This window comes from Lepidochelys olivacea, assembly GCF_965140295.1.
Source record: "Lepidochelys olivacea isolate rLepOli2 genome assembly, chromosome: 4".
NCBI lineage: Eukaryota > Metazoa > Chordata > Testudines > Cheloniidae > Lepidochelys > Lepidochelys olivacea.
The window spans coordinates 124,928,903-125,052,259 of record NC_140414.1 but is presented as its reverse complement, the minus strand read 5'-3'; the positions used below and the strand labels follow the sequence as shown (position 1 = coordinate 125,052,259).

Below are 123,357 nucleotides of genomic sequence, written 5' to 3'. Positions count from 1 at the left end.
GTAGACCTTTTAAAAGCAAAAGAACCACCCACACCTTTCCCCCCAAAGCTACCTATGAGGTTGGTATGTCACATTTTCAGTGAAATATCACATGATTTGTACTGAAGTAGACCAAGAAGCAAATTAAGATTTTTTGCTGCCATTTGCAATAAATTTGTCTCAATGTATTTTAAGCAAAATAAGTGCAACAGGCAACATGTAATGGTTTGATTTCGTTTCATATTTTTAATGAGCAAGGAACTTTAGCTGCAAGTCTGAAGTAGCTCCCATGTTTTTACAACATCAGGGGTTTGTACCTCAGTATTAGATGAAAATGTACAGACAACTGACCAGATTCAGAAGAACATTACACTTCCCTGGACCAGGTAAGTCCCCTGTGCCCAGAATAGGGGCAGGGAACTTTGTTGCTACTGAATTATCTGTCTACCACAGGAGTTTCCTAAAGGGTCTATGCCAGCACAGATCCTGGAGTAATCTGCCTAAGAAGCAATTCAGTGTGAAAATAAGTCTAAGAATCTGCTCCATGAGGGACGTGACTGGAAGCAACTTATCCACCATATTCCATGTCCTTGTCCCATTCTATTAACTCACCTCCTCTTGCATTTTCTGTATGTGCTCACATCACTCTACCATAATACAGGTCCTTGTTACTGAGTGAAGAGTGCTGGAAGCTAAGCTCTATTCACAAAAATGCTCACTTCAAGTGTTCTGTACTTCAAAGCTCAGGATTTTTGTAAGTTTCATTTGGCTACCAGCACCATGAAGAGAGAGTGATACAAGGCAATCTCCCACCCCAAAACAAGCAAGTGTTGCACTAATAACCCTTTTGTCCAACAGCAGAGAGTATAACAACTAGCCTTGGGCTACTGGATTTATAAATCCAGTAAATAAATCAAAGTAAGAACATATCCATTCCAATAATGTTCCAAAAAAGATGAAATCTGATCCACCTCATCTGCAATGAATATTTAGCGGCAAATCCTTTATCTTAAAGTACTTAACTTTAAGATCACACAAGAAGTTACAGTTTGGTATTTTCCATGATCCAATGTAAGAGTGTCCTTTTGGACAGAGGATTGTAAATATTCATATTTTACAGGAAAAATCCTATCTTTGGGGAGGGAGCGAAAGTAACAGAGTCATTTGGCCCATGATGAGCCATTTATTCACATTGACTCAGCTTTCAAATCAGATAAGTTTCATGAAGCATCCCTAGATATCCAACCACTTTCTGTTAGGAAGTTTAAAATCCTTTTCTTTAGTACCTTGTCCAAATAACTGGGAAGGCGACTTTTTGAGGGAATACCTTGTCTTTTTTGGAGATGGTCTTTAATAATTATAGTTTTCACGGTCACATAACGTGCCGGACTCAGATTTAGAGAGCTACAGAGCACCTTTTCTCTGTCTGATAAGAGTTCAAAGCCAGGCAGATTCTCAATTGCAGCAAATTCCCCATCCTTACCATCTTCCTTTCCTCTCTTGGAACTGGCTATATTTTTATTCTCCTTCCTCTTCTCCCGTTTATGTCTAGCTGCCTCATATTCTGCCGACTCTTCCATTTTGGTGATTCCATTTCGACGGTACCGCTGCAGTTCTCGAATCTTTGCTCGAAGTATCCTCTCCTTGTGCATGTTCTCAAAGAAGTCTTCAAACTCCTTACAAGACATGAATTGATAGAGAGGCCTCAGTTTTAGCCTCAACTCCTTTTCTTCTTTTGTGATCTTCCGTTTTGGAGCTTTTTCCTTGTCCTTTTTATCCTTCCCAAGAAAGGCAGGTACCAGATTATAATCTCGTGCAATGTTTTTCCGCCGTTGCCTCTCCTTAAGTTTTCTTACATACATATCAACATGAGCTCTTTTTAATTCTATTTCCACATCATCATCATCATAGTTCACTGAAAGGCCACTGATGAGAGTCTCAGCATCTTGGTCATACTCAATCTCATAGTCATCTCGAAGTGGCATATACCCCAACTGCTGCTGTTCTGCCACTGATATGTCCAAAGGAGGGAGAGGTGTGGTCAGGCTAGGAGAAAGTGGGCCACCACTGGGACAAGTGTGATCTGTCACTCTGTTAGGGATAGTGTCAGGGATGCAGGCTTTTCCAAGGTTGCCATGGATATACATGCTTACATAGTGTTCCATCACTTCCTGGGGAGTTCGGGATGCTCCAACATGAGCAGCCATATCCTCCTAGGAGGAGAAAGTTAAGGAAATTAGTGATGGCTTGACTTATTAGCTCAGTTCTAAAAATACACCCAATTATTAGGGATAACCTCTCATGTTTTCCCCACACATCAACCTGAAATATGTTTTTCTAGCACTATTTAGGTCAACCACTCTAGTGTGCGTTCACTCTCTCTTCTTCGAGTCCAGTATAAAGTTCACCCCACCTATAATATTCCACCAAGACGTTTCCTCAATCTAGCTAGATTTCTAGAAGGTATACAGATGCCAATAGCACCTCGGTGACTAAGCTCTAAAACAGATGCTACTAATAGTATTCCATGAAGCTGACACTATGAGTATTACCCAGCAAGCTACATCAATTTCTCAGTGAATCCCTAGACACCACCAGGATCTACATGAGCACCCTCTGGAAGTGACATCCTCAGGGCCACTACCAAATATAGGCCTCCCATGTCTCAATATCAAGTGCACCTTGACAGTATTGTAGTGTCCCTGAAATCTAGCAAAAGGTAGAGTAATTCCACTGGTTGAATTTTATGTCAAAATTCTCTGGGGAACAAAAGTTAATACATTTCTTTGCAGAATATAAGAGAGGATCAAACAATCCTATTTATTCAACAGCTTGCTTGGCACACCGTGTAGGAAAAATAAGTGGCAATCATTCAACTCATAAAAGTTGTTTCCGTGACTCAGGTCCTCCCTCCCAACAGAGTTTCATGCCCTCTTCACTCCAACATTTTACAGAAGGGGAACAAGATTACAACTCGAGACATTTAAACAAATGAGAGGCTTAAGTCTAGTACACTAGTCATGCGTGCATGTGGTTGTTCTTAATGCAGCTAAAATGTAGTTAAAACTGATCCCTCCATATCTAATTTTGCTCATTTGGAAGTGGAAGTTCAATATTTGGATCATATCTCCCCTCCCCCACCCCACCCCCTTTTTTTTTTTTTTTTTTTTTTTAAGAACAGTACACAGGTGAGAAAGACTAGTTCTTGCAGGTCTCTACAAGAGTAGTTTGTTAGGTAACAAAAAGCCACAGCCATCATAATAAGTAGTGTATTTAATAAGTATTTAATAAGCTTAGGTTTTTATTAAGCAGTAAGAATTTCAAAAAGAAAAAAAAAAAGACTTGCCCTCATATTTATGAAAAAAAAATGGGATGCGGAGTAGGGCACTAAACAGTACGAGCTTGGAAGAGTTGAGGTATCTTGCTGTCTTTCTGAAGAAAAGTCTTTTTCAGACAATCATCACTATAAATGGTGATTGAGTCAGCTTCCTATGTTGTAGTAAAACAAAGAAAATTTTGTTAGTGTAGATTAAAAAGGATGTGTGTGTGTGTGACCTGACAGTTGTGACATACTGGAGTGAAAAACTCACACAATGAAGACAGGTGTGATGAGAATAGGGAACAAAAGAGTAAACAGAGTCAAATCTGCAATGAAACAGGGATGGGAGGTTGTGTAAAAAGGGAAATCTTTGCTGTTCCTGTTTAGATGACAGATTCTGTTGTAAGTCTTTGGGGAAGCACTTCCTTTACTAGAATCCCCAATGCACATACTAAATTATTATGCAATCTGTGGGGTTCTTTGGTTTTTCCTCTTCATACACACACACAAAAAGCTACGGACTATGAAACAGGTACAGAAAAAAAAAAGAGCAGACTGTCAGACATAAAACTTGATTGATCCTTTCTGAAAGCCATGTTGCTGACGGCTCAATGTTAGATTAAAAACAAAAACAAAGCCCCATGGTTTCACAAAAAAGCTTTTATTAAAAAAGTATTCTTAATTTAGCTATTTAATAGAGCCTTTGACTTTAGACACTCAACTGCAGTGTTTGTATCTCAAATACTGTACACAATGTCACAAGGCACAAGAATATTTCAAAAATGATGTTATTCATACCCTGTATACTATCCTAAAATAAACAATGTTTGTGTCAACATGATTAACAATTAATGCTAACTTTGAAAGTGTCATAACATTTCAATGTTATATTCTTGAGAAAAAGGAAGAAGTTAACACCTCCATTTATTGTTTTGGCTTCTGCAGATTCAGTAAGACAGCTCAGCATCATTTTGTTCAGGTTTTCTTCACAGCTGTAATAACCAGAAATTGAACATTCCTCACCAGACACTCCCTTAAGTAGAAACCTTAACTTAAGGTTAACTTAACCAAGACTGTGTTTCGTGACCAGAAAGTTGCTGTATGGGCCATCACTAGCCAGAGACTCAATGTAACACCAATGCATGAGACCCAGAAAGCGACTGGCTATATACACCACACACAGAAGCGAAGCTTGTCTAGCAGCAGCATAAACAGTACCAGCAAGTCTGATAGCGTGGGAAGTGTTGAGGTTTTAGTGATCGCAGGTATAATGAGCAACAACAGAACAGAGTCCGAATTTTAAAGACTTGTGAATTTTACCCAGACCATGGAGCGTGGCTAAGCGGAAGGGAGCAGTTGGGGGGGCTGGCTGGCTGTCAGCACCTGGATGCCGTACAGCCGACACACGCCGTACAGGAGGTGAATGGGCAAAAGGCGGGGGGGGGGGCACGGCTGGATCAGCCCCCTGGGGAGCAGTAGGCCCGCAATGCGGAGCGGGGGACGATAGAAACGGCATATCACAGCCAGAGGAGCCCCACTGAGGAGGGTCCCAGGCCCAGACGCATCGTTAACCCCCCTGACACACCGACCGGCTCCCTGACAAGCCCACGGCCTGACAGGCCAGCCGGGGAGAGGGGCTCTGAGCTCCACGGCCCCCTGCGCTGCCCGGCAGCCGCTCGCTTACCCAGTTGCCGAAGCCGAACTGCTCGATCGCGTCCAGCAGCAGCTGCTCCTCCCGGCTGCTCCAGCCGCCCTCGGCCTCGGCCCCCCAGAGGGTGAAGCGGCCGCCGTCCACCAGCTGGTAGCCGTGCCATCGGCGGTGCGGCCCGATCTCGGCGCCTGCCGAAAAGCAGTCTGGGCAGAGCTCGATGTCGGCACACTCGGTGCAACGGAAACGGAGCGAGCTCACCTCAGCTAGACAGTACACGCAGTACTTCTTCCCCAGTTCCGCCATCTTACCCCGCCCGCCGCGCCGCACTGCGCACGCGCGGCACCGCCCACACCCAGGGACGACCAATGGCAGCGCGCCCAAGGGGCGGGGATCCGTAGTGGGAACCCAATAGAGCCAAACAATCTGACACGCCCCTCGCAATTGAACCAATAGGATGAGGGCGATGAGGCGTGGCGAAAACCCAACGACCAATAGAATTCGAGGCTCAGGTTCCATCCGCCTCCACTACAACAAATCAGGTAAGCGACCCTAGGCAGCCCCTTCGCGGAGTGGTCGACGGACACATTGGGGCGTCGGCGCAGTGCCTCCGTAAGGAGCGGGCTGCTCCTCCCATTGGCTGAACGAGTCCAGCGTTGTTGCCTGGGCAACGGGAGAGACAGGTAAACAACGAAGCGTGTGGCGCTGAGACTGACGCGTCCCCATCGAGCCGCGGACGGGCCCGGGAGAGGGCCCAGCTGAGGGGATGGAGGGGGAGGGGGAGGGGGAGGAAATGGGGAAGGGGGACGAGGCTCCGGCTCACCCCGAGGAGTCCCCTGTGGAGGCAGAGGGCCCGGGGCCCGTCGCGGAGGAGCAGGCGGCCGGAGAGGAGAGGCCGGAGGAGGCCGAGGGCGATCGTCCCCTTGAGAAGCCGGCGGGGGAAGAGGCTGCCGCGGAGGAGGGGGAGGCAGAGTCGGAACACAGAGCGGGCACGGGGCCTCCTTCGCCGGCGGCTGAGGGAACCCCCGAGGCGGAGGCGGCAGCCGCCCCAGAGGCGCCCACCAGCGCCAGCTTCACGGAGGGCGAGGCCGAGGAGCCGCCCCCGCTGCAGGTGGGGGAAGTGCTCAGCCCCCCGGAGAGCTGGGGGGAGGAGCGGCTCAGCCTGCCCCTGCTGGAGCTGGGCAGCCCGGAGGAGGAGGAGGAGGAGGCGGCGGCGGCGGCGGAGGAGGAGCAGCGGCGGCAGCGCGCGGAGCTGACCGAGCAGTACCGCCTCCTGCTGGCCGAGCGCGAGCGCACGCGCCAGTACAACGGGCACCTGCAGTTCAAGCTGTACGAGCTCTTCCGCAAGAAGGGCGAGGAGCCGCCCCGCGCGGAGCTGGAGGAGCTCGTCTCCGACAAGGAGCACCGCTACACCCGCTACCTGGCCATGCTGGGGGAGCTGAGGGGCCAGCTGGCCCAGCAGAGGGCATGGTACCAGCTCCAGGTAGACGACCTGGAGCAGCGCTGCACGGAAAAGCTGGAGCAGGTGAACGCCGACTGGCTCGCCTTCCAGGCCTGCAAGAAGGAAGTGACCCTCTTCACCATAGGGCGCCAGCTGGGGGGGAAGGAAGCTGCCATGAAGGAGGTGGAGCATATACAAGCCAAGGAGCAGCGTAAAGAGAAGGAGATGAGTGAGGTGAGCCCACCCCTAACCTGGGACATGAGCTTCCAGAGCAGCGTCCATGACACCTAGGGGAGGTGGTCCACAGCTAGCATCACCGTAGAGTACCTCCCCCTCTAATGCATATATTTTCAACTTTGGGCCAGATTTATAAAAGCAGTTAGGCACCTATAAATGAAGGAGCCACTTGTGAAAATCCTACTAGGTATCTAGCACCTGCTAAAATTCAGAAGAAGATGCTTCATGGATTAGGTCATTTATACTTAGACTTGACAAAGCACAAAGAAGGCCTGTCTTGATAGAGAGGTGGATTAGAAAAGTTAATAAATCTTTCCTGCTCTCTCATTTCTACCATTCTAGGGCCGGTTGGAAAACATCAAGCTGCAGCATAAGGTTGAAAAGCTTGAAGCCAGCCTGAAAGCTCAAGAGGAGCTGGCAGAAGGACTGCACCTGATAGACTATGAGCAGCTGAAGATAGAGAACCAGACCTACAATGAGAAAATTGAGGAGCGCAATGAAGAGCTTCTGAAGCTCCGGAAGAAGATCACTAACACAGTGCAAGTCCTGACCCAGCTCAAAGAAAAATTGCAGTTTGTAGAAGCTCAGAATCAAGACCGAAGGGCCCAGCTGATGGAGATTGAGGCACTGGTGGCCCAGAAAAGAGAGATTCTGACCAGAACAAAACAGGCTAGGGATAGTTTACGGGTACAGAACCTGAAGTTGCGACAGAAGTGTGGGCTTCTCGGAAGTGAGATACTGCTGCGGGATTTCGAGAACAAGGTGGATACTGCTGAAGTGCTAAGTCAGCAGCTGGAGATGCTGAAACGTCACCATGCTGGACTCACCCTTACTTGCAAAGCTGTAAAGAAAAAAATCAAGGAAGCAAAATCCTTTCTACCAGAATGAGGATTTTGGAGAAGAAAGTGAGGTTAAGACAGAAAAACAAAAATTGAGCACTTAAATTGGTTTATTTATCTCTGAAAGTGTTTTTCATGTACAGGCTTGGTATGTAGTAAAAGGGTGAAATATTCTCAATTTCACATCTAATGAAAACTTTGTTTCCCAAGTTTTAATAGTATACATTCCATCAGGAGACTGCCATCAAGTTATACCTTTTTCAATGGCTCATGAAAAAACCAAGAGTAATTAGCCAAATATGCTATCAGATAGATATTTTAAGTCTGCTTTTAAAAAACACACACACTGGCACTATTCTAATCACTGGCAGCATCACCTTCTGGTGTAAGCAAAAAACTGCAAGTCAAATGCCCTCAGATTCCAGTCCTGGTTCTGCCACTAACTCACTGTGTGGCTTTGGGAGTCTGTTCCCCACCCACAATGCTGAAGTAGGTGTACTTACCTACCTGTGTCTCAGACATGTTTTGAGGATTATTTTTTGTAAAGCTCTCTGAAGATATAAAGTGATATAGATTGTAAATAATACAGTTTCCTAGGAGCTTGTTTTAGTATTAATACATAGCAGTTGTCTTATATTTATATGCACAATACACTATATAGGTGTTAACTAACCTAGTTATCCTCAAGCTACGGTTGGTGAAGCACCTGTGATCTGCAGCATCTTCTCTATTGGTCTACAGAATTAAACAGTTTGGCAGCCAAGCAGCAGAGAGTTGAAAGGGAGATCCATGAAAAGTTCTCTTATGAAGATGTTCACAGAATGAAAGAGCTGCAGAATTATGCATGCTAATTAATCCTTAAATCATCCTTGTGATGGAGTTAATTTATTGGCCACTGGTGGATGAAAAATTCTTGCAGAGGGCAGGATTGCATGCACTGGTCTAGTAAGTAATGAGTGGCTAGGGCCTGACCTTTTTCTGGTTTCTAATGTTAAAAGAAATGTCTCTACAGCAGTGAAATAATGTGGGTCAGAACAGTGGCAGGGGGTTATAACTTCAGTACTTAGTGAGCAAGATGATCAGCAGTAGTTTTAACATTGGCATTTATTTACTAAGGCAATAGACACCTTAGACATACTTTACCTGGAGATCCAAATCTCTCCTAACCCCAGTAAATCATGCTGGTTCATTGTGGACTTAGTACAGATCCTAAACTACACAAGTTCATGCAATAAGCATAATTAGACATATCAGTCTCAAAGTCTGCACACGTTCAACATACATCTGAGAAATGACAGCATCGTGAGGTTCTAATTACAAAATGAACAAAAAATATTCTTGCCTTTTCAGTAACAGTCCAGTGCACTAGATCTTGGCAAACAAGAATCAGCCAACTTATTCTGAGTTTTCTTAGCTAAGATATATAAAAGAGTAGATTAAAAAGGATTAAGAAGTTTCTAAAAATGTTTACAACTTTTTTTTTCTAGTTGATCTCTGAAGTAGCTTTTCTGAGTCACCTTAACATTGGAAAAAAATTGATACCACACCTAAAAAATTCTCAGTTGGGAGGGAGGAATTGGGATCATGATGGAAAGCTGGTCATTTTATTACTGAGAGCATAAAAGGTTGGTCTTCTATCCTGGAGAGATTACAGTCTCTGAAAACAATCCTGCATGGTCTTGGAACAGATTAGATGCCACAGTATATGTTTTTCATCTTCTCTAATTAGTTTGATTTGATGATGTCCCTTAAAGTCTTTTTTTTTTTTGCAAAATGGTTTGAGTCACAGCAAAACAATTCAACTGTACTAAATACCTCATTTTTATGTCTATTGATTTTTAGTGCTCTACTAAATCTCCAGTAGTGATGAGAGACTACAAAATAAGTTGACTAATAGGGGCAAAACACCACTACCCAGTTTAATCTTTTCTCTCTTGCAGACACTAGCCAGCATAAGGAGACATATCAATAAATATAGTGGCCAACATCTTAAATGAAAAAGGGAAATAAATTTATAAAACCCTGTTTCTTTCCAGGTTAAGCCCAGTTACTCAGGCAAATAGGTAAGCTCTTCATCAGCTAAAATTTTAAGTTAAAGATGTCCTGTTGTGCAGTAGAGCATCTATTTGGTTTCCTATTCAATTGTTTTGGTAAAGATATAAGGACATAGGAGTAATGGACTCCCTGTAACAGAATTACACTATCTACTTCAGCCTCAGTATGATGATCAAGTTACAGTTCTCTTTCACCATAGCATTTATGAAGCTTGCTCTATTTTCTGTTGTACTTACTCTCCCACTACTCCGGAGGAGCAATATGTATTATTCCTACTTTTTGATGTATGTTCCAAAGCCCTACTAGTGTAGTTGGATTTCCTTTAAATAGTCTTCTTACACTTTGTTCCTTTTGTCTCAAGTGAAAAAATAAAATGGCTTATGTGACACTTTTTAAGACTATAAGCAGCAAGGGCTAACATGCCTTTCACTTTCAGGTACATATGGCCCAAGGAGGAGAGGCTAGTAGGCACGGAAAAGAAGCTCCTCAGGGTGGAGGTTTGACTGAGCTGGGGAAGAATGTAGGGAGCAAATGCACTCTTCAGCTGTTAAAAACAAATGAACATTCACTTAATCTTATGCAACTTCCTTGGAAATTTCTTCTCTCATTGTATCCCAATGTTGTGAGAACAAACAGCTACAACTTTGGTCTTCCAAAGCCCTTCCTCCTGAGGAAATTGATTAGAATTTCAAACTGTAACCAGAAGTCGGCAACATGTCTGTACACTGACACCAGTGTCCATAGTAAAAATTTTGAGGTCCTTGGGGGTGCTCACCTCCGGCAGCTCCCCACCAGTGTCTTTCTCCCCACCCCCATGCTGTTGCTGGCAGAGGCGTGGCCAGGCGCCTCTGTAGGCGTACTGCCTCTGTGCCCCCTAGGAGCTTCAGGGGCACTACCTGCGGAGAGGGCAGTGCGCAGAGCTGTCTGGCTGCGCCTCCGTGTAGGAGGCGGGCGGGGGAGGGGAAGACGGACATGATACTGCTTCTGGGAGCTGCTTGAGGTAGGCGCTGCCCAGAGCATGCACCACTGACCCCCTCATGCACCCCAACCCCCTGCCCCAGCTCTGATCCCCCTCCTGCCCTCTAAACCCCTCATCCCCAGCCCCACCCCAGAGCATGCACCCCCAGCTGGAGCCCTCACACCCCCCCCAAGCCCCCTGCTCCAGCCCAGAGCCCCTCCTGTCCCCCAAACACCTCATTTTTGGCCCCACCCTGGAACCTGCACCCCCAGCCCAGAGCCCATACACCCCATCCCACACCCCAACCCCCTACCTCAGCCCCGAGCCCCCTCATACCCCCACCAATGTCCATCACTAAGTCCAGTAATTTTGTCAAGTGTCTGTCGCGCAACATGGTGGTGCTGACCCCCTAACTATAACATGAAACTCAGGAGATCCATGGACCTTCCTATGGGAGAGTACAATATGGCACCATACAGGAACTGTTAAACCTGAAAATCCCTTTCTTTGTAAACCTTATTGCCAGTATGTGCTAGCTGGAAAAAAGGAAGCAATTCGAAGTATTTTCAAGCAGACTGGGATTATAGCCGTCAGAACAGGGAAGGGAAAATAAATAGTTTAAAAAAAACCAAACACTATAAAACTGGAGCATATGCAAAGTTGGAGTTTCTGTTTCATTCAGTGAATGGAGTCAGGAAGAGAAATTGATTCCTTATCAACAGGTTGGGTATTTGTATATAAACTCAGGAACTTCAGCATGGATTACACTGTAATTGACACCATGTGATCTAGATAAATTTACATGACTTTAGTTAATAAAACCATATTTACAGTTCAAAAAAGTTCCAGTTTGATACATGTACTTCAACAAAAATTGATAATTGTACATAAAAACAAACATGATATACAGAGTGTCAATAGTTCTTTACATATTCTAGTATTTAAAACATTCAAAAATAGAAGCCATTATAAAGTACCTTTCAAAATGAAATTCTTTACTAAATGATACATTTTGACTATTACTGATTGAAGATGTAAAATATTTTGTTTTATGTAAAGTGCAGGTTGCACAAAATCCCAAACCAGGTTGCAGTCTTCCTAGTTTCTCTTGTTTGCTGCATGTAAAGTGAAAGTTGCATACTTCTAAATTATTGCAGCATTTTCATTTTTTTAAACCTCTGGGGGGAAAAATATCAACTCTCTGCTTTGATGGAGAACAGGGGAATCTCAATGCATCATGTTACACATACCCTTGAACACCTGAACAATAAAATCAAGTTGTCAAAAAATCTGGTATGCAATCCCTGAATTTAATTATGAAAACCTTCCTTAATAGCTAATTATGATATTTGGTATGCTGTCAGAAAATTAAAAAGCTACAGTGGCAAATAATCCTATTCCATTATTACACATCTCAACAGCATTATCAAAATTCAAGCATATTTTCAAATCAAGTATACTGAAAAGTTTAAACAACTATCTTTAAGCAGGTGAAAATTTTTCCCAAATACAAGGTTTTTGGGGGGAAAGGGGGTTTAAACAAACTGTGCAAAGCTCCTTATTGCATTGCTTTTTTCATTACTTAAAGAACATACCTTTATGTACACAAATAAATCAATTAGAAAATATATACATCTTCTAAGAAAAAAATCAACCACAGAACAAAATAATTACATCTGCAAGTAACAAACAGTGTACAAGTGCTGCAGCAGGCCTTTTTCCACAACCAAGTCCATTTTCAGTATTAACATTAAACATCCGATTAGATGGGGAGCAAAATGAGACCAGATTGGGGATGGCTGCTAAATATCCAGTAGCTAAACATTGCATTCCAATAAGGTAGGTGAACCATGTTCTGACTCACTTGGTTTAAAAGGACCTAAAAATTAAGTTGCAATGAAGACTAAGTTACAGTTTCGAAGCCAGCTACAGTACCATCTAACTGGATGTATACTGAGGATAAAGTTGGTCTGCATAAATACGTAATGTATAGTACGTAAATGTATAGTGCAAATGTTCTTGATGTTAGGCCTCTATACACCTTCACAAAAAAGGCATATCTGTGATATTAAAAAGGTAATGTAGATCAAAAGGTACTGACTTTCCAATTTTCTATTGCACTTCATTGCATCTACAATGCCAATATCAGTCACGAAAGGACCAAAGCTAAGCAATTTCTGAGGAGAGAATGGAAATGCCATTCTGATGCCTGGACATTTACCTTCACAAGAATTTTTACTATGCTGCTAGTTACTGAAGAAATTAATGGCCAGCACCAGAAATAAACTAAGTAGCTAATTATGGTAGGTATACAAAGTGCGGAAGGGGAAGAGGAGCCAAAGAGGTAACAGACTTGCGAGCTGCATTTGCATTACATACTCTTTGAAGTGATAGAATCCTGAAGCACTTTTATTTGGAAAAATCATTGTTGCATTTGAGTCTAAGATTACAGTCAAAATACCACTTATTGAAAATATACTACTTCACTAATGGACAGTATTTTGCAAGTATCCTATAGACATTTTACATTATACGCTGTATGTACTTGGAATTTAATAGTGTGTGCAAGTATACTTCCACTTTTAATCCAGTTCTCTCTCCTCTATACTTGTGTTTCAGACATCATCAGAGCAGCCAGCATAAAGACAGACTGAAGGGTGATGGTGAACATAAGATCCAAAGCTAGAGAGGATCCAGAAATTCCCATTTACAGCTATCAAATACATATTGTTTCAGTTATTTTCCCTTTTCAGTGTTGAAATTCATATTTATAAAGCAATTTATCCCATGAAGTTTTTTGTATAGTGTACAATGTAAATCATGGACACGTATGATTTACAATCAAACAGCTGATGAAGGCAGAGAAAATTTTAGCTGTATAATGGAAATATGCAACTGCAGTTTGCCATCTGCGTAACTTGCTCAAGCATAGTACCGTGTGGTACAGGCTGGTCTTAAAGAACACCGTTATCCTCAAAAAGAACTAGATCAATGGATGAATTTTACTCATCCCATTAGCGAATTACCAGTTCTTGACACTTTCCCCAGCAAACCTCACTTGCTAATTACCATTTACTAGCATCTTACTTCTGTTCAATAGGTGCATGGGAGTGAGCCAATGGGAAATAATGCTATAATACTACAGATCAGCCCTTGGAGAGCTTAGTACCCTGTGGGATTAATGTGGCACTTTCCCAATGCATCCATATGGGTGGGAAACACTGTTGCAAGGCAGGCTGAAAATGGACTCTGCTGCTGTACTGCTAGTCTGACTCCTCCCTCCCTATTTTTAAGTGTATTTTCTACTTACCATGGTGTTTGTGTTTGGTCTTGGTTTTCAGTTAATGGGATGGAATGTAGTTCTATTTTAACAGTTTCTTTGGTAAATGAGGCCTATAGATTTTTTAAAAAGAGGACATTTCTAAGAAAGTGGTCCTTACCTCACTTAACTATGAACTCCAGTACCAGTTATGGAACAGGTTCTCCAAATCCACCTATACTTATGTATGTATATTCTGGTTAAGAATCAAACTGGGGAGTAACTTTCAAAGCAACTCACGTTGTTACCAATTACCAGTATTTAAAAATATTTATACTGAAATAAAAAAGGCAAGCTTAAAATTGCCTGGTTTCATTGCCTTTGTTAAAAGTGCAGAATGTATAAAGCTGTCCACAGCAAACACACATTATATTAAGCTTCTTAAGGCTAAGCCTTGGTTTTGTTACTTAAAAAGTTTTTCTTTTCCATTTTTTTCTTTAAGGCCAATTCCAGTGCTAAACAAAAAACTCAAAACAACACACTTGTAGCTCTACATATTGAGTTCATCTTGACATACAATTGCCACTTCATATTCTTTTCCCTTGGATCTCAATTTGAGGCAACCATAGTTTCAGTGTTTGAGTGAAGGGCTTCCTCTTTCCACTTCCCGGTTGTCTTTCTGCAGGGCAGCCAGTACCTAGACATTTCAAAAAGGGAGTTGAGAGAAAGAAAAAACACACAATGAAGTTAAAAACAGACTTTAACGTATTTGGTTACAGTGTACCAACAAGCTATTGCACGATTTTCCCATTCCGTTACCTCAGAGCATGAATATTTAAAGAAATTATTTTCAAAAAAATTTCAAACTTTGAAAGATCCTCTGCAGTAAACGGGAGGTCTGAGAAACAGCTAACATCATAAGACTTTGGGGCACTTTGCCACGTGGGCACTGTGTCACTTCTCCATCCCATTTGACCAGGTACAAAATCTAAGGTGAAGAGAAAAAAACCAAAACCAGGCACCACGAAGCCTAGGGGTTGGTTCACGACTCTTTGACATGCTTATAGTAGAACATCTCTTTCTGCCACCAGAAATTGCCTGAGAAAAAACGTATTTCCAAATGAATCTTAACTGCTTGAAACTGTAGTGAATAAATGTTATGTTAGATGATGACAGTGGTAGCAATAACAATTAGAGAAGAGGACTGAGTGACTGGATTTCAAACGAAGATCTCAAATGGTACTGCACTGATTTGCTTGTCTAGGTCAAGGCACTGAAGTAAACACATTTATACGTTGTACCCCGGACACTCGAAACAAACATTTGTTGCAGGACACAACTATTTGTGGTCTACCCTAGGGCTCAGCCAAGGTGGTCTCTACAGTTTCTCATTTCAGCACAAAGAAATGCAGCTATCGACAAGTAGCTTCTTTCTCTGCAGAGGTATGAGCAGAAAGCCAAATTTGCGTTGCCATATTTGACCACTATTTGGCTGAGGTTATGACCGGGGATCCTAGTTTTCAATGATAAAACAAAATTCTCTGATAAAAACCAAACATACATACAAATATGTGTTTTTCCGCGATTAAAATGAAATGCTGAACTTTATTTTCCCTACACACCATATTTTTATATATATATATATATATATATATATCAGTTGAACATGTTTTATTGATACATTTACAATTTTAAGCAAGTTGGAAGCCTATCAGGGCCCATCACTATGATAAAATAGAATAGTCCAGTCACAGTGCCTTGTTTCTTTACTGTTGTCGATGGTCCTGCTGTTTTAGCCTAGTTCTAGTTTCTTTTCTTTCAGTTTATGTTTAGCACTTTCCATATGTTTTACAATTGTCTGCCTTTTAATGTAAACAGCCCTGCTGCATACACAGTATAGAACAGCATATTACCAGCAGCATGAAATTTGTCCTTGCCAAACTCAATGGGGGGAGCGATAGCTCAGTGGTTTGAGCATTGGCCTGCTAAACCCAGGGTTGTGAGTTCATTCCTTGAGGGGGCCATTTAGGAATCTGGGACAAAATTTGGGATTGGTCCTGCTTTGAACAGAGGGGTGGACTAGATGACCTCCTGAGGGCCCTTCCAACCCTGATATTCTATGATTCAATGACATGGTCTTTACGGGTGACAAAAGTTTTCAGCATCTTTTCATAATTTAATTACTCACATCTAGAGGCTGAAGTGGAATTTGAGATGTGTTAAAACACAACCCCCATATGCTGTTGAATAATTTCTATATGCCGAAGCAGTTTATTGAAGTATGTATAGTTATGTAAATTTAAAGCACATTCAAAAATCAACCACAAGAGGGGGAGGAGGTTGCATGTATTGAATAAGTGACATTGGTACTTTCAGTAAAATTTAGTTAATAGTAAATGTTATTTTTTCACAAAATGTAAAAACTAAAGATTCTCTGTAAAAAAAATGCAAATTCTAGGTTTTCTGGGGCAATTGGATTTCTAGGATCCCTGTTAAGGACAGTTTGGCAACAGAGTGCTGATGGAGAGGAGAAAATTCATAGAGGATTCAGTTGTCTCATCTTTTCCCACAAACCAAACCAATTTTTGTTTTTGTTTAAATATGAAGTTGTAATAGTGAACATCTACGTCTCAGTTTTCTTTAACCTCTTTTCCCATTAATAGGAGAAAAAGGAGAAAAACGCTCCACACTGCCACTATTCAAGCTTGGATCCACCACAATTTTATTGCAATGAGTACTGATCCAGCTCCTGATTTCCAGAGGGGAGACGTTCAGGACAACCAGCCTTTTCACTAAATGTTCACCTACCAACATTATAAAGTTATCTACACGCCTACCAAACCGTAAAATATACTCTGTTCTGCATTGTCGCAGGCACTGCCAAATACACCTTCATTTGTTATTAAAAAAATGAGACTAATACGTTCTCTTTACCTGAGCCCACTTTTTGTTTCTACTTTGCATCTGAATTGCAGCAATAGATGTGAAGAATTCTTCTGAAGGCAAGTCCTCTGGTAACTTTGTTAGGAACTGGGCTATGTGAATAAAGTCCATTTTGGTCAAAATATCTTCAAAAAGTCTTAATATTCCCAAGGCTGTACGGAATAGGAACTCCTCTCCATCCCGGCAGAACACATCCCAGACACGACATGCAAGGTCGAGTGGCAAAGACTTGCTGTACAATGTGAATATCCTGAAAACAGAGGAAAATCTTTAGGGTTAGGGTATAAAAAAAATTTAAGCGGCAGAACAGAAGCACACAAGTCTTTAATAACAGCTGAACAACAGTTTGTTTGTGATCAGGTACTGGAAAGTTCTTTTATATTTGGTATTTTACACTGTTTCACAGAAAGTATAATTTAGATTTCAAAGCTATTCAAAATGTGCTAGGTGACGTACATACTTATAGGAAGACCCAGTTCCTTTCGCTAATGGACATAAAATCCATAAAGAGAAAGAATGGGGGTGGGAAAGGGATGTAATATACAGTGTAGGCTGAGTGACATTAGGCATGTCTTATAAATTAAGTTTCCTCACCGCACTCCCCCGCCCCAACTCCTTTTGTCTTCTCACATGCTAATTTCCAGCTTAAAATTCCAGGGATCTTATGCCATGCCTCTTCCAGCGTTTGACCCTGCTCCCCTACCTATAGATGAGTAGTTCTCTCAGGATATATAAGTGAAATAGGTGGCTTATTCGGTTTGTTCCAACTGCCATGGAAGAAGTAGGTCTTCAGGTAGGATTTGTGTAAGGAGAGGGTAGTAGGGCTTTGATATCCAGCTCAGAGGAAGATGATGAAGGTGTGGAAATGGTTGCAGGAGAAACAGACAAATTGAGCAAGATGACTGACATAGTTGGTGGAACACAAGAGTGGAAAAGTTCTGGTGATGAGATAAGAAGGTAGGGGAACAGTGGTTAATCTTGAGGGTGGTCACAGGAAACTTGAACTTAATGCAACAGAGAAGGGGAAGCAGCTGGTAGGATTTAAAAAAAAGAGAGAGACAGACATATGGGCCAGGAAGATTACTTTAGAGACTGTATTTTGAAGAGGGCCTGGAGGGGGCAACATGGATATTGAGGTGGCCAGAGAGGAAGCAGTTCTAATAATCATGATGGGAGATGAGGGTTTCAACAACAGCTTTAGCAGTGTGGCCACAGCGAAGAATGAATCTTACTAACATTGCATAGGAAGAATCCGCAAGATGTGGACACAGCCAGGGTGCATGCCAAAGGGAGAAAGAGGAATTGAAGATTACCCCCAGAGTCCAGGCCTGACTGACCAGGAGAATAGTTGTATTCAACAGTGACAGAGAAAACGGGAGTGGGGAGAATTTTGGTGGAAAGGTCAGTTCAGGCAACCCTGAATTTAAAGGGATGGCAAGATACCCAGTGGGGAATTGATGAAGGGAGAGACAAATGTGTCAATCACAGGCAAAAGATGGCATAGTTCAAACTGCATGAGTAGCTGAATGTGCCAGAGAAAGGCTACAGAAACAATAGCCTAAGAGAGAACCTTCTCTTGGTACTGAAACCACATCCTCACTAGCCTCCAAGGGCCCACAGGTCCTCCGAATTGCCCAAAATATTGACTGTATTGCAGTATGAAATGGAGTGATACTCCAACTCCTTCGTTCACTCATCTTCGTTCTGGAAGACAAATCTGTTTTCATTCACACTAGTAGCATCATAGTAGTGACCAAATGTCAGTAGAGTGTCACTGGCATCCCACTCTACCCTATTAGACTATAGATAACTAAACAAGTAATTCATATTGTATCATTACTAATTCCAGCTTCTAACTATACCTCTGCACTGAGAGTGTGGCTATGGCCATACTGCAAGTATATTTTCTAACATTCTGAATGATCACAGTTAGTGTTCCTATGAACAAACTGTTGCACAGAATTTTTCTCCAGCAGAGGTCAGCAAATCACCTAAATCAAACTTTAAACCCTCTTCCATCAATTCCCTTAAGTTTTATAAAAGAAGCTGAACTTCTATGTATAGTAAATAAATAGTAGTTACTGCTTGAATACTAACTGATGTAGTATTTACCATAGGAGGCCTATCCTTTACTTAAAATGGAGTTGTTATAACAGCAAGAATTAGCACAATAGAATAAATCAGAAGACAAAATGCAATTCTTTGCATATAGTTTTGATGCCATTTGCTTTGAATTAAAAAGGAGTAACTTTGCAGGCCTTCACGGACGACTTCTGCTTGCTTTATCAGATTATTTGAATAATAATACCTAAACACCACATATCATGCTCTTCCCTCGGGAAGAAAGTAGTTTACAAAAATGGGCAAACATTTTCCCCATTTTACAGATAGGCAGATGTGATTAAGTAATTTTCCCAAATTCATACAGCAAATAAATAAATTTGGAAACAGAACCAAAAGACATGAAAATTCAATACTAAAATTTGCCTGTTTTATTTATATATGATCATGGTGGTTTGTAAAAAAGAAAAGTAGAAAACATAAAATAAGAACAATGCATTCCACACAGACCTTAATTTCTAAATATAAAAATAGACAAGCCAGAGAAGGGGCAAATAATGGAGAATACCACACTCTTCCAGAGGCATAAAGTTTTGTTTTTGTTTAAATCCTCTCTGACTGGTGACTGGCTTTGTTGCTGTGTAGTCTACATGCACTTCTAAGAGATTTATGGAAATCATGCCCCATGTAAAAAGCCCTTTCATTTGAATCAATATAACATAATTGTTAAGCCCTGTAGTCAAATGTATGTAAAAGGATACCCAAGTTTCCTAAGCAACAAGCTGTACAGTGAACAGTGCAGCGTGACTGTGGAGTGATTAAAATGGCCCTGAAACACTATGTCAGGCAACCTATGGCATGCATATCAAAGACGGCACGCGACCAGATTTTTAATGGCATGGTGCTGCCTGCTGGGTTCTAGCTGCCGGCCCCGCTCAGCCCGCTGCCGAACCCAGGCCGGCAGTGAGCTGAGCAGGGCCGGGACCCCGGCAGGCAACAGCGTGTCATTAAAAATCCTGCCCGCCCCAGCTCACTCTTCTTCGCCCCCCAGCTGGGGCAGAGTGAAGAAATTTGGTCCTGCTGGCTGCTGCTGCAGAGCAGACAAGCTCCCCCTCCCCCACCTCTTCCCCCAGCATGCTGGGTTCCTGCCCCTCCTCCTTTCCCTCCCTGGCGCTGATCAGCTGATGGCCCTTGCAAGGGAGGGGGAGAAGCGGAGCCGCAGTGCGCTTGCTGCTCCTGGGAGGAGGCGGAGATGAGGTGGGGATGGGGCAGTGAAATCAGGGCATATCCCCTCCAGACCCCTGCTGTGAGCCGCTCTGGGAGCGCCCCATGACCCCTGTACCCCCTCCCAAACCCCCAGCCCTCTGCCCTGACCCCTGCACCCCCCCGCACACTCCCAGCCCCCCCACACCCCCTGCCCTGACTCCTGCACCCTCCTCACATGCCCCCAGCCCCCCCACCCCATGCCCTGACTCTTGCACCCCCCCCATTCCCATCCCCACCCCTCACACCGAACAGGAGCTCCTGCACCCCCCCCCATTCCCACCTGCACCCTTCGCACCAAATGGGAGCTGCTCAGGTAAGCACCCCACACCCAAATTTCCTGTCCCAACCCTGAGCCCCCTCCCCTCATTCTAGCTCCTGGCCAGACCCTGCACCCCAACCTGCTCCTTCATCCCCAGCCCTGTGCTCAGTGCAGGGCGGGGGGAGAGAATGGGCTAGAACCAGGGAGAAGGTAGGTACCCACTCTATGTGGGCAGGGCCAGGATCCCAGACCGGCAGCGGGCTAAGGAGGGCCAGCAATCGGGACCCTGGCTGGCAGGAGCCGGCGGATGGAACCCCAGACTGGCAGCGGGCTGAGTGGCAGTGGGCTGAGCTGTGCAGCTCACTGCCAGTCTGGGGTCCAGGCCGCTGGTCCCGATAAGCCCACTGCCAGTCTGGGGTCCAGGCCGCTGGCCCCGATAAGCCCACTGCCAGTCTGGTGTTCCGGCTGCCGGGCCCCTTGCTAGCCAGGGTCCCGGCCACAGGACCTGTGCAGCCTGCTGCCGGCCTAGGTGAATGGAACCGCAGGCTGGCGGCGTAAGATCAGCATTTTAATTTAATTTTAAATGAAGCTTCTCAAACTTTTGAAAACCTTGTTTACTTCATATACGACAATAGTTTAGTTATATAATATATAGATTTATAGAGAGAGACCTTCTAAAAAACGTTAAAATGTATTACTGGCAGGCAAAACCTTAAATTAAAGTGAATAAATGAAGAGTCAGCACACCACTTCTGAAAGGTTGCCGACCCCTGCACTACGTGGTCATCAGGGCACATGGCAAATAGATAGTCTCTAGAGCTGACTGTGTATCATTAAAATTGGATGATAATGTGTTCATTTGCTCTGTCTTTATCCATAAAAGCTGTTCTGTTGTCATGACTTCAGTCCTGACCTAAATTACCCATGTGCATAAAAATGACAGCTATGCAGAAAGTTACAGAAATTTTCAGCTCCATGCACTAGAATAACCTCTCCTTTACTGAAAAAATGTACTTGTAGGATAAAAAGAATCACTCTGAAAGCACTAATCATACTCTATTCTCTTCAGAAATGGAAAGGAATTGGGATAATTAACTCATTAATGCTAGTAAGGAGTTTATGTATAAATCCCTGGGGTTTGTCATCAGACTCTGTGGATTAGTGAACAAAACAGTGCACTGTAAAACAGTGCTTAAAACAATGATTAAAAATTGATATTGCACATACTCTAACAGAAGTTCAAACTGAAATATTTGTAACTATCAGAAATCTCAGCTACTGCTCTGAAGCTGAATTTATTACAAGTTAAAGTAATAGAGCAGTACTGATAGGGAGGCAACTATGCCACTAGCTCTTAGAACATTTCTGTCCCTATCATGCATGTGCCTTCTCTTCGTGGGAAAATCTGTACTATGGATAGGAGGGGTTTATTAACAAATAAAGGGATGTCAGATATTAGAGTAATTTAAACACAGCCATGGATGCTGTTAGGTGGAATCGGGGGAGGAGAAAGTATAGAATCATAGAATATCAGGGTTGGAAGGGACCCCAGAAGGTCATCTAGTCCACCCTCCTGCTCAAAGCAGGACCAATTCCCAGTTAAATCATCCCAGCCAGGGCTTTGTCAAGCCTGACCTTAAAAACCTCTAAGGAAGGAGATTCTACCACCTCCCTAGGTAACGCATTCCAGTGTTTCACCACCCTCATAGTGAAAAAGTTTTTCCTAATATCCAATCTAAACTTCCCCCACTGCAACTTGAGACCATTACTCCTCGTTCTCTCATCTGCTACCATTGAGAACAGTCTAGAGCCATCCTCTTTGGAACCCCCTTTCAGGTAGTTGAAAGCAGCTATCAAATCCCCCCTCATTCTTCTCTTCTGCAGGCTAAACAATCCCAGCTCCCTCAGCCTCTCCTCATAACTCATGTGTTCCAGTCCCCTAATCATTTTTGTTGCCCTTCGCTGGACTCTCTCCAATTTATCCACATCCTTCTTGTAGTGTGGGGCCCAAAACTGGACACAGTACTCCAGATGAGGCCTCACCAATGTCGAATAGAGGGGAACGATCACGTCCCTCGATCTGCTCGCTACTTATACATCCCAAAATGCCATTGGCCTTCTTGGCAACAAGGGCACACTGCTGACTCATATCCAGCTTCTCGTCCACTGTCACCCCTAGGTCCTTTTCCGCAGAACTGCCGCCTAGCCATTCGGTCCCTAGTCTGTAGCTGTGCATTGGGTTCTTCCGTCCGAAGTGCAGGACCCTGCACTTATCCTTATTGAACCTCATCAGATTCCTTTTGGCCCAATCCTCCAATTTGTCTACAGGTCCCTGCTCCTTTCAGCTCCGTTATGATGAAAATGTGCATATACAAGTATCATAAGCAACAGCCTATGAGTTTTTATTTAATCAAAATAACTTTATACAGAATTTTGTATCAGGGTATGTCACATTTTGGCTTGACATAATTGAAGCACATCAGTTAAACCCAATCAGACTTTATAATAGAAATGCCATCTACTTTATCCTTTTAACACATCTGTTTAGTTGCACAAAATCTTTTCTAAAAACTAATTTCTTAGAATCCAGTTATACGCACTGTTGAACCATTCAGCTGCATACCCTGGTCCTCCCTCTCTTTCCTTGTACTGTTACCTATCCTCACTTGCTGAATCTTTATTAACGTACACTGCAATCTTCAGGGCAGGGCCTGTGTCTTTAACATTCATACAATACCTACTACAATAGTGATCCCATTCTGATTAGGTCCGTTAGTGATTACAAATACAAATAAATTTGTTGGATGGCAGAGATTTTTCTACTTCAGCATTAACCAAATTGTTACAGTTGAAAACAATGCTGTCTTCTTTCATCTACTCCTGGGAAGGAAAAGACCTGTCCAAAAGGTACTCTGTACACAGGCTCCGCACAAACGTACTATGCTACACATATCGATTGCTCGATAGCAAGCCTTGAGTCTCTAAAATCCACCAGTGGAACTCTTGTTATTAAAATAGTTATGACTTAAATACACTGGCTCTTCGAGTAGATGCAGCCATGTATTCCACTTAGGAGCGTGTGCGCCCAGTGCATCAGAGCCAGAGAGTTTTGCTTAGCAGCTCCTGTAGAGGGGCGGCACTTGCACCTCATGGCCATAGCCTCTCCCTTGGCTATATGAGGCAGTGCTGTCCTGACCCCCTTCAGTTCCTTCTCACTGCCCATGGCTGAAGTCAGAGCTCTGTGTGGTCTTAACCTCACAACCTCTGATTTTAGTGGTATAGAGTTAGTAGTACCCTTAGTGTTAGTTATATTTAGTTAAGTATTCCCCTGTGATGCCCTCACTAGAGTTTAAACATTGTCCATTGTGTGGGGGGGAATGACCCCAAACAATGATCCCCACATGCAGTGCTTGCTGTACTTGGGAGAGGCCCATGTCAAGGAGTCGTGATCGATCTTTAGATCATTCATGAAATAGACTCAAACAGCACCGGGCTGAACAGGCCATGTGGCCTGCTTTGACCCTTAGGCCCTCCTTGGATTGAAGGTCGCCCTCAGGTTCAGAAAGTTCTGCTGCTTCACAGTCTGGAGCAGGAGCCTCTCCAAAGAGACGGCGGAGCCATTCCCCATAGAGTGCACAGGGGAAAAGGTTGCATAAGACTGATCGACTCTTCCGCCTCCCCCAGGAAGAGTGTGGATCTGCACATGGCTCCTACTGGCATGGGGGATGGTGCCTATAACTGCTCACTGTTACAGACACTGTACTATCAACTCTGGTTCTGGCCCCAGGGCGTCCGTTGAATCCTGTACCAATGGGGCCGAAGCTGGCAGAGTTTTCATGTCAGTGGCGTACCAGGTGGCTACCGACCTCCTCTACCTTTCCATCCTGACCTTCTTTGGCCCAGCACTTTGCCACGTCAGCATCGTTTATAGCTCTGTTGGCTGGATGGGCCACTGAATCCCTTGGGTCCCTCAGCACCGCACCCCAATGTTCCCCTTCCACAGTCTGTGGAACAAGGGCAGGTACCAGACTTGATGCAAAGGACCTCAGTGCCAGGACACTCCTCAGCACCGCTGCAGTGAGCCCTGCAGATGTTACCTTGGCAGCTTTCACCGCCCTCCACTGCTGCTGGTGACTTGGGGGCTGATGCTGCCTCAGTCACTGGTATACTTGGTGCCAGTGGTACCGCTTCCATCATTGGCACCAGGTCCGGCCTCATTCCGGTCTGACAGATGAGTCAGACTGATTACTCACTCCCTCAGGACCGGGCCCACCTTTATCCCAGAAACCCGCGGCTCCTCAACATCAAGGTCGGGGTCTTCCTCCTCCTGCTCGCCATCATCAGCTCCACATCGGGGACCATTTACGGAGCACTACGGGCACCAGCACTCATCTCGCAGTCGGGCTGGGGCCCCCTTTGGCCACTCATGCCCTATCCTTACCAGTGACCTCAGGGAACCCATGGGATGCTGCTGAGTCACAGAGATTGCACTCCTCAGCTTGCTCTAAGGCGAGGTTGCTGGGCAGATCGGTGATGGGAACTGTGGACCCACTGCATGTTCCGGCACCAGTGAGCCTTTCCTGTGTGGAGCCCATGGAGCTGCCTCTTCCAGCTCCGCTGGTCCAGGAATGGGAGCCAGCCTTGGCAGAGTTAACCACCCCTTCTTCATACCACACAATAAAGCAGTGCCTAGTTCTTCCTCTTCTCCAGTGCTGAAGGATTTCAAGGCCCATAAGGACATTTTGCAGCACATGGCTGTTTCACTGGGCATTCAAGCAGAGATCTTGCAGGAGAATACCCATAAGTTAGTGGATATCCTGCAGCTGTCTGCTCCTGGGAAGCAGTCATGCACTTCTAGAGCCTGAAAAAGGTCCTCTGGAGCATGTTGTGTTTGGTATCACATACTGTAAAGCATACAGAGAAACGTTATTTCATCCTGGTGCAAGATCTTTTACTTCCATCTGGTCCCAAACTCCCTACCTATAACCACAGTGAATGACAGGGCGTGGCAGGGCAGGTTTAAATCCACTCCTAAGAAGGTGTGACACTACACCCCATATTCATCATGGGGGTATGATTATGACATAATTAAATAATCTGGCCCCATGCCAAAGGGCCCCCCCACAAAGCTACATTGCTCAGGTGTAAGCTTCAGCCCTTCAGGTAGCGGGACTCAGGGCCTTGGGCTTCAGCCCCATGCAGTGGGGCTTCAACGTTTTACTCTGGGCCCCAGTGAGTCAAATGCTGGCTGTACTTGGCAGCCCCCCTAAAACTTGCTTGCGGCCCACCAGGGGACCCTGGACCCCTGGCTGAGAATCGCTGCTGTATCTGACATCTTTGACTCCTCTCCACTGGCTTCCCCACTTGCCCCTTGCCAAAGCTTTTCAAGGTTGCTTCCAAGGCTTTGTGCACCTCCTACTCCCACTCTCATGCCTTCTTTCATGCTATCCCTGTGCATGAAACAGCATCCCAGCCACAACTCAACATGTCCTCATCCTTCCATTACTGCAATCCCTCGCAAAGGTTCATCTCTCCCTGCTCCCCCACCATACACATACACACACTACCTACACCACAGCTTTTCCATTCCAATTTTACATTAAAGAAGTGAACAAAATCCGAATACCCTAAATTTGCACTCTCCTTTGGATCTCCTGGTATGTCTTGTGCTATGTATCCGTCTCAGACTGCAAGCACCTTGGACCAGAGATGCAACAAATCTTAAAGTCAGTGAACACTGTGTAAGCACAATGTTGGTGCATTAACAGATAAATAGCTCTTGAAGATCATTAACATATCAAACCTAGATTTCAATACAAACTCTCTATTATATTCATGCTATTTGTGTAGTTTTGTGTTCAAGGTCTTCAAAAGTGATTGACTGATCTGTAAAATCGGAATAATACTTCCCTACCTCACAGGGGTGTGGTGAGAACAAACATATGCAAGCCTGAAGTGTTTTGAGATCTACTGATCAAAAGCGCTATATAAGAGGTATTATTTTTATTTTAGGAGCCTCAGTTTTGGAGTATTTAAAATTAAACATCTCAAAGTGCCTGATTTTCAGAGGACATATACGCAACACTTTCTGAAAATCAGATCCCTTCTAGGGGTCTCCAGTTGACCACACCAAAATAGAGGCACCCAAATTCATTTCCCATTTTAGACACTGAGCCATTAAACACCAAGGCATTTTCCAACCAAGTATAATATTTAAAAAATGTTAACTGTGCACAACAAACCAACTGAAAGGAATGTATGGTTAAGGCTGAAATGTAAAACAGGTTCAACCATTAGCAGAGATTTCTGGATGTAATCTGACCATATTTGAATGGTAATGTGGTTTTCCAGTCTCAAACAGTGAGTTTATCCAACCTAGCCACAGCACAAAAAACTGACAATACAAACCTATTTAAGTTACTTAGCAGTACTTAGAATTTGAGGAAGTCTCCTGCACTGATGCATGTATGGATATACTGTGGCTGGTGTGCCAAACCCCAAAACTCTGGGGCTGCACAGGTAGTTTAGGAAGGAGAAACACCTTTGTAGTAAGATGAGGCCCTGAAACAAACTCTTGTATCAGAGGCCCAGTCTGAGGCCTGAAGCCTGAACCAAAGTACTTCCAGGCATTGCTAAGCAAAGGCTGGGCTGTGAGCCAGAGGCAGGCCCCACACACAGAAGTTGGCAAGAAGAGGGCTGCTAGAAGCAGGTGCATCCACACATAAGTGCTAATAAGAGGAACTTGTGCCAAGATGGCATCAGAACACTCTACAGAGATAAGGAACAGGCAGGTGCATCTTAAAGACAGGGTCAAAAGGACAACATGATGGACAGATTTGTTTGAACCAACATGTAACAGGGGAGAAGCAGCACCGTAATGCGTAAAGGGGCTGCACCTCAATACATCAGGAGGGATGAGTAATCTGTTCTGCACTTGTATAAGAATAGGTCTGGAACGGCACAGTCTTCCAGCCTAAGGGGCAGTGGAGTGTCCCACCACTGACTGAGCTGTGTCCATTGCCAGGGGGCACATATTCGTAGTATGTCCGGTAGAGTCTATAGGAAACTATTACTGTCCTTCGTTTGACAATAAACCTGGCTGGGTGCCTTTGTACCTTACTAGAAAGTCTGTGGTCTTTGGGGGTTCTCTCAGGTCTGCTGTGTCAGCTATCTGTGCAGAGCTGGGGCAGCACACAGAGGGAACACGCACGCAGCCGACTGTTATCATTGAAGAAGAGCAGAGCACCACACCGGTAGCTATTGACAACAAACTTTACAATAGCGTGTCTCCACTTATATTAAAGGAGCTTACGCAAAGGATACATTAAATGTGAGAAGTTGTGATAGCACACACTGATTAACCACTTTTAAACTGAATGCATCCGATGAAGTGAGCTGTAGCTCACGAAAGCTTATGCTCAAATAAATCTGTTAGTCTCTAAGGTGCCACAAGTATTCCTTTTCTTTTCACTTTTAAACTGTTAAGCCAATTTAACATGGAAATCTCAGGATCAGAATACAACATTTTAATCAAGACAAATGGTTGAAATCTTGCTTGATCAGCCGTTAATGAAGTTTCAGCTGCATACAAACCTAAACTTGCAAACAGTCCCCTTGGAGTTCTGAAGCCAACATGCTACCAAAACACCAATAGCAGCCTCATATTCAGAGATTCAAATCCAACTCCTTTCCTCACCCTGAAACTTTAAGGGGTTCAGATTTGTGGTTCCATTTCTAGTCAAAAGGCACTAGCTCTGATTAAGGACTAACTGAAGGCAATTTCATATTTCAAAACACTTTCAACTGCCAACAGATACTCTCTTGTTCTCTCCTAATCAAAACTTTATGTCCCTGTCTATACTTTAACTTTTAACTGGTCTGTACCAACTAGTGGCACAGTTGGCTATAAACTTGATTTGTGTCCACACACCCCACAGTTAATACTGTGTTAACTCTGAAAACTAACCATAATTCATCCAACTAGATAGAGGCCTTAGACAACACATTTGTCCTCCTTATACCACTGATATATTGTTGTGTGGCCAAAAACTGTATCGTCATGCCTGTGCAACCTGTTTTTCTGGTTCTCCTTCCTCCCACCTCTGTGCAGAAAATCTCATGCTGCGCCTACCCATGTGCTGTTCTATATGCATGTCTCCCAGGCACTTTATCGCCTACTCATGCAGTATGGGATAGCTACCAGATTTTCCCAGAATGCAGATTCAAATGTGTGGCAGACAGGGAGGTGCAAACTCTGACATACAGCTGTTCTGTGAAATAAGCTGATGCATGGACACAACTCAGCCATGGAGTATGATAAAAAGGTTAGAGGAATGTCACAAACTGCTTATAGAAATAAGTTTCTACTTATAGCGTGGATAGGAGTTTGTTTCAATTTTAACATAAAAACTACATTTTAACAGTATACAGTTTTGAAACAAAGTTCTTTGCTGAAAGAAAGTACTTAAATAGAAATGCTGACCTAATCTCTACAATTTTTGTAAACTCATTGTTATCTATTATATAAACATATATATGACGCTAAAAGCTAGTATGTACACATTTAAAATTATACAATACTTTGACAGTCTTACCAATCAATAAGATAGATGTCAGGAGTCAAGTTATTTTTTTTGAAGTGAGCAAATAACTTTGGCAGATTTTCTTCAAAGAATACCTCAAATGCTGCAAAATAGGTCAACATCTGGGAAAAACGAAAGAAAAATCATTAGGTATTAGTGAACGGTTTTTTCCCCGATTAAAGTTCTAAGGAACTTAATTTCAGGACCGCTTCTTGAAGCGGGCACAAAACCCCAACAATATGAATTATACACTGTAAAATACATAGCCAAATGTTTACACAAAGGATTTAAGTGCCTGAATGTGCATGTATGTTTGAGTTCCATTCCTTCTATCCTCCTAAATCTGTTCAATGGAAGAAATTATTGGTTTTGGATCTAGGTCAGTTTCCTTTCAGAAAGAAAAACACCAGCAGGTGAAATAAGCAATTTACTGGCTACTACACTTAAATGCAATGGAAGTTTATTATGATTATGATAACTTAAGGGTGCTTTCCATTTATGCAGTAATAATCTTAGACTGAATGAATTCCAGTCCAAAGAGTTTACAGGCAATAAAGTAAGGTTGGAAGCTAAGAAGTTTATGAACCCTTATTAGAGAATTAATAATGACAAGTTATACTCTTACACACAATTTTCACTCATAGTATCCAAAGTGATTTATGAAGGAGGGTGAGCATCATTTGCATTTTACAGGAGGGGAAACAGAGAAGGCTGAAGCTCACTCTTCAAATCAGTACCAAAGACGGAAACAGAAACCAGTTGGACTCCCAGTCCAATGCCCTACTAGACCTTTAATAAAAAGGACAGAAATGGATTGTGAAATCTGATGATTAAATATCCAGATAAAATACAAAACACAATATGATGTGTCACACATGTGGAGAGGTAAACTGTTAAAGAGTTAACAAAATATTTGCTCTTTTCTTGCTCCTCCCCCATCATGCCTTCTCTCAATCCCACTGGCTCAGCAAGGTTCTTCCTTCTCCTCCCCCATTAATATATTTTTGGTTACAATATGCACCAAAACTAAAATGGCAGGAAAAGACTGAGATTCTCCCAACACAAATACAACAGTTGTGGTGGGAACAAGCATCCTGCTGGTATGACACAAGGGAAAGTGAAGTGGATGGAAGGAAGAATGGAAGCGAGTCCAATTTTTTTTTTTAAAGTCCCCTTTAACAAACCCATTTTCTTTGCTTTTTAATATTTTTCTTCTTTTCCATGTACATTCTGGAGCTTTTCTGTTTCAGCTGACTGGAGTGTTAAGCAAACGGCTGGAAAACTGAGCCAAGGAGCACAATAAGAACTTAGAGCAACCAAAGAGTGATTACATGGCACAGAAATTATACAATAATTGTGCAAAATCCCTGCATTCAATGCGTCATTGAGAAAAAGCTGTACAGTGAACATGCAAATCAGAACTAGAGCGCAGGGAACTGGAGAAAAAAAATTGTCCAGTTATGCATTATTAACAGTACAGAATTCCTGCAGCTGGCTGTGAATTCTATTGCTCTATAATGTAATTTAAAAAATCTAAATGTAGGTAGGTAATGCAACATCCAGTCCTAGCTTCTAAACTATCTTAATATTTAGATGTTAATGCCAGTACATACTAAAGCCTTGCAATTGCACAGCATTCCAGACACTGTATTTTATGCAATACTCTTAAAATGGTCTGAAAAATTTGGTGCTATATTGCTTTCATTCGACAGTCTTACTAGAATTGAAATAGTTGAAGGGGTATTTTATCTTGATCCTGACGGATTAATTGGTAGGTATGTTTACTCAAGATTGTGTGTGACATTATAGTGTCTTCTACCATTTTCTTAAATATATGGCATGTTTCAAATATTGTGAACACCACAAGAGCATGGATATATAATTTTTATTTATAAGTGGAATAAAGTGAAGTTCTGAAATGAATATGTAACTATAGAGTCATGAAGTAACATGAATTTAATATAGCAAATTACTCAGCAAGATACGAAAAAAAAATCATTAAATTACTAGAACTACTAGTAGTTCTAAGAGTGCTATAGCCATAAATTGAACATTTCCAGAATGGTTTCGGAAACGTTAAGAATGCATGAATAGTACATGTTGATTTCTCATTCTGGCAATCAAGATTTATTGAATTTACCTCTTGGATCAATAAATCTCATTTACCTTCAGAGAAGTTTAGTGTCGGATTATCGTATCTGTTCCACAGATGGTTGAACAGGCACAGGAAGATTAAGTTACACAGCAGATCAGCGTTGGATCTGGAAAGACATCCCATCTCAAGCTCCCCTTACTAACCATCAGAAAACTCATCCTCACTTTAAATCATCCTATCAAGTCTGTTGCTTTTTCCTTACTACATCTTACTACATAAGGGTGGCAAGATTTTCCCTAGGATTTTAATCTAGGATAGGCAGTTGGGGAATACTGTAGTATTATTTCCACAATTTCTCACTGCCACCACTTTCCTAAAAGCATTTGTTTACTATACCTCCCATTTAGTTAATAGGGGCTAAAACTGATTTGTAGGCAATAGTCCTGTGGGCTACCAAGGCACTAACTTTCCACTGGAAAAAAAAGTTGTTCTAGCAAGTATCACTCTGCTGCCAGCCTCCTGGGTAATGTATTTGTGCGCGTGAGCATAACAGTGCTCCCTCTCTATTGCTGAGTGCAGCCAACTGGAGTCAGAACAAGATTGATCTTGCTGCTGCCAATGTGAATTGAGTTGCAACACGCCACCTTAAAGGCTTCTACTGCTGATAAGTTTCAGGAATTGCAACAGAGTAGTCACATGTATCAGTCTCCTATTATACAAGGGCTAGGAAGGAAATGCTGACAGTAACTCCCACAGTGATCACTCTGTTCCCGCTACCAGTTTTCCCCACTTGAACTTTTAAGGAACTAATATCCTATTTTTATGCATATACTTCTAGTTTAAAAAAGAAAAATAGGGAAGATGTACAGAACATCACATATTTCTTTGTCAAACAAAGCGATTTTCAAAAAAAAAAGTCATAAGGCAGCTACAGCAGATCTGTAAGAGCTAATATAACTGGAATGAAGTTTGGAAATTTTGGTATGTTCCCCATGTAGTCTGTTATACATGCCAGCTGGGAATTTCAAAGAAGCCTAAGGAAGTAAGGATTTGGTTGCCCAATTCCCTTAGCTAACTCTCAAATCCCAGCTGACACAGCAGAACTATGAGAGAGAGAGAAAAATGGGAAACCTGATTCAAATTGTAGAGCATCAACAGTTTATTTTTAGCAACCTATTAGTTTGGGATAAAAAGTGGTCCAATCCATTTTTGTAAGGCTGTTAAGCCGAGTTGGGCTCCCATATACAATGCATGCATTAAATTGCACTTAGAATAATCATGCTCATAATAATCTCTGAGCATCACACAGTACTGGGCAGCTATTTCATTCAGTTTTCCCCTTTCAGTAACTTTTATTTTTTAACTGTTGCTTTAAAAATAGATGTTAGATAGAACTTTGAAAAACAGACTATGAACCCTTGCTGAAGTTCTGTCTTGTACCTGAACAGATCTTCAACATAAGCATAAAGGGATTAGTGTTTCCTGTGTACTTACAAGGCCATGGTCCACTCGAAAAAATGCCATCTGACAGGGTTTATTCAGAAGGTTAGAAAAAGCAATGAAGGCGTCTGCAGTATCCAAATTCAAGATCAATACTGCAGCTATGAATGACATGCCCTGAACCTAAAGAAAGAAGATACAGTGACTGGTGAGTAACCTATTTCTACAAAAATGTTGCCTTTTCACAATCATACTTGTGCGATGCACCAGTGAGTTTTGTAAACCTTCCAGGAGGATGTGCTTATTGTGGCCACACAAGCATCCTCTCTCAAGGCATCAAATTTTCACAGCAGAGGTTCTAACAAGGCCACAACCATCTCAGTTCTTTTCAGTAAACCAAAGAGCTCTCAGGAAAAGGAAAGGATGACAGAAGTGTGAGTATGCAGAGGCAAGGCTTTCAAATAACCAGTTACTTCTCCTTCTGAGGTGGCCTGTGCCTGGGTCCCACTTGCAGAAAGCTGGGTTGTGGCATTAAACAAGGACTGCTCTCCTGAAATATCAGAGCTAAACACTATGTTGATAGACAGAAGTACTGAATAAAGGCATAAATAGTACTACAAATAGCAGCCCTACAGATCTCTGATGGAAATAGTAAAGGCATGCCACCACTACTACTTTAGATCTGGGAGAGTGAGCCCTTAGTAAGGCCTTCAGGTATTAAGACTTACCCCAGCTAATGTGCCTCACTACTCTGCCACAACCGCTTAGTTGACTACTGCTATTGCATGGACATTTGCAGCAGTTCTGATCGCAGCACCAGATATTTCTGAAACTATAAACTTTGGCTCCAATTGTCTGGCCTTTTATCAGACACACACACACACACACCTCTATGGAAGACCTCCCATTTGAAGGGAAGAATCTTTTCTGCCTGAAGATGGAGGAAACACTTGAGAAAGAGACCACCACCAAGTCCACTGCCAGCTTTTGGGGTTCCTGAAACTTGACCAGAGGATGAGGACCTACACTTCAGCCTCCTACCAGTGCCACAGTCATCTTAAGTCCAGTGGTTTCTACCACCTTTAGTACCAGAAAGGGCAGCCTCTTCAACAAATGAAGTAGGACAATGGGAAGCGCCTCATATCTGCTTTACCACTGACTATTCGTATGTTTTCCCTGTCTGCAAGACCTCAGATGTGGCATGTTTCCTGAGAGTCCAGAGACAGTTTAACATCTATTTCCCTCCCTTCCTCTCTTCCCTTTGTAGATTCTTTCATTCATTTCTTTGCAGCATGGAGTATTATTTCTATTCACTGCTAGTTGCTGGAGGTGATTTGGTTAACATATGTAAAACTAATCCACTCTATGAGCTTGTCTACACAGTGACTTTGTCCACACCAGCTGGGCTGTAAACTCCAGTGCAAACCAGCATGCTGTGCACTAACTAGCCTATGTGGATCCTGCTGGCACATGCTACAAGTCCCCAAATGAGCATTCGTGTAGTCCTGTTTCAGACTGTACTATGTTAATGTGCACTAGGGAACTTATAGTGGACCAGCAGGGTCCACCGCCATTAGGATTTACACCCCAGCTAGCATGGACTAAGGCACCATGTATTTGAACGCTATGTTGCCTACTTAACCATCTATTTCCATTCCTTTTAGGGACCTAAGGTTTCTAATCTGTCCAACTGAGATTTCTTATCCTGATTTGCTTGACAATGAAGCCAAAAATGGTCTCTGCTATCCCTTTTCAGAGGTATAAACAGATCTGATGCTGGATCCAGGGACCTGGCCTCCTCAGTGAGGAAAGCTTGGAGCCTCTGCTGCCAATCCAAGTAGGCCTGAATTGTGAAAATGCAGATGTTTAGAACAGTGGGTGTACATACTGTCCTCCACGAACAGAGAACCATGAACTCTATCATATATATCTGCCCTTCTCCCGTTCCTCAGGAACCAAATCAACCAAAAATCACAGAAACAACTACTGAAACATGGTAAATATACTACTGAAACATCGTAAATATACTAACTGACAAAAGAGGAAAAGGAAATTCTGGTTTGGGGTATTACCACCTCCTCCACTCCCACCCTGCCAAAAATAACTGATCCAGAGCCAGACTGAATAACTTTATGTCCACAGCTGGCCATGGAAAAACAACTGAATGAACCAGCTGCGGCCATATAGTCCTTTTATAACCTGCACTCCGACTGTTCAGTGGTATGAGGGAGCTTACGCAGTCCCAATGGGTACTGCTTTGCAGAATGTTCCAGAAGCTTTGCAGTGCTGGGGCACACATCCCAGAAGTGTGAACACAGAGGCCATCTTGGAGAAGAGATACAATTTTAACAAGCTGTCACCTCAATAAGACTGCAGTGAAATACAGTATATGGTTCAGAAGAGTGACTTAACCAGATGGCTTATATTTCAATTTTCATTCAGCACATATGTGCGCCCTAGATTTTGTTAAAGTCTTATCTCTACTTCATTAAAACATTCAAATCTAGCAGTGTAACAGCAAAACATAACAGTGCACATATCCCTTGACACAACATTTTGTATAAAATATACCACAAGGTAACCAAAGATGTACAGCAAAACCAAAAATCCTCACAAAATCATTTTAGAACAGCCTAGCAAGTGAACAGAAACTCTCACATAATTGCACCATATAACTTCACTTACATAGCCAACATCAGGTCTGTAACACGTATAGGCTCCTAAAATACTGTGCAACGTGTCATGGTAAGGACCACCCTATAACGAAAAATAAAAAATGAATCGTACAACTTCTGTAAATATCCACAATGAGAGAGGATCCAAAGCTGTGTAGAGGATTTAGTGTATGACTCAGGCTCAGGCTGTGGGGCTGCTTCATTCCTGTGCTCGCAAGATCCTAGAGCCCAGAAGTCCACATAGCAATGAAACAGCCCTGCAGCCCAAGCCCCGTGAGCCTGAATCAGCTGGCATGGGCCAGCTGTGGGTTTTTCTTTGCTGTGTAGACATACCCTTAGACACATAGGCTAGTAATTTGAATAAAAGATGTGCCCAAATCTCCAGCGGTTCTCAAATTGAGGGTCAGGACCCTAAAGTGGGTCGCTACCCCATTTTAATGGGGTCACCAGGGCTGGCCTTAGACTGGCTGGGACCTGGGGCTAAAGCTGCAATCCGAGCTCCACCACCCTGGACTTGGGCTTCAGCTTCATCCCTTGGTGGGGGGCGGGGGGGGGGTCAGGTTACAGGCCCCCCTGCCCAGGGTGGTGGGGTTTGGATTTTGTTCTCCCCGCCCGGCGGGGGCTCAGGCTTCATTCCCCCTCTTGGGATCATGTAGTAATATTTGTTGTCAGAAGGAGGTCACAATGTGATGAAGTTTGAGAACCCTGCCCTAGACTTCTTTGAAAAAAATCAGAAACTTTCAACTTTTATGTGGAATGCATCACTGTAATGTGACTAAGGAACACCTCCCCATGCCTATTTATTCCAAACACATTCAGTTTGTCCAACAGGTTAATGACCAAAGTGCAGAAGGACATAAGCATTAGGAACACACTACGGCTTTATGCATTGTTACATATTAGTACCAAGGAAGCTGAACACTAATCAAGTTGGTTTAGCTCTATCTATTAGACTAGCAGTAGGGTTGAGCCATGAAGAAAGGGAGAGCAAGAACAGTCGCAGCATATTAAGGAGGATTCCCATAAAAGCTATGTTAATTTCAAGCCCTGAGAAGTCTTACATGTTGCCATACATTACACTGAGCAGTCTTAGGCTCTGCTGAAATCTTTTCTACTTATCATTCAGGAACACCAGACATGAATTTTACCACAAACTACTCATATATATTAATCACTTTAGTACAAACTTGCATGTTGGTATTTAAGACTTCTACACTGAGAACACAAAATAAACCTACAGTAACTCCTCGCTTAACATTGTAGTTATGTTCCTGAAAAATGTGACTTTAAGCGAAACAATGTTAAGCGAATCCCATTTCCCCATAGGAATTCATGTAAATGGGGGAGGGGGAAGGTAGGTTCTAGGGAAAATTTTTTCACCAGACAAAAAAGACTGTGCATGTGCGCACACTCTAAGTTTAAAAAAAACCAATTTAATACTAGTACACAACGATGATTGTGCAGCTTGGTTGAGGTGTTGAAGTCAGAGAGTGGGATATTTCCCAGGGAATGCCCTACTGCTAAATGATGAACTAGCAATCAGCTGAGCCCTCAGGGGTTAACCCATTGCTGTTAATGTAGCCTCACACTCTACAAGGCACCACAAATGGAGGGAGGGGAGACAGCATAGCAGACAGAAACACAGTGTGAGTGAGAGAGAGAGCGCGCGCGAGCTGCACAAGGCCCCTTTAAGTATGTTGACCCCACCCTAAGTTTACTGCCTTTTTAAATAGATCAGCAAGTTGAGACAGAAGCTGCTGCCAGGGAAGCTCCCTCGGTCCTGAACCCTGTTATGTCCCCTCCGCACTATGGAAGATGGGGTAAGCGGGGTGCAGGAGCTGGGGAGGGGGACACCCTGACATTAACGCCGCCCCCCCGCACAGCAAGTAGGAGGCTCCCAGGCAGAGGGCAGGAGCAACACATGGCAGTCAGGGGAGGGACAGCTGAACTGTTGACAATTGATAGCCTGCTGGGCACCTGCTGCACAGGGAACTTAGGGGAACGGGGAGCTGCCTCTGGTTCCAAGCCCCCACCAGCTAGCTCTAATGGGCTGCTCTTCCTGCAAGCAGTGGACAAAGCAGGCGGCTGCCAAACGACATTAGAAGGGAGCACTGCACAACTTTAAAGGAGCCTGTTCCCTAATTGATCAGCAATGTAACAATGAAACGACGTTAACCGGGATGACTTTAAGTGAGGAGTTACTGTATTTCAGTGCAGATTTTTCAAAAATTTGTTTTTACTACTTAAGTGTACACTGAAAAATATTGTGTGATTAAAAATTAAATCGCTTACTTGCTGAAAAATACAGAGATTGGGAAACGTTCTAGAAATATCCAGTTTTATTAATTCCAGACTTGCTTCCCTGTCTGCTGCAGAAAATCCAGCATCTGCAGAAATCAAAATACAATTTTGTGTTTAATACCTTTTAATATACACACACAGGCTTGAAGCCATCCCATAGTGCAGGTTATTCCTGAATAAGTCTGAATGCAGTGATATCAGAGAGAAGAAGGCACTACTGCCAAGTCAGGGGGCATACACAAACCCGTGTACCATACCCTAGGATGCCGAGGGCCTGCAGAGCAAGTAACCGCTCTGAAAAAGATTGGTTTTGCATAAGGGTAACTGAAATATAGAGACTGACAGCTTCTGCCCTACACCTCTAACTTCTAGCTAAAGGTTTTTTGGAAGGCACCTATGTAAATTTTCTGCAAAAGACATAACTAAAGTGATCCCATGTCTCATACACCGAGTAAATTTGGTATTTTGCACATTTAATTTGGCATTGCATTTACATTTACAGATGATGCAGAATTGTAACATTTCCCCAGCAACTTCTTAAATGAATTTTAATCAAAGAAAACATGCACCTACAACATGAACTTTTCCCCCCACAGTGTCCAAACATTCCTATCTATTCATGTTTTGTCTGTCCTGCTAAGTATCATCAACTCTACCTGCTTGGGTTTTTGAAGAGAAGGCAACGTACAAGTTGCTGCTACCTAGCACTTACTCTAACCACATGTTGATATAAACTCTGGACAATGAATAGTCAAAGAAGCTAAAAACCCCCAACTATATTAGATACCATCCCTATAGCCTAAATAAGATGTTTTAGTAGAACAGGACTTCCTTGGGAAATGCCCTTGTATAATGCATTCATGGTTCTGCTCATCATCACTCAGAGAGGTGGTCGTCCTCGCAGATTAAAGTATCTTATTTCAAGCACCCAGATTTTTTTTTCTCATCTCTTCTCTCCACACCCAACCAACTGGAAAAATCTCAACAAGCTGAGTCTGTAACAATAGGCTTGCAGCTCTCTCATGGGAACTCAATGTTACACTGAGCTATTAAGAAAGCAATTTGCTACTACTAAAGTTTCAAAGAATTTAGATCTCCTGAACTAGAGGAAGAGAAAGCAACACATCTTAAGGTATTACAACACAAACAGCAAGCTTAAAATATTTATATAAACCATTCATCCAAAAATCTTTAAGCTATTGGTAAAGGAAAGTTTTGCAAAAAACAGTTTTTAAAAATTATATACAACTGAATTTAAAGATACGTTGAAGAGGAAAATAATGCAGTAAACTACCGCATGCAAGAGATTAACACTTCATTTTTTACCTTCCTGCAGAAGTGTTTTTAATACCCCTTTACCAACCACATATCCCACACCTACTGTGATAATATTTCTTCCAGCTTTTTTAAACTATATTATTTTAGTTTAACATTTAGGAATGATTTTAAAACCACCACCTCTTCATTTTGTAATGAAGAGGAAGTTATCACACAATACGGAATAATATTTTGCCAAATAAAACATATACCTTCACATTCTCCTTCAGAGACTCCTATGCTAAGTGATCGCCACCTCTCTTTGGCACGAGCCAAGCAAATATCATAGAGTTCTGAAAAACAAGTACTTTTTAAAATCCATCTTCAATTACTGATTACGTCAGCATGCTAACAACCCCTGCCCCCCATAACAAACAAACAAAGTAAGTATCCATAAAGTAAAAAACTAATTGAATTTTAGGTAAGCTAGGGTGCTGGAAGATTTGTTTCATCAGGATATAATTTAGATGCAGTGAGCAGAAGTAACTGTCTGGGTGGAACAGATTATATAAATATTTCTTAGCATCTGTTTGGGTAACAGACCTCTGGCACTCAAAATTCCACCCAGAACTGTGACAACTAGCACACACATTCTTCCAGTTCCATCCTATAGCAATTTCTGAGGTACACTGAACAGCCACAGAAAAAGCATATGCAGTAGAAGGAAACCACAAGAGTATCGGCAAATCCACAGCATTTCCCTTTTGTTGTCATTTTGGAATGGTTAAAAATAAAAGGACTGAAAGAATAACATAGTACAAAATCAAGGAAACAGACTAATGTATTACTGAGATCATCATTAATGAACATGTGGGAAGGAGGACTAATTCCACAGCAGGTTTTGTTCCAAGTTAGTCTCTCCTTCACTCACAGACCAAGTGTCTCACTTCAGAATAAAACCAGTATGTGCACACCCACAGGCACTACATAATTAACAGTAATCATATGAAATATCTTATTTTTTATTGACTCTGAAATGGGGTTGTTAACTCTGAACATCTTTACTTATCAAAGCAATGCGCAGCAATATTCCAGAACTATGACTCAGACTGAGCAGTGGAAAAAAAATCCCTAGAACACCCCCAAAATTAAACACCCCATACGGAATAAGACGACCATACGCAGCGTGGAGCAAAAACACATGGTATCCTTAAACGAAAGCAAAGTACAACTGATTATGACTTCATCATTCCCCCAAATTCTAACACATTCTAACTAAATGGAAGTCTCTCTGCTAAAGCATGATTTATCTGAGTGTCTCAATATGCAGACAGAATACATGTCAATCTCACCATGGGTGATATTTAACTCATTGCTGATTGCCAAGCTCCAGACTTTGCCTCTCACGCTTGGAGGAATACCTTGCCACCACAATTCTCGAACTTTACGGGAGCAGCACCTGTTTAAAATAAAATGTGTTCTACTGAACTATAGGTAGTAGAAGGTGTTGTTACTGCATTGGAGGATTCAGGCCCAGGTGTATGTCAGCTTGCTATGGGCCGCCTGAGAAATCAAACAGGGATTGTGCAGCACTCATTCATGCTTTTGTACTATCTAGACTTCGAACTTTGTTTTAACATTACCTTCTTCCTCAAACTGAAGGCTTTCGACTGGAACCCTGCAACCAAGACTGCTAGAAATCTGCCACTCTGTATGGGCCAACGTGAGAGAGACAGAGAGAGAAAGTGCGCAAGCAGGGAGAGTGGAGGGAGGATTAGGAGAAGGGAAAGAAAAAAAACTTTCCATTGCATGAACTAGAGACTGGACAAACCCAGGTCTGCAGTATAAAATATATTTCCATTCCAGTGATAAAAGATTATATTCTCCCCCATTCAAAACCCTGCCCATGAGATGAAAATTTTCCAACCGTTAAGCTGTGTGTACTCTCTGGGAGCAGAAAGCACGGTACATGGCTGCAGCACGTGAAGTAGCAAATTTGGAGATGGAGACAGCAAGAGTCAAAAACATTTCAGTGAAACAGTTCTAAACCATATTAAATTGATGGCCAATAATTCTAAGGCTGCTGTGAGGAAGATTGTGAAAGCATTTGAACACCAGTGGTAAGTGTGTTTAAGGGGAAGGCAAAGCCATGAAAACATATCCACCTACCATACTGCTGTATTAACCACTGAATCAAGTGGATTTATTTTGACCACAATATTCTATTTTTCACATTTCTAAGGATCAGTAAATCAACAAGAAAGGCACTAACCGAAAGTCTGTGTTATGCTTTTGTATAAACTAGAAATGGTAAGCTTTCAAGGCCCTTGTTTGTGGGATTGACTACTTTCTTTTACAAATGTCAGTCGAAAAGAGTTTTAGGGACAACTAATAAAGTAAAATTAGGACTCTTTCAACTATTAAAATAGAGATTTAAATTTTTAATTGGTTTTTAATTTCTTCTTTCTGTTCTCTAGAAATTCCTTCATCAAGTACCCGACACATTCCAATACACAGCTGGCCAGGATGTTTTTAATCTTTTATTTGCTTTTTAATCTTTTATTTATATCACATTTGATCATTATGGTATGATCATGCAAAGTTGACTTGTGGGGGAATTCTGCACCACTGTGCACATGCAGAATTCATGTCCCTAGCAGACTTTTTTTTCCTCTGCAGAAAATACATTTTGCTGGAGAGGTGCTACAGTTACGCATTTTGCCCACCAAAGGCTACAGTGACACCAGAGCAGCCAGCTCACTGGCAATAGCAGCTGGCAGCTTTTCTCACAGCACCCTGCCCACTGGGCCAGGTTAGGAGGCATGGGGGGAGGAGAGGTGGGAGAAAGACAGAATGGGGCACATGGGCTTGCTATGGGTGGTCACAGAGACCACGATTCAGAAAGGCTAGTGGAGGGGACAGACTGGGCTGGGGATGAATGGGAATGGGGTGCAGGGCAACATGGAGTCAGGGAAAGATGTGCCTGACTGATTGGGAGAGGCTAGGGGGTCAGGCAGGCTCTGCATGGGGAAGGTTCCCCAACTCACTAACAATCCCTCCATTCCCCTTCCTCCCGTGCCTTCTCCCCCCCCAACCCTGTTCCATACTTCTCCCACCCACACCCAGCAACCCTCTAAGTTGACATGCAGGCGCTTTCCCCAGAAACTACTTCCTTCTCCCTCAGCTCCTCCATTACCCCTGACTTCCCAAGCCTTTGCACTGTTTAAGGGATGTGGGAAATAAGTTTCTGTATTGTCGTTCAAATGAATTATTATTCAAAATTCTGTATTAATATGCCTAATAAGGAATCTATTTGTCAAAAAAACATGTCCTGAATCTTTTTTGTCCTCTGTATTGTTACAGACATACTCACTGACAGGCATTTTGAAATAAATTACCAAATAATTGAAACTGGCATAATTATATTGTGTTATTTTGACAAATAAAATATGCAGAATTTTGTAGAATTTTAAAACATTGTGTATAGAATTTTTAATTTTTTTGCCACAGAATTCCCCCAGGAGTAAAAGTTCCATTCAGGAATCACTGTCTAAGTCAAATAAGCAGAAATGAAACAAATAAAACCCTTAAAAAACGTGAACAGCCGAATGTTACAGTAGGCAACACACTGATGTTTTTAGGCATGCTAACTGCCTGCACTATGTCTTTTAAAAAGTGTTAGCTGTGAAAAGAGGGGTTTGGGTTTTTTTTTTGTTTTGTTTTTTTTAAACTATGGTTTTCCCTATTTCTTTTTTTCCAACCACTTGGTTTGGCATACATGGTGTATCCCAATGTAAATTAAGAGGATTAGTAATGTCATACCTGTGCTTAAATCTACAGACACATCTGGGAGTACATAAATCAAAAGCCCAAGCAGTCATGGAGAATCAAGTCCTGACAAATAGATGGCTGTAAGTGTTATTTTTTCTAGTAGCTTTCTAACAGAGGTCCCAGACACCAACCACTCCCTGATCTTAGATTATTTTTGAACATCATTGCTGTATACCACATGCTGAAAAGGTTATTAGAAATGGACACAAATTAAACTCCCACACCAAGAACTAAAGCAAGATTCAGAAACTCACTACTTTTCATTAACAGCAGTTACAGAGAAGTGGCCATTGTGATGAAGCACATCTCTGAAACATGGGTTTTATTCCACGTGCAAGGGAGACCATAAATTAACATGCTCAAACCAGTTTAAATTATATGGCTGTATAGTCAAGGACTCCTTGTTGTTTTTGTAGTCAGGAAACAGAGGGCTACATGGCTCTATGTAATAACTATGTGTATAATATACTATGTTCAGTCTGATTGTCTAATTTCTGAGACTCTATTAAAGGTAATAAGGAAACGGAATTAACAAAATTCCATCATCATTGGCAGAACCACCTGAATGTCTTCCTTAAACACGCCAATTCCTTTTGCAAGTCACCTTTGACTGATATACACACTAGCTTCTGGAACCTCTAAAAATAAAGTAATCTTGACTAATCCTTTACTATATATCAGGATATAGAAAGTTACCATTAAGCACAATGTAAAACATACTGTGTCTTACATAGTTTCCCAGTTGGGCAAGATTTCATTGTTCCAAATTAAAACTGCATTGCCAATGCTTTCTTCCAGTCTACATCGTTCTTCCAGTAGTTTCTTTCTCCTCTGGGCTTCTTTAAGCTCTGAAAAAAGAAAGTCAATAAAGATAATACAAAAGGTAAGAGACATTAAGGGCTTCACAGCCATAAAAATTCAACTTATTATATGCCTGAAATCACATTCACCTGCTCAAGCAATGCTAAAGAACATCCTAGACACACTACAATTTTCTATATGCCATCAGTAATCAGCAATGTCAAATGTGAACACAGTTCACAACTGAACTACACACAAGGATGATCTTGGATGGACTAGATGAAACACGAGAGAATTTATGGGATATGGAGTCTTTCACTCTCAGTGACCAGTTCAAATCTAACCAAGTTGGGTAGCAACTGAAAGCTATCATCTGGTAGCCTCTGTGGATCAAACTGATGAACTCAATCTAGTTCCTGGTAGATGGGTATCCAGATCACTCACACACACACACACACACACACACACACACACACACACAGAGTAACCCACCTTTCCTAGCAATCTCAGAGGCAAGGACTGTACAAGTAAGAATATTTGATTACTCTCTCATTCCTACAGGTGGTCCTCCAAGAATATAATTTAGGCCTATTGCTAGGGGAGCACACAAATCTTTCCATTGCTGCATCCTATCCTAAACTTATTCCATGGTTAACTAGAAACTGTCAGTCTGTAAGACTGCCACTCTAGCATCTTTGAGGAGCACTAAAATTTACTTCACTTACAAAAATTAAGACCTAGTGCTCTTGTTCATGTAACACTTTCCACATACTGTAATACACATTTTTCCAGATGCATCCTGATCCTTCATTTTTTATGCACACAAAACTATTATTGGATTGAAACTTTTAATAGACTAAAGTGCTTGGGGAACAGGCTCCATCTTTCCTTTATATAAAGGTAACAAAAGGACACGATTGCTACATGGGAAACAATTGGGAGTTGTCCTTTGTGAAACTGATACACAACCTTGAGTAGTTCAAAGGTTTTTTTGTTTGGTTAAGTACAGTGGGAGCTCTGCCTGAGTAGGAACCTCAGGACGGTATCTACTGTCTTGCAATGTTTATTTTGCAATAATTATTTTGTGAGCCTATCTATACTCATATTATACTTTCCTATTAAACAGGAAAATAGTAAGTTTTTATCTTCCCCCAATATCATTGTTTTCTTACTAGGGCTGTCCAGCGATGATAAAAAATTAATCTTGATTAATTGCGCAATAAAAAAATTAATCTTAATTGTGCTGTTAAATAATAGAAAACCATTTAAATATTTTTGGGTGTTTCTACATTTTCAGATATTGATTTTAATACAAAGTGTACAGTGCTCAGATTACATTTTTTATTTCAAATATTGGCATTGTAAAAAACAATAGTATTTTTCAGTTCACCTAATACAAGTACTATAGTGCAATCTCTATCATGAAAGTTGATCTTACAAATGTAGAATGATGTACCAAAAAAACCTGCATTCAATAACAAAACGTTAAACTTTAGAGCCTAGAAAGTCCACTCAGTCCTACTTCTTGTACAGCCAATTGCTCAGACAAACAAGTTTGTTTACATTTGCAGGAGATAATCCTGCCCACTTCTTGTTTACAATTTCAGCCCAGTGTGGGAACGGGCGTTCGCATAGCACTGTTATAGCTGGCGTCGCAAGATATTTACTTGCCAGATGCACTAAAGATTCATATGTCCCTTCATGCTTCAACCACCATTCCAGAGGACATGCGTCCATGCTGATGACTGGTTCTGCTAGAGAATGATCCAAAGCAGTGTGGACCGATGTATGTTCATTTTCGATATCTGAGTCAGATACCAACAGCAGAAGGTTGATTTTCCCTTTTGGTGGTTCTGTAGTTTCTACATCGGAGTGCTACTCTTTTAAGACTTCTGAAAGCACGCTCCACACTTCGTCCCTCTCAGATTTTGGAAGGCACTTCAGATACTTAAATACTGGGTCGAGTACTATAGCTATCTTTAGAAATTTCACATTGGTACATTCTTCACATTTTGTCAAATCTGCAATGAAAGTTGTCTTAAAACGAACAATATGTGCTGGGTCATCATCCGAGACTGCTATAACATGAAATATATGGCAGAATTTGGGTAAGACAGCAGGAAACATTCAATTCTCCCCAAATGAGTTTAGTCATAAATTTAACGAATGCATTTTTTTTTTTTTTTAAAATAAGCGTAGTCAGGATGGAAGCATGTCCTCTGGAATGGTGGCAGAAGCATGAAGAGGCATACAAATGTTTCGCAGATCTGGCATATAAATACCTTGCAATGTCAGCTGCAAAAGTGCCATGCGAACACCTGTTCTCACTTTCAGGTGACACTGTAAATAAGAATTGCACAGCATTATCTCCCGTAAATGTAAACAAACATTTTTCTTAGTGATTGGCTGAACAAGAAGTAGGATTGAGTGGACTTGCAGGCTCAAAGTTTTATATGGTTTTGTTTTTGAATGCAGTTATTGTATCAAAAAACAAACAAAAAATCTACATTTGTACATTGCACTTCCATGATAGAGATTTCACTGCAGTACTTGTATGAGGTGAATTGAAAAATACTATTTCTTTTATCATTTTTACAATGAAAATATTTGTAATAAAATATAAAGTGAGCACTGCACACTTGGTATTCTGTGTTGTAATTGAAATATATTTGAAAATGTAGAAAAACATCCAAAAATATTTAATACATGTCAATTGGTATTCTATTGTTCAACAGTGCGATTAAAACTGCAATTAATTGCGAATAAATTTTTTTTAGTTAATCGCATGAGTTAACTGCGATTAATTGACAGCCCTATTTCTTACACATTGTACTATTTCAGGTCTCACAGAACAGATGTGATTAATGAATAGTAAGTCACTTTAAAGAACAACGTATTACTCCTGAAGGAATTCTGCACCACTGTACACATGCAGAATTGATGACTCCCCATAGATACCCTTCTGCCCCACAGAAAACGTTGTGCCAGGAAGGTGCTGTAGTTACATGTTTCATCCACTAAGGGCTGCTGTGATGCCAGAAGAGAGGGCAGCCAGTTCAGCCAACCACAGAGAGGGAGGAGGAGAGGCTGCATTCCTCACAGCACCTTACTCGCAGGGCCAAATGAGGAGGCACAGAATATGGGGGGCGATGGACAGAATGGGTCAGACTGGGGTGGAGGCACAGGAGGTAGTGGGGTGACCGCACTGAGTCAGGGGCTGAATGGGAGTGGGTGTGTAGGGCCCCCAGGGGTGGGGGAGTGCAAGGACACATGTGGACAGCGATGGCTGAGTTGGGGTGCAGGGCCACACGGGGACAGGACAGATGTGCCTGACTGAATGGGGGAGACTAGGGGTCAGCCAGGGTCTACATGGGAGAGGCTCCGCAACACTCCCTCCCCTGCCGTTAAAAAAACCTGTTCCACACTTCTCCCACCCACACCTGACAACCCTCCAAGTTTACACCCAGGCTCTTTCCCAGAAACTACTTCCTTGTCCCTCAGGTCCTCCATTACCCCTGACCCCCCAAGCCTTTGCACTGCTTCTAAGGGATGTGAGAAATAAGTTTCTGCATTGTCGTTTAAATGGATTATTCAATGTTGTGTATGAACATATCTATTAAGGAATCTGTGTGTCAAAAAATATTTTTGAATCTTTTTTTGTCATCTGTATTGTTACAGACATACTTGCTGACAGGTATTTTGAAATAAAATTACCAAAATAATTGAAACTGGCATGATTATATTGTGTTTGACAAATAAAATATGCAGAATTTTGTAGAATTTTAAAATATTGTGTGCAGAATTTTTAATATTTGGTAAAGAACCCCCCCCCCCCGAAGTAATATATTACCAGGGCTGCAGAGAAGAAATGGAGTTGGAATAGCTGTATAGAGAAATGAAGGTGAGCCTCAATCTTTAGCTGGAGATGAACATGCATTTCTTTAGCCCTATACACAGTGTAGGAGTGCTTGTCCAATAAGCATAACCTGGATGGCGTACTTGTGCTCAAGGGGCAAGAACTGCCTACAGTACAAGCAGAGAAAGGAGAGAGGAAGCACTCCCTGGGATTGGTGCCTGTGAAATGGATATAGTGATATGGTGCTGCATGATCAGCACTGACACGAAAGGGAAGATTACATTTACTGCTTGGCAAAAGACACTCAAAACCCCTACAGTAAACACTTTCAGTAGAGGATTCAGAGCAGGCACCAATCCAATCCTTGGTTCGCATCACTACATGGGGTCCTAGGCATGCTGTCCAGCAGGCTGGACATTATCTCCAAGGACTTGGACATGAACAAATACTCAGAAGACCCAGTCTCAGGCTACCCCTTGTTACCATACTCTGTCTGCCCATCACCATTTCCCAGTGCAGGGAAGCAGTCAGACCTGGAGTCTGCATGGCAGGGTGAATCTACTATTCGCAGTGCCAGGTCCACCTGGAGTTCACAGCACAGCTAGGGAGAGGCTGAGGTATTTCCACTACCAAATAACTGCAGATAAGGAAAACCACTAGCAGAGCCTGGGGCACATATACCTATGTCAGTGAAGAGGACAGAGATTGCAATACAAACTCAAAAAAGTGCAGTGTTTTTGTAAAGATTCCCCTCAGAGTATTTAAGCCATGGGATGTTTTTTCTGACATGTACTGACAAAGAACCCTGTGCTCATCCAATAAGATCCCATTTAAAATATCCCACCTGAGGGATGCATTTCAATAGAGTTCAGTATTAGAAAGCAATTAAATACTTTGGCCAATGATTTTTCAGTGGGTTTGTGGAATCATGGATTAGTAACGGTCACACAACTTTAGCTCTTCTCTGGAGGATTTTAGCTTCTTTTTTGAGAAACAGACCATCTGGGGAAAGGTGTCTGGATTCCTCTAGACTGAGGGGCTGCAAAAGCACCACAACTGGCTGGTGGATAATTCCCCCAGCTCAGCAGAGGCTATAAACAGTGACCCCTGCAGCCACTGGCCTAATGGTAATCTCCACCACCATTTGGAGATGCTGTACTGTGGAACAGGCCACTGGCAGCGCAGTTAAGGCCGCTGTAAATTAGAGCAGCTTATAGGCTACTTTAATTTATGTCATGTGCTCACCAGCCCACAAACAGACCCAGAACCTGAGAAGCGTAAAGATGATTTAAAACCACCTTTGCCCATTTTCCTGGATTGGGCTTTCTATAAGGGGCAGCACTGAATCTGTTCATCATATTAAAGGGCACCTATTGAGGCAAGTATATTTTTAGGTTTAACATCCCGTTACACTTCCTGATGTAAGAGTAAATCCATCACCTCTTTTTTTTGCTTGCACCACCATTTCTTCGTACTGTTGTCTATGTTTCTGTGCTTCTTCTGCTGGTTTTGCAGGGAGGTTCCTTGATTAAAAATGAAATATTTTAGTTTAGCATGCACAACTTTAAAATCTCTGGGCAAAGTAAGGAGGAAGCATAACACTGCTACTTGTCAGTTTTTGGGGGAGATTTTTCCACAAATGACAACAAAAAGATAAGGAAACAACACTGACAGCATATAATCATTCTTCTACACAGAAAAAATGCTGAGTAATTTCCTTTTGTTTTGTAATTTGAGCACTTGTTTCAATGAACACACTGAATAATTTTCGTAAGCCAACAGAATATACTGATGCTTATCCGGTTTACATGTTTAAGGCTGCTATACTGAATCAGAGTATTTTCTATAGCTACTTGTCAAGGATGCAAAATTTTCATTCTACCCACCTTATTCCTTCCTGTCACACCCTCAGTACACAGACTCGACCCACACCCCGTTCTTTACCTGTGCAGTCACATTTCCCAATTCCAGCTCTCTCCCTCTGCTCTCAGAGATCTTCCTCCCTATTTCAAAACTCTGTCCCTAACTCCTGTCCTCACTCCTCCAGTGGCAAGGGTCCTCTGTTCCACACCACTTGGCTAATCACTGAACCCTAGGCCAACAATTTGGTGTTCGTCTAAATACTAAAAGCCTGGATTATATTCTCACCACACAAGCACGTTGTCATACAAAGATCTTTATTAACTTAAGAGTTAATGCTGCTGAAGTAATTAACAACCATTATACAAAATATACAACTACAGCATTATCTAAGTATTAAGGAAGTGACTAATACATTTGTATGTATTCTATTATCCTTTACAGTTTATACATTTAGTTAACACTGACATGTGACAGTATTACCTCACTCATCTTCTCTCTAATTCACCTTACACATTCCTTTAACAACTCTTACACAGAAGACAGCTATCTACTCTCAACATACACAACATAGATATGTTTGAACATCTAAGTCATTAATTCCATAATTATTATATTTGTGATGTATAAACTAAAAGCATTCATGAGTATGTGTCTTGTGGCTAAGAATTAAGGTTGTTATAGGAATGGGTAAGATGAGTTTTCATGCAACCATGTATCATTAAGCACATATATGAAACTACAAAGGTAACAGGTTATTCTACATAAGTCACTTTCTGTCTTCTTAATGCCTTGGTTTCTTACAGGTGATGCTGTAGCTCTGTAAGTTGCATAATGGTTGAAAGTGAAAACAGGGAAGATAAGGAGTACACAGGGTTCAGTGAATCACCAAATAATCCCATTTAAATTTTTTGGATGAGGATCTTCTCACTTAACCTATGCCTCAGGTATTAGCCATACAACTTGTGCCATGATTAAGGGTTGTGCCTTCTGAGGGTGTTAAAAGTAGAGGGATCCAAAGAAAACATTAACAGATAGTTTACATTTTTTAAGAGTTTCTCTTCAACTTCCCCACTCCCTGAAGTAGGCCTTTGAAAGTGGAATACAGATGACCCCCAGGCTGTGCTCTTTGAGGAAGAGGAAGCAAGGACGTATGGTGTTCTGTCAGGGAAAACACCAGCAACACAACAGAATGTCTAGGTGACTGCCAGAACTGGAATATAAATTATTTTGCTTTTTGCCAAAAGCACCTGTAAGGCCTTTGTAGGAACTTAGCATAACTAAGGCAAAGTTAGGAGAAAGGGGGGCAGCAATCACAAGGAGTGAACCTAACTCTATGCCCTTCCTGATACGCTGGGGTAAGCATCTGAAAAACAGAAAGTCTCTCTATATTTGACTTCTGGTTTGTGTGTGTCGGGACTCATGAACTGCAGACTCTGCAAAAAACACATCTGTATAACTAACAGCTTTAAAATGCTTGCTTAATTGTTTTGCTTTGATAGACATGTTGATGTAATTGTAGCAGTTACTAACACAAAGGGGGTAGACAGGTCTGAGGAATTTGGATTTGACTATCTGAATATGGCCTGGAATCCCCAGTGACAGGCAGACAGCTGACCACTTGAACCTTGTCATTTGACCATTTGAGACCCCTCCAGACCATAGGTAACTATTGTTTCGGGGTGCTCTATAACTTATTGTATTTGTATGTGCTTGAGACTAAATGAAGCAGAAGCTTTGAGTGAAGGCATTCCTGTGAGAGTGCAGGAGACCAATAAGTAAAGGCTTTAAGTGAAAGCACTTGACTTGGTGTGATTTATGCCAATCATCTAGCAGATAGAGGTGCTGGGACTCCATTGATTTATTTCTTAACACCGCCTTGCAGAGAGAGAGTAAAATTATCAAGAGTTCTGGGTTTAGGGAACCCCAGGTAACAGTACCATAATGAGGAGGATCGCTGAACCAAAGGAGATGTCCACAGACACAGCTTGGACCAGAGCATAATTCCTGGTGAAGGTGCATATCGATCCCCAAGTACCTGTTCTGTATATTTCCGACACAGTGATTCCCTGTAAGGAGGCTGTTGAAGCCACTGGGGCTCTCATAGAATGGGCCCTGACAATTTGAGGGGAAGGGGCTTTCATATGATCATAGCAAAGGACTATGCAGGAGAAAATCCTTTCAAGGAGTCTTTGGGGGAAAAATACTTTCCCCTTCATTTTTTCAGCAATAGCCACAAACACCCTTGGGGACTTCTGAAAAGGTGCTGTTCTGTGCAGGTAGAAGGCTGGAGCCCTACTGCAGTACCATGGGTACTGTGTTATATAATTGATTATGTTTTGGCTATATATATTGTATATTTCATAGTAAGAATTAAGGTATTAGAATAAATGAATAGGATAGTGGATACTAGTATTAGCCATTTTCTTTTCATGCCTTGTAAGTAACAAACAGGATTTTGTCTGGGTCTATGTTAATTAGATTAGAGGAATTTCGGAGGCCCAGGCCCCAATATGGGAAAGGATAGTTATAAGATTTACTAAGGTCTAATTTATGATGCCTTTCTTGTTCAATATAAAACACTGCTATTTGTTACCTTTTGAAGGTCTCTGCAAAGAACTGTTTGTGTGAATGAGGAATGTATGCATCAGGGAAAGATAAGGTGTGAAGGCCATTTCTGAAGCCAGATGGCCAAGGGAGGAGGAGTGAAGAGACTGAAGATGTTAGAGAACCATCAACATGCATCCACGGTTGAGGAAGGGCAGATTGATGACCCTGAGGTGAAGGCTGGCAAATTTAATACACAAGATAATTGATTAAATCAAAACCAGACAGGATGACCCTCCCGGAGGTGTTTTGGGCCATCAAAAGATAACACCCACTGAGGAGTAACCGGTCATAAACTGATACAGCAAAATCCATAGGCTTCAATGGAGAAAAAGGACTATAAAAACAGGGTGTTTTGCCATGGGGCTTTGGGTTCGTCTTGCCAACAACTCCAGAAGCATCGGATAGCAAACGACAGAGCCCGGCTCTCCTCTGCAACCAATCTGGCTGGCCACTAGGTTGATTCAGACTCTGGACTAGTAACTATAAACATCGATTGGCGGGACTGTGTGAGCGTGAGACTCACCGAAAAGCATACGCTAACTGCTGTATTCTCAATAAATGCGGCGTGTTGCCTTTTCCCCTATAAAGAGAGATCTCGTGTGCTTTGTATAAGCATAACACTATGCATGTCCAAAGAATGGAGTCTTGTCTCCTCCATGTTGTGGTGAAACTTAGCATAAAACCCCCTAGAAGGTGAACAGTCTGGATAAAGTGGAACTCAGAAGGCCACTTCAGGTATGAACTCTGGTATGTAGCTGCAAAGAAATCTTGTCCTTATATACAGTTTTTCCACAAGACAGGTCCACCACAAGGGCCCCCAAGCTCTCCAACTCTTCTAGCAAAGGCAACTGCTGTCAACAAGGCAACTTTCAAAGAAAGGTACAAGGGGGGAATAGAAGGCCAAAGGTTCGAAAGGTGGCCTCATGAGACCAGAGAAGACAAGGTTCAGACTCAGATTAGGACGGGTTTCACAGCTGGAGGGGGGAATGTCCTTATGACACCCTTCAGTAACTTGTATTGGTAGGATGATTAAAACTTGTGTAGCCCTCCACCTGATTAGCAAGGAAGTAGAGTTATGGCAGGAAAATCATACACCAGTGGTTCTCACCACTGCACCAGGAAGGCATCGCCTCTGGAGCTGAGGCCTGGATGCCTGGGGAGTAGTAAACCAGACACTTTGTTATGCTGTGTTGAGAGATCCCAAAACATGATCACCCCCACACACCACCATTGTTGGAAGATGTGCTGTGCTATTGATGGGTGGCATTCCCATACCTGGTCCATGTGTAAATGCCTGATGAGGCTGTCTGCCAGGGAATTCATCACCTCTGGGATGTGTACTCCTGAGAGTATGATTCTGTGCCTGATGCACGAATTCCAGAGGTGGACTACTTTATTTTACTTTTTGGGGTGGGGGGAGGGGGAGAGGGAGAGAAGGGAGAAGAATCTTGCTCTTCCCTTCTTGTTTATATAAAATAGATGAGCGGTTGTCTAAATGTGTATGGACTGAATGATGTGTACAAAGCCTGCATGCCATTCCTAAACTGCTCAAAGCTTGAACAGGTTGATATGTAGTCTGGATTCCTGTGGGGAACAGGAGCCTTGGGCTGTCTGGTCATCGAGATGTACTCTGCATCCTAGCAAGGAGGTATCCATGATGAGTGTCTTTGTAAGTTCTGCAGAAAGAAAGAGGGCCCAACACATACTACATGGTGATTTTCCCATCAAATGAGCAACATCAGCTTGAGGAAGACACTTGGTCCACAGAGACCCTGTTTGGGACACAGGTTGTCGATAACCAGATTTGAAGACACTTTAGGTGCAGTCATGCAAATGGAGTGACACAGGTACACAGAGCCATGTGGCCTAGAAGAATGAGGCAGAATCGGGCTGAAGAAGTGAATGCTTAGGTGAAGCTGGTTGATGAAATCCCTCATGGTGAGGAATCAGTTGTGAGGTAAATAGGCCCTTCCTGTGACTGAATTCCACCCCAATTAATCTGTGGTTTGTGTGCGTGTCAACATGAACTCGTCTAATGAGTCCTAATAAACACAATAGTTGGGAGTGCAGTGATGGTTGTTGCTTGTACCTATTGGCATGACTGATCCATGAGCAGCCAATCACCCAGGAAATATCAGTCTTCCTTGTCTACAAAGATACATGGCCACCACTGCAAGAACTTTCATGAACACCCTTGGGGCCATCAAGAAGCTGAAGAGGAGCACCTTGCATTGAAAGTGCTCTTGGCCCACTGTGAAGAGCAGAAAACTTCTGAGAGCAGGGAGAATACCCAAATGAAAATACAGGTGAGTCGCATCATGCGCGCAACTTATGCAAATTCAACTATTCACGCTTGGCAAAAAAAACCAAACACCCCCCAAAAAACAAAAAAACCCAACAAGATACCTGTAAATAGTGCGGGCAATTCCACCCACCATTCCACTTAATGAGCGTATGCCCTGGAGTGAGTGTGAGATGGAAGATGCGAATCAGCTGTTCCCTCGGTCTCAGTTCCAGCATGCCCCTCATAGTGTGAGCATCTCGCAGCGCTGAGTTTGATTCTAGTGTTTAAAGATACATATTTTTCATACAACATGGCCCCAAATGCAAGCCAACTACTTCATCTGGTGCTCAACCGAAGAAACAGTGATCTGTTCCAACGTGGGAGGAAAAACCAGCTGTGTTGGACTTACTGAGAGACGGTATGTCGGTCTCCAACGTGGCGCGTAAACATAGCCGCAATGAATCTAGCATCCATACTATCAAGATTTGAGAGAGAGAAATTCGTCAAACAATGGCATCAAGTGCTCCAATAACTGCTAAGGTGACAAGCCAGGTGCGTGATAAGACTTTAGTGAAGACTGAAAAGGCGTTAAACTTATGGCTGGAAGACATGAACTGTAAACGTGTGCCTATCATTGGCAACACATTGCAAGAAAAGGCTCTTAGCCTCTACGTGCTGTTCAAACCTCCCGCCGAAGAGGGACAGCCTTCTGATGAGAAGGAATTCAAAGCCAGCCAAGGTTGGCTTAATGCTTTTAGGAACTGCTTCAACCTCAAAAACGTGCAGACTACTGGTGAAGCTGCATCTGCCAGTGAAGAGGCAGCAAAAGCCTGCCCCGAACAATTAAAGAAAATCATAGAAGAAAAGGGCTATTTTCTGGAACAAGTTTTTAACGCGACGAGACTGGGCTCTTCTGGAAAAAACGCCCAACCGCACTTACATTCCAGAATCAGAAAGACAAGCCCCTGGCTTCAAAGCAGCTAAAGACTGTGTGACTGTTGTTTTGTGGCCATGCGGCTGGGCTTGCTCTACAGGGCTGCAAATTCCCGTGCCCTAAAAGGCAAGAACAAAAATATCCTGCCTGTGTTCTAGCAATCAAATAAAAAGGCTTGGGTGATGGCAGCATTATTTCTGGATTGGTTCCACAAGTCAAGCGGTATCTCGAAGAGAAAGGACTTGACTTTAAAGTGTTGCTGATCATAGACAATGCTCCTGGCCACCCTGCGGCACTCCGGTTTGCGCATAATGACATTGAAGTAGTCTCTCTTGCCCCCAATACCACCTCCATCCTCTTGACCGAGGCGCGATTCGCTGTTTCAAGGCCACATACACGAGACTTACGTTCTCATGGATGCTGATCCCAATCTTAATGTGATGGAGCGTTGGAAGTCCTTCAACTTTGCCGATTTCATCACTTATATTAAATAGGCAATGGCGCCAATCAAGCCTGAAACAGCCAATGCATGTTGGCGAAACCTACGGAAAGAATGTGAATGATTTTAAGGGTTTCCCGACCATTGACAAAGAAGTGAAACGCATTGGTCAGGTGGCCAGGCAAGTGGGTGGTGATGGCTTCATCAACATCCTAGAGGAAGAAATTGAAGAATTAATTGAGGGTCATAGAGAAACATTGACTAACGAAGAGTTAGAGGAACTAATAAAATGGTCTACAGAGATGACGACGACAAACAGGAAGAGCCAGCAAGTTGGAATCTTCATAAATTTGTTGAAGTGTTCCAAGCAGCGAAACACTTGAATGATTTAATTTCTGAATATGATCCCTCTATGTAACGAAGCCTGAAAAGTCACATAGTATTACGGACTATTTGAGACCGTATCAAGAAATGCTTGAGCAGCTCAAGAGACAACAGCGACAGTTGTCTATCACCATGTTTTTCAAGGAAAAACACAATCAGCAGCAGATGAGCCTATGCAATCAACTTCTCGAGCTGAACCAGAGCCAACCACTTCGTCTGTGACTCGCTCTCCATCACCCAAGCTCTCCATCACCTGTCTCCTAGATCGACATCAAGCCCTGATGACCCCCCTATGATTACCCCCGTAATTAAAAATACAGTATTGTAAAATTATATTTTGCATATGTACTCTATTATATACTGTACATTACATTATATATTCTACTATACAGGATTGTATACACAAAACCATGTACAGTATACTGTACATTATGGGCAATTTAAGGGATTTTCCAGGGTAATTTTGACTATACGCGATTTTCGCCTTACGCACAGACTTCAGAACTTAACCCCCGCGTAAGATGCAACTCCACTGTATGCATCTTTCAAATCAAGGCCATAAACCAGTCACATGAATAGAGGGAGGGTATTAAAGGCCAATTTAAAGTTCCTTGAGAAAAAGTTCTTTCCTACATGAGGGAGTGGTACGGGCTCTTTTGTCCCCAATTGAAGGAGGAAGTCAACCTCCTGTTTGAGGATCCTCTTATGGGAGAGGTCCCTAAAGACAGAGGTCAGAGAATAGGGAGAATGGTAGCCATTTAATACAACATCCAGGACCCATTTGTTCATTGTAATAGTGCACCACATTGGAAGAAAATGGGCCATGTAGTCACCGCAGGGTGTGGTAGCAGGCATTGTGGAGTGTCGACCCTCAGCTGGGACATCAAAAATGACTTTTGAAGAGGTGGCAAAGTGCCTATCTCACTGCATCCTCTAATTTCATGGGGGGTTCATATGTCCTTTGTTGAAGCAAGGAAGGATGAAGGCAGTGATTGATGTTGAGATGGAAATGGCCTGAAATATTTGCTTCAGGGTGGCAAAGTATAAACATCCAGAGAGCAGTAGGTAGCTCAAGCGTCTTTGAGGGTATCCAGCAATTCGTTAGTTTTGTCACTAAAGCGCTTGCTATCCTCAAAGGAAAATTTCTCCATGGTGATTTGGATCCCTCTGGAGAACCTGAAGGCCTACAGGCACAAAGTCCATCTCATGACTACTGAGGTAGTCATTGGAGTGTGACACTGTCAAGGGATGCCTGGAGGAAAGATCCTGTAACTAGTTTTCCCTCATCCAGGATAACCAGAACCGAAGCCTGCAATCCTGAGAGTGTTTGTTCTCTAACACTGACAGCTTGTTGTAATTCAAAAAGTCACAACTGAACAACAAAACCATGGTAATTTGCCATTCAGAATGCTAAGCTAGCTGAAAAAACCATCTTCCTTCCAAAGAGGTCAAGTCCTTTGGCTGTAGTGTATTTGGGCTGGTGTAGTTGAGTTCTTTCTATAACCACTTGGGAATTGGAATTAAGGTCTTAAAACAGGAATTCCGCTCCCTTGGGAAGAATAAAGAGGCATTTCTCAGCCCTCTTTGGCATCTGGGCACAGGTGACAGCAATGTGCCAGTTCACTCTGGCAGGTTCCATGATGGCCTCATTAATTGGGGATGCCACTTCAGAAGGAACCATAGCCTAGAGGATGTCCAGGAGTGTGTGGGCTGCATCCTAGACCTCTTTCAGTGGAATCTGGAGAGAGTCTAATTCTCCCAAGAAGGGCCTGGTACTGTTTAAAATTATCTGGGGGTGAGGGAAAGGCTGATAATACTGCCTCACTGGGACAGGATGAAGAGAGTGACACTGGTGGCTCTGGTAGCACCAGCAGTTCTGGCCAATCCTCCATCCACTGCTCCTGTGGGGACTGCAGTTCTCCATCTGGTGGTAATCACTGCTGGGTGTGGAAAATAGGGTCCTCCTATTCAGGTGCCCAGAAATATGGAGCGAGGGGCCCAAAAAGGATGATGGGCTGGGCTGTCAGGGTATGGAGGCAGACCCCACAATGGGTATCATTGGTCCCTGGGCCATACTTGCTGATGGTGAGAATGCAACGGCCAGAAGAGTGGATCTGGAAGCCCTGTCTAGGTTGATAGCTCTCTATCAGGAATCTGGAGGGATGAGTATCAGTTTGTTTTCATCCAATGAACAGTCCTGCCCCAACACTATATAGGAGTGGCCACTTTAACAACATGTAACTTACTTTACAATTGAACACATATACCTAGCACTTAATACAAGACTTGACCACCGTTCTGTATGTGCAAGCAAAAGACTACGTGCTTTAGCACAACCACAGCTAGACAGCTTTATAAGCTAAGTAACTAACATGATATATTAGTAGACAATTTGATATGAGCTATTTTCACTGTCATTAAACAGTGGAAATGCACTTGTGAAAAATATTTAATGTATTATTCTACATCAGGTTTGGTTTTCATATGCTCTTATCTTTAAACTGCACACACAGCTACTTTAAATAGACTATTTAAAATTCAGCCTGCCACGGTGATTTAGTTTTCTTTTATCTGTTTCTGCATGCAGTAAAGCCAGACGTTCAGCATAAATTCTCCAAAAAACCATATGTAGAAATAAGAGAAACCACAATACAGTTTTTTCCAAGAAGTCTGATATGGGTTTGGTTGTATAAGAATACTTGTGTAAAATAAGAGAAGGATAAGCCAACGTATCAAGGGCCTGACATCCTTCATACTGGTTTCAGAGTAACAGCCGTGTTAGTCTATATTCGCAAAAAGAAAAGGAGTACTTGTGGCACCTTAGAGACTAACCAATTTATTTGAGCATAAGCTTTCGTGAGCTACAGCTCACACACTGAACCCACCACAGAGCACTCTCTGGTACGCTGCTTCATTATTTGAGGATTGGACATCTTCTGTGCCAGGTACCCTTGCTACCCTCAGATTTTTCAGCAAGTGCTTTGTTAATTTTTTGTTCTTGGGTTACCTTAAAGATAAACTACTTAGCCATTCATGTTTGTAAGCAAATTGAAAAAAATTACTGCCACTGCCACCAGTGTCAGACAGTAATTCATTCATTTTCTTTTATACAAAAAAGGTTGAAACTTACAATAAAGTAGATTTTATTAATTTCCCTTAGAAATATGCCACTCATTTATACAGTAGTTTGGAAGATTGTTTTTTTTTTTAAAGCTGATCTGCTTAAACAATTTATAGTCATAAAATATGCACAGTGACAAAGGTTTTGCCATCCTAAGTTTAAGAGGCTCTACTATGGTACTATGCCAAACTTACGCTGGCCTGTCTTCTAGAATAAGCGCTGTGGTGGAGAGGGGTTCAAAGTCAAGATTTTTCCTCACATTCTGTTTAGGAGAGAGTGGCTTGTGAGCTCGTCCAGTTTTTTCTTCATATTCCTGCACAAAAAGAATATAATTGGTTACACTGATGGAGAATATCAAAGCCATGCACTGTATTGCAACAGCTACAGAAACATGCAAGATGAGAACACTTTCAGGAAAACTTATGAAACCTTTCTGTACAATTTATAATCAAACTCCAATTATTTAAAAAAATGTCTTGAATCAAAGCCAATAGTAATCCCCCAAAGTGAAGACAACACTTGAAATTGTATTGAGTAATGGTCTAATTCCCTTCATTTTTAAAAAATTAGTCTAAATTTACTTCCGCAAGTAATATTTTAAAAACTCAAGCTGAAGACACTGTATGAGCCGTTGCTAAGAGTGATACTTGAATATGCTAAAATAATTTATGCTCATCTTTAAGATTTGACCTATCAATGAAGTGCAGAAAAATAACTAACTATTTCATGACTGCAGACTTCCAGACCAAAATTCTTTAAAGCAATAAACACTTCGTCTTTATATCTTGCTATAAACTATTTCTCCTACTCAAACCATTTGTAAATATAGCCAAGCGGAATGAAGAAAAAAATATGTTAATTGTGGTTAAACAGAAAACCTATTTGTTGCTTATTTCATCTTGAAATTGTTTCTATTAGACCAAAGGTTCTAAACTTTAAGACCCAGCGTAGTACCATGTCTAAAACTCAAATTACCTTAATATTTTTTTTAAATGTAATTTTAATGGATCCTTATTCTGATAAACCAACCCATGTACCACCCTACTATGGCATGTGAACCAGTGAGTTAGGCATATCACCCATGATGGTAGTCTACAAATAAAGCTAATTTTAAAGTGTTCGTATTTGGTCAAGTAGTACTATGAGAAAAAAAAAGTAAAAATGACAAATACTTAATGTGTTAAATTCTTACAATGTAGTCTGCCACCTCACAAATTCAACACTATCTGCAAAATCTGAGTGCTATAAGCAAGTAATTTGCGGGTGCTTCCATGAACAGGGTTTCATCCATGAGACTTCTACATTCTCATTGATGCAAACTTCTTGCAAAGAATACTGAAAGGCTGATTTATTTATTTTAAAACCACCATGTAAACTATATAGAAAACCACTAAGAAAATATTTTAAAAAGGTCCTGGTACAACTGAAGTAGGCTAGGTCATTCAGGATTTCCAAAGTAGGTTCCTAATTTACTGAAAGGCATGAAAAAGTACTACTTTTTAAAAAATTATTATTTTTAAATGCAGCATCTTTGCTCTCACTGCTGAAACAGATGCATAATAATGTGACAATGTGTCTTAGCTCCATCTACACACTACAGACCACATTAATAGAAAACTGCTACATTTCTGCTAATGGTCTGCCATAAGACAGCTGCAACACACCAGAAACCAACATTTTTAACACTCTGCCTCGGTCTCAGCTGTGTGTATAACCATTCATATTTGCACCAAGAGGGAAGGCCAAAGGTGTTCTCTCAAACTCCCATCCCTTATTCCTTCATGCTTCTGCCATGCTGAATCAGAAAAAAAGTTATATAATTATTACATGTGATCTGGACCTGGTATCTGAGATTTTTAAGTAATATGAGAAGTGGTAGGGAGAAAAGAAGCACTTGGAAACTGCCCATAGAGAAGACAGGACACTGCAGGACAGTGGAGCTGTTAGGCCAAAGTTGGAGAAATCCCCAGTTTTCCTGATTTAGGAACACAAATTGCCATACTAGGTTAGACCAACAGTCTGAGATTACCAATACCATATGCTTCAGAGGAGGACGCAAGATACTCTGCAATAAGCAGTTATTTATTAACCTGTGTATAGGGAAACTTTATTCCTAATTCCCTTCTCAAAGGTGGTTTCTTCCCCCAAAGCCTGAGGGTTTCCATCAACTGCAGTGGATACAGAGGTATTTGTAACTCTCTTGCCAAACAAGTTTCATGTTTCCACAGCTGTATGAATGAAAGGAAGCACATTATGATCCATCTGGAAAATCATGGTGCTATCTGAGGTCAATTTCTAATATGTTAAATACCACTGTTGTATTAGTTTGACTTCTAAGGAGTAGCAGCCACCAGACTGATTTAAACTATCACAAACAGTATTTATGTATTGGCTATTTAAGGGAGCAAGTTTGTACAGACTAAGCTCTTCTTTATGAAAAACTATATCCAGAGAGTAGAGAAGAGGTACAAAGAAACGAGCCACAGGTCGAGACACTAACAGATTACATACTTGGAAACCCAAAAGATAAAATAAAGTTACTATTCTTAAAATTTTAAGAAAACCTGGAAAATACTGACTGTAATGGAGATAGAAATGCATTAAAAGGCACAATGCCAAAACATGTCCTTAATTACACCATCATAAATCTGGAGTACATTAGTTTTATTCTGTTGAATGAAGCTGTGTAACAACCAAACGCCACTCCCTCTCCCAATTTCTCTATCAATTACAAGCCTGCATTTTATTCTTATATGACAAAATTAGTTGTTTTTGAAAATGAACATTAACATATATTACTGCTTCCAATGGTCAACTGATCCTTGATCCTAAATTTACAACATTTTAATTGTTTGGATTATTACTAATAGAAAGCACATTAAATTAAGTTAAGAAGAAATTGAAGATGATGTATGGAACTCCTATATTGCTCTTCCTAAAGCATACACAGAAGACAGACTAAAAAAACATCAACACATAAATTTAAAAAGGAATGAGAATTAAGTGCCCTGCTTTATGGAATTTGTGAAAAGATATGTTTTAGAAAGGGTTTGCATTCATTTGAAGAGGGACTGAAAAACAGCTGCTTCTGGGAGGTTTAATGGACTTCACATAGTGTTCTGGGGTGGGGATTTTGTTTTCTGTATAGAAGAACCAATTCTGAAAATACTTCATTCACACAAGACCCAATTTTTTTCCAGCCCAACATCTCTTTCCACTACACACACACACACAGTTACTATATAAATATTATATTGAAATACAAACAAGTTTTATTTTAGAGGCTACTTTGTTGTGGCTCTTTAAGATGCTGGCTCATTAAGAGATTCTATTATTCCATCCCCTCTAAAGCCCAAATCATCCTCTGTATTTTAGCAAATGTCTTTGGATGTTTTACTGAACACTAAAGCGTAAAAGAGACCAGTGAGCTTGTATCATCATCAGCCTGCTCCTAAAATGGGAGTGGCACGTTTTATAAGACAAGCTGTATGAATTGTCAGTAGTATTTTTACCCTTTCAAGCAATATCCAAAAAAGGAGTAAAAATGACAAGACAGTCAATATTCACAACTCATTTCAAAATTTGTTATATTAAAAAAATCAGAAGACAACAGCTGTTAAATAATCCTCATGTTAATGAACAGAGGATGCAGTCTCTGGCATAGCAGACTCTGAAGATACAGCTATGAAGTAGATTCTGAACTCTACACAAACTCACACTAAGAATATTTGTTGATTGAGAGTGTAGCAAGATCTGTACATGCTGACATTCTGTCACTAGCAAATACCTCTTGAACTGCTGAACAGCTCTTAAAATAGTTAATTACTCTTACTCGTTTATAAATATATACAGGTTAAGGGGTATTAAACCAATATCGTAATAGATATACACGTGCAATTAATATCGGAAGAAAACCATTTGAGACTTAACTCTCCACATCGACTTTTAAGGTATGTGCTGTGACAGCAGGTCTACTTTAAAATTTTAAGTAAGATGACAAAAATAGTTAAACAACAACATGCACACATTTTGCTTGCTTTACACCTCATTACCAATAAAGATTTTGAAGCATGATATATAAGGGGTCTGGAAATTATTTTTATTGTGTGTTTATTTTGAAAGCTACTGAGTTAAAGACTAAATCTATCAAACATCTGTTTTGATCTTGCTAAAGGTGCAAAACAGACGGATTATTTTTCATTTAGCAGTGGTATGTTCTCCTTAATCAGCACCTTCATGAAGATATAGTACTTCAATGTATTTCCTGGCTAAACAGCCTTGCTCTGCACAAAGAGAAAATATTCTCCTTTTGAGAGTTGATTTTACATTTTTTTTAAAAAAGGATTTTAATACCTACAGAAGATTATCTTAAGGTGGTTTACATTTTTAACTATGCATTTGAAAGCTAGTCTCTAGCCTATTATGTTTTTACTAGCAATCAGCATAGTAACAGCTTACCATTCTCTGTGGTGGTGCTGCAAATAATGTGCTATTTTGTAATATACTGCCTAAGATGTTGCATAAATTCCGAGCATCATGTCTGATACATTCACTCACCATGAAAGCCGCAGTTCTTCAGAGACAGTTACACTGGAACCCCATTTCACTTTACATCATTTAAGGCCTTGCTGATTCGATAATATAAAATTAAAGACCTTCATTGTCTTGATTCCACAGAAAAACCAGTGAACATGCATGCATCAAGGAGATCAGATACCATTAAAATTAAAAAGGCTATCATATGTTCCTCCCTCTTGCTTTCTTTCTCTTCCACAATCAAAGCTGTCTGCAGTTGAATGCTCCAACACGGAGGAAGCAAGCTGCAGCAGTCATATTAATCATCTGCAGATGTAACACATCCAATCAGTTCTCTCCTTTTCCTCCTGTTATGCCTTAATTTACAAAATGCGCACAGAAAGAGAGGACAAGAGCAGATCTTCATTCTGCAAGCAGCAGCTCATTACATCAATGCACTGAGGCTGATAGTACAATCTCTAACTGAACAAGAAAGCAGAAAATATTTGAGTTAAGAAAAAATTTAACCAAATGTTGCTGCATTTGGTAATGAATGGCAAATTCAGTATATTTTTAGAAAGCAAAAAGGACAATGTTCGAATTCATTCAGCACTTTTCTATCCTGTACCTCAAATCTCTTAATAAATGTACCCCTAAAGCTACTGTGCAATTACTGAATTGCAGCTATTGCTAGGGTGTAATTGGGCTTCCATTAAATGCTAGCAATACCCAACACAATGCTTTTCATCTTTCAGATTTTTGTTATTGTTTATTCTCTAGAGAGTGAATGTAGCAGAAACTATTCATCAGAATTTGTTTCACAGACATCCTAGGCTAGAACTGAATCCAGGCTCAAGATATAAATGGAAACTAGTTTTTAAAAATGAACTCCAAATAACCAAGAAATGGAACGCTTCTCCCAACAATCCCCCATTCCATTAATTGGGGATTAAAATTATAAGAGCAATCACACTGAAGTCAGGAAATTTAGCTTCATGGTTTCCATAACAAGTGTAACTTGTTCAACTTGTCCCTAAATATATGTACTACTTTCCATTCCAGGCCTTTGCATGCAAAGAAAAAAGATAAGGTAAATAAAGTAATACATTTTATTGGACCAACTTCTGTTGGTGGAAGGGACAAGCTTTCGAGCTACACAGAGCTCTTCCTCAGTTTTGGAGAAGGTGACCAGAATGTCAGAGCACCGTGTAGCTCAAAAGCTTGTACCTTCTACCATCAGAAGTTGGTCCTCACCTACCTTGTGTGTCTCAGACTCATATCCTGGGACAAACATGGCTACAACACCGCAACCAACTGTATTAAAAGGTGGTCTATTAAAAAAAAAAAAAAGTCATGCCTTTTTATTTCTTCACCTGGTATAAATGCAGCATGAAACATTACTGGATTTTTCTGCCTTTTTTTTAAAGTTTGAAAGTGTTGGGAACATCACATCTTGTCCTCTGTTTTTACTTGATGTCTACTTGGAAGACCAAAGAATTGGGAGCTCTCAGTCTAAGTTCCCCCTAAGCTGCGCGGCTGCACAGCAGCCTATTAAATGCCACACAAATACTCAGGGCTGCCACTAGGAGAGTTGCCTTTGCCCCAGACCCGGACCTGCAGCAGTGGGGAGAGGTGCCCCAGCCGGGGAAGAAGCACCCCTCCCCCAGCGCCGGCCCACACCTGACGCGGTTGGGGAGAGGCGCCTATCCCGTGGCCCCAGCCCTGGAGCTGCCGCTGTGGGGAAAGACATTCCCTCGCAGCCCAGGTTCTGCTGCGGGGAGAAAGACCTGGGCAGAGTCCTCCTCCCCGCCCTAGCCCTGGGGCATCCTGCACCCCAAACCCATCATCCCCAGCCCCACCCCAGAGCCCACAGCCTCAGCCAGAGCCCTCAGCCCCCACACCCCAACCCTCTGTCCCAGCCCTGAGCCCCTCATCCCTGACCCCACCCAGAGCCCTCACCCTCCCACACTCCCAACCCCTCGGCCGCGCCAACACCACATGAATTTTGTTATGTGCACCAATACGGAGGTGATGTGTCACACATTACCTCCATATTGAGGCACATAACTAAATTCATTCCATATATCAGTGGGAAAAGTCAGTGGGAACAGTGCTCTCAGTCCATAATCAAAAGGAAAAGGAGCTTTGAAGCTTCAAAACATATTTTTTTAAAATTGTCTGTATACTATTTAAAGAAAAGGTTTAAAGAAATATAAAACAGTTTCAAACAATCTAGTAATTCCTTCTCCTCTTAAACTTCCCTTCCTTGGTGTCATTATCCTACTAGACCCCCAGGAAAAACAGGTAGATAGAACAGGACTGATTAGAAGGCAGTAGAGGACACCTAATGACAGGAAAACTACTCTACTCTGGACAGAGTGCTTTGTCTAAACTGGAAAAATAAATGTTTCAAAATGTGTTAGCTAACAAGGGTTAATTAACATGTCTTTAAACACAGTTTACCACAGAATAGACAGTGTGAAGGCAGATTAGGGTTTTGTGGGGCCCTGAGCCACCCCTTCTGCCTGCAGTCTCCCCCCTGACCACACCCACACCCCTCCTGCACTCCTGCCAGGGAAATGGGGTTGGGGCATGGGGGCTTCCCCTGTTCCCCGACAGGAGCACCGGGCAGGCGGAAGCCCCAGTGCCCCTACCCCATGCCCCGGCAGGAGGCCGGGTGGGTTGAGCAGGTCGGGGCATGCCCATTTTTCTGGGACCTTCCACTTGGCCCAGTGGCTAATCCGCCACTGCACCGGTGAGATTTAAAAATGTATTAGCTGGTCTTAGTTTGATAGATGATTAAATCATCAATGTCATCATAACTATGTTTAGAATCTATGTACATAGATTGGTCCCATCACCATAATATCTGAGTGTCAAGTGGTCACTGTCTTGGAGAATAAATCTTTCTTGTGAAACTCATGCACAATAAATGGATACATTTTAAACAATGATTCGGAAATGCTAATTAGGTATTCAAGAAAATACCTGAAGCAACAGAGCATTTGAAATAGATCAGCTTTCAATGTGCGATACCTGGATATCCAGAGTCTCAAACTTTACATCAGGTATGAAAGGCATAAGTGTACAGGACCAAACTGAAAGCTAAAATCATGATGAGAAAAGCATGTGGGCAATAGTCTTCCTGTGGTAAACCTTTGTGGTTTCATCTACTGAGAGCAGACTATCATGCAGCTCTTTTTGAGGTTGAAATATACAGGAGTTGTCAACTCAACAGAACCGTCATCAACCAAGAAACTCTGTCATCAATACACCTTTTAAAGAGTCCATTTGGCAGAGATGGAAACCTGATGAAATCAAAAAGGTACTGCTATGGAGTCAAAAATAAGTGACGTGTTGGCTGAAACACTTATCTACACATTTATAAGGGGCAGCTGGTAACACTACTTTTAGATTGCTTAGCACTATACAACATTGAGGTTGCCCATCCAAATACATAACAATATAGTCTTTAATTACACAATCCCATGCTATTTTTTCCACAATATACCTTCCACATTCAGAATACAGGATGGATGCACAAGGAAGCAGAATTAAGGTTACAGAGGCAACTGTAAACTTGGCATTTCCTAAATTTTGAATGTTTGACTTTACAATCATATCATCATCTCACTGTGCACCCCATTTAATCTCAGTGCATCCATCTGATGTCTCTTGTCTTATACTTAAGTTTGTAAGCTGTTTGGGGCAGGAAACAGCCTTTTTGTTCTATATTTGTACAGCACCTAGCACAATGGAGTCCTGGTCATTGACTAGGGCTCCTTGGCACTATGGTAATACAAATAACTATTAACTTTCTTGTAATGTAGTTTTTTGTATGTCATAAGGATAGAGTGATCAGAAAGAACAACATTTTAAGTGTCTACTATAAAACAGTGGACCAAAAAAGAACAAACAGAAAGCACATAGGTCATCTATTCAAGAAGACTGTTTAAAGTCTGACCTTTCAATTTTGTTTTGTTTTGAAACAAGATGTACAGGAGCAAAACCAAAAGCTATTCTCAGAACTGCAAATAACGCTGATATTATTGAAAAACTAGTTAGGATGAAGTCTATTACTCTTCACAGATTCTGCTTATAAACAAGACCACTGTTACGGCTAATTAACTGAAGAGCTAATAGAAGTTATTGAAAATGATAAAAGGAAAACAATAGGATGCAAACTATTTAAGTTGATAAGGAACACTAACTAGCATGAAGTGGCCAGCTAATCAACAAACCAAACCAAAGAGCAACAACGCTCAACACTACACAAAGCATCAACCATCATGGCAGGATTAATGAGAGTATACTTAGAACAACAAGAACTATTTCCTAGACTAAATAAAATTCAAGGCTGATAACTAGAGCTCTCTGGAAGATTATATTTCCATTTCCCGGCATGTTTTTGTCTTGCACTGGAACGAAAACAAAAACTTTCAAAAATGGTTTCAGAAAACAACTGTGGCTTCTAACATGTATTTCCCAAACTGAATGATGACTCTCTGGGAAAAGCACGTAAAGAATTGGAGGCAACTGAAGCAGACTTATCAAATGACCTTCTAGAAGAACTTGTGGCAGTAAAATGTATTTTCAACACTGATTAAGTAAAAACTACACAGAAGATTCTGAACTTTATCTCAAAGAACAAACTTCACTTAGTATTTCCCAACACTTAAATAGTATATCATGCTTCACAGATTCTAAGGCCAAAAGGGACCACTGATCATCTCCTCTTACCTCCTGTTATACCTGGGTGGATTCTGCGCCAAAAGATTAAAAATTCTGCAAATTTTATTTGTCAAAATAATGCAATATAAATCACACCAGTTTCAATTGTTTTGGTAAGTTATTTAAACTACAATACAGAAAAAAAAATCACAACAACTAGTCAGCATTTCCTAAATATATGAAAGTTATGTTACAAAATACTTGGTAACTAATACCCTGCATTCCAGTTATAATCCTGGATTTTCATTTAAATTACTTTACAGAACACCAAACGAAAAAAAAAAAGTAGAATGTCATTTTAAATTGCTCAGACTTTCACACAAAGTCATACAGTTTTACTAATCATTGTCCTGGACCTAGCTAGGTACTTTGGGAAGTGCTTGGTTCGGATTGTCCTGACATTTTATTGACTGCTTGGTAAATGTTTTATTTGCCCTCAAAAGTTTTGTTGGTTTTTTTTTTAAATGGGTAAGTAAAAATCTAACCCCATTGTGCCACTTTGGCACAGGAAAAAAGTGAGTAAGCGCATAGATCTTCTTAGCTGATTCCTTTACTGTCATTTATAAGGTTTTACATCACTCTGGCAATGTAGGAGCCTTCAAACTTCCCCCAGAAACAAAAACCTGTAGAACTGACTGAGAATGGGAACAGTTAACTAACAGTAGAATAATTAACAGTGTTACTATGCAGACAGGTTGCTACATTTCTGCCTCAGAGAATGGGATCAATTAATCAGCACCATTAACAAAATGTGGTGTTTTTAACTTAACATTTTTCAGTACATAGTACTAATCTTTAATTAAGTGTTTTTTCAATTCTCAAGAAGTAACATTTTACTAGGCAGGCAGGCTGCTACACTTCTGCCTCGGGGACAGAGCCTTCGTCCTGCATCACAAAAAGACCTACCCTCCTCCACACCTCCGGAGCCACAGTATCAAGAGGGAGGGACAGAGTCTCTCTGGCTTGTGGCTAACACCGCCACCCAACAGCGATCAACGTCTCTCCCACAGGCACGCGGACCAAGCCTCCTCCCCGCCCTCCCACACAGTGATTCACGTTTCTGAAGCTGCTCCAGGCACACTGGAACAGATGTGGTGTCTGGGAAGAGACTTGTGTCCCCCCGCAGATTTCTTTTGTGTTTTTCTATGCGGGGAGCACAGAAATATGTGGGTCATATGAATTCTGTGCCTCTGCATCGGTGCAGAATTCTTTCAGTACCACCTCCTGTATAGCACAAGCCACAGAACTTCCCAACAATACTTCCTAGAGCAGGGGTGGCCAATCTGTGGCTCCAGAGCCACATGCAGCTGTTCAGAAGTTACTATGCAGCTCCTTGTAGAGGCACCGACTCCAGGGCTGGAGCTAATGTACCAACTTTCCGGGTGCTTACTGCTTAACCCTTGGCTCTGCCACAGGTTCTGCCCCCACCCCACCCCTTCCTGTGCCCTCCCCTGGGCCTGCCATGCTTCGCTCCTGCCCCTCCTCTACAGAGCCTCCTGCACACCACAAAACAGATGATTGGGAGGTGTGGGAAGGGAGGGGGAGGCGCTGATCAGCAGGGCTGCCAGTGGGTGGGAGGTGCTGGGAGCAGGGTGCTGACATATTACTATGGCTCTTTGGCAATGTACATTGGTAAATTCTGGCTCCTTCTCAGGCTCAGGTTGGCCACCCCTGTCCTAGAGCATATTTTTTATAAGAACATCCAATCTTGATTTAAAAATGGGATGGAGAATCACCCATGATGGAGAATCCACCATGACTCTTAGTATTTTGTTCTAATGGTAAATTACTCATTGTTTTTACACCTTATTTCCAGTCTGAATTTGTCTAGCTTCAACTTCCAGCAACTGATATTACATCCTCCTTTGCTAGATTGAAATATTTGTTCCCAATGTAGGTATTTACAGACTAGTCAAGTCATCCCTTATCTCCTCTTTGTTAAACTAAATAGACTGAGCTCTTTGAGTATCACTATAAGGCAGTGGTTCATAACCAGGGTACACGTATTGATGGGGGTATGCAGAGGTGTTCTGAGGGGTACAGCAACTCCTCTAGATCAATGTTTTTCAACTTGGGGGTCACGGGATTGGTTTTGGGGATTGCAAGTGCAGGGCCAGTGTTAGGGGGTGGCAAGAAGGGCCACTGCCTGGGACCGCATGTCACAGGGGGCCCCCATGAAACTAAATTACATGCTTCAGCCTCAGGCAGTTGGGATTGGGCTTGGGCTTGAACCCTGGGTGGCGAGGCTTAAGCTTCACACTCCTGAAAGGGGTACAGTAACCTGGAAAGAGTGAAAACCACTGTTATAAACCATGCTTTCTAATCCTTTAATCTTTCTCATGGCTCTTCTCTGAACCCTCTCCAATTTATCAACATTCTTCTTGAACTGTAGGCACCAGAAGTAGACACAGAACTCTAGAAGCAGTCACACCAGTACCAAATACTTAGGTAAAAAAAAAAAAAAAAAAAACTCTACTCCTACTCAAGATTCCCCTGTTTATGCATCCCAGGACTGCATTTGCTCTTTTGGCCAGAGCATTATACTGGGTGCTTATGTTCAGCTAGTTATCAACCACCACCCCCAAAACTTTTTTAGAGTCACTTCTTCCCAAGAAAGAGTTCCCCATCTTCTAAATATGACCTACATTCTTTGTTTCCAGATGTATACACTTACATTTAGCCATATTAAAGTACATATTGTTTGTTTGTGCCCAGTTTACCAACCGATCTAAACCGTGCTGAATCAGTGACCTGTCCTTTGCATTAGTTACCCCTCCCCCAAATTTTTGCATCATCTGCAAATTTTTATCAGTGATGATTTTATGTTTCCTTCCAGGTTGCTGATAAAGATATTAAATAGCATAGGGCCAAGAACGCCCCATTGAAAACAGACCTGCTCGATGATAATTCCCCATTTACAGTTGCATTTTGAGACCTATCAATTAGCCAGTATTAATAAACTTAATATGGGTCACATTAAAAAAAGTTAGAAGATGCAATTAATCCAAGAGTCATGTAGCACCAAGTTAAACACCTTATAGAAGTCTAACTACATTATGTCAACACTATTACCTTTATCAACCAAATCTATAATTTCATCTAAAAAAAGAGTTTGACAGGATCTATTTTCCATAAACCTTCATTGACTTGTATCAATTACCTACATTTAATTCTTTTGTTAATTTAGTCCCTTATCAGTCACTCTATTATCTTGCCCAGGATCAACATCATGCTGAGAGGCCTGTAATGACCCAGGTCACCCCATTTACCCTCTTTAAAACTTGGCACAACATTAGCTTTTCTTCCCATCTTCTGGATCTTCCAAGACTTATTGAAAAATCAACATTAACGGTCCAGCGAGCTCCTGATCCAGTCCTTTAAAAGCTCTTGGATGCAAATGTGACATTACCCAGGGTACAATCTGGACAGATGGACAGCTGTGCCCCCTCAATTCTCCAGCCTGGGGTACCTTTTAGCCAGCTTCACTGTGAGTTACCACTCCTGGTCTGCTCTCACACAGCCTCCATCATCATGTACTGAGTACCCCATCATATAACTTACTCCCAGCTATATTCTATGAGTGCTATAGCCAGCTTCTCACGAATTACAGTGCAAGGCAACACCAGCAAACTCCTAATCCCAGACCTTCCCCAGAAATGGGCATCCTGTACTGCCCAGCACCTTCCTGGACAATACAAGCTCATATAAAGTTTGTCAGTTAATTAAAATGAGATGCACAAATCCTGTTATCTCAAATGGAGTTACCCAAACACTTCAATCCAAACACACTGGTTTAGATATAATAAAACAAGTTTATTAAATACAGAAAGATTTTAAATGATTACAAATTATGAGGCATTAAAGTAAGAATTGGTTACAAGAACATAAAAAATGTAAAAAAATACAACTTATACTTAAACTAAATGAATTCAAAGGGCCTCTCACATCATATGCTACAGCAGTCTTATGGTTCAAAGCAGTCTCTTTACTTCAGGTTTTCAGGCTGCCGTGGATAGAGAGAAAGAGAGGAATATTTTGGGGCAACGGTTCCCCTTCCTTATAGTTCTTTCCCTTTGAAAACAATCTCCAGCTGGGGTTCCGGAGAAAGTCTGTAGGGATGGGCATCTCCAGCTGTTTCTTTGCCAAGATTAAAATTTCTTGCTCACACCCTTTTTGCTGCCAAAGAACGGCCACATAACCAGATTATAGTCAGTGCTTAATTCACGCCAGGGCTAAATCCCATCACCTCTAGCCCTGGCAGCTCATAGCCCCGGCACCTCTGGGCTTGCCGCATCAGTTATGAATGTAAAAAAAGAACCCTGAGCCCCAGCACCTCTTTCATGACAAATTAAGCCCTGGTGAACATCCATTTGATTTCAGCAGCACTGGGCTGAGGAATCAGTTTGCTTTTTGTCTCCGAGGAAGTGGTTTGTGGCTGCTTTTCTAAACTGGGATCCAAAGGTTGGATCCAGTTACAGACTGGTGATCACCCACAATTTTTTTTTTTTTTGGAAACTCCTTATTGTACTTAACGCTGCTGGCCATAGATGCAACAGGTGTCTCATCCAGTACAGTTTATTTCCCCTTATGCTATGGGAATAAACTGTAGTGGGATAAGCATCTTTATAATCACTAACTGCATCCATCCTCTGAGGGCTGTACCACTTGAGCTATAATAGTAGAGTTACAGCAGTACAGTTGCTGAGTGCAAAAAAAGGCCCAAAAGAACCTGAACTTTACAGCTTTTTTTTTTTTTTTTGGACAGAGAGCAAGTGACAACACAAGCACCAATAAAGTTTACGACCCATTCCTTTCTTTCCAATGCTATATTTTTCATTCCTTTTGTTAATGTTACTTTCACATACAGACAGAAACCTAGAAAGCTCAGATTTCTCAGGAGATAAGGGAGATTCTGTTAACTCAACTATACATTATTAATCAGCCATACACTTCTTGGTATTGGATTCTTATAAGACCATTTGTAACTTTAGCAAACCCTTTGTAATTCGCCTTTAACTCTTTAGTAAAAGAGAAGTTTGCAATCTAATTACATAGGCAGTTCTCAGTATTGGGGCTCCTCTGCTCCTTCTTTTAGGGTTTAAGTGTTACCAAAAACCTGCAAGAATCTTCTGCACTAGATAAGTTCCACCCTGGGTAATTATGTGCACCTGAGTGGTTGAAGACACTTGCCAGTATTTCTACTCTCTTTCTATGAAACCCCCTATTGTCATGCTCTTGCTCAAAATCCAGAAAGAAAACGGATGTGCATGCTGGGGAGATAATTTACACTGAATGTAAGGGACCCAAATCTCTGCATATTCAAGAGGTGTTTGTTCACTCCATATTATAATAATATGGTACCACAAACACTACACTTACAGCCATATGCTGAGCTCCCAACTCATTCACAAGGCCTTCTAAAAAGTTTTCCTTTAGACCAACTTCCACTCTTGGTTTCAACCCTAAACTGATTTATGGCAGAAGGATTAAGGAAGATACTTAAAAAAAATCCTTTTGTTTATTTAGGGGGGAGTTACAGAAGAATTATAAGAAGGCATTTATATTACCTCTCAGGGCATGGCTAAAATCTGTCTTCTCTCAATATACACCACTCTCCTCTGAGTAATAACTTATTGCCTAGGACCTTGGCTAGTTACAGCTGAGGCTCTGCAGCCCAAGAATACAAAACAAACCAGCTGATTCATACGATCACACCCTTACAACATATCACTTCCTGATAAAGAAATGGCTTTAAGAATGTACAAGATTATGCAGATACAATTAACACAGGACCACTTCAAATGGGTTTATGAACAGACCCTAAAAAAGAGCTCTCTGTGTAAGCTCAAAAGCTTGTCTCCTTCACCAACAGAAGTTGGTCCAATAAAAGGCATCACTTCGCTCACCTTGTCTTTATGAGCACAAGACACATACAATTCTGTTCTCTCCCACCCTACAGAGTTTATATTCAGGGAGTTCTTGGGTGAAATCCTGGCCCCATTAATTTTAATAAAAAGAAAAGGAGTACTTGTGGCACCTTAGAGACTAACCAATTTATTTGAGCATAAGCTTTCGTGAGCTACAGCTCACTTCATTGGATGCATACTGTGGAAAGTGTAGAAGATCTTTCTATACACATAAAGCATGAAATACCACCAGCAGGAGAGTGGGGTGGGAGGAGGTAATAGCTTATCTAAAGTGATCACTCTCCTTACAATGTGTATGATCATCAAGTCGGGCCATTTCCAGCACAAATCCAGGTTTTCTCACCCCCCCCCCCCACACACAAACCCACTCTCCTGTGTGTGTGTGGGGGGGGGGGTGAGAAAACCTGGATTTATGCTGGAAATGGCCCGACTTGATGATCATACACATTGTAAGGAGAGTGATCACTTTAGATAAGCTATTACCAGCAGGAGAGTGGGGTGGGAGGAGGTATTGTTTCATGCTTTATGTGTATAGAAAGATCTTCTACACTTTCCACAGTATGCATCCAATGAAGTGAGCTGTAGCTCACGAAAGCTTATGCTCAAATAAATTGGTTAGTCTCTAAGGTGCCACAAGTACTCCTTTTCTTTTTGCGAATACAGACTAACATGGCTGTTACTCTGAAACCTGTCATTAATTTTAATGGGAGTTTTGCAATTCTCTTCATTGGAACCAGGATTTTACCCATTGTCATTAAATGACTGTCCACTCACTCAGTTAAGTAGTTTGGCTATTTCACAACTTTTGACACGTAGGTAACCGACAACTTGTTTAGCTGGTTTTGATCTAACAGGCCTTTTGAAGGTAATTAGTATTAAAAACTGATCAAACAGGTCTGTGTTTTACATGCACTGACAGCTCGTCTACACAAAATTACACCAGTTTTATTCAACTGTTTATCTAATTTCATTTTTAAACCAGCGCAAAATCCCTGTGTGAACACCCAGCTATAGTGGGTATATATGTTTATCAGCTAATGAGCGGGCTCTATCAGATGTCAAATTCATGAATTGTAATTGGTTTTTCATGCTGACTGATTAGGATAATAATACAAAACAAAAAATAAAATCAGAGGGGAGAGAGGCGGGAACCCTAAGAAAGCTCTCTCAATTTCACAGTTTAAAGATTTGTTTTCCTCACCCTACCCCCCTTACCCCTCCCCCAAAAACCCCCCTCAGTTTTATACTGAAACATCTCCTAAAATTATACTGTCACAGTTGAGCGAAACAGCACCTGTATTTCCCGTCCATGGGCACTCACTTTTAGGCTCCTGGCTCCACAGCCACCACCTCTGTTGGGCGGAGACCCACATTTCTCCCCCTCCTGACTGGAGTTTTTACAGGCTGCAAAGTTCACCACCTATACTAAGAGTTCCCCAGCAAGACAGACTGCCCAAACAGGCCTCTCTGCACTCTGCTTTCTCCTCATAGGCTATGAACAGTTCTAATTGCCCACAGTTATGAGTTACCACACAGCTCTTTCTAAAAGATTTATTCTTAAGGTGAAAGCATTACAGAGAAAACATCAGTCTTATGGGGCCTCAGCAGGTCCAAGGATTGGGGCCCCCACTGGATAGAAGGCCCTGTTTGTGTGATCAGAAAGAAGGCTCAGTCAGTTTAAAGTCAGACTATTTATCTAAAAGTCATCTTTGTCTGTTGACTCTGGAAAATACAGTTTGAACTAGTCTATATGACTCTTTTCTCTGCAGATGTTACAGCCTAAGTGAATTTGCCTAATCACCCCCTACTGTTCTTACTTCCATGAGGAGGTGACTATGCTCCCCAGGGACTATATACTATCCTTGGTCCACAGGGATATATAAGTTTGCCATATCAGCCACATAATTCTTGCACATTTCTTTCAGTCCCAAATGAGTGATGGAAGGAAAAAAATACTAAGTACTTAATAAATTAGGGTAACTGAAAACTCTAAAGATTTTTTAAAGTTCTGGTTGCCCCCTTCAAAACTGAACTGGTCTAGCAAATTCTAATAGTTACATCTAGTTGGGGGTGGGGGTGGGGGGGTGGGAAGAGAACAACTTTGTCTTGTACCCATGTGGTAGAAGAACCAGAAGAGTGAATCATGAATAAGCCAGTGACTTCACCCTTTGAGTCTAGTCAAAATACATGACTAGTCACAGGGCTCCACTTAGCTGTCCTGGTACAGTATTCCCAGAAAAGATTGCTGTCTGGGCCAAAGCAAGAGCAGTGACTTGAGCAAATGTTTGATGTATCAGCCATTTTGACCTGCTCACAATGCTGAAGAGAATCCTGGCAGGAAAATCCAATCAGATTGGATTTCCCAATATCTAGTAGGTGTGGAGATAGGGAATAATAAGATGTGCAGTACTCTAATATCAGGCTGTCCTGTTGGGCTTTTATAAATACAAGGAAAGTTCTAAAATCTAAACAATTTACTCATTGACATGACAGTTTGTGGAAGGAAGAAAGAATCAGCATTGAGTAAAATTGAGGAGAACTGGATAGCTTAGGGGATGGGTAATGGGATACAGAACATGTCTTCTGTAGGATGCCAGGTAGAATTAATTCAGGCAACTCATGTCAGGATTTATTGACAGGACTGCTGCTCAGGAGCCTGTATGAAGTAAGTTTGTGGACTCAGTCCCACTCCAAGCAGGCAAGTAGGTGTTCTGCATCATTAAAGCAATCACCAGAACTGGCAGATTTTGGGGATTACTGATGCAGATAGTTAATGTTTCCCTACAAGCAAGCAAGATGCAAGCCAACTTTAAAACAGGCAGTGGAAAGGCCCCTGCTCAAAAAGCCATCTCCTTTTTAATTATCTCATCAATATCCAACCAGTCTCTAGCTTTTTCAACAGTGGAAAGCTAAGAGGTGGTAGTGCCAGAGCAGTAACATATGCATTTTGACCTCATTCACCTGCAAGTGTGGCTTTAAACATGGATTTGTAACAGAAATTTCCATAAGTCACGGGTAATTACTTTCTCCTCATAACTAGGGTAATGTGTCCTTCTGATTGTTAGCTCTATCAGGGGCTTGAGATTCCATAAACTGAGAGGTTTTAGCAGGACTGTGTGTAAGAGGATAGGAAGGCCCTTCAATGGTCTTATTCCTTTCACTCACATTACAAAAGGTAACAAGTTCTTTGCCTGCTCTCCTGTGGGATTCTAAAGGGATCTCTCATCACCACTCCCATTCAATGTGTAAAGGGGAGGAGATAGCATCCTTCTGGTCTGCAATGTCACCAGTTGATGGGTGACATTCAAAGGCACATCCCCCTTTAGTTGCTGTGCTCTCAGTACCTGGAAGACATGGTGCCAATTAGGAGAAAGCTAACTTGATTCAACCTCAAGCTGGAACTAATGCCATAAAATGGAGAACAACCTGAACAGCTGGCAATGGAAGTTTTATTTAACCTTTGCCGATATAGTCACTGGACTATTAGATCTACTGCTGATTCTAGATGCCAAGATTATAGCTATGGCATGCAGAGCCTTTTACTCTTCTCCTACCCTTTCTATAATCTTATGGTGGAAAAAGCAATCAGTTATGTGCACTAGTGTTTGTGGGCTTTGTACAAATAATGAATCTAGAGACAGATATTAGGGTATGCAGCCTTAAGTGGTCTGGGATACATGTATCTCAGAGATGGCTTCCCTGCCTATGGTACACCTGCTGGGCTGTTTTTGTCATGTGCTCTGGAGGTTAAACACTATAGGATTCTTGTCTTGTGCTCCCAATGAAACATCAATGGTCTCAAGCTTGATCCCTCAAGTAGTCTCCCAGAACTAGGGTTTGGAGAGCTTCAGGTTGGAATGCAATACCAGGCTATTTGGTCAGACTTCAGAACTTACCTTTTACTGGTATATTACTAGTAGTAAGGTACAGGAATTCCAGAATTACAATTTTTGCAGTGGCAAAGAGTCCTGTGGCACCTTATAGACTAACAGACGTATTTGGAGCATAAGCTTTCGTGTGAGAATACCCACTTCGTCGGATGCAAGTCTCAATTCGTCGGATAGTCACAATTAGAAATTTAAGTAAATAACTCTTGACCCCTCAAGTAGAAACATGCCACATATTATGCTCTAATGTTACAGGCCTAGACTTGAAGTTCTCTCTTTCTGGGCCTGATCTGCACCCAGATTTTGCACAGACATTCTTGGAAAAGAACCTTATGTAACAACTTCTTTATTCAAGACCGTAAAAGGTAAGTTTAATTCTTTCCTTTCCTCTGAAACAATGGAACACAGACATTTTTCATGAACAGACAGCATTCAAAAAACATGACCATCACTTCTAATTTGAGAGAGACAAGGTGGGTGAAGAAATGTTCTTTTATTTGGCCAACTTCTGTTGGTGAGAGACACAAACTTTCAAGCTTACACAGAGCTCTTCTTCAGGTCCAGTAAAAGATATTACCTCACCCAACATGTCTCTCTAATACCCTGGGATCAATAGAGCTACACCAATACTGCATATTTCGAATTTTAGGAATGTTTAATAGCACAAACTATTAATAAAGTTGCCTGGCACTTCCCATTGTAATACCCTGCTTTCTGTTGTTTATAACTCTTCCAAACTTTAACCAATTGGGCTGAAATTTTCCATTTCAGGTACTGCCTTAGGCTAAACATTTTTGGAAAGTTTCATACAAAATAGTTCAGCTGTTTCTGAGAGCAAGGTAATGAGAAGTACATTGTTTTGCAATGTCAATTATATATATATATATATATATATATAATGCTGGTGAGCCTGTTTCTCCAGAGCGCTCTCTGATCCCACTGCTGATGCCCAAGCAGCATGAAGGAGGAAGTCGCAATACAAGGGGGGAAAAAAAGAGCCAGACTGGGGGAAAGCGAAAGGAGTAGATTAACCAAGCTCCTATCCCAGACTGGGACAGAAGGGGGTGGGAAAGAGAAACTGATTAGAACTGGAGGGAGGGATCCAACCCTGCTGATGTAGGTGTCAATGACAATTTTCTGTTTTTCAGTTTTCTTTTTATAAAAACCTAAAAAGCTGCACACAAACTACATTAAAAATAGTATGTAATCATGTAATTAAGGACTATGATAATATATACATGCAGAAAAATGGGTGAATTAAGTGAACAATGGTAACTTTTGAGTGCTTGATTTTGCAAGCTTAATAAAGTTCTAAGGTAGTTTTTTTGAGTAGAATAAAAAAGTTTACAACTGATAAAATATATTAAAGACTGAATGAGATACTACATTAGCAGCATTCACGAAGCTCTTACTGTATTCACTGAAACATCTATCCTAGTAAACAATTATTCTAGATTAAATCTTCATAGGACAGACTTAGGGTATGTCTACACTTGCAGAGTTTTTGTGCTATAAGTTTCACAGGTGAAAAGGAACTGGTGAAAGAAAAGTGAGCATGCAAACCAGTGCTTAATTCCTCAGACGTCAGAGTGTTTACACTACCAGCACTTCCATCACAGAGGAGAGCAGCGCTGTAGGTCATCTATCCCACAGTGCAGCTCTCTCAATAGGTCTTGTGGGAAGGGGGGGTTGAGCAGAAGGCATCCTGGGTCCCTGCTCAGTGCCTTGTGATGCACTGCTTCATGTCCCAGAAGCCCCATTACTTCCTTGTTTCTTTTGTGGCATTTAAAAAAAAACAAAACAAACCCTGATGTCTGGCTGCTTTCCCTGCCACATCTCCAAGCAAAGGGAAAGGGAGTTTCCAACTTCCCGGCGCTTATAGGGGGAGGGGCGGGCGGACGTCTGTTTACCTGGCATCAGAGCAGTGGAGATGCTGGCCAGAGTGGTCACTTTTGGAACTGTGGGATATCCTCCAGAGGCCAAAAGTTGTTTGCATAGGTAGAATGGGTCTTCACTTTTACAACAATGCAAAAAGAACAAGGGAAAGAAGTGTATGCCTCTCGTGAAGACAGTTTTCTTTTTGCAGTGAAACGTCTGAGTTTCACCGCAAAAAGTCATTAACCAGTGTAGACGCTCCCATGATTTTAGTGCAAAAAAGGGACATTTTGCGCTTTAAATGGCAAGTGTAAACATAGCCTTACATCACAACATACAAATGACTGAAATTAAAATCATTCATTCCTCTCTACCAGCAGAGCAGCTATGCTATTTCTCATGGTCCCAACTTCTCTCTCTCTAGGAAGTGCGGTGGCTGAGTGGCTAAGGAGCTTGACTACAATCCTGAAGATCGAGACTTGCTCAATCTCATACTGAAAGGCTACTTCTTGTTCACTCAGCTGTAAAACGGGTACCTGATTCATTGGATTAGGGCAGTCAAAGGCTGCCTTAGGTCAGACCTGATGCTCTCCACTTTACTCCCTTCTGTACCATTTGGCTATGAAACTGATGTGCCTTAGCCACCTCAGCCCGATGAGCCATTGACTCAGGGGAACTTTGACACAGCCTTTCCACAGTTTGAACAGAGTCAGCTACTCTTCTGCTCTTTCAAGTATGAACTATGGTATCTAAAGTTTCAGAATTTCCACATTTTGAAAATTAGTTTCAGGAAAGAAGCAAATGAAACTTATTAACAGATAACTTTCTGAAAACATTTCTATTTGTACTTGAGAGCAATTAGGGAAGACTGTTTAAACACTTACGGTTCAGCCAGAAACTCAACTGGATAGTGTGGGCGAGTGTGATTAAAGCCTTTTGAGAAAGATACTGCATATCTTCCTAAATGACCATCTACCCTTTTCTAAGGAATCCCACTATAAGATTTAACAACTGTAGTATTCTAGGAATACTGAATAGCTAAGGGTACCGGTAAGTTCAGTTCTTATTGAAGAGACAAAGTACAGAACAGCAAACAAACTGACATCACAGGGAACAGTCACATTCTGCCATAGGGCCTAATAAAACTCCAGAAGTCAATGGTGGTAAGTAAGTGTTTGCACCAAGAGTTAGACGCACAGATGGCCATTTGAAAAGCATCACTTCAGTAATTTTAGAAGTTTCCAGGGAAAGGAATACTTCAGGGCAGAACTTGAAAATCCTCTTACCAAATATAAAAGTGTCAAGCTCTTTCCAGTAAGTGGGGTAGAAGAATTTAAGCAAATTTCTGAATAATTTAACACTGCATTAAGAGTCAAATTTCTAGCTATTCTAGTTGCAAAGATGTTGTTTCACATGACAACCAAGGGCTTGTATACACAAAAAAGTTGTTAAGCTCTAATTATACCAGCATAGTGAAAGCACTACAAAGCCCCGTTAGCATGGGCGCATTTACACTAATGTAAGTGCACTTACACCAATATATCTTATTCCCATACAAAGAGACCAATAAAATATCCCAGCATAAGGCATTTTTATATTGCTATAACTGCATCCACACTCGGGGTTATACTGATATATCAGTTAAAAAAAGGTGTCATACGCCTGACTGTTACCAGTACAAAAAACTGTGTACCAAATAAGTACCACTCAGTGATATTCTTTCCCATCCCCCAGCTCCTTCATGTTGTAACTACAGTTACACAGTTTAATCTATCCAGAACCTTTCAGGCAGCCCTTTTCAGGTTTGGCTGTTAAATTCTTGTCATAATCCTGCAGGATGAACACATCTACATTTGAGATTAAAAAGTCTAGCACAGACAAACCCTTTAAAGTTAATTATATTGAGTTAGCTAATTTCATCTATGACACCTTTAAATCAAATGCACACTTTAAAACACTAGCATTGGTAATCCACCTCCCCAAGAGGCGGTAGCTAGGACAATGGGAGAATTCTCCCTTCAACCTAGCATTATCTACACTGGGGGTGAGGTTGGTTTAACTGCGTCACTTGTGGACGTGGATTTTTCACGCCTTGAGTGACAGTTATACCAATTTAATTTCCTAGGGTAGACCAGGTCCTAGTTTAGGCAAGTGTCCAACCCTTCCAGCAGGATAATAAAGATGTTAAATTGTATTGAGACAAAGTGCTAAACTTATTACTATTTTTAAAAATGGCATTCAGACTAGCTAACTGGATTTTTTAAAAAATATAATTAAAAGTAAGGACATTATGGGGGTGAGAGGTTGTTTGTCCCAGCCCACCACCCAAAATTTCATTTGCAATTTTGTTTGAAGGGCTAAATATGCTTCAGAGACATGGACATAAATCATACAACTTAACCAGACTAAATGTGCAACAGTAATCCTAAATCAAAGAAAACCGCAAAAATAAAGGATAAGCAAATACCTTCTGTATTCTCTTTGGATCTTTCTGTGAATTCTCTCTCAGAGGTACTTTTCCAAATAACTTCCAGCCCAAATCATTTTGTTTCTCCAGTCTTGTGTTTCTAGTAAACAAATTCCTATAGAAAAAAAGATTCATAAGGATTCAAAGGAATTTAACGTTAACCAGGAAGGTAGTTAATTTGCACATTTTTAAAATTCAAACGGTACGTACTGCACTGTCCTGTGTAGTACCAGTTGTACCTTCAGAGGGTAAGTGACTTCAAGGCAGGGATTCCCTTCTTTGTGTAGCACCCCATACAAGCTATCTCCAACTTTATGTCTTACCTACTAGAAATTCTTACCTAATCAAGTTCCTAAAAATATCTTCCATTATTGACAAAATAATGTATACACCAGGGGTAGGCAACCTATGGCACGCGTGCCAAAGGCAGCAGGCAAGCTGATTTTCAGTGGCACTCACACTGCCTAGGTCCTGGCCACGAGTCCGGGGGGGGGGGGGAGGCTCTGTATTTTAAATTTAAATTTTAAATGAAGCTTCTTAAACATTTTAAAAACCTTCTTTACTTTATGTACAACAATAGTTCAGTTGTATATTATAGACTTACAGAAACAGACCGTCTAAAAACGTTAAAATGTATGACTGGCACGTGAGACCTTAAATTAGAGTGAATAAATGAAGATTCGGCACACTACTTCTGAAAGGCTGCCGACCCCCGGTATACACAGTGTCCGCATGAGACTATTTCTCTCTCAGATATCCCACTGTTGCAGCTCGAAAGGGCCTAGTGATAGCAGAAGTGCTAGTATACACAAGTTTCAAGGAAGAATGACAGGCTTTCCAGTAACATGTCATTTAACCCTGCTTACAGCAAGTTTACACAAAACGTCAGCAGCTACCAGGACACTGGGCACCACTGGGACTGCACTGACAGCAGTAAGCATGGGAAAGTCTAGGGAAACTGTACTTGTATATATAAGGCCTTCAATATGGAAGTGACATTATCAAGACTTATTATAGACAATATCTGAAATGCCCTCCTTTGGTTTCATCTACAAGTGTTGGTTGAAATTTTCCCACCTGTTGCCATCACAAGTTCAGGTCACCTGGTGGTAACGAACAATGAGAGTGTTAGTTTAGAAAAGATACCACTGGCCATCAGCCTTTGTATGCAGTTTTGTATAGACCTTCTCTGAGCAGGATTAGATGATCCTGTGTTTACAGTATCAGCTGCTCCCTTCTTTCACTCATGCTCCCAACATTGTTACCATTGGTGGAGCTAATTGGTGGTAGCAACAAGTGGCACTTGAAGCAAAAATATCCTAGTACACAGTGACAACAGTAGTCTTAAAGGAAATCTGATAAACAGCTCATGCATTTGGCTAAGAGGACATGAAAACAGAGTCAATTACTCCAGATGCCTTGAAACAAAAACCCATGCACAAATGAGAAGAAACTCAAATACAAAAATCTCCTGTGCCCTCCATATAAGTATTACAAAACCAGGATTTTAAAATTTATATTTAAGGGAAAATGTTCACTCTTCCCTGCAGCTGGTTCACTCGTTTTGCCTGATGCAGCTGCAATGGAATGTATTCTAGAGTACTGCAGTGTTTAAGGCACCCCTTCTATTTAATTTATGACTGATAAGCTTTTTAGTAACCTAACCAGCTCAACATCTCCAAGTGCTTTGTTCTCATAAGACAAATATTATTGCAATTATGGAAACTGTTATACAGTTGCATACAACGTAAGTCTATGCCCCACTTGGCCTGCTTCAATTAAAAAAACAAAACACCCCCCCACACACACACAATCTCTCCCTGAAAAGGCCAATAGCAGCTATGAAATGTAGTAATTCTGATGTCTGCTAAATATCTCAAATTAACCAGTTTATATATATATATATGTACTGTCATGGTTCCTTCCCCACTCTGAACTCTAGGGTACAGATGTGGGGACCTGCATGAAAAACCCCCTAAGCTTATTTTTACCAGCTTAGGTTAAAACTTCCCCAAGGTACAAACTATTTTACCTTTTGCCCTTGGACTTTACTGCTGCCACCACCAAGCGTCTAACAAATATATAACAGGGAAAGAGCCCGCTTGGAAACATCTTTTTTCCCCCCCACCCCAAATCCTCCCAAACCCTACACCCCCTTTCCTGGGGAAGACTTGATAAAAATCCTCACCAATTTGCATAGGTGAACACAGACCCAAACCTTTGGATCTTAAGAACAATGAAAAAGCAATCAGGTTCTTAAAAGAAGAATTTTAATTGAAGAAAAAGTAAAAGAATAACCTCTGTAAAATCAGGATGGTAAATACCTTACAGGGTAATCAGATTCAAAACACAGAGAATCCCCCTAGGCAAAACCTTAAGTTACAAAAAGACAAAATCAGGAATATACATTCCATTTAGCATACCTTATTTGGTCAGCCATTTAAACAAAACAGACTAACGCATATCTAACTAGATTGCTTATTAATCCTTTACAGGAGTTCTGACCTGCATTCCTGCTCTGGTCCTGGCAAAGGCAACAGACAGACAGTGAGAGCCTTTGTTTCTCCCCCCCTCCAGCTTTGAAAGTATCTTGTCTCCTCATTGGTCATTTTGGTCAGGTGCCAGCGAGGTTATCCTAGCTTCTTAACCCTTTACAGGTGAAAGGGTTTTTTCCTCTGGCCAGGAGGGATTTAAAGGTGGTTAGCCTTCCCTTTATATTTATGACATGCCCCCCAAATCACACAGATGGGGGGAACATTGGCTGTGATTTCTTCCTGGAGCTCTAGGAGAAAACAGAGTTAATAAGACACATGTACCTCTAAATATACTACCAAGTATATAAAGACTAACAATATTTTCCACAGCTCAAGGACGATTTTAACCAGTTGATTCTGGGAAACTTTCATGGGAGAGTGCATCAGCCACTTTGTTAGAAGCTCCTCAGATGTGTTGGATGTCGAAATCAAAATCTTGAAGAGCTAAACTCCACCGAACAAGTTTGTTATTTCCCAGGGCGGCATGAAGCCACTGTAGCGCAGCATGGTCGGTTTGCAGGTGGAAACGCCGCCCACAAACGTATGGGCATAGCTTTTCCAGAGCTTAGACAATAGCGTAACATTCTTTTTCACTGACTGACCAGTTGCTTTCCCTCTCAGCAAGAAGCTGACTGAGAAACACTACAGGGTGGAATTCTTGATCTGGTCCTTCCTGCATTAAAACTGCTCCCACACCACACTCAGACGCATCTGTGGTTACTAGGAACAGTTTGTCAAAGTCTGGGGCCTTAGTACAGGGTCAGACATGAGTGTCGCTTTAAGCTGGTTAAAGGCCTTTGGACACTCTTCGGTCCACTGAACGGCATTTGGCGGTTTCTTTTTGGTTAGGTCTGTCAGCGGGGCGGTGATTTGGCTGTATTGTGGTACAAATTGCCTGTAATATCCAGCCAAGCCTAAGAAGGATTGGACCTGTTTGCTTGACTTGGGACAGGCCACTTTTGGATAGCATCCACTTTGGCCTGTAGGGAGTTGATAGTTCCTTGACGCACCTGGTGTCCAAGGTAAGTCACTCTGTTTAGGCCTATTTGACACTTCTTAGCCTTAACAGTTAGTCCTGCCTCCCTTATGCGCTCAAGGACTTTTTGTAGATGTTCCAGGTGGTCTGCCCAGGAATCCAAAAATATGGCCACATCGTCAAGGTAGGCGACTGCATATTCTCCTAATCCCGCTAGGAGACCATCTACAAGTCTTTGGAAGGTGGCGGGTGCATTCTGCAGCCCGAAAGGGAGTACATTAAATACATACAGCCCAACATGTGTGGTGAAGGCTGACCTTTCCTTGGCGGATTCATTTAGCGGTACCTGCCAGTGCCCCTTGGTTAAGTCCAAGGTAGAGATGAACTGGGCCCGTCCCAGTTTCTCTAATTGTTCATCTGTGTGTGGCATTGGATAGTTGTCTGGGCGAGTTACAGCATTTAGCTTACGGTAGTCCATGCAAAATCGTATCTCCCCATCTGATTTGGGAACTAGAACCACTGGAGATGCCCATGCACTGCCAGGGGGCGGATTACCCGCATCTGTAGCATATCCTGGATCTCCCGTTCTATAGCAGTTTTAGCTTGAGGAGACTGCTGGTAAGGTTGGACTTTAATTGGGTGAGCATTACTGGTGTCAATGGAGTGGTATGCCCGTTCAGTCAGTCCTGGGGTGGCTGAGAACATCGGCGCGTAGCTAGCGCACAGTTCCTTGATCCGTTGTTGCTGCACAAGCCCAAGGGTCATGGAAAGGTTCACCTCTTCAATGTCACCAGCACTTTTCCCTTCGTAGGAGACACCTTCATGCCACTCAGCATCATCTCCTCCCTGGGCTGTAAACTGACAACCTTTAATTCTCTGGAATAAAAGGGCTTTAGAGAATTAATATGGTACACCTTAGGCTTTCGGTTGGAGGTGGGGAATGCTATGAGATAATTAACACAGCTCCCAGGAGCTCCTGGACCGTGAATGGCCCTTCCCATAAAACTTCCATTTTATGGGCCTGGAGGAGTGTCTTTAAGACCATGACCTGGTCCCCTACTTTGAAGGAACGCTCTCTGGCATGTTTATCATACCAGGCTTTTTGCTCTTTTTGAGCATCCTTTAGGTTTTCTTTAGCAAGGGCTAAAGAGGTTTGGAGGGTGTTTTGTAGGTTGGTTACAAAGTCCAGAATGTTAGTTCCTGGAAAAGGTGTAAACCCCTCCCGTTGCTGCTTCACCAACTGTAATGGCCCCTTAACCTCATGATCACATACAAGTTCAAATGGGGAAAACCCTAAACTGGGATGTGGTACAGCTCTGTAGGCAAAGAGCAACTGCTGCAACACTAGGTCCCAATCATTGGAGTGCTCATTTACGAATTTACGTATCATGGCCCCCAAAGTCCCATTAAATTTCTCCACCAGGCCATTTGTTTGATGGTGGTAAGGAGTGGCAACCAAGTGATTCACCCCATGAGCTTCCCAAAGGCTTTCCATAGTTCCTGCCAGGAAATTAGTCCCTGCATCTGTGAGGATGTCGGAGGGCCAACCTACCCTGACAAAAATGTCTGCTAGTGCCTGGCACACACTTTTAGCCCTGGTGTTGCTTAGAGCTACTGCTTCCGGCCATCGGGTGGCAAAATCCATGAAAGTCAGTATGTACTGCTTTCCTCTGGGTGACTTTTTCGGAAAAGGACCCAGAATATCCACAGCTACTTGCTGAAATGGAACTTCCATGATGGGGAGTGGCTGGAGAGAGGCTTGACCTGGTCTTGGGGTTTTCCCACTCTTTGGCATACCTCACAAGACCGGACATAGGTAGAAACATCCTTGCCCATTCCCTCCCAGTGGAATGACCCCCCCCCATATGGTCTTTGGTCCTGTTCACCCCAGCATGGCCACTAGGGTGATCATGGGCCAAGATCAAGAGCTTGACCCGGTACTTAGTTGGAACTACCAACTGTCTCTGAGGATGCCAGTCTTCCTAGTGTCCACCAGAAAGAGTTTTCTTGTATAAAAGTCCTCTTTCTACAACAAACTGGGATCAATTAGAAGAACTGAGAGGCAGTGGGTTGCTCCAGCCATTGTCCAAGCTCTCTGGAGGCTTTCATCTGCTTCCTGTTCAGTCTGGAACTGTTCCCTTGATGCTAGAGACATCAGTTCCGCATTGGATTGTGGACCTAGGCGTCGTCCCTTTGGAAGCGATGTAGGGGATGGGGCTGTTTCCGTTGACTGTGAACAGCTCTCTGTAGGTGCATTATGTTGGGGTTCAGGATCCGGCTGAGCCTCTTGTGTAGGGTTATTGGCTGCTGCCGGTTCCGGGACTGGCTCTGTCTGGGTCTCTGGGACTGGCTCCACTACTGTTGTAGATGTTGGCATGGGGTCCGGGTCCGTCACCTCTGACCGGATCCTGGTAGAAGTTTCCAGAACAGAGCTAGGTGGGACGGCTTGCTTAGCCTGGCTGCGGGTAACCATTCCCACCCGCTTGGCTAGCTTCACATGATTGGCCAAGTCGTTCCCCAACAGCATGGGGATGGGATAATCATCATAGACTGCAAAAGTCCACATTCCTGACCAGCCCGTACTGGACAGGCAACTTGGCTGTAGGCAAACTGAAAGAGTTGGACTTGAAGGGTTGAATTGTCACTTGGATCTCGGGGTCTATTAAATTGGGGTCCACTAAGGAAGCATGGATAGCCGACCGTGTGCTCTGGTGTCCCTCCATGCGGTGACCTTCTTCCTGCCCACACTCAGTTTCCCTCCGCTCCGAGGGTATCTGGGAGGTATCTGGGCCTGAGGACCTCCAATGTGATACAGAGGCAATGAACTGAAATCTGTTGGGGTTCTTGGAGCAGTTGGCCTTTACATGCCCCAGCTTGTTATATTTAAAACATCGTCCAGCTGATGAGTCACTGGGGCGAGGTGGGTTGCTGGAGAATGGTGTGGCAGGAAGATAAGGTGTTTGGAGTACTTCTTGGTGTGTAGTTGGGGCCTTGGGCTGCCCCCAGTAGTAGGGTGTGGTCTGAGGGTGTCCCTTCTAGTATGTGCTCCAACTGCGACCAGGGTTGTTCCTCTCTCCTCCCTCCACCCGTTTTGTTCCGGCTTGCCCCGCCTCTCTGGCAGTCTGGGACTACTCGTATCGATCAGCACAAGAATCGAGACTTTCTGCCAAGTCCATTTCTTTATCCCATAAACACTGTTTTATTTCCTCCTTGGACATATTCAGAAATTGCTCCTGAGCTATCAAATCACACATTCTGTCAAAGCTAGTGACACCCCTTCCTTGGAATATCTAACCTTCTTCATCTGGTTTAGATGAACCACATTACTTAGTCCATTACTTAAGACCCTTAGTCTTAAGGGCTCAGAATTTTACTCTGTACGTTTCAGATGTAATTTGAAATTGCTTTAAAACCAAATCTTTGAATTTATTATAGCCAGAAGCCTCATCAATAGGCATCTTATTGAGTATGTCCAGAGCTCTTCCAGTTAATTTTGTGACCAATGTGGTCATCTTGTGAGCTTCAGGAATTTTATGGAGAGTGCACAGTCTCTCAAAGGTGAGAAAATATTCAGCAATATCACTGGATTCATCATACTGTGGACATAGTCGCTCCCATTTGTGGATTGTTGGGGAAGGATGGTTAGGGTTATCCAGTAGATTCCACTCAGCCTTTGCCTTCTCCATCTCCAGTGCACGCTTCCTCTCTTTTTCCTTCTCCGCCTCAGCATGCTTCCTTTCTTTTTCCCTTGCCTCCATAGCTCTCCTGTGGGCAGCCTCTTGGGCTGTTTCCTTGGTTTCTGTCATGTTTGTCTTAGTTAAAAACTAACTTTACACCCGAGAGTTAGAAATAAAAAAAACTTGGTTTGTCAAAAATATATTATATATAGGTTGTGCTGTAACTGGATACCTATGTTCTCTGATAGCGACTGTCAGCCTACAGAAAAATCCTTTAAAAAAATAAAAAAAAACCCTAACACCTTTGTCTCCAGGCAAATAGACAGAAAACCCCTCTAGATACTCTTAGGTAAAAAAACAACTTCAGGTCTGTGAAGACTTGTGGATTTCCCTGCAGGAGGTTAACTACCCTGCCTTCAGGTAGAGAAAACTCCAGCTCACAAAAGATAATTACCTTTTGTTTCTGCTCTGGCCCCCAAGCAGAGACAAAAAAACCTAACTGCTTTCAGCTTAAAACCTGCTTTCCAGCAGCCCAAAGGAAAAAAAAAATTTCCTTTGGGAAAAAAAAAAAAATCTGTGCTTCTGGTTCAAAAAAAATCTCAAATTGATCTCAAAATGATTTCAAGTTAATCCCACTGCTCTGCCACCATGTCAAGGTTCCTTCCCCACTCTGAACTCTAGGGTATAGATGGGGGGACCTGCATGAAAAGCTTATTTTTACCAGCTTAGGTTAAAACTTCCCCAAGGTACAGACTATTTTACTTTTTCCCTTGGACTTTATTGCTGCCACCACAAAACGTCTAACAAACATATAACAGGGAAAGAGCCTGCTTGGAAATGTCTCTCTCCCCCAGAATCCTCACAAACCTTACACCCCCTTTCCTGGGGAGGCTTGATAAAAATCCTCACCAATTTGCATAGGTGAACACAGACCCAAACCCTTGGATCTTAAGAACAATGAAAAAGCCATCAGGTTCTTAAAATAAGAATTTTAATTGAAGAAAAAGTAAAAGAATCACCTCTGTAAAACCAGCTTTGAAAGTATCTTGTCTCCTCATTGGTCATCTTGGTCAGGTGCCAGCAGGGTTATCTTTAGCATCTTAACCCTTTACAGATGAAAGGGTTTTTTCCTCTGGCCAGGAGGGATTTAAAGGTGGTTAGCCTTCCCTTTACATTTATGACATGTACTATTACATATCACAAACTATTCCTTTAGCAAAGGCTATACAATTTAGACCAGTACATGTTCACAGCTAAGTAAACAGTTCTTAGTAGTTTACAATGTTTTATATTAACCTGCCATCAAAAACTGGCAAACTATCCCAATGCCTTGTTTCTGCTGAGCACATATGCACCCATTACAGGCAACACTGAACCACATATTCCAGAACTGATTATTAGGCCTTCATTTGTGCCTTCCCCCAAATTAATGTCATCACAATGTGTGTGGGTATGTATTGTAATTGAGCTATTTTTACTGGTTTAGGAACACCTACCTCAAACACAAAAATCTTATTTACAAGAATGGATTACATGCCTCAATACCCTCAGGAGTATAGTTAACTTGAAGGTCCTCTTTGGTTATCAGATTAAGATACAGATAAGATCAAGAAGTTAATTAAGGAGTATGGAAATCACTACTAGTCAGAAGCAGTTGGTGTTCAAAGTAGGAGATGTGGCCCCACCTCCTACACGCACAAGCTGGCCAGTTTTTCCATATTGAAAATATGAAGACAATGAGGGAAAGGGGAATGTTTTGGTGAGAGATTATGGAAACTGACTAGGAAAAGGGAGAAACCTAGTGTCCACTCTCATCTTCCACTACCTGTTTACTTTCAGACCGTAAAGACATTTTACAGTAAGTGGTTGGAGGGGAGAAAGTGTTAATCCCCAATTCACCCTCCCCCCATTTCCCCACCCTGTCTACACGCCCATTCATCCACAATCAGGTCTGCCAACCTAGCTCAGATCCCTCAAACCTCACCTAATTGTGAAGTCATCACCAAGGCGGCAGGTTGTATTGCACCTGACAGTAAAACAGCAACATTGGTAACTGTATCATCATCAATGGGGCTTAGTCTCATCATCTCTCAAATGATCAACCCTCCCTTTTAAGTGTTCAGATATTACCATCTCTATCAATGTTCAGATATCAATCATCCATACCTTTGTCACTCCTATTATTTACAGAAATATCACCTGGCTCAATGTCTAGTTGGCAGCCGGTATCAAGCGGAGAGTGCCCAAGGGGTCGGTTTTGTTCAACATCTTCATTAACTATATGGATGACTGAATGGATTACACCCTCAGCAAGTTTGCAGAGGACACTAAGCTGGCGGGAGACGGAGATATGCTGGAGAGTCTGAACAGGGTCCAGAGTGACCTAGACAAATTGGAGGATTGGGCCAAAAGAAATCTGAGGAGATTCAACAAGGACAAGTGCAGAGTCCTGCACTTTGGACAGAAGAATCCCATGCACTGTTACAGGCTGGGGACTGACTGGCTAAGCGGCAGTTCTGCAGAAAAGGACCTGGGGTTTACAATGGACGAGAAGCTGGATACAAGTCAGTGTGCCCTTGTTGCCAAGAAGGCTAATGGCATATTGGGCTGCATTAGTAGAAGCATTGTCAGCAGATTGAAGGAAGCAATTATTCCCCTCCACTCGGCACTGGTGAGGCCACACCTGGAGTATTGCATCCAGTTTTGGGGCCCCTGCTACAGAAAGGACGTGAACAAACTGGAGATAATCCAGCAGAGGGTAACGAAAATTATTAGGGTACTGGGGCACATGACTTATGAGGAGAGGCTGAGGGAACTGGGATTATTTAGTCTGCAGAAGAGAAGAGTGAGGGAGGATTTGACAGCAGCCTTCAACTACCTGAAGGGGGGTTTCAAAGAGGATGGAGCTCGACTGTTCTCAGTGGTAGCAGATGACAGCACAAGGAGCAATGGTCTCAAGTTGCAGTGGGGGAGATCCAGAAATAGGCAGTGTGGATATTAGGAAAAAACTATTTCACTAGCAGGGTGGTGAAGCACTGGAATGGGTTACCTAGGGAGGTGGTGGAATTTCCATCCTTAGAGGTTTTTACGGCCTGGCTTGACAAAGCCCTGGCTGGGATGATTTAGTTGCGGTTGGTCCTGCTTTGAGCAGGGAGTTGAACTAGATGACCTCCTGAGGTCTCTTTCAACTCTAATCTTCTATGATTCTAGGGAAGAATGGTGTGATGATAATACAACGGCAAACCTAACCTGCTACCGTAGGAAACACTCTGTACACTCTGATCAAGCATAGCCAAAACTTTCGGAAGAGCAAAGATTTTCTTTATAGTCATCATCAGATCTGGAGCCATGGGCAGGGCGGAGTTTTCATTAGGCACAGTACCTATGGGTGTGGATATTTTAGGGGTGCCTAAAAATTCAAATGTTGCCGCTCCTGGGTCCTGGCAGGGGCTGGGCCAGGGCCAGCAGAGGGGGGAGATAGCCCCAAGCAGCCCTGCTGGAGCACTCCTCACTCAGCCTGTTTGACAGAGTCACCTCCCGTCAGGGAGTGCAGCTGTGGGGCAGGGCTTGGGAGAGTGGGTCTCTGAAGGGGTGTGTGGCGGGGGGAGGGGGGCGCTCTGGGCAGTGGGAGAGGTCTGTGTGTGTTGGGGTGCTGCGCAGTGGGGCTCTGTGGGCAGGGAGGCACCTAAAAGTTAAAAGTGGCAGGGTACCAGTGCTGCAAGCGGGGTGGGGGGCTCTGAGCCACCACAAGTGGCCACAGCTCCTGGCCGCTGCAGGTGGCAGGGGAGGCTCTGAGTCCCTGTGCCTGGAAATGCCCAAGATGTAAATCTGGCCCTGGGCTAGGATTTTTAACCACAAACTATCTTCATTCCCTCAGCCAATTCCAAAACAAAAAAAGTCTTAGATATCAATGAGCTCATGACATACACAGGAAGACCAAAAAGAGCTGAATATATAGCATGGTTAAGAGAAAACTCGGGACAGTCTACAAATATCTAAAAGGTATAAACGCTGTGGAATTAGAAGAATTTAAAATAGCAAACAAGAGGTATAAGAGTATGTAAATTGAAGCTAATAAAACATTTAGGCTATTCACATCATGAAGTGTTCCTGATATCAAGTTGTATTCGGTTGTGAAAGTCTTGCATATTCCCCCAAAACATCATATCACTCGTTACTTGTAGAACTAGACTAGAATGAACACTAGAATAGGTATTGTAGGAAACAAAGCTGCATTGCTTCAAGAAGGCAGACTGGACGACCTGGATGAACAGACCTTTGTACGGTCCGCCCGTTTGTCATTGGACAAGTATATTACAAAAAGCAACCATAATTGACACTGACTGGCATCCTTTCTGGCCACCTCCACAAATGACAAGAATCTAATATGCTATGAAGCCTAGAGGTGAGTGTACCTCTGAGTTGAGGTACATTCCATCCTAAGTATGTCCAAGCTCAAATTCACTACTTTGCAAATGAAATGCTTCCAGGGCCGTGGAATCCTTTTGACAAAGATGGTAGTCATGTGATTCCCACCCCCCTTCCCCTCTCACCCCCCACTGGAGGGTACTAGTACTTGCTATGCTATTTCTCCTTCCTAGTGAGATGCAGAACTACAATCTAGTCTTATGCTGAGAGCAAAAAGATAAGCTAGGACAATAAATGTACAAATAAAGTATTAGTTCTATTCTCTGCTAGGTATTTGCACAAAGAATTGAAGTGTACACAGAAAGGCCAATTCCACACATTTCTCTTGAATCCAACCTAGCAATCACATGTTCTTCCTATTTCAATTTACACAAAAGTATTAATAGAGTCTTTCACAACTCACCGCTAGTCCACCACCAAAAATAAACTAACATTACTACTAAAGGGAGCTACGTACAGTAGCAGCATTTTCCTTTAAGTATACACAGAAGAAGGCAAAAAGGAATTACAAGGTATAAGAAACAGGAAATCTAGTTTCCATGTTATTGTGATTTTCAAGTCTAGAAGTAAGAGGATAGTTCTCTTTCAGGTTTGTTTTTGTTGCGGATTTTATTTATTTATCCTGCAGCATTTGCTATTCTATTTCATAGACTGAACCATCTTTTGCAACACAGTTTGTTACACACTGATTGCTTATGTCTCATGAGATCCTTCAAGTGTAAGGAACAATTCTACCCAGGCATTTCTCATTAACTTATCACTGTAGTTCATATATATAATTGTGCAATACAAATTAAGGTACAATTTATGTCCAAAAACTATATTCTTCAACTCTCACAGTGAGGTCTGCCTGGCCCAGTGGACACGGTACTGGACTGAGAATCAGGAGACCTGGGTTCTATTCCAGGGTTTGCTGGGTAACTGTGGGCAAGTCACTTCCCTCCCTGTGCCTCAGTTTCCCGATCTGTAAACTGGGATAATATACTGAACTCCCTTGTAAAGCACTTTGAAGTGTACGGATAAAAAGTGGTATATGAGAACTGGGTATTGTTATTATGACCACCATGTTTTTGGAGAAAAAAGCCAGCTCTGGTCCACACTATGAAATTTAACCATGTCTAAACACAGGGCCAGCATGGGGCACATAGCTAAGACCTGAAAATGATTTAGTACTAGCCACAGGCAAAGAAATCATTATTCAGCACTTTGTCAGCTAACTGCAACTAAACACTAATATAAGGTCCATTGTGTAAATTGTTGTGAATGGGCCACATCCACCCTAACTGAACTGGCCTCATTAGCACGGACCCCCACTTGGTAAGGCAACTCCCATCTTTTCATGTGCTGTATATTTATACCTGCTTACTGTATTTTTTACTCCATGCATCTGATGAAGTGGGTTATAGCCCACAAAAGTTTACGCCCAACTCTAAGGTGCCACAAGGACTTGCTCGTTGTTTTTGCTGATACAGACTAATGCGGCTACCCGTTTCAAACCTAACTGAATCGGTTAATTGAAATTTTGTCTGTATGACTTCCACTGTAAAGTCTTGGGGCAGTGGTCATATCTTCCTCTGCCTGTGCTATGTCAAGGACCCATGCTCAGTTAGTTAACTGGAAAGGAAGCTAAAAAAAAAAAACAGATAAATCCAAGCAATTTGCTTAATTTAAGGTGCTGGTTGTCTTTGCAGTTTCTGTCACATCCAAATACTGGTACCTTGTTGGCCTCCAAATCTTGTTGGGTGCCCCCTACTCCCAGTGCACCCACTCCTCTGACTACAATGCAGTTCGAGACACAAAATAGACAAGGTAATATCTTATTGGACCAACTTCTGTTGGAAAGAGAAGCTTACCCAGAGCTCTTCTTCAGTTCAATGCGGCTGTCATTTGACATAGTGAAGACATGGCTCCATCTTGTCTTGGGTAGAATGGGGGGAGATTAAAAAAAATAGTATTTTATCAAACTTCTCCCACATTCTAAGCCCTCCCATTTTAAGTTCTATGTTGAGATTCCAAAACAAGACTCCACATGCAGCAGGCTGTATAGCCCTTCATAAGACCATCACTCATTTAATCAGCACTAAAATAATTGTTGACATTTAGGTCATTAAGATTCAGAGTCAACAGGCATTGCAACGAACAAAGGCAGTTAAACTTTGCTCAGAGCTATTGTTTCTAGATGTCCGCAGACAACATGGCATTGGTTTATCCTCTGTTCACGTATGTCTAGGGCTTCACAGCCACAAAGGGCAAGTGACTTTTCCTCACAATGAAAGTGTACATTCCGGAACACAAAATGTCAGTCTCCAAAAAAAAAAAAAAAGCACCAGATTCCTAAGCCAGCACAGACTGGCCGAAATTAGATAATTTTGTAATATTAGTCACAACCTAACCTTCCTGTAACTGTGATCCTGTAGTATCCTAAAGCCTTGGTCTATCCAAGGCTGTGACATGGTTTAACCACACTTAAGTCCTAACTACACAGCAAGAGAAAAGTGTAAAAGAAAAATCTGCAAAAAAAAAAAATGTTGCAATACTTTTCATCTGGAACTATCGTCTAATCATCAAGCTTTGTGTCAGGTTTAATTCTAGTACCACCTACGCTAGAAAAATTGCTGCAACGTGGCATTTGGTTGCAACACTAGGTCCCAGCACTTAAAATACTGTTCTGTCCTTGCTATATGGACAAGACCAAACTATTTTACTATTGTTCCCAAATCCTGCAGAGTCCAAGGATCCAACATGATTAGGGAATGTGATTTTCTCCCATTTCCAGTGCTAGATCCAATCACTTGAACTATGCCCGACACTATACTGCTGTAAAAACTAAAAGTCTCCATTCGACTCTCCTAGCGCAGGCGGAGTGCTGCAAGTCTCTGAAGAAGGAATCATTACGTCTTCTTCTGTTGTACAACTCAGTAATTCATAATCAAAAGCTTTGCTTTAAATTTGAGTTACCAGAGCAAAAAGCCCCCAAACATTAATTGTTAGAGAGAAACAGACTTTCCGGATTTGAGCAACTCTGAGGCATTTTTAGAAAGCTAAATTGAGCAGCCTCACTTCTGAGCCAAGTTCATGCATGAAAAGTTTCAGCCCAAAGGATAAATCAGTGAAAGGGTCAGCCATGGCTGGTAAAGAGTTACAGATTAAACAAAAATAACTGTACTATGATTTTACAGTCTCTCTCTCACTCACACACTTTTGGTGGGAAGGGGGCAGAACCTAGACTTATTTTAAAAATCAAGTTTTCTAACCTCAAATTTCACAGTAGTTTTAAGTCACAAGAAATTGATTTGATACCTTATGTTTAAAAAAAGGGTTGAGGCATCAGAAAATTCATATGCCATGGTGTCATCTCCTTCTACTCCAATGTCTCCTTAATAGCCTTTACAGTATGTCAGGTTGATTCACAGTATGGAGTTTAACAGCAATACCTGACATGATGCATCATGTCCATTGTATCATTAGTATAGAGAAATTAGTGTGTCATGGGTTTAATTTGCACCCCTACTAAAAATGTGAAACATAACACTAAACTGCAGCAGCAAGTTATTAAAAAAGTTTAAAAGAGTACGGACAAAGATGACATCACACTGAAAATGGAAAATGAGTCTTTCTGCAAAGTCCCCTGTAAAATGAAGTGTGGCACATAAAACGTGTTTTGCCTTGTTATTGCAGAAGTATTTTCAATTAATTTGTGAGAAGAAAAATTCTCAACCTGGAGAGAATGTAAGTTCTCACTCAAGAGTGAGCTTTTAAGATGACTAATCTTTTACTTGTGTACAACTGGTTTAGCTGCTAGTGCTTTCCAAAAGCAGTGTTCAATTTAGATTTATCAATACATTATGGAGAAAAGAGGAGGGAGGGACATGGTAGTAAAGGACAGTTACATTAGATACCTTTAGCGTCTTCACTATGTTCAAAGTGAATGCAATTCATCAGGAATAATGTACTTATAGCTAACCTCAGTTTGGTTAAGAAAATTGTTGTTTTTGTGATAAAATTTAAGAACATTCAGCATTCATTAAGATTTTATAGTGCACACTGAAAAATGTTTTTCATACACCTGGCAATACCAAGACACATGCAGTATTGTGCCCTCCCACAGCTATCTGGAAGTCTTCTAGTATCATTCAATACCAAGAATACCTAATAAATAAATTCCACTGGCACTCTCTAAGCTTTTCCAAGTTCACATGTTTTTTTTAAACTCATACCACATACAGAAGAGTATTGTCTGCTGCTTTCAACCTTCCCAAAAAGCCAGGGAATCCCCAGAAGAAAACTTCAGCTGCCACTCTTAGTTGGATAGGTTATATAGCCATTCCATTAGCTTTGTATTGTCCATTCAGGTATTTTCACACTCTGATGTCTTATTTACAGAGTTTAAAAATCATTAAAAAATATATTACTGAAGTTGAAGTTGAACTGCTACCTTAAGCAAATAGTATCTTTCTAATTAAAAAAGAAAACAAAAAAATCTTGTATACAAACCTGTCCATTAAGAGGAGTACAGAAGGTGCTGCCATAGTTTCTGTTGCTAATTTAATCCAGATTTGAAAATCAGTTGCAAGGGTCCTCTAAATGTGTCTGAATCTTTTCACAGTCAAATCCACACAGCTAAAGATTTAATGTTCTACACCTTCACAGAATGCCGTCAGAGTCAAGGAACTCTACCTCTCAGTAATTGTCACTGTGTCAACAGGAAAAAGGAAGGACTCCCACACTGTGTATTCATCAGAGGGTGGGGAAAAGCAGAAAGTCAGGTAGGTAGACACCTTTTGAAATCTGCTGTATACAAACTCAAATTACAGTCTCCCTTCTGGCCATGTGTACAGTATTGTATCCATAGTTGTAACTCTTAGAAATAAAATCTTAAAAAAGAAATTTGCTAATTTGGCAGCTAAATCAAAGGTGTACATAGGATGTTTTAATCACAGCATATTTGAGATTTAGTCATATAGATTATAAACAGAGAGTGATACTTGTTAACCCCCTGCTTTCAAACTTCCACATGCCTTTCATCAAGTTGTACTCTCTTACCAGTGACACGGTCCTCAAAACCATTAAACATTAAAACAGGAATTGGTCATGGGCTAGGAGGGATCAGGGTCCTGGAACAATTTGTACGGTGGGGGTGCTGAAAGCCACTGAACCAAACTGTAAGCCCTGTATGTAATGGAAACCACTTCAGACAGAGGGTGTGGCAGCACCCCAAACACCTGCAGTTCCAGCACCTAAGGGAGGGATTGTGCTTTGGCTGCTTTTGGAAAGGTCACCAATATGGAAATCATGCTGTGACCCACGAACCTCCTAATGCCAACTGGCAGAGGTCACAGAGGCTGCAATGTGTTTTACAGGGATCCCCTGGGTCAGTTATATGCATAATACTTCACTAGAGGGCGAAATATCAAGTTGAAATTGAGAGCCAGTAAAAGAAAAAAAACAAAAACGCACACATACCAACTGGTCACCGTAAACATTGTGAAATATATGTAGGGAGAACACTGAAAGAGTTACGTACCTATGCTACAAATTACATTACTACAGTCTGCAAGTTAAAGCAGGTCACTAGAAGGTGACAAACATGTTATTTTCAGACAGGCAGGAGACGCTTATCTGACTAGGTATACACAAATTGAGTATTATATACTTCACAAGGGCATGGATCACTTGATGATTACCTGCTCTGAAGCACCTGGCATTGGCCATTGTTGGAAGACAGGATACTGGGCTAGACGGACCTTCAGTCTGACCCAGTATGGCTGTTCTTATGTTCTTACAATGCTGTCATAAATATAAAGGGAAGGCTAACCACTTTTAAATCCCTTCTGGCCAGAGAAAAAACCCTTTCACCTGTAAAGAGTTAAGAAGCTAAAGATAACCTCGCTGGCACCTGACCAAAATGACCAATGAGGAGACAAGATACTTTCAAAGCTGGCAGGGAGGGGGCAGGGACAAAGGGTTTTGTGTGTGTGTGTATGTATAGAGGTTAGAACTCCTGTTAAGGGCTAATAAGCAATTTAGTTAGATATAAGTTAGATTCTGTTTTGTTTAAATGGCTGATAAAATAAGTTGTGCTGAATGGAATGTATATTCCTGTTTGTGTCTTTTTGTAACTTAAGGTTTTGCCTAAAGGGATTCTTTATATTTTGAATCGGATTACCCTATAAGGTATTTACCATCCTGATTTTACAGAGGTGATTCTTCTACTTTTTCTTCAATTAAAATTCTTCTTTTAAGAACCTGATTGCTTTTTCATTGGTTCTTAAGATCCAAAGGTTTGGGTCTGTGTTCACCTATGCAAATTGGTAAGGATTTTTATCAAGCCTTCCCCAGAAAAGGGGGTATAGCATTTGGGGAGGATTTGGGGGGGGGGGGGGGGGGAGAAGACGTTTCCAAGCAGGCTCTTTCCCTGTTATATATTTGTTAGACGCTTGGTGGTGGCAGCAATAAAGTCCAAGGGCAAAAGGTAAAATAGTTTGTACCTTGGGGAAGTTTTAACCTAAGCTGGTAAAAATAAGTTTAAGGGGTTTTTCATGCATGTCCCCACATCTGTACCCTGGAGTTCAGAGTGGGAAAGGAACCTTGACAAAAGGATACCTGTTTACATACTAAACCAACAGTTAATCAAGATTAAAAAATTAACAAGAGACCACGAAACCTGCAGGAAGGAATACTTTTTCTAGTAGAAGTAATTGACTTTAAATGTATACTGTCAATCTATAGGTTCTTTTAGCAATCAGCATAGATAATTATACAGCCTTCATTATAAAACTGCTAACTGGCAACAGGGAAAGTGGGGTCTGAGGACACATATACACAAACTCCATTGAGTGAATAGGCCTTGAATTGAGATGCTTGACACAGCACAACAGGCTCTTCCCTCCTTCCAGAATCACTGCTGGAGAGGTTACAGTGTTAGGGCTTGTCTTCACTGTGGGGGAGGAGGCGGAGAGGGGTAAATCGACCTATTCTATGCTACTCCAGCTACGTGAATAACTAGTCCTGCTAAAAATAGATCCCTGGCTGCATCGATTGCAGCAGCATTGATCTCCCCGTAGCAAAGACCAGCCCTAAGTTACGACAGGCCTTGACGTTGAGGCAATACTTCTTTCATAACGGCCTAGATTACAAGATTTAACAAGTTCTATCCATATTAAGCAGGAAAAAAAATTGTATAATCAACATCCAGATAGAGATTAATATTTTATACAAGAAATATTCATGTTTTTTCTTACACCTCCTATACCACCAATCTCAAGATATATTCAGTAGCACTCAAAAGTATCCTATTCCAGACACAGCTCTTTAATTATCCACTGCATTCTTATTGCAGAGTTGTAATGCAACCATCCCCTTTACTTTATCTCCAGACCATTTTTGTCTTAGCCTTTATTATGTCACTTAGGGCAGAAAAACTCCAACTGTACTTTTGCACCTCAATTTTGATCATTATCGAACTGAAAAATATAAGGGAGCTAAAAATAAAGTACTATGGTAATTAAAGAATGGTTTAAAAAAGTTCATTTATTATGAAAGCTCTCACTCAATATCCAATTATTTAATCTATTTGCACCATGCACAATGTGTTTTGCAGAATCAGAGCCATTAAGGGAACGCAGAACAGGGTAGACATTAAGTAGGACTCTTGAAGGTCAAAGTAATGTTGCTGTTATAATTTCTGCACACTGCAATAATAGTCCACAGTGGACATTACTGATAAGGGAGTCGGATGGAGATTAGCTGGTATTTTAATTATAGATGGTCAGAAATATACCAGTCATGTGACAGGAACTGTGCAGATAGCTCAACTAAGTTGACTAAAAAAAAAAAAAAGCTATTAGCCACCACAGTCTGAACCAGGGTAACCACCCAAGCTACAAAAAATTGCTGCAAGCTCCTTGACATCGCCACCCCCAGACTGAAAGAGCGTACTTCACATTGGCAGCGTAGACATAGCCAAGTTTTTTCACCAAAAGTTATACCACCTTTATTAAAGCGATTTAATTAAAACCTATGTTGCATGTCCACACTAGCTCTGTGTCTCCGGTATGCATGCACACTAGCAGCTCTTGCAATGACAAAGAGCCGTGCACTGTGGTGCTATCCCACCATGCAACTGGCCGCAGGGAGCTTTGGGAAGGGGTTGCAATGCCTCATGGGGCAGGTACAGTGTCAACATGATTCATCCTACTAGATTGCCAGCCACTTTTCAACTGAAGCATGTGAGTGTGAGAGAGACACAGACAGGGAGCATGTGTGTATGGGGAAGATACAGACAGTGTGTGTTAGCATCTCCCAAGTTCAGAAAGCTGCCTAAAGCAACCGGTCTTAAGGCAGGGGGAGGGGGAAACCCTGACATCAACCCTGCCCCTTCCTCCCTGGCTCTGCACAGCACAAAGTCTCTCTCTCTCTCTCTCTCTCACACACACACACACCCCCCACTGCCTGCGCGCGCTTTGGTAGTGTGGGAGACAGCAGGAGCATTCCATGTTAATGATTTACTCTGTGTGTCCCAGAGCAAAGCAGCACAGCACCCTAGCTGTCAGAACGGAGCAAGCAAGGTGTTTACACTGGCCCTGTGGTGATAAAACCTTTGCGCAAAAAGTCTTAATCGCTCTCGTGGAGGTGGTTTTACTACCGTGCTGCAACTGAGGAGTTTCATCGCAAAAAGTGACTTTGCCGCACCTCTGCTGTTTCTTTTGGCAAAAAAAACTTGCAAGTGTAGACGAAGCCACTGTGTATAGGTGTTGAGCTCTAGTAGTTTCCTCTGCACATTAAATGTTCAATGCCTTCTGCACTATTCACATTGAGCTACAGAAAAGAAAAAAAGGAAAACAAAAAGGTAACACACACCTCTAACTAATGGAAATGCTTATTCTACCTAAATTTAAGTATTTAAAAGATAGAAGAAATAATGAAATTTGTATCCTACAATGGTCTGAGAAAAGACAAGTGTCCATCAGTCCAGATTGTACCCTGGGTAATGTCACAGAAGCATCCTGGGACAATAGGTTAGCTGACACCTAAGGAACAAACTTGAGAGAAGATTCAAGGAGACATGGGAAGCTTTTGGCAAGAAAGAGGAAGAGATGGGCATGCTTTCCTAGCTAGGGAATTCAATTGGTGGGCCAGCCGTGAGCAGAGAGTTAGCTGATCTAGAAAGGCTCTCCGATTCTGAAAAGAAGCTATAAGATGCAAGACAAGGATCCCAAACATGCCAGAGGACTCTGCAGAAGCCCAGAGAATGTTCCAGAGTGGTGAGGAACCCAGGGCCAGGGTAACGCATATAGGTGTGTACACTGTTTTGTATACATTTGTATTTCTCTTGCTACCTAAGCAAAGGGCAGTGACATTTCAGAATCCTGGGTAAAAGTCCATCCACATGTCTGTTTGCTTTCACTATTGCATGCCCACAAATAGGTAAACTGGAAGGCTCACACCCTTTGGTAGTATTCAATGGGAAATATTCAAAAGCTGCTGGGTAGGAGACACTAGTTTCAGGGTATAAAATCCCCACTGCAACCAGGGTGTCAGACATAAGGTCCACACGTGGTGTGCATGCCTACTGGTCCAAAACCAATGACAGTGCCTAAAACTCTGTACAGCTCCAGCAAGTTAAGAGCACGTATGATTCAGCATTTGGATCCCATCACAAGAGTGGGAGCTCAACCAGATCTGACAACAGGCACATACTCAACTTCAACCTAGAAAATGATTTAGCAACTCCATTAGGTACACAGCAGAAGACATTTCCACATCCTGACCACTTAACATTACACTTGAGAAAGAATCCTTTGTTTATTATCATGACTTGCCACTCAAAAACTGATTTATCAAATTCAATAAATGGTCCCATAAAGGACACTCCAAAGTTTAAGTTCATTGTACGGACGAGTAGTAAAGGACACATGGATGCAACAATAAAAGTAGGAAATTTAGTTTGACATTAGATTCCTTTTTCTTACACAAATAGTATCTGCTCCTACCACAAAGCACTTACTATATAAAAGAGTAGCCTATTTTACAAATGCGATAAGACAATATGTGAAGCCTAGAGGTCATGAATGTTTCCATTAGAGGACTTTAAGAAGTTTGATAATAAAGGACACCTTGAAAGTAATCAGTCCGTTGCTACTTTTGTCATACCAACTGACCTTGGAGATAAAAATAAATGAAGCTGAGTTACATGTCTGATTCTCACAAGTTACAAGCAAAATGCTAAAAACACATCCAAATTCATTAGCTTTAGGATTCTTCCAGAATAAATCCTTAAACATTTTACTTGAAAACCCAGGCAACATAGCTGGTTTTGCTAGCCATAGTAAATGCTGGGGATGCTGACAACCAGCAGCTAATCCGTCCCCAAAATTTAAACAAAGAAATAGGAACTATATATTCCAGTGTTTTCCCAGCACTCCAGACAAAGATATGATCCTCTATAAAGTCTGCATACTGGACGTGGTGGAAGAACCAAATCTTTAGAAATCACCAAGAAATGAATATTAAAGTCCTAATTTGGAAATGTATAATTAGAAAAAGTGAAGAGTCTAGCGTACATACCTCCATATATTGAGACTAGAGGTATTGCAAACTAATAAAAAAGAGCCTGACAAGGGAGACCTGTGGGAGTGGGAGGGAAATATATTAAAATCTGATGCTGCAAATGCATTATATGTAGGGTTACCAACCCTCTGGGATTGGCCTGGAGTCTCAAGGAATTAAAAATTATGTCATGTGAAGAAACCCCCAGGAATATGTCCAACTAAAATTGGCAACCGTTATATGTGGTTCTGATGCAACATCCCCTTTATATATTTGCAGCTAATATACACTGACTTCCTGACCATGTGTGATGCCTTTTGTCACTATACCCCTCTCATTAAAAAAAAAAAAGTATATTTTTCTTTCCTGTGACCTGATGTTAATTATTGTACTAAACAGCTCACTCACCATATAGTATTTTTGAACTTTTCCTGAAAGAAAATACTTAAGAATCTCAGAAACATAACTGAAAGAGTGCACAAATTTCATGTACCAGAAAGAGTAAAAACATCCACAAGGAACTAGAGGCATTTCAACCATCCTGTTCAATTTATTTATGCTGGTAACTAATTAAAATACAGTTTCTTGCCAGCAGAAGGATTTAGATGGAGCACCTTTCTCCCTACCCCTCTCAAAGTAGCCTCTCAAATGAGTTTTAGTAAGAAGCTGGAAAATAAAACACAATTCAAATTAGATAGTACAATTGTCTAAAATCTACATAGGAAGGGCACGAATGAAAGTTAATTGATCGTTTCACTTCAGCATCTAGTGGCCAATAGGCCACAGGACAAAGGTCATACTTTTGTCTAGCAATTTAACAATAAGCACATAATTAATATGGCAAACGAACTTCCACCCACTTTCAGCAATCTTTATCGAAGGTAAGTATTAATACATAATTGCAATGCAACTTTGCAAGAAAAAAAAGACTTGCTTAAAATAGTGAACAGGATTTTAAGTTATTCAAGGGTTTTTTTTTTGGTTCTGTGATAAACACTGGGAGAGGGAACAACTATGGAAAAGCATTGCCCTTTTATTCTTGTTTGAACCAGCTTGCAGTAATCCAGACCTTAACACAAGAATACAGATCACTAGTTTGCTCAAGAAAGGTTTTAAAATGAATAGGCCTAAGATGAAATATCAATCCTGATATCAAGTTCCCCAGTCCATTATTCTATTTTAAATATTGCCAATTTTAGTCACTCCCCTGTTACAGGATCAACAGGTCTCAGCAGATGCCCCCCACAACAAACAGCAGATAAGGATAGGGAGCCCTAGAGCCCAGCAGAGCAGCAGTGCCAACCTTTGCTTCATTGCCACTAAAGGTTAAATTTCTGGAATCCAAAATTTCAACCTTTGGAGCCCTCCAGCTGCAATTAATTAACTTTGTGGATATTTATAGGTTTTTGTTTTTTCTTTTGTTTACTAATTCTCCCTCACATTGCCTCCTGCTCCTACCCTCCTCCATGACTTCACCCTTAGTTCCTCTATTCATCTTCTTACCCCTCCCACAACGTTCCAGCAGCTCTCTATAATAAAATAATATATATCCATTTAAAGATAGAACAGGCACAGGAAAGATACGGTTTGAACATTCCAGCTGTGCATACTATTGAACTGTCTAATTGCAAAACTCTTACAACCATTATCCTCCTGCTTCTTCCCTCTTCTTGTCCTTCACGTCTTGTCTCAAACTAGGTTGTAAATACTGTAGAGCAGGGACTGTTTTCTGCTACATTTATACTGTCCTTAGTACCAGTCCTGATTGGGCTCTCTAGGCACTACTGGAAATATAAATGAGTAAGGGAAAGATTAAAGGAGATAAAGGCCATTTGTTTAGTGATTTTTGTATGCTTTATCAACAATTTAGTTCTAAAGCGTTTTAATAAAATTTATTTTTATTTTGTATTTTTACTCTGTCACAACAGTGTACCAATAACAAAAAAGACCTAAGAATGTACTGGGTGCAGGAAAGCCTCAATTTCCCGCCCTCTCCCCCCACTATCTATCTGATGGCTGCTGGTTTGATTTTTTTCAATGTTTCCAAAGAGAGAAAGAGAATATTAGGTTTCCCGACCAGCTTCCATACCAGAAAAAGCACATATATGAAGAGCTAGGAATTCGCTAATTATAACCTGTGCACGGTCACAAAGGTTTTGAAGTAACCAGTATAAAGAGTCATCCTATGTACGTGGAGGAGGTCTGGGGCTAGGCAACATCCTACACAAAACAGCTAGGTGTGTTACTCTTCTGAGTAGGAGTGAGAGTCCATAAGCATTTCTTTATCAAAAAGACACTGAGTAGGATTTCAGCCTGGAACCTCAGACTTCTAGGAAAGTCCTCAGGCCAGCCTCCAGAATCTCAGTGTTTTTAACACGGACACACCTGTTAATGTCCCAGGCTTCTTGTGTGCAGGGATCACAACCAGTGTTCCCTCTAATTTTTGTTGTGAGGGAGGTGGTGCAAAGGGGTTTTGAGTATGGGAGGGGGGATCAGGGCTGGGGCAGAGGGTTGGGGTGCTGGGGGAGGAGAAGGTGAGAGCTCTGGGTTGGGGCCAGGGATGAGGGGTTTGGGGTACAGGCAGCCTCAGGGCTATGGTGGGGAGGACTCCCCCCAGTTCTCTCCCTGCAGCAGCACCTGGGCTGTGGGGAGGGCACATCTCCCCACCACAGCAGCTCCGGGGCTGGGGCCACGGGATAGGTGCCCCTCCCCCAGCCATGGCAGGTGCTGGGCTCAGGCCGGGGAGGGGTGCCCCAGCTGCGGCAGGTCCAGGGCTGGGCTCGGTTGGGGGAGGGGCGCCCCTCCCACAGCCACAGCAGGTCCCAGCCAGGCGCGTTCCCTGAGAGCCTGCACAGCACTTAATAGGCTACTGCGCAGCTACACATCTCATAGGGAACTTAGGTCACAACTCTGAAAATGGATAAAAGATCAGAGGTAAAATAGCGAGATAGCTCATCTCCAAGAGCTCACACCAAGACCTTTTGACTCTTCGAGCCCCACGGTTACCAGAATTCAATTAAAATAGTGGCATGATTGCATTACCAGTATTTCTCAAAATGGGAGAGGACCATGTTTACATGGGATGGGGGAGAGAGGTGGGGGGGGGTGGGAACCAGCAAAGGGGACAGATAACAGAAAGATCTTTGATTTTCCAGTTTCCCCTCTCCTGGCAGGCATAAGTGCAAGTTAACCTCTCATCAAAAGAAATGCATGATCATAAAACCACATTTCCATAATGTTATCAGGGAAAAATAAGGCCTTTTTACTCCTAAAACCATGCCACCTTTCCAATTACGTCAGTACAACGAAGAGATTACAGGATATTCTCTTTACATTGTTTCAAAACAGCAAGAGACAGCTTTAAAAAGGGTTTTCACTAATTAGCACAGTGGACTTTTCCATTAGATCTACATATATGGATCTGATAAATCCTTAGTTCCACACAAAGCCAATCATCCCAATATACTTGAAATAATCTAATAGTTTCAGTGTTTAGTCCAAAGTGTCAAACATTACTCTCATTCCCAAGCCCTCTATTAACAGACCCATCTACATTCCTTCCTGATTGCAAATTAGAGCTATTCTTTTTCAGGTGGCCAAAACCAGATATTTTGCACTGGGAATAATAAAAGGAGCATAAGTATGCCCTCTCTCCTTTCTCTAGGATTATAAGGACAATGACCCAAGTAAAGCAGTAAGAGGCCACAGTCAAACGTAAAAAGAAAAGGAGTACTTGTGGCACCTTAGAGACTAACACATTTATTTGAGCATAAGCTTTCGTGAGCTACAGCTCACTTCATCGGATGCATTCAGTGGAAAATACAGTGGGGAGATTTATATACATAGACAACATGAAACAATGGGTGTTACCATACACACTGTAACAAGAGTGATCGCTTAAGGTGAGCTATTACAAGCAGGGGACACCATCATAGGGCCTAATCACATCAGCCACACTATCAGAGGCTCGTTCCCCTGCACATCTACCAATGTGATATATGCCATCATGTGCCAGCAATGCCCCTCTGCCATGTACATTGGCCAAACTGGACAGTCTCTACGTAAAAGAATAAATGGACACAAATCAGATGTCAAGAATTATAACATTCAAAAACCAGTCAGAGAACACTTCAATCTCTCTGGTCATTCGATTACAGGCCTAAAAGTGGCAATTCTTCAACAAAAAAAACTTCAAAAACAGACTCCAATGAGAGACTGCTGAATTGGAATTAATTTGCAAACTGGATACAATTAACTTAGGCTTGAATAAAGACTGGGAGTGGATGGGTCATTACACAAAGTAAAACTATTTCCCCATGTTTATTCACCCCCCACCGTTCCTCAGATGTTCTTGTCAACTGCTGGAAATGGCCCACCTTGATCACTACAAAAGGTTTATTCCCCCCAGCTCCCTGCTGATAATAGCTCACCTTAAGTGATCACTCTCGTTACAGTGTGTATGTTCTCTATGTATATAAATCTCCCCACTGTATTTTCCACTGAATGCATTCAATGAAGTGAGCTGTAGCTCACGAAAGCTTATGCTCAAATAAATTGGTTAGTCTCGAAGGTGCCACAAGTACTCCTTTTCTTTTTGCGAATACAGACTAACATGGCTGCTACTCTGAAACCAGTCATAAATGTGTTGACTAGACTTGGATAACATGTATGGTATCCAGGTCTGAGCCAGATCCATCTTCCCAGAGAACTTACTCAAAGATCCTTTTTTGGGGAAGGGGGGAGAGAAAGACGGAAAAGATAAGACACCCTGGCAGCAAGGAAAAGCCCTGTGGTGCCTGCTCTCTACCAAGGACTTTGTAAAGATTGCAGTTCCTTATCCAGTGTCCTTGAATACCTGGATTTAAGAACACACACACACACGCACTCACTCCCCCCCCCCCCCGCCCCAATGGAAGAATGTATTGGCTCACACTACTGAAGGCGTGGGTCCTACTTCTACAGGAGTGAATGCAGAGAAAAAGACAAACGAACTCCACAGATCAGTTCCCAGCAGGACACACTCCAATAGAGAATAAATGTGTGGCCAAAGATTTATGTGAAAAGCCTCACTCACGCAGATAGCACATAGGTAGCTGGGCCTGGATGGCAATGCTCATAAAGGCTCTGACTCAGAAAACCAGCTAAGCACATGAGTACACTTAAGAGTTAAGCACATTTTCACATGCAGCATTGCTGAATCAGAGCCTAAACGTACAATTAATTTATATCTTCCTCCCATCCTCACTGGCATAGGAAGGAAGAGAGAAGACTCACTCCCCATACAGAAAAGGGAGAATCAGTATCTACAGGACACCAATCTGATCATTTCTTTATCTGTGTTACTTTTTCAGGGCAATTTGCTTTATTCTGTCAACTTTAAAGAAAACTCACTCTTGTCTGAAAGGGGTTTTTTTGGCGAGTGGGGAAGGAGAGGCCTACTTCAAGCACAATAACTAAGATCCCCAAGAGAAAGCTGCCAAGAAGTTTATTTACTTTGTGCTTTTGTCAGCACTTGTTCCCCGTATCAGTTTCTCAGCTGTATTCACAAGTAGCTCACCCCTTTCTCATGAAAAAGTCCAAAGACATCACACTTATGGCTTGCTCTAAGAGGAATATTACACATATGTGCATGCGTGCGCACACACACACACCCTTCAACAGGGTGGCTACCAGCAAGAGATCAGCTTGCTTTTCCTAAGTTTGGGTCACCTTATCATGAAGGCAGGGAACAAAAGAAGCTATTTGAGGGAGCAATCATCTTCACATTCAGAGGTTTGAGTAGTAACGTGTGAACAGATAAGTCAGGAGGGAAGTGCAAAGACCTTTCTTCACTCTGGTCCCTGAGTGAACATGGAGTCCCCTTCAATTCTCAAACTCCTTTCAAGGGGCCAGGAATCGACAAGCCTTAGTGATGTGCCCTAAGATTGTGTCATAGATTCAGTGACTTCCAGCAACCTCTGACATTTACTAAAAATATCCATGACAAAATCATAGCCTTTTACACATCACTAACCAAACTTTTAATACTATAGGTACCCATCGATGTAGAGTTCAAATGACAGCTTTAGAAAAAGCAGCAATTCCATATTGAAGGCTTTTTTTTTTTAAAAAAAAAAAACCACTAGAACCACTGCAATGATACTGAAGTTGTGCTACCATATGGATTTAGGGCCCCTAGACTTTGGCCATTGTTAAATGCTGCACTTGTGCTTTATCTGGTGTGGACCAATGAGTCTGAAATGACCTTCCACAGGACAATAGTTGCAAGGTTAAAATGCAATTACTTGAAAATTCAGATTGGTGAAGAGGAGAGTGAGATCTACAGAAAAACAAATTTCACCCATGACTTAACAGCTAGAGGTACAAATTCTCACTCTCCCTGTAACGGAATGCTGAACTGTGTTATACTGTTCAGCCAGTAGCTAGCACTAGTGTGTGTCACTTACTTATTTAAGCAAACTTCACCCGTACCTGGCAGTACATAAAAGGATCTTATGGAAGACATTTCTGGTATCTCTCTGAGAGGGAAGCTCTGTAGTCAGTCCACATCTGATACAGAAGCCTGATCTGTGAGTAGGAGCCCTGCAAGAAATACATGATACTCCCTACCCTGATTCCCAGCAAATTAACTGAATAAAATGGAGTCTCTTGAACAGTTATATCTTATTTCTCAGAGAACTGGATAAACCCCAAAGGAAACAAAGAACTGAAGCTGTGGAGCAGACTCTTTCCAAAGCAAGAACTTACTATAACCTAACAGATGCCTCAATATTAATGGTCTCCAGGGTAGAATGTGTTTCTGCACTGTGGGGAACAGAGGAAAGTTAGCATTAGGGTGACATTCATACATTAGTACAAGATTCCTTGCTGTTATGTTGATTTTTCCAAGCTCATATATAAAGGAATGCCTCATTGAGGTAGTTCCACCAAGGTTTAAAAACGCTGCAGGTTCATTAGATATAGTTACACAAAAAGAAAATAAAGAGAGGAACTGCGTGTCTAAGTACCTAGAAAGGCATGACGTAGAGCATTAAGTGCTTGGGAAACATGGTTGAGATATCTGGGAAGTGGACAAATAGGTTATATGTGCACACAGGAATGCTGTGTGAAAGAGGTAAGGCATACGGACAACTTCTAATGAGGCAAGTAACAGCAAGTTGCAATCCTGCTCTTTCAGGTGAAACAGACAAGTTCAAAAGGTTTCTGCTTGTCTGAGCCACATGAAAGCTACTCCCAGCTAAGGGAAGGAATAAGAGAAGTAGACAAATGGATTATTTAGCTTCTGTGCTGAACTGAGTCATATATGTACTCCTGGTGGTATCACCCAGTGCCAGAAGTTACCTGTAATACACGATAGGATACTTCGTTGAAAAATATTGCCCTTTAGGGGATATCGAAGGTGTCAGTTTTGTTTTCAACTAGGGTGGATAAAAAGGTGCTTTTAAAGACATTTAAGTTAAATAAAATGTAAATGAAATACAGATTTAATTAACTATTAAAATGATTTAAAATTGAATTTGAAATTATGACAACCTATGTTAATACAAAAACTTCCTATAGCCTATTAAAATATTTAAAGATAAATAAATATTCAAGCTGTAATTTTTGCTGCCAACATTTTAAAGAAAGTTAATTGCACTGGTGAAAGTCAATGGCTAAACACCTGGAAACAGTTTGCTGAAGTGCTAAACCACCTTTTGATAGAGATACTCTCTGTACATCTGCAGAAGACACTATTTGTTTAAGTTCAGTTTATTCAACAACTAGCTCAATTCAAAAATCAGTTCATTCCAATTTGAGAAACTGAGTGGGAGTTAGGAAAAGGAAAACAAGCTTTCCTTCTTTTTATCTATGAACTCCCACTCAGTTTCTCTTTCATGGTGAGAGAAACTTGATTAGTACAGTAACCAAAGAGAATCAAACTTGCTTTAGCAAAATAACTATAGATCACAAGTGCAAAACAAGATTAAAATCTATTTAAGTCAAGGTTTCTCACTTGCTGATTTTAACCATTTTCATTTAAGTCAAGCCACCCTGCTTCCAGGAGCCCATAAACACTGGCACATTAATGCTTGGTCTAGACCAGTGGTTCTCAAACTTTTTTTTCCTCCACGGACCACTTGAAAATTGCTGAGGGTCTCCGTGGACCACTTAATGTTCTTTCCAAATGTTGTCTGTACCATTAGCTAACTATTGTAAAGCGCTTTAGATAAAAGCGCTATATAAGAAAATAAAATTTTTGTTCTACAAACAAAAGCACACAACTCATACTTTAATAGCAGTAGTCTTACCTTTCTAATGCGATGGATGGATGTGCCCTCTCCCCCACCGCAGCAGCCCCTGAGCCGGGGCATCTCCCTTGCCACGGGCTGGGTAGGTGGCAGGGGGTGTGTGTGGGGTCTCTCCCTCTTTCCCCTGCCACAGCAGCCACAGAGCTGAGGCTATCTCCTCCGCTGTGGCAGCCAGAGCTGAGGCTGGGAAGGAGGGCCATCTCTCCCCAGCAGCTGCAGCCCTGGAGCTGGGGAATGTTGCCTCTCTCTCTGGCTGCCACAGCCCTGCACACCGCCTATTCCCACCCAAAGACCACCACCTCACCTTACATGTGTGCCTTCTCCAGGGTCCAGACACCTAATTAGCAGAGCCACGCCTGCACATCTCCACTAATTAGGTGCATGGTCCTTCATTCTCTTATGTGTGGCCACACAGGCACGCACCTTAGGGGGAACCATCCATCGACCACTTGAATGGAGTCTGTGGACCACTGGTGGTTCACAGTTTGAGAACCTCTGGTCTAGACAAGGCTTTTTAACCTTAAAAGCATTTCCATCACTGCAACACTGGTGGAACTACTAGAATTACCTACATTGGTGCTTCCACTAATGGAGCCACACCAGTGGCATCTTGGTTTCCTTTTGTTTGGAATTTTTTCAGGTTGTGGGGAGATAAAGAAAAAAATTTCTGTGGACAAAGCCCATTGCTCTCTCCAGGTAATAGCACAGCATTTGCTTGGGCTCACAACCATCCTGAATGGGAAGGGAGGCAAAAGTCCAGGTTCTATAGGCTCTGAAGTGCCAAGAATCCTTTTGCTCCTGAATGAAGTCTGGTGCCATGACAACCAATAGGTAGAAGTCCACAAAAGCTTTGGCACATAGAACTGTAAAACTATTACTGATGAGCCAAGCCCATAGTGGAGTACTCAAACATACTGCAACTTCAAAACAAGAATAAAATAAAGACATTGTTCTCTAAGCTGTGATTTAATCACTCAGTTTAATAGTTTTAAATCAATAGCTTTGAGTTTTTCCCCCCCCCCCCATTAAGAAACGCTTTCAGAGAAGTAACAGAAATGATTGTTCTGTCAATGTTTCATCAGCCTTTTCTTTCGGCAAATAGAGACGTTTAAATTAGGAAGAGTAAGTGGTTCATTGAAATAATCAGATAGGCAAAAAAGGCGTTTTATAGAACACAGAAATAACTTCCAATCATTTATTGCTTGGAATTGTATACCGTACTAACAACTTGCTCCAAAAATGATCTTGGCTAACGTACCTCAAACAAAAAGAATTATTGAGGATGGCACACATTATGGTTTGTGTATACCAGCTCAATATCAGTTTAAATACATTATTTTTAACATAGGAAGCCAGGGCAGCCTTTCAGAAATGTAACTGCTTCAGTGCTGCCCCAGATGTTGCCATTTCAATAATTAAGTGCTCAAGTTCCCCATTCTAATTCTGGTCTTGGAATTTTCTCATTATGCAGACACAAGCAATTGATGTGGTCAACAGTATTGTTTCCTAATCTTGACAGCAAAGATGAGCAGTCTAAATACCACTGGTCATAACCTTAAGATTTTGTCATGGTTATTTTTAATAAAAAAAGTCATGGACAGGTCATAGGCAACAAACAAGAATTCATGAAAGCCCACGATTTTTACTAAAAATAATGGGGGGGGGGGAGCTGACCACTACGGGGGGGGGGGGGCACGACTGAAGCCTGAGCCCTGCGCAGGAGGGGGGCTGAAGCCAAAGAAGTCATGGAAGTTTGTTAAAGTCACGGAATCTGTGATCTCCATGACTAAATTGTATCCTTAGTCATTTGTTACCTTATCAGTGAACTGACGACATTAAGTCAAACAAAATAAAGTGCCTGACAAATATTTAGACTTTAAGTGGAATGTGTTTACATTAATAAAATACTCATCACTGCTAGAACATTTTCTATCCCTAGACCTCCAAGTGCTTTACAACAGTAGGTAAGTATCCTCGTAATTTGGCAGATAAGAAAACCAAGGCATATGATGTTTAGTGACTTGCCCAAGGTCATACAGTAAGCCAATGGCAAAGCCAGGAAGAAAATTCAAATCTCCTGGGGTCCAGTTCAGAGCCCTTTCCTCCAAACCATGCTTCCTCCCTTTAAACACAGCTGGAAAGAAGAGAGTTCCACCTTCATTCACTTCATGTGCAGAGTTCGAGCTTCTGTGGATCCCAACCACAGAGCATAGAACTTTCAACTATGCGCAGCTCTGACCTACTGAGGCAGAGCAGAAAGAGGGCAGTAATCTTGATAATTCCAGTTCCTCTGGGTGTTAGCTGAATGTGTAACTCCTTACCATAAAACCCTTTAAGAGCCTCCTAGCCCCCAACACATAGTCAGAAAGCTGTAACATTTTTCTTAAGTATCAAAATCCCATTACCTGGCAAAGAAGCTAGTGAAGGGTCCCAATATTTTCAACTTACTGTCCGCATCTACTTCTTGACAACATGCCTGCTGGCTTTGATCATTGGTCTCCTTAGTGGGATTCAATGTAACATCTGAAAACTGTGCTTCGTCACTCTCCAGGGTCACTATTGCACTTGAGCTGCTTGTGACCATGAAGTCCAAAATGTCCTCATTGCTAACAGATAAAGTTGTTGACAGTTCTGTGCTGAGACTAGACACACTACAGACAGAGATATCATCACTTCGGTTCAAAGCTTTGGAAGTCGGACTGTATAGTTTCACTGTGTCATATCCAGTTCTTGGAAAAGTTGAGGACTTTTGTACACTGTGTTCATGTTCAGCATTCAAAGAAAGTGGAGGCACATAAGACAGCAGCATGCATGCACTCTGAAAAGTTCTCTCAGGCATGATTTCAGGCTCAGACTGTTTTCTCTTCACATTTAACACACTGCAGTGAACAGGCTCCGGATTCCCTATTTCTAGAGTTGGAATACCAGAATCTACAGATTTAAGGCTATGGCTATGTTCTAAAGCACTAGAGTGCTGACTAGGTCCATACTCAGGCAATGAGAGCACTCTTGGGGCCCTTGAATTCAAGTTTTGAAGACTCTGGATACTGTTGCCCACTTTGGTGTCCAGAATTCCCATCAAGCTCAAACCATTTAAGGAGTTGGATACATTTACATCAGCCATCTTGGTCCAATTGGTGTTAACTATTAAAAGGAAAGAACAGTTTTGTTTTATTAAACACTTTAAAGTCTCTTATTAAAGAACTAAATTACTAATTATCTAGCAGTCACACATTACCTAGGGAAAAATCATACACAGAGAATAAACCAAGTAACTGAGGTAGAAGGGCACTGGCAACTGAATCATATGTTAGTAACAACATAAATCAGTTTATAAGAACTTAGGTTACTACAAGTGAAAATGTTTTTTCTTAAAAAACTACTTCCTTGTCATTACTTATACTCTTTACTTTGTATACTTCTCTCAGCACGTCAAGTGAAAATTCAGCACCATCAGTTTCACTTTCAGTGCTTCCATGACGGGGGTTTCAAAACAGGTGTTTTCAATGGAATCTTAAGATATCAAGAAAGCTTTACAGTGACCCAGGAGCTTTACTTTAGTTACGTTGCATCACAACATCTGTATAAAGGTGGACCTTTTCAATTCTCTCAGATCAATGTGCATAATCAGATTTTTTTTATATTTGGTATGCCTCAGGAGAGTGCAGGGTAGGATTAGTGATCCAAATTTGGAATCAGTTGAGATCTATGGGTGCTGGAGATATATGCCTCCCTCCCACAACCATTTTAAAGAAAGTTTCTAGGTGGGATTTTTTTTTTTTTTTTTTTTGGGCCCCGAGGTAAAGATCAAACTATTGATGTGATCTGGGTCAGAATGGTCTCAAACTATCAAGTTTTACCTAAGGTAGTGCATGGCACCGACAAAGACTCCGGGGGAGCCAATTTGAGAATTTTTTTTTTTTTTTAAAAAATATACACACGGCACATGCACCATTACAGAAAAACAGCTAGAGGGTTTCCATTCCCACCAATTAATATAGTTTAATATCGATTCTTGTAACTGCGCTACAATCCAAACAGTTACTCAGATTGCTTTGAAATTTGGTGTGCCGCATGGAGGCACCGGGCAGCCTACGTAATGCAAATTTGAGATCATTTGATTTAGGGGTTTCCAAGTTACAGAGGGCCCCCCAAAAACCCAATTTCCTTCTACTGCTTTGTGCTGTTAAACTAAGAGGTAATAACGACTGGATGAATCACAGACCTGTTGATGGTCGAGAACTCACCCTTCTTTAACCTATCTAAGGGCTTGTCTACAATGACAATTTACAGTGTTGCAATTTTCTCGCTCAGGGGTGTGAAAAAACACACACACACACCCTTAGCGCTGCAAGTTTCAGCGCTGTAAAGTGCCAGCGTACACAGTGCACCAACGCCGGGAGCTATGCCCCTCGTGGAGGTGGTTTTGTTTCTGTGCCGCGACCACACAAGGCATGTTAAAGCGCTGCCGCGGCAGCACTTTAGTGTTGCCAGTGTAGACTGGCCCCAAGGATAAATTAACCCCAATACCACACCTAAGACAAAAGGAGTTTTGAACAGAGTGGCTGGAGGTTGCTGCAATTTGAGAGTCATGGGTGGCAATTTAATCGGGGGGGGGGGGGGAGTTGAATTTTTCCTGGGAAGAGAAGGTATTGGGGGTGGAGAAGAGAGGTCTGGGGCTGCAGCGAGGGGAAGAGGATTATGTGGCCATATGGATTAATAGATAGGCAAGAGAGGTTGGGAACTCAGGTGAGGGAGGCATGGCACCCCCTACCTGTGACAGTACACCACCAATCCCCCGCACACTCAAACACACCTTTACCAAGAAGGCCCAACTACTACCTCCACCATTTAACTTAGGTGCACCTAACACACTGACTGCACCTGGAGTAGAAGCAAATAAATTCCCACTGGTTACTGCCAGCTGCAAGAGAACAGCAGGAAAGTATGCATATGCAACTGCCCTCCAACTTTTGTCTTTTAATAGCATTAGACTGAATCCTGTAGGTCAGAGTGAATGGGTTGTACAAACTCCTCAGCTGCTTTGCCAACCCCACAGTTGCTGAAATATAAAAGAGAAAACGAGTGTGGGTTAATGGGGCATATCGGGGCATTGCTAAGGTTGCATGGTGAACCTTAGCTCTGCCTTTCCTTGTTTTCAGATGTTTGAGTTTAGCTCAGTGCAATGTTCTGCATGGGGATGACATACTACCAAGCAAGCTTAACTTAATGTGGCTTTTTCCATTGAATATTTATTGGTTTGGGGCTGTTATAAAGCTATTTTCACAACATTTAAACCTTGGCCCAATTTTAATCTGCAGTCTATTGAACATCAATTTCTTGACATCCACCTGGAAAATATCAACTCTGTGAAGAAATACTTATGCCATTCAACTTAAACTTGCCTTATTAAGCAAATCAACTTTGTTTCTTTCCAGTCCACCCCACTTTTATGTTTCCCTTAACATGTTGCTGCCATTTAAGTATAGGTCAATACTTAAGGCTTTTCCTATCTTTTTTTTATAGGGATAATTTGTTTAGTTGCATTTTAAAAAGAACAGTTACTCTAAGAAAATTCCCAAAGTTCTAAAAGCCAACTAAATTATATACATTCAAACCAACCAATGCATCAACTGGCCATTCCTTTTGCTATAGGACATCATATTTAATAGGCTAATTTGTTAGTCAAATGAGACAAAAGTGAATACTACCAAGATTGTGAGAGTTAACTTGTCCTGTGCTTTCCCCAAGACTTGGTTATTGTGGCTATTTTGTTGTATTGTCAGGGCTTGAAAAGATCAGCCTAGTCCTAGTAGCCCAAAAAGACTAAGGCCTTTGTCTTCACTTGGAAACAAGCTGTATTCTTACCTTTTAAAAAGAAAGATAGCACAAGATAATGAACATGAGGAAAAATACTAGTAAAGATAAGGCACTTGTAGTATTAACTTAACACTGGCCTGGTCTACACCTAAAACTTAGGTTCAACTAGCTACATTGCTATGGGGTGTGAAAAATTCACACCCCTTAAAGACATATTAAGCTGATCTAAGCCGTGATGTACACACCACTAGGTTGACAGAAGAATTACTCCATCGACACAGCTACCACTTCCAGGGGGTGGATTTACTATAGTGATGGGAAAACCGTTTCCATTGCTGTATCAAGTGTCTGTCTACACTACAGCCTCAGAGCTGCAGCTGTGCCAGTGTAGGGCTTGTACATTGGATATACCCACTAGTAACGTATAATAGTAAGGATCCCTCTCCTTAGTGTTTACTTTGACCTACTAATGTAGTGAGAACGACATAGGGCCTTACCTTCACTAAGATTTTACCTGAGTTACCACACATTAACACACCTTCTTCCTAACATGGACACACCCTAATAGATAGGATCAAAAATGTCCACAACGCCACACTGCCTCCCACAGTCACATCCTCTGCAATTTAAAGAAATAAGAGTCACACACCGTGTGCTACTAATTGCAACATGTCCAACTTTCTATTTTAATATATTAAAAATACAAGGATCAGCAACTTCATAGCTGAAATACAAGTTTATTGAATCCATTTGATTAATTTCACCAGTATTCTAGCATTTAACAAGCTATAAAGATGGCTTGATAACTTCATCAACAAATGCTACTTAGTGGTAAGACAATATTTTAATTTTTCTGGTCTTTATCAGTTCTTTTTTGATTAGCCCTACTTACTGCATCTCTCACTTAAGTTAAACCCCTTTTACTGGTCCCACTTCAATTTTTCTTCTTTTCCAGAGATATCTTCACTATCTGTTCTTCTCTTCCCTATGCTACGTTCTCAGTCACACATCACCTACATATTTGTAAAAAGAAAAAGGAGTACTTGTGCCACCTTAGAGACTAACAAATTTATTTGAGCATAAGTTTTCGTGAGCTACAGCTCACTTCATCGGATGCATGCAGAAACAGACTAACACGGCTGCTACTCTGAAACCTACATATTTTTCTCAGCACAAAAGTTTCTTCTTAGTATATATGCACACACACACACACACACAAAAACAACTTACTTTCACCCTTAATTAACAAATCAAATCTTAAAAAACAAACCAAAAAAGCAAACCAAAAAAACACAGCATCTTCTGACTAGCTGATCGGATAGATCTGAAGCTCCTTACTCCCCTTCCCTCAACATCACCCATATTTTAATCATTCTCTCTGATTCCCTCTCCTACCTCAGTAGGAAATTTCTGCTACTTCACCACTCCACAAGCCTTCTGGCTACTGTAATGCAAGGAGGGGGAGACAGCCTCACTATTCTACCCTTCTCTCAACTTTCTGGTTGATACCAGGGGATGTCTCTGCAGTATGTCCCCCAGTCTGTGTGTTTAAGCTCTCTTCCCCAATGAAGAACTCCAGATGTCTGCCTCTGCTGCTGCTTAGTGCTTTCTCAAGAGGCAGCAAAGTGAAAGTGACCTGTTACTCCAGTTTCACTGCAGTTTTATCATGTGGTTCTTCGCAGGATACTTACAAATAAGCATTCAAGCGTTCTTGCTCAAAGCAAGAGAATACAGTAGCTCAAGAGGCTGATGAACAGTTTTCTAATAGTAAATTGATTCTTAGATAAGTCAAAGTAGGTTTCAACACAGCACCGCGTAATTGTTCTGACTTGGTTTAAAAATTTCTTCCTTTACGCAGGAAACATAACAGGAAGAGTTGCTTTAAGTATGCAATCTGTAAAAGCAGAAGTAAGTACAACTACAATTTTCTTTAATGTTTTATACAGCAGAAAGCTACAGAATGTCATACATTTGCTGTACAATATATAAATTAAAGCAACAGACAGTATCCAATTGTCAGTAAAAAAACAAAAACATATGGAACTTACATTCAGTTTATTATGCCTGTGCCCAGGCCAGGATGTTTGTTTTAATATAGTGAAAGGATATTTGTTTTCCAGATCTGATAAATGCAGCCTCTGGAAATTGATGCTGACAATTCCAAGCGTTGTTAATGCTACTCCCAATACTGACGTCTTCCCTAATTTGTTTATGATCAGCATGGCAAACTGTTAGGGCTACATCTCATCAGAAGTCTAGTGCTCTCATGCTATATACTGCAAATGTAACAGTTTTACTGTAGAACAAGACAATGCAACATCTCATTAATAGTAGCCTACCAGTTAAAGCAGGAAACATGCAGTCAAGTCTTTTGGGTTCACGAGTCCTAGCTCTGCCACAGATTTGCTTTGCAACTCTGGGCAAGTGACTTAACTTTTTGTTTTGACCCCCATCCCCAATCTACAGAACAGGGTTCATATTTTGGTGGTACTCAAAGAATTAATGTTTGTATATTGCTTTGGGAGCCCATAAGAACTAGACAGAGTTTGGGCCATCTTGCATAGTTACCTCCATACTCCTGCCTGAAAAATAAATGACCATTGTATTTTAGGACCAATACAATCTTTGAACTGCAAAGTGATTACGTTATACATATATATAGTGTCAAAACCACTCTTCGGGAAAATGACTGTAGTATGTTTCACTAAGTATGCCATATTCATGTACATTACGTACATACAGTGTACACGTTAGAAATCTCTACTGCAAATGATCTCAGTGTACATTTAAACTGTGTAAAAGGAAATCAATATGCATGAAAAGCATGCAATTTTGGGCATTCAAACAGAATGTAAAAGCAGGCCTTCTGGCAGGAAAACAGGTTAATACTGCAGCACTGCCTGTAACAAATTCCTTTAACTTGAACATAATGGATCTGAGACAAGTTAACAGCTTGTGACAAAAAAAGCCCACGCGGAGATATATTAGTTAAGCCAGTGTTCATCAGTGCAAAAACTTTAATGGAAGAAATTTGTTTTAAATGGAAAAAAATCCTATGTAATTTTTAACTCTGACACCGGAGCCAAACCTCTCCCCCACAAACCAGACTGCTGCAGAGCAACACTCCATGAACTTTTACAAGTCCAGCTACAGGTTGGAGAAAAGGATAATGAGCACAGGTTTTGAAATGACAAAACTATTTCCCCCTTTTCCCCCTCATGTCAAACAGTTCGAATGAATCAGTGTCATAATAAACCTCTGTTCTAAGAGTAATGTACAGTTTTCCAATAATACTGAAAACAAATATAAGGCCATGTCAAATTACCAGTATTCTATCATAAGAGACCACTTTAACAATATCCCATGCACTCTCCAGTACCATTTCACTGAGTCTTTGAAGCCCAATTAATAGAGCTAGAGGAAAACCATTGTTTCCATATGACAGGGTAAAAACTGGATCCATATTTTTAGTTTTGCCACTTCAAAAAAACCCCCCCCCACACAAGAACGTTTCTGAGAAGGGTTGCATAAAAAATTCAGAAAGTTCAATACTTTTTCGTAACTTTGTTTTTACCATTTTTGACCAACAGGAAAAAAAAGGGAAAAAAGGGGGGGGGGGGGAGATGTCTTAATTTTTTCGACCAGCTGTACCAACTAGTTCTCTCTCTCCCCCCGCCTCCCACTTGCTAACTGAAAGCCCCCCCGCCCCGGGGAGCGGCAGAAGGCGCCTCGCCGAGCGGCCCGAGAGAGTCTGGGAAGTATGCCTCTCAAGCGAAAACGGAGGGGACCGCGAGGAGCTACCCGAGCCGGCTCCCCGCGGGCCCCAGCTGACAAGCCCAAGCGCCTCCCATCGCGGCTCGGAGCAGCCAGCCGGTGATTCGAGCGAGGCAGTGAACTCGCCGAGCGCCCGGGGGGCGGGGCGGCCCCTGCTGAACCCGTCGGGTGGAAAGTTTCGCACGGGCGCATCCGGGGTGCCCTCACCGCAGGGCCGCCGGACGGGAGCCGGGACTCGCCTTTGTTCCTGGCCATGCCAGGTTTCCACTACCGCGCTGGCAAGCAGCGGAGGGGTCACCGCACGTCTCCCTTTCAGCCCCGGGGCAGAGTCACCCTCTCCCGCCCCCCGAGGGGAAAAACTTCCCCGGCTGGACGTTACCTGGGTAGCTCTGCCGTCCATTGGTCTCCTCAGGCCGGGCCATGCCCAGCCCTCCCCGCGGCGGCGGCGGCGGAGCTAAGGGGCAGCCGGGGGCTGGTCCATTCTCCGCCTGGTCCGGGAGGCTCGGCTGCTCAGCGGGGGTGCGGCGTCTCAGCCCCTGCCGGCAGGGAGCCACCCCCAGCGGGGAGCAGGCCCCCCATCCCCAGGACACACACACAGCCTGCAGGGAGAGGGGCGGCGTCGGGGGCGCTCGCGCTGCTCGGCCGCTGCCGCCGGGCTCTTCCGGCAACAGTCACGTTCTACCCAGCCCCGCCTCTCCTGCAGCTGTTCCACCTTCGCGCCGCTCCCCCTCCGCCGCGGGAACAGTCCCGCTCTGCTGTTCCCCACACTTGTCTCTTCCCCCACCGCTGACGCGAATCCTCTCTCTTGCCGCTGTTCCCCTTCCAGCAGCTCACTGGCCCCGCCCGCTACCGAGAGAAGCCAATCGGCGGCGAGAGAGCGAGCGACGGGAGAAGCGTTTAAGCACGCGAGATAGGGCTTGCAGAGGGAGGGGGCGGAGCTAGCCGGACCCGGCTTGGCTTCCCCGCGGCCAGGCGCTGTACCTGTTCCGAGTAGCCCCGCCCACCGCCATTTTGAATTCTCTGGGGTTGGAGGGCCGCGAGGAAGGGGAGACTAATGGAGCAGCGTGGGACCCCTTTGTTGCTGTGGCTGCCCCGCTGCAAGGGAGGAGGGGGCCTGCGGTGAAGCAGGGAGACCCCGGGCGACTCTGAGGCGAGGAAAGCGACCGTCTCTGC

General features: G+C 42.0%; 3 protein-coding genes across 6 annotated transcripts in view; 1 reads left to right on the top strand and 2 right to left on the bottom strand.

Annotated features, from left to right (window-relative positions):
• Positions 1-5,624, bottom strand: part of TADA2B (transcriptional adaptor 2B) — a 9,651-nt gene extending 4,027 nt beyond the window's left edge. Inside the window, exons 1-2 of the mRNA XM_084625990.1 lie at positions 4,983-5,624; positions 1-2,192 (exon numbers count right to left, since the gene is read on the bottom strand). The exon at positions 1-2,192 is cut by the window's left edge and continues 4,027 nt beyond it. Of these exons, the coding sequence (XP_084482116.1) occupies positions 1,200-2,192; positions 4,983-5,465 (1,476 nt within the window). The 5' untranslated portion in view covers positions 5,466-5,624 and the 3' untranslated portion in view covers positions 1-1,199. The remainder of the gene's footprint in view (positions 2,193-4,982) is intronic.
• A 115-nt stretch (positions 5,625-5,739) lies between these two features.
• On the top strand, positions 5,740-8,047 carry CFAP184 (cilia and flagella associated protein 184; the record flags this gene model as incomplete). Its single annotated transcript, XM_084625769.1, has 2 exons — positions 5,740-6,621; positions 6,967-8,047. The coding sequence occupies 2 exons, from the start codon at positions 5,740-5,742 to the stop codon at positions 7,510-7,512; spliced, it is 1,428 nt and encodes a 475-aa protein (XP_084481895.1). The 3' UTR covers positions 7,513-8,047.
• Positions 8,048-10,800: 2,753 nt separating this feature from the next.
• TBC1D14 (TBC1 domain family member 14) lies at positions 10,801-122,853 on the bottom strand. 4 transcript variants are annotated; one of them, XM_084626514.1, is made up of 14 exons: positions 122,564-122,853; positions 114,996-115,734; positions 82,137-82,251; positions 58,929-59,047; positions 48,543-48,625; positions 43,176-43,293; positions 39,967-40,073; positions 38,887-38,967; positions 37,349-37,443; positions 35,067-35,138; positions 32,436-32,564; positions 28,859-28,968; positions 16,670-16,928; positions 10,801-14,432 (listed from the first exon to the last, which is right to left on the bottom strand). In XM_084626514.1, exons 1-14 carry the CDS (start codon positions 122,604-122,606, stop codon positions 14,367-14,369), a joined length of 2,136 nt encoding a protein of 711 aa, XP_084482640.1. In that variant the 5' UTR covers positions 122,607-122,853; the 3' UTR covers positions 10,801-14,366. The 4 variants fall into 4 exon arrangements, with proteins under 4 accessions (XP_084482640.1, XP_084482641.1, XP_084482642.1 ...); XM_084626515.1 differs by lacking the exons at positions 114,996-115,734; positions 122,564-122,853 and adding exons at positions 95,605-95,669; positions 98,246-98,284 and having other exon boundaries at positions 10,803-14,432; XM_084626516.1 differs by lacking the exons at positions 114,996-115,734; positions 122,564-122,853 and adding an exon at positions 98,246-98,406 and having other exon boundaries at positions 10,803-14,432.
• Between the last annotated feature and the right edge of the window lie 504 nt (positions 122,854-123,357).

Coding starts and splice junctions, on each gene's coding strand:
- TBC1D14 (XM_084626514.1), bottom strand. CDS start 122,606: ATGGCCCGGCCTGAGGAGACCAATGGACGGCAGAGCTACCCAG. Junction 82,252..114,995: donor TTCACTAGCTTCTTTGCCAG/GTAATGGGATTT, acceptor TTTTTTCTATAG/GAATTTGTTTACTAGAAACA. Junction 32,565..35,066: donor ACAGACCTGATGTTGGCTAT/GTAAGTGAAGTT, acceptor TTCTTTCTTTAG/GTTCAGGGCATGTCATTCAT.